Source organism: Eleginops maclovinus, chromosome 11 (genome assembly GCF_036324505.1).
Source record: "Eleginops maclovinus isolate JMC-PN-2008 ecotype Puerto Natales chromosome 11, JC_Emac_rtc_rv5, whole genome shotgun sequence".
NCBI lineage: Eukaryota > Metazoa > Chordata > Actinopteri > Perciformes > Eleginopidae > Eleginops > Eleginops maclovinus.
Genome location: NC_086359.1, coordinates 14,115,633 through 14,259,811, shown reverse-complemented (window position 1 = coordinate 14,259,811; position 144,179 = coordinate 14,115,633). Strand labels below are relative to the sequence as shown.

The following is a 144,179-nucleotide window of genomic DNA, read 5'->3' as shown; positions in this document are numbered from 1 at the left end:
TCTGGAATAACTGAAGTTTCATCAACCTTTTATGGAAAGCCTGGTTTTAAGGTCAGTGGGGGAGGTTTTATATATTGGCCAATTTCTCCATAGATAAAAGAAGAACTTGCTTATTGTAGTAGTTAACATTTTGCTGTTGTTACAGAGGTAGATGCTCGTTCATCTTGAATTATGGGCATGGACCGATTCCGCCTTTCATTAAGATGGATGACAGAAATTTACTTTGAGAAAGTACACTGAATTACAGAAGCTAGTGGAACAGAGGAAAGGGGGCGGGACTGCTGGGGCCCATAACTTTAGTGTGATGGGCAACTGTGTTACCCTGTAAAAAGTTGATTTGTTGAAGACAGTGTGTGTGTCATTAGAGAGAATTGGCCTGAGAAATGCTAGCGGAGAGGGACTTTAAATCTACAGTAAATCTTCCTCACTGGCAGCAGCTGCCTCTGATGGAGTAAATATTAGACAGTAAATGAATCACTGCGGCAGGGGAGACTGTGTGGAGAGTCTTGTTGAATTACAGCCTGCCTCAGAGAGCCTGTGCAGCCTGGAACCTTCCAGAACAATAGCAAGCAAAGGTAAATCTCATGCAGAGGTAAACATATGACAGGACAGATAACACTAAGGGAGCAAGAGGAGGAGGTCTGGTTGGAAATGTCACTCCGGTGAAGATGATGGTTCAGCTCCCCATGCTTGGAGAAGTTCTAGAAAAGACTTTGACAGCAGAGGCCTGCCTGATGGAGGACTGCTCACTCTGCTAGAATCTGCACACATTGCAAACATAACGGATTGGCTGGTATGTGCTGTTTCCTGAAGCCTAATGGCTCAGCATAATGACTCTGATGTTAAGAAACTGCCGACCCCCGGACAAAAGCAATGAGTCAAATGTGCTGCTGCCATCCAAGGGAATTCATTACGGCTGCATATTTACATGGCACATGCTAAAGAATGCAAATGAAGGATTTGCTTAGATTCCTTCAAGCTGAGTTTGTTTGTTTGACATGATACTGTACAATCCTTGGCAATGACTTGCGTGCTGTTCTGCAAATAATCATGTCTCTTTTGCAAACTGCCACAACTTTTTATTGATTAATATGTGATCGATCAGATTCATTGTATCTGTTTGACAGTTTGCTGTGGAAACTCCTTTGAAGGGAATGCAATGCTTCTGTGCATAACAGAACATCTGAAACATGTTTTTAATTTACTTTATGTTATCATACATTTTTACTCATGGTGGTTTGCTTTTTAACACACCCTAGATAATTTATAGGATGGTCACATTTCTTTTTTGCCGGGTGCGCTGGGTGCTCCAGGCTAATATTATTAATTTCCACATACCCCCCATATTGGAACGATACAAAGCCAGTTGAAAATGGGTTCCCTTTAACTGTTTAATAGCAGCCATCGAAAATACAATCACCCCAGCCAGCAGTCAATTCACATTTGTACTCCGGGAATAATAAAAAGGAAGCCAGCAGGAGGGTGATCCAAAAGAGTATTAAGTGCTCATGAATAACTGTCTGTGCCAACGGGCAGAGATTACCAGATAATGTTTTCATGTAGCAGCAGGGAGACGCTCGCTTTTACTCAGTGCAGAGCTCTGTCTGACAAAGTGCCTCTGCTGTAGCTTGGAGGCAGATTTTAACACGGCTTTGCAGAAAAACTCTGTTTTTAGCTCTTCCGCTGACGTTAGATAAGTAGCGTTGCATCCCCTTTTTCTGTTTCTGTTAAAGAAACAAACTATGGAGAGAAGGGGAGAAAACAAGACCTTTTTCTGACAGCGGAAAACAGCCTGCAGAACAATAAAATAATAGAAATGTAAAAACACGGTGAAAAAATAATCCAAGTTTTCCAGTAGAACAAGATGTGCCATATACTGGATATGTGGATAACACAAGTTTGCTTTTTGATGCATTCAACTTACTTTTTGTTTTTTATTTGCCTTATTAGTCTGAATAGTAAAGTGAAGTAACAATTATAAAAAGCCTAAAAGAAACCAAGAAATTCAAATAAAAAATGAGAAGACAGACCACCAAAGGTGTTGCCATCAGGTGGTTTCACACACAATAGAAGCTGCTGCTCTCATGAAACCTGAATGTTTTGCAAAGGCAGTAATTTGTTCTGCGGGAAACTCTAAACATGGCAGATATAGGCAGTTACGCTGCCAGTAACAACTGTCAAATATGTCAACCAAGCAATATACATGTATGTGTGGATGTTTATTATTCACCTTATGAACCATAGGTTCACCAAAATATATTCAGGGACAATACTCACATTTCAAATGTTCAGCAATATGCTGTTAAAATTAAGTAAAGAGATTTCCATTTTAAGCCTCTTATACCATACAAAAGTAATGGAAGTAGGTTTGTATATTGGAGAAGTCCACAAGAGACTGCAGTGCATTCTCACGCCATTATAATACGCAAGAGAACTGCAGTCGGTAAAGGCCTACTGCGGGCAGTGTGCTTGAGTCCACTGGGCCCTGAAGCCCCTCCCTTGCTAATGCAACAGCCTGTCAAAATTGACAGAAAATCTTAAAATCTTCATATCAAAAACTATGTGACATTACCTACATACAGCCCCGGAAAAAAATTATGAGACCACTCATCTTTCTTAAATCTGTATCTCTACATGTATTGTAGTCTGTTGAATTCCAACACAGAGAAATGTTGTGAGTAGTTTATAAAATACAATGAAATAATAATAATTTAATTCAAAGACCAACCTATAAATAGTACAGCGGGAGAAACTGATTAGGCTGAAGTGGTCTCTTAATTTTTTTCAGAGCTGTATATGGGTATGACAACTTAACATTAACTATACCAGATGACAGCGATAATCATTACCATTCGGCTGATGTTTACCATCCTAGCCCTCACAGTCATCATCATCATCAGCAATACAATCTGTTTTCGGTCAGAAGACACCTAAGCTGTACTGTAGCTAGGCACTTTGGATGCTCAGTAATCACACTCTAAAATCTGCTTCCTCAGACTCTCCTCTGTCTCTAGGGATTAACGCTGACGGCTCAACAGGAAGTGGAGTATATAAAGCGCCGTGGTCTGGCCCCAACAGTGGCTGCAGTTACACACAGGCGCTGGGCTGTAATTAATCATCGTCTGGGTTGTACCAACTTTGTCAAATTAATGGTATGCATATTTTGTCCTCAACTTTGTTAACACCATATAGAGCTGCAGTCACACCAACCTTTAATTCCGTGACATAATCAATACATTTTAATAAGAGAGCTTGGATTTAATCATGTCGGCGGAGTCAATCTGCACAAATCATTCAACTCTGGTAAATCATGACACAGAAACTTGGGCTATCGACTAGGGGTGTTTCCATTTACAGTATTAAGGATAAATGTCACAAATTAAATATCATTGGTTACACTGACTCTCGCAGCCTCTCTACAATGTGGTCTCATTCATTTGATACACATCTAACAAAAAATACAAGTTTGATTGTGTTTCCTATTAGCAATATTGTTATTGGGAAGTAAGCTGTGCTAGCTGTCTTTCACCAACAACTTTTATTTGACTTCCGATGACAGGTCATAAACTGCTTCACCAAATGGCCAAAGTTTATAGACCATTCAGAAACACCAACACTGTACAAAATGTGTCTATGTTGCTCTGATCCTTTTGTGTTAAATAGTCAGACGCCTGTGATGTGTTTACATCGCTGGATGGTAAACATGTTGTTTGCTGAACAAGATCATTTTTGCTGCACTATAACAGGATCCTATAGGACATATTTCAAGTGAAGGAATAAAGACACACTAATCATTGTAAATCTATTACACATAAAGATGGTACTGTAGACTATGAACAACAAGAGGCTTTCTCCTGATATAATTCTGCTGAGGCTCCATGGAGGGGTCTGAAGTTGTATATGGAAATAGTCAGTTGCTGCTCTTATTTTGTGTAATGTGATTCACTTATGATTGGCTGCCCGCAGAGCTACTCAAGCGTGTGAATTATTATTTACCCTAAGGACACATTCAGGAGCTTGTCCATATTAGGAACTCCCTAAAGCTGCTTTGCTAACTGTATGAATATACTTATGCTGAATTGAAGGGTTGTTTTACTCACATAACAACACAAATGTTGTCTTGTTTGTAGTAATGCATAATGCCTATATTAAAGTAAACGATTTTGCTCTAAGCAACATAAGCAAATGTATGTCAAAAAACACCATGCGTTTGGGTCCAGTGTGGAGCTTTTATGGATATATCCTTTTTTTTTTTTTTTGAGTGACCATCCTTTTGAGTTGCAGGAAGTGGATCAGTAAGCATAATTTGGAAAATCCTATAAATCCATCATGTGACCTACGTCAGTTCCCCTGGGAATGAGGGCTCTTAAATCAAACAGAAAGAGGACTGTCCTTGTCTGAACTCATTCAACTTAATTCAAGTTAACTTAATTATCCTTGTGCAAAGGTCCCAAATTTCTGACAGACTTACTGTGTGCAGAAAATATATGTGGTGGGTGGGTGCAGCTTAAAATCCCAAAGCAGTGGAGGGATACTACTCACATAGAATCACTTAACCTTGTCTATGCAAATGTGTCGGTGTGAAGCTGTGAAAAAAAAACACCAATTATACAGTAGATCCAAACCTCATCAGCTTGAGGAAAACTCTCTAGACAAGACCAACTGAAGAATAACTTGGACATTCCTTATCACATTTTAGAAACTATCGTTAATAAGCGTTATCTTATTTCCTCAACATCAATGACTTGGCTCTTTTATCAGTAATCTGATCTTTTATCTCTAATATTTAGCTCCAAAAATACCCCAAAACGTATCTTTTATTTCCCAATGCGGCGTTCCCTACTTTCTGTGTGTTTCTGCTGATAACACCCCTGTGCTGTGTTCACCATGACTTATGATTTTAATCAGATGCACCTTCCAGCAGATGCGGCTCCGTCATTAGCATTCATTGCATTCACCTCGGTGCACTGCTGGCCGCTCTCGTTCCCACTCGCAGCGCTGTCTTCTTCACTCTAGGATATGATAAATATTGTATGTACTCCAATGACTCCCCTCTCGCTCCTTCTTTTCCCTTTTCTCTATCTCTCAATCCTGTGGTTCAATGAGAATAATGGGGCAAATTATGCAATATTAACAGAAAGAGAGAGATTTATTCCCTGCAAATGCAGTCCACTGACAAGAAAAGCCCTAATTGAGCACCAACATATCATCAAAATGTATATATTACCTTTATGCAAAATGCTGCGTATATTAACATAACTCTCTCTGTGATGAACTGCAGGGAATAAAAGTGATAAAACATCATAAAAAGGAAAACCTTCCGGTTAGTACCAGACAGATAAAATCATGTTTTTACTGCAAAACAATCTCACACATTTGAGAGAAACCCCAGGAGATCAGCTGAAGTAGCACTTAGGGAAATTAAAGAACATGTTGCTCAAAAAGCTACCATAACTCTTATGTGCAGTATTTTCATTTTTATTGGAAGAACTTATCTGGAAGAAGAATCAGGGACTATTACGGACCCCTTGATAACTCATAGTCTTGCGTTTTAATATATTGGTTTAATACTTGGCTTCAACTGAATCTGAATGTTGACTGCTTGTGTATATTGCCCCTTCAGACAAGGTCAAAGTGATGTATCAGTAATTAACTTGGCAAGAAGAATGTAACCCTAACTGATAACTCCTGTGGTCAAACCAAAAGAACCCCCCGTGTTTATAATCTGTCATCGTTCTTTATTGGAAAACACTATAAGGAAAAATGACTTATCTTCAAGACTCAGATATCTTACAGGTTCAAAAAGTTCAAAGGTTCAAAGGTTTTATTTGTCATATGCACAGCACATACAGCGTATATGTTGGCAATGAAAATAATATATCCCAGGCTCCTCCAACAACTCAACATACATGGTGCAAATCAGATAAATAAAATAGTGCAAAATAATGCAAAAATTAGACAAGAACAGAGAGCAGTATACAGTGAAATAAACATTTACGCTTACTAAAAGTTATCAAGTCCAGTTGCATTAGAATAGTTGGAAAAGCTGTAGTTGGGGGAAATGGTTGCAGCTTCATCCAACTGGGAGTCTGAGAGCTGACAACTACTCAGTGTGTGTTATGATTGACTCTTTAAAAAAAAAATCACCTGATCCAGATTGTTCCTTCGCAGCAGAAATGAAACTGTCTGAGAGAAACTGTCTGAGAGAAACTGATGTTCACCATCTGCAGGTCCCCCACAAGCAGAAGGATGAGTGTAAGTATGCTCAAGAAAGTTTCCAGTAATGTGGGAGGGTGAGGATATGACTGGAGAAAGATAATTCCTGCTTAATCACACAGTGCAGTGTTTAATCAAAGTGATGTACTCTTGTGTTGGAAGTACCTTTTTAAGAACCATGAAGAATCAGCAAAACTTTTTTCTAATTTACATCATATATTCTCTCAAAATCTGCTCACAGTGTTGGATACACACAGTGTGCATGAGCGGAATATGGGCAGACGGTAATAGCTTCTTTTTGGGGTAGGCAGGGAAGCAAGTAAACATTTGCCTATTTGTTTCACCAAAAAAGAATACAAATAAGTTGGTGGCTTTGTGTGTTCCATAAGAAACAGTTGCTGACTGTCTGTCTCTTTGACAATAGTGAATGTCATTAAATGAGTTGCCTAGCAACAGTAAAAGGACGCTGCCTGTGCTTTTGCCCACATTAGGAATACCCAACCTCTCTCACATCTATTGTTTTTCAATTCTTCAACACAGGGCTTCTTAAATAAAAAATAAAAACTAATTCCCATTATTCCTTCTCCCTCCTTCTCTATCTTGGTGTTTCTGTCTCTGTTTCCTGGCCTCCACGGTGCTTCTCTCTAAATAAACCTCATCAATCTACTGCAACAACAAAGTCTCCACAGTCTTCAGAGGGGGCCTGCATCATGCTCTGCTGCGCCTCAGACACTGCTCAGGTCAGGCCTGGAGGTGATGATTCTGACACTTCTGAGCTCAGGAAAGCGTATCTCTGACAGATGAGAGAGAGCATGTTTCAGGCCAGGAACCCTCAATTCAAGGCTATCACCTGCACAGTATAACGACTAATCTTGTGCCAGAAGATGCTGCCAAAACAAAAAACTACACAAACGACAGCACTGGAAGTATGTGTGAATGCTTAACCTATGTGTTTGTTGCCTAACAAGGGATCCCTTTTATCCAGACTTCTTAAATTCAGCGTTGTTGTTTTTTTTAAAACAAATAATACAATCCCATCTCGGCAAAGTTATTCACACTTCCGAGGTGGAAGAATTGAACAGTCATACAAAGGTACGATTTCTTGCAACATTGCTCGCTAGGCAAAGAGGTGTCTGGGTAATGTGTGTGTATTATCAATGCAAACACAGTGGATACCAACAGATGGCAAAAATAAAAGGAAGAGGAACCCAAAATACAGAGGAATTGAGTTTGTGAGTTTTAAAAGTCAAAAACTGTTGTTTGTTGGAGAAAGAACTCTCATATAATTTTTCACATCACAGTTGATGATCAAAGGCACTTTTTGCGTGGTACAGGTAAAATGTTTGACTTGCAGTATGTTTGCGGCTTTGAGTTTAGTGAGTGGTGGCTGCACAAGAAATAAACAACTTAAAATGTTCAGAAATCTGTTTAATCTGAAGGAATGTGTGATTTTATTTCATTGTTGAACTATTGTTTAGAGCTGAAACTACAGCTCGGATGCTCTGAAAACCAACAGCCAATTCTTCAAATAACAGAGAAGTAATTACTATGTGAAATTAAATAGTTTTTCTTTATTTGTTATGGTAGTGTCACAGTAAATGCCACTAATGGAAGCTGCACTTCCCACTCATTGACCGTTACTATTTGAAAATGGCCTGTAATACCCATTAACATTTATTATATGCAAGAAGGAAAGCTATATAAAGAGAGAGGGGGAGAGGCAGAGGACATAAACAAAGACTGAATAACTTTGCAGATTGGAGGCAGAATAGTTTAGCAAATGAGCTGACAATGAATGTTTCACCCGTCAACCGAATCAGGCCTACAGCCTCCGAGGGATCCTTCTGTCTCTGTGACTTTTCACAGGAAAATGCATGTTAAAAAATGTATTTATAGTAACTCATTAGAACAACACAGAATTGAAGTAAGAGGGGGCTTACAGGATTAACGTTTCTTGTATTTCGTGTCACAAACCAAAACATTTTAGAGGCATTGTGTACAATATGGAATCTGGTAAGTGACAAATGATTTTCTTTTTTGTGAGTTTATTGTGTGTTGCGATGCTGACATGTTTACTGGGAGTTTGCATCTTCACTATATTTCAAGGTTGGGCTAGTCCCAAGAACTAATGGATAAAGTCAATGTAACCTAGCAGTTCTATGATTTGGTCATGAATTTGTCGTTTCAAAATAAACGTGCGTCTTCATAGTATGTTAAGGTATAAGTACTTAAACTCATTGTGTACGGTAATGTCAAGGATTGTCAACTTTAAGTTTAGCCATCAAAACAATATGGATAAGATTATAAAATGGTAAGGGTTAAGGTTTTGTGGTTGATGGTAACTACATGAAGAATGACTATTAACTTGTGACTAGGCACTGATGGGACAAAAAACATAAACATTACCTCAAGTATTATACCAGACAAGAACAGCTGTCTCTTAACCAATCCACCTCCACTCACAACCACCCAACCACTGTGTATATTGCGCCAGTAACTCTGTGAGTCTAATAATAGCACTGCTGTGTTCAAATTGGAGTTATTTGAAAACCAAGTGCGTCACATACAGATGCAATAGGACACTTCAGTATTAGACATGTTGGAAGTGAGGACAGGGAACAAAGTGATAGATATTAGTAGAGTGTGTCCGACATGTCATGCTAAAGACCAGCCTCAGACCAATAATCAGTATTTGCTTTTTCTAACTACTTTTGATTCCAGTGTTGCTATGGAGGGGTATCAAGTGTGAAGCCAAGGTGAACAATCTTGTAATATACAGCACACTCACAAACAAACCAGAAATTGTTTCATATCCAATTCACTGAAAGGATAGCCCCTTGAGATTTAGCATCGGATTTTAAAGGGGGGGGGCTCAAATATGTTTTACAAAATAAATCATTCTGTATTTGTGAAAGACACTTGGGGAAAAAACATAACAAACTTCATCACAATGGGCAGACGAACCCCGACAAAGAGAATTAAGAGGGCAACCAGACAAAAAATGTACCTGGAAAAATGGAAAAAGAGGCTGACCCGTGGCTGCTGTATAACCAGAGTTGGGCAAGTTACTTCCAACATGTAATACAGTACATATTACTTAGCACTGTCTTTTTTAAGTAATAAGTTACATTACATTATTACTGTTTCTGAATTGTAATGCGTTACAGTACTGCGTTACTTTGAGATACTTTCACAAAAATAACCACAAAAGTGTGTCTTTAAATGCTAAAATGTAGTTTATTGCAGCTCATTAATTAAAGCTATCTATCTGGCAGTACATGCTGAAAATTTGGAAAAAAGCTAGAAATTAAACTCATGCTCCGTTTAAGTGGGCTACATTATATTTGATACCGGTAACTTTACGTCGCTGTTTGTTTTTAATAACATGTTAGTGGAGCCTCTGTACGGCCCTGTAACCTACTGTATATGAACGCGTCTATATGGCAATGTTAGCTCACCTTGTCATTGGTGTGTTAACGGGGATTCGGCTGACAAGCCGGCGATTCCACAAAGGACAGAGGCTAGATTTCTTCAACACTCCGCCACAAGTCTCTTAACTTCTCGGGGTTCAAGCTGCATAGCAGACAGAGAGAAAGTTACCTTCTGTTAGATTTGAGAAGAATGATTTGGGAACAGAGGAATGTGCGATCCACAGTTTTGCATAATCATTTGTCTGACACGAGAAAAAGGGAATTAACTGCCCATCTAATGAATGTCATCTAACCACTGCCAGTAACACATGAAGCTTTGCATGCTGTCTGCAAAGTTTTCTGTTCCACCACAGTGTACACACACACACACACACACACACAAACAGCCTAGACAGTCACATCTGTATCAGATAAGGCTCTAAGGCTGGGGCCTGGTCATAATTTTACTGCAGCAGGGAGAGCATCTTCTGAGGTTAAAATGTCTACAGCTCTGAGCGACTTCAATCTGCCCCTCTGCTGCTGGAGCACAGGAAACCTCGCCTCTGACCAATCTAATCTTCAGTGTAATCAACAGCCCGACTGCTTTCCCAGCAGCACCATCTATACCTGCCGCCTGAGCTGTTTGGCAGCAGAAAAAAGGCACAGAAGTGGTCAAAGAGGCTAGATTTTTGTCACTTAGTGGAGTTATTCTTATAAATTCAGACTGCCTGAAAGTGTAATGGATTTGTTTTGCTTGATTCCAAATGTAACTGGGGAGGAAGGCCACACACAGGTTGGTTAATGTATATTTATGTCTTTAGGAGAGGGCAATGATTCTGGTGCTGTTGGTATACAGATAGACACACGTCGTCATCATCAAAACTTTGGAAAATATTTTAATTGTTCATTGGCAGAGCAGGTGAAGTTACCTTACTAGAGCAAAGATTTATTTGCAGAAACTGGTCAAAGTGTAACAGTGTGTATTGCTTTATGTTGATAAACTTTGAAATTTAAATGGATAAGTCCCTCTCATTACAGCACTACCGACCAGGATACATGTTTATCTTTGAAAAGCAGAGAAGGTTACCAAGCTCATGGTTAATTATTTTACCTGTGGCTCTAAAGCTATATGGTGATATTCAAGGTGAGGGGAAATTGAAATTCTAATAAATAAGTTCTACATGCTGCATTATAGTGTTTTATGCACATAGATGGGTCATGCGGGGGTTATCAAGATGAGCGTAAATCACGCTGCTAGAAGACATTCAAGGTGAGGGCAGAACTGTTGTCCTCTGGGAAGAAATACGATGGAAGCTTTGTTTTTTTAAACTTGCAAAGAACCAATCTGATGCTCCAATACTCATCTGTGAACACACTCCAGACGAAACAAGCAACACCTTCATTCCCAGAAGGACTCACACACAAAATGATTGCATAAATTGATGAAAAAACTAAGAGGAAGAGACAACCCACTTTCGTTTAGGTTGTGTTTGGTGTTGTTGGGCTTGGAGCTCTTCCCTATAAGCAGAAGGCACAAGTTGAGGGAAGGGCAACAATTGTAATCTTGGAGAAGATAATCCTGCTTTTAAAAGCCAACACTGTCCCAATATACAACACACTGAGGCAGCTAAGGCTCCTCCAGGTGCTTTGGACAGGAAGTTAACAAGTAGGTAGGTTTAGTCGCACTTTGCTTTTATATGTAAATCAACTGAATGCACATTTTTATAAATCAGTTAACGTCAGTCAGGGAAAAGTGGGCAGTCAATTCTCTGATCCAGTGACTTGGAGCAAGTGGAAGAGATCCATACATTTGTATATGTGAAATATTTTAAAACAATAAATGCTGTGCGTTGGGGTCGAAGTAGACAAATTTACAATCTGGTTCTGCTAAAATTGAATCATGAACTTGAAGCTGCTTTAGTCGATGTTTGGCAGCTAAAGTGCAAAATATCGAACTGTGATATGCAGCATCAACAAATCAGTGGCTTTGACACATTTTTGGCCCACAACTAAGGTCTCCACAATACACATCCATCTGACACCGAGCAATATCAACATTATTTTAAACCATGTTTGTGTCCCCCTTAAGTCCAACATTCACTCTTCTTCTGGCTATGGTTTGGTTTCTCACCAACTCTTGATAGAAAAACTTCTGGGTCTAAAGTTGCTCAGTAAACCACTTTCTTGACCAGTTAGTTGCTCATTTCGTCTGCTCTTTGGTTCTGTAATTATATTCTTTAGCACTACGATCACTCATGCCACCGTTAATATTTGTCAAAACTTTATCAATCCTTACTATTCACATACCAATGCATGGTCGAACCCCTTTGTGTTAAGTTTGAAGCACTGGGTACAAGTGTGACTTGTCACGTTGCAGGGTCTTATCGACTTGGTTGTATGTGCTTAATGTCACGAGGTTGCCTTCCTTTGGAATTTTCTCTCTAAAAATAAATGCTATAGACTTTACGGTATATGACACTGTAGAAAGTGAATATTGTGAAGTTCAAATGATCACTCACTGCTTATATCACAAGGGAAGATGTTTATAAGAGTTACAGATCTTTTTAATTGGAATTGAGTATACGTGGGTTTTGTTTTTGTTCTAGTTTTATTTTCAGAAATTCTCTTACTATTGATTTTTTTCAAAGAAAGGGTTTTTGTTCTCCTTCTGATTTAAACTTCCAATAAAGCAGCACTCTTCTGCTCAACAAAATTTGAACTTATAAAGTTCAATGAAGCCAATGAAGCCCTTTTTTCTCCAACAATTACATGGTTTTATCTGAGCACAGGTCTGAATTGGGTTTTTTCAATATCCAAGTAACAAAAAAACAAACAAACACTACACTCGTTTCATTCTTGTGTCCATCAGAATCTGGGGATTGTACCATTTCTCTCTGCTCTCAGAGCCTCTCTGGCTCCCAGTTATCAGTCACTTATTCTGTAATCTCTCCATCCAGGAGCAGCCTTGGTCCTGCTCCATATGGCAGAGAACTGAGGTGGCATCTGGCCATTCATCACAGCACAAAACCCGGCCAGGTTACACACAGAGTGAACAAAACAACATGTTAGATGATAAACAAACACTAAGAACATTAATAAACACAAACACGCTTGTAAATATGAAACAAATTTTGACAGTTCAAACTCCTGGTATCAGTACACATCAAGTTATTGGGCACAAATACGAGCCTATACTGGACTTATTACTGTTTACTCAACAACTGCTCAATCAGTGACACACTCACCTCAAGTCCTTGGTTTGTGAGCAAAAGACCCACCATTGCTTACTGTAGTTGAATCCCCTCACAAAGCTAAAGCACACAATTAATTTGGTTTTAAAAGATACATTGAGAGAGAGAGGCAGCTGTACCCTGCGTAAGGTTAAGCAGGGACACTTCACAGTTTTTGTTAAACATGTATTTATTAGGTTAGGCTCTTACAAGTAGTTGTGTTTCAATCACTTTAGAGGGCAATATAATGAAGGCTTACCTTGACCATAACCGAAATTGCTACCTAGCCCTTACCCTGGACCTTGAACCAAACTAAAACCTGGACCTTCTCGTAAGTTTATTGATGTATATAATGACCACTTCAAATGTGTCTCTGTCACGTAGGGTGACCTCACATTATCATTAAAACATGTGCAGACACACACACTCCCTCATTACACTTCATAGAGTAAACAAAACTCCTTTGACTTTGTCAAATCTGAACTTTATTACAGCAGGTGAAAAATATGTGCTTTTTGCTACAAACATCTTGTGTAAATAAACACCTTAGGCCGAAAGACAGCCATAATACCACACCCGTTCATTTCACTTTAATTTGTGAAGCTCACAGAGAAAATGTAAGGCTCAGTGAGGATAAACACTGATGCAAATTGTAACTATTACTTTAGATTATGAACTCATTTAAGGTTTGATTTAGCACCCTTGTATGTGTAACTTAATTTGGTATAAACAGCTCTATTTCACACACACATACACATTCCCTCTCTAGACTACCCACCAGGCTCTATTGTGTAGTCAAATCCCTTCTTGTCAAGCATCAGCAACCATTGTATTTGGTTCCAAATTCCTGTGTGGAACAGTGATTAAATGAGTATTACAGCAGTGAAAGGAGAATGACCCCGGTGACAAAGACCCTGTTGGTGTATGATGATAATAAGGGATAATGGACAGTCTTTCCCATTCAGACCTCTGATGTCAGGCTTAACAGAAGCTGTAAGGGACAAAAACCGAGTTGGAAAACATAGAATCTGTTAATGCTTGTCCCTGTTCTGGATCGCAGCTAAAACAGGCAGACAGACTGACCTGAGCCAAGTCAACTCACAAAAAAATGGGGGAATAAACAAACAATACCAGCTTTATCAGCTCCACAGAGTTGCATTAAAACCAGTGAATCTGAGATTAAGATACCAACAAGCTGGGCTACAAAAACATGTTCATACCCTCACAATAAAACCTCTTTTGTTAGAGTAGATTCACCTCTACTTACTGAGCAAACAGCTCTAATTTTATATTGAGAAATGCTACCTGTAAATGATAAAAATGCATGTTTTTGAGATTTGATTTCTTGCATATTCAATGCCTTAATTTTCCATAAAAGGTTTTAGGTTTTCAACATTTATGGGCAGGTTGCAATTACAAAAGTAAGCTCTAAGTAAAACAAAATCTCACACCATCCTGCTATTAATCAATATTTCTATGATAATAACTACAACTGTGAATTGTGCACATAGAGAGGAAGTAGAAATATTTCTACAAAAGTAAGAAAAAATACCCATTGACACCCACTGTATTTTGAATGACTCCTCCAAACACATTACTTTACTTCAAAAAGGTTGATATATTCTTGTTAAGGTGACAAAAGTGCACCTCCCTATATGTTCAAACAGAACATTTAGATTTTCAGAGTAGGCACAGATCACAAGGGTTATGAATAATCGAGGGGTTTCAGCACCAAACGATACACTTCAATTAAGGTGGAAACAAGCGCTCAAATCTCAAATGTTCAGCAAAGCAGAGGATTGCATCTTTGAAAACCTAACTTCTCTGTGACTAAAGCGTCCCACTTCGCCAAATCACTCCAACCCCTGCCACAGAGTTCCATTTTGATGCCAACAATCATTTTGTTGAAACAGACATCCTATTTTCAAAAGACTGAATATCTCACTGTGAAATGAAGCTTTTCAAAAGTAGATATGCTTTTCGCTGTGATTACACTTGAATATCAAACAGTTGCAGCAGCTATCTGATTGCTGCATCCCCATCGACACGTCGCATAGGAGCTTGTTCCCCCTCTGCTTTTTACACCTTTGTACCAAAAGTAAAGGGAGAAAAAAAAAATACACACAAAATATGCCTTATTCATGAACTTGTTTTATTTATATCTCCTACACACCCTGATGTTTAATACATGGTTTCATGCAAATGAGTATCAAAGGTGAACACATAAAGCAGTATACAGAATGACACACCCGGAAATGTGATCAGACTTGAATTCAAACCTAGGAATAAGGTTTCTTCTTAACTGAAAAGGAAGGAAGAATTTGAAGTCTTAAGCATGATTTATTTCCACCAAAATGCTTTGTAGGACAAAAACGAGTTGTTTCGTCTTGGTTCAAGTTTCAATAAATAGTGCTTTGTTAAATTTAGAATCATAATCCAAACCTTGTTGTATTACTCTCCTACAATAAATTAAAGAGCCTTTCTTTCAAACTATTTCTATCTGGCTAATAGACAGAAAAAAACGTTTTTGAAAAGAAAAGCAGGTGTAACTAAGGATAAGGATTTGTTCAAGTGTAACCTTCCCTTCACTTTTCGTTGACTGCACCTAAACACATTTACACTTATCTTTCTATTTAACCCAGCAAATTATTCTCTCAATCTTTGACCTTTTTCTCATTGCTTGTTTTTCCCTGTACCAGCGTTGATTAATCGCCCACAGACGGCTGTTTACACAGTCTGATGGTTTGAACAGAAGGAAGTGTCTCTGCGGTAAATCTTAAACTCCCTATCTCAGCAGAAACAGAAAACACTCAGATAGAGAAGAGATGAGAGGTAGGAACTGCCTGGAAATCATGGAGGGGGAAAAGTGTAGTTTTACTTAGATCTAGTCTACATTTGTTTGAGCAGTTTTCTAATATTGTTATGCTGTCATTTGGTTTATTTTCGTATTTTATGGAAGAGTAAATAATTGAAAAAAACTTTTTTAAACATTAGGTGTGTTTGTTTGCTCACTTTACAAGATCATTGACAAAAACTAAACACCTCAGAATAGTAAAAAAAAAGAGCTAGAGAGAAGTAACTAAGTACATTTACTTTATTAGATTCCAAATTATAAATGAATAATAATTATAAGTAGATTTTCAATCTCGATGGTGCTTTGAATAAAAACAAGATATGTTTACAATCAAGTGTTGACCAGAGCAGTTGAGTTGTTGTTCAAGAAATCTAATACAAATGTAAATTAGTTTAAAGATTCAAGTTATTTAACCACCAACCTTAACAGTAGCTCTGTTTGTGGTTTGCTTCAGCAATGCAGTGATTATTAATGTATGATTTTGTCTATGCAGTTCCCCTTTTGTTCAATCCCAGCCCAGGCATTAATATGCTAAGTGTTGATATGTTTGTGATCTCTCATTGACTTGGCTTTGAAATCACGCAGCATGAGAAATAATAATTAATGCTTCCTGCTATTATACATTAACTGTTGCACCACAAGCTGTTTGTGCAGCTTATTAGAGGAGGATACCATCTCCTCTGAGTACTGCTTCTACAAACCTTCAAACTGAAAAACTCCTCCAAGTACCCAAAGAGAAAATCTCCTCTGCTCTTAGAATCTAGCCACATATACGATATATTTTTGCAAGATCATCAAGTTTAGAGCAAACAGTGTATTGTTTCCCTTAGATAAAAAAATCAGCTAAGTCCTTCGATCATTTCAAGATCGAGATTTTTAGTGACCAAAGCCTCACATATTATCGATATAAAAACATATAGCAAAGGAAAATCATTTTTGTTATTTTATTATGTCTTATCAAACATAAATATGTTTTTCATTTTGTTTTGTAGCCTACTGTTGAGATGACAAGCACAATAGTTTCAGATTTTGTCATTAACCAGCTTTAAATACAAGATTATATAATCAGATCTGTCCAGCAATGAAGAGGAAATATGACAATTGGCGTTGCGACCTTGGCCAAGAGAAACCTTTGCACAACATGAAAAATTATACTTCTCTGATCCCAGATCTCAAGAACCAGCAGCAACAAGGACTGTACAGCCTTTCTTAAAAATGTATTTCTCGTATGGCTAAAGGGTGGGCTAACAGCAGTACAATAAACAGAATGCAAGTAAAGAAACAAAAAGACAAGTTACTAACTCTTTATAAAATAAAATAAAACTGACAAAACTGGAAAAATCTAATCAAATTGCTACACACATGAACATACATTTTCCTCATGTTATCCTATCTGGAAGTGGCATAAGGAGAGCTTTCAGGGTTGAAGAGAAATTCTTGAACCTGATGCTTGGAGGATGAACCAATCAGCATGATCATGTTAGCACTACCTGTTCTGGGGCTAATTTAAATCCCAAATTCATTGTTAGTTATGGGAATTAAAGCCAGTTGATGAAGCGAGAGCTGTAAATGTTAAAATCAAGAGGAAAATCTTTATTTAGGTATAAAGGTGGCAGGAGCAGCAGTTTCTGGGGATCATAATGATGAAGATGCTGGCTGTTTTACACCTGTTGATTATTGACATCCAGTCAGCTGTCAGGGTGTTTTTCTGCCTCATCAGCTTTGTGGCATCTACCAAAGCCCCCGTTTAAAAGCTTGGGTCAAGCATTCCTTCAATCGACATAAAAGTAATCGATTCCACATCGGACAGCCTCGCTCATGTTGATCGGTTGGACGTACTCCCTGGCGGGCTACTGTCAGTGGCATCATTCTAGCATTGTCTTCCTGCACCGGGATTAGCAGTGGAATCACTTCCTGTTTTGGGACCTTTGTGATAGAATATGTAATATTTTGTCACAATGTTTTATTGTATAATACAAACTGTAAAATCAAGCTGTTTTATTTTATTTAGGTCAGACCAACGAATAAATGTACATCTTGACAAAACTATTCAAATGGACACATGTAGGTCAGGGATTTTTGACATGTGTCGACAACTTTCAACAAGTATGGTTTAAAGCACTGATAGTGATGTTATAGTGAAAAATATCTGTATACCTATGGAAAGAATGGAATTTTTTAAAGCTACTTCCCAGATCAGCAATCTAAAGTTTGTAGCTTTTTCCTTAAAGGACGGTGTGTTTTGTTGAATGAGATTCAGAGCAGTTGTACTTTGTTACTGGAAAAAACAAGTCCATAGAAAGTCCTTGCAGTATAATCCACTTTTACAGTGTGTCTATGTGCCCTCTATGATCTCAACATGTCAGACCAACCTTCATAACAAACGTACACAGCACAATGCTTTTACACTGCCAACCCGTATTATAGTCCTGCCCTGTCGTCTGTACAAATGACCAGTGAGATGATGAATGCTGTTGTCATTTCTCCACAGTGTTGTAGTTCTGGCAGGAGGGGAATCAATGTGAAACCCCCGGAGACTCATTCTGCTCTTTATATCCCTGCCACGGCACACACACAATGACCACAGCATGAGAATCCCAACAACACCTCATTCATCATTTAATCTTTCTGTTTGAAGATTTTGAAAGAGGCTGAGAGGCAGTGTACTTTTTTCACCTTGATGGAGGAATTATTCAGGGACATGGTGTGTCCTTCTGTTCTGTTAGTGTGAAATTATCCAGCATTGACTGTACTGTGGTTTTTAAACACCTTTTTTTTTCCCCGAACCATAACGTTTTATTTGCGTCCTGTCGATTTCCTTTCATGTAACGTTTCATTATATTTGGATCCCAAGGTTGAAATACTACTTTATACCGGTATTTGCAATAGATCTATATATGTAAATAACATTAGCTGAGAGGACCCAAAATGTTGCGTAACAATAAAATGTAGGCACAATGTTCTATAGGAACAATACAGTTGTGAAAACTGGTGCAACAAGATAAACAACAGGCTTCATAAGATATCAGTCAAACAAAAATCACAATGGTTTTCCGCCCAATAGGTGACCTGGAAATATGCCCATAAGCATGCGACCAAATGCATGATTTCTCTTTTCTTTCGTTTTTTTAGTTGTCAGTCTTTCATATCAGTAGAACATCCTGTCTTCAGTCAGCTGGAACACTTACTAGTCACTTTCATCGGCCACAGTATGCCTTATTGCAGCGGACATAAATCAACGTGATCAGGGAACACAACAGGTGATTTCTCTTTTATCTTAACATTATTATTCCACAATATGCAGTTTAGTCTAGCCTCCAGTCTACTTCAAAGACAATTCTCCTGCGATGGTGTTGTTTTAAATTTTCGCACACTATGAGCAAGGAGTGGTTTCAATTAATTGACATTCGGAGGTGTTTATTTTCGTAGTGAGAGATAGGATGCAGTCTAGTCTGTCTGTGACTGTCTCAGCAGTCATATGAGACAGGCCAACACACACACACACACACACACACACACACACACACACACACACACACACACACACACACATACACACACACACACACACAGACACACACACACACACACACAAACACAAATACTACTGGAAATGGAGCGAGTTGTGTGTCAGTTGTCAACAGCTCCAAATGGCACGAGACATGTTTGCGGTTTGCTAAAAAACATAATGTCTAATTCCCAGAAAAGCTGCTGTGTCTCATCAGTAAACTGCGCAAAGCATGCTTACAGGTTAACTAACCTAAAAGCTCTGCACTATTTCATAACGAAAAGACGAGTAAAGAAGAAGACCTAACATTGTTTAGGGAAGCTTTCTCATAGCAGGGCACTCGATTGCTGCTGGTCTTGATAACTTTAGAGTGAGAAAGCATCCTGACTTGTACATCCCATTGTTATGTTTCTTTATTAGCAGAATGAAACTAACTAGATCTGTAGAATGTTTTATCATGGGATAAAAATACAAAGGGTTTAATTATTTTATTGAGTGCCTTTGTTGTCTTTTAACTGGCCTTTAACTGTATATTGTCATTAGAGCCAATAAGCGCAGTCTTTCATGATCTATTTTTATTTGCTATTTAATTGTAAACAAACATAGAGTAAAGGATACCAAAAAGATGTTGATGATCAACATAAACAGTTTCACTTATAGCTGAGGATTTTTCAGATTTGTTTGTATTGTTTTATCTTTGGGTTATGGGCAAAAAAAAGCAATTTTAAGATCTAACCTTAGGCACTGGAAAGACGTGAGCAGCAGTTTCTGCCATATTATAGACTTATAGACAAATTGATAAATTGCAAAAGAATAAGACTATGAGTTACACTCAATGTGCTTCTAGTCAAAATGTCTCAATGTGTTCTGTGAACCTTTACTAATGTGTTTTTCAGAATGCAAAAGGCCATCTCAGCTAGCGGCCTAAATTGCTTGTTGATTACATGTCAACCTGAAATACAAAATTAGTTGAACATGGTAATGATAATACAGTTTTAGACACAATAGTGATGGCTTGTACTATCATCGAGTCACCCATGCTTAGAGTTTTGACATTTTGACATTTAGCATTAGCATATCAGAACACAGTAAACAGCGTTTTTATGATTTCTGCAGGGTAAACATCACTTTTTAATCATTTGACATATACTCAAGTGCTGTTTGGGGGACATTTTGGTTTGTTTTGGCACTTTAGAAAAGGTTCTTTACCATAGTTATAAGGAATAAATCTCTGGTTACTACACATGTCCATATACAGTATGTTTTAATGACACGGCAGGAGTTGTCCAGATAAAGGTTTGGACTAAAGAAGCAACATTGCCACCATCAGCAAAAATGTAAAGTTCTCATCAGGCAATATACGTTATATTTCACTTGCAGATTAGATATTCTTATCACAGAGCAGATAAATGACTCATTGGTTCTCTTACTGTCGAGCTTGAAGGCAAGGACATATCTCAATCTCTTTTGCTCTTCAGAGCTTAGATCCTCCAGGACACATGTCCAGGCTCCAAAAATCATCTTGAACATAATGCAGTCCTTTTATATATCCACAGTCCTTCTCCCGCTCTCAGAGCTGGTGTGACAAGTTGAGCATTATATGACATCCCATGGGGCTCAGGGAAATGGGCCACGCAGCAAAAGCAATATCATTCCAGCTATGAACGCATCTCTGATAGCTGTGGACTATCAGAGCATGCAGGATGCCAAGGGAAATGATTATGCGATCAACATTTAGAGGAAGTGTGTTTTAGCAGCATCGGTGAGGGAGACGATTAAAGTAATACAAAAACCCACAACAGGGAGTGACAAGTGAAGGAAATTAGAAAGTCGTGGGCAGGCAACACTCCCAAAGAACTTATTTAAAGATGATGATCATGTCTGGAATGATGGAAGAGAATGGGCCTTGGAGATAGAGGTAACCAATAAACCACAGAGCAGTATTAAAATAAAATAAAATATATTTAGCTTGACGGATAACATTTCTGTTACAGTATTCTCACTCAACGTCAAGTAGGCCACTTTATCACATGAGCATCATTGGTACTACAGATGTTTGCACTGTTATACGAGTTTTCTTAAAGGAAATGCATTTATTTGTATAAGAATGCCATGTAATAAAATATCATTCATATGTTGTATGTAGAGATTTAAATACAAATGAGTGGCTTGAACTTTTTATTTTGTTAAAGAAAGCTTTTTAAGACGTGATGGAGATGAAGAAAATTAAGAAAATGAGGAAGACCCTCACTGAGGGTAAGGGAAAATGTGAAAGCCGCTGAATTTACTGACAACTAGCGCTAGAACAGAAAATACCTCATCTCCTGATTGAATGCTTATACAAAGTCAAAAGGGAATATTTATATAGTCTAGTGGGGTCACTTTTATTTGTATAACCTATAATCCCCATTGCCTCAGGTAATCTGTATCAGAACTCAATTTGGATCAGCAAACAAATTACACAGCACCTTAAACAAAACTGACTGTTGGTTTCTGGGTTTTATTTCTTGCAAATAAATCAGCAGGTCCAAAATATAATGCATGGTTATTTTTTATTTATTTATTATGCTCAGTCCCACCTCCCTCCTACCAAATCAGCTCACCTGGGCTCCCAGCTGCTTCTCATCATTTCAAAGTTGCTGGGTCCTGATTGCCTGTGGCTGCAAAATTACCAGGGTTGTGGTCGAATAGTAAGTTTAGTTTAGGAAGGTTCTCAACGGAGTGAAATGACCTGGAAGTACTTAAGTGGCAGCCATGATAAGAGCTGTTTGTTCGAATTCGCTGCTTGCACAACCACTTCCGCGTTCTACTCAATACTGCTCGATTGTTTCCGGTTAAACAATAGCAACATTCTACACCTGATGGTTACAAGAGCTCCCAAAGTTAAACATCACCGGTGTTCACCGGATTTGTAGGACGACCAAAACCCCAACAAGCGAGTTGGATAAAGGTTTTGTATACGGCGTCATACATACACAACTACGAATGTAAGAAAACAACTATTGACTGACTGACTAACTAGCTAATGGTAGGTAACGCCAAATGTTAGCTTTACAAGTTCTCCAACATTAACCAACCTATCTGACGTTACGTAACGCTGTGTGCTTTATCTGGTGTTAATTATCTACAACATTATAACATATTTTCTTAACCAGCGTTTTATATCAGCCTATCGTTGGTGTTCATGCATAACAGTAATGTCATGTGCAAGATGTGTTGACTTGAGTAATATCATAGACTGTATATATTGATGGACAGAGGTTCGTCCGTTAAAAGTGAAGCAAGCGCTAGTCCAGAGCCCCCTGGTGGCTGGCTGCAGTACAATGCGTAGCTCCGTCCATTCCGATGTATTTTCAATGGGCAAGTAACCAACTTTCTATGTCACTTTTCTCACCTAAAACAAATTTTGCATCCACAACTTTTTATTCGAAAAAATAGCTTTCAAGGTGCTTCACATCACACCATTTTTCTTTTTCCCGAGAAATTATTTTCTTTAATGTTATTTTAATAAATATAAAAGGGGCGTGGTTACACTTTGATTGACAGTGCAGCCGCTTGCAACCTCCTTCAACATTTCATTTCATTCAGAGTAGCTGTAGGCTCGGCTGTAGTGGTGTTCTTTTGTCAGGCAACTCATATTTGTTTTATTTGCTGTTATTACTTAATAATAATACTAATAACTAACGTTATTAGTATTATTATTTTTTTTGTCTTTCAACGCGGACATTTCATGACTCCCGTCAATGTTCACGACAGCAGCTCGTCCATGTTTTAAATGGATTAAAGTTTAAACCATACAAACATCGATTCACTCTGTTGAGGTGGCATATTAAGACAATTTGAAAACAGCAAAATAAGCTGAGCCGGCAGACTTGTGTTCAGACTTTATAGATACAGTCAATAGTCTATATATACAGTCTATGATACAGTCTAAGTGGGTGCTAACGTCAATCTTAACTTCACCAACTAGCTATCGCTACTATGAAGGTTAGCTTCTATGCTATCTAACGTTAACGGTAATGTCAATTAAGTTATTAGCTGGTAAACTGGTGTCTACAATCAAAAAATATAAGCTGTCTGAGGTGTATTTCACAAACACAGACAAGAGGTTTGTTTTACATACGTTACACTTACCGGAGAAAATCCAAATACCCAGACCGAACTGGGCACTGTAGTTTCAGCCAGTTTAGCCCCAGAGAGTCGGACTCGGCCTGTGTGTGTGGTGGGGAACGGACGGAGAAGGGGGCGTGTTTCACTCGATAAGGGGCGTGTTTCACTCGATGAGTGGGCGGGTCTGATCGCGACCTCCTCTTCACTGCGCATGCTTCAGATTCTACTGCGCAAGCGTACTTCGAACTGGCTCCAAATTTTCAAAGATGGCGTCGCCTCGGTTGCTTCAATTCTATAGAACACAGCTGAATGGAGCCACTCTGTCCATCTATATATACAGTCTATGAGTAATATAGATATAACGCTAATGACACTTATCTGTTGTTAGCCTTGTTGAGAGCCTTATGCTACCGGACAATGAGGAAGAGTGGGACAACACACAGTTTAAGTGTAGGCAGGAAGCTGTGTAACTGTGTTCATCCCTATTCAGTGGTGCTCAGTTCAGTGGAGCATTATAGCTAAGTGTATTCCTAAAGGCTCACCAACTTTAATGTTTTGCCTGTCTCCCTGCACATTGGTCAGATCATTTGATCAAGTTAATAAGGATAAGGTGGAAACGTGTTTGGGTGGTCAGAAACATATTTACATAAGTTAACACTGCTAATCAGAGGTCGCGTTAACCGACAAATGTCCGTCATTGACAGATATTTTTTAGCTATGACGGAAAAATCTGAAGGCCGTCCGTCATTTTGACAGATTTTTACAATGATCATTACCAATAATAAACACAACAATAAAAATCACAATTGAAATACCAGAAAAGTTGTGACAGTTTTCTTACTCTGCATAAGCTTCATTGCCGACACCAACTTTCAATCTGAGCCGACGTTACGGCTGTTCTGGTGTTCAGTGGGTCGATACATTGTAGCCAGCTGCGCAAGTTCAGCTCCATCGCACTCAAAGCCATGCTCCGATTTAAAACCATTAGCGGTCTGTGCCATTAGCACAGTCTGAGATGTAGCCTATGGCTGCAGTAGTGTAGGCTATCTACCTGTTTCAGTGGGCTGTTTCCCCTTCTCAATCATCTGCAGAAAGCATGTGGGCGTAATTTTGCTATTTAAAAGAGATGCATTGAGTCGTTTGTGTCACTTCGCTGTCTCCTGTACCGCATGCAGAGGGATTTTCTCCCGATGAAGAGAGTGCTGGCAGGGTCGGGAAATCCCTCGTTCAGGGGCTCCTGTCGGCTGCTCATCACTTCGCTAGGGGAAATGTTTCCCGATTTTAGAGCGTTGGCTGAGGTGGCGCTGGTTATCCCAGTGTCTAGTGTTGCAGCTGAGCGGGGGTTCAGCCTTCAAAATAAAATAAAAACCGCCACGAGAAGTCGTCTGTCGGAGGCAAAGGCGCAGCATTTAATGTCAATCGCCTCGGCAGCAGAATCCATTGACACTTTTGATTACACGCAGGCAAGCGCACTGTTCAAATCCATGCGGCCAAGAAGGAAAGTTTGAGCTGCTTGTATTTTCACTATAATTGACTTCGTTCGGCTAAAATAGCCCATCGTTCTAAGGCACAGCCGCTATGTTTTCACAGCTGAAAAAGTTCTGATCGTCAGAAAAGAAATGCATAATAAATAATTATTATTAAAACACGCTTGTTCTGTGAATTATTTTTTTTATGACAATAAGTCAATAAAAACAATTGAGGCTATTAAATATAAGCATTATGGCTTAGGCCTAATATAACCATTTAAAAGTTAAAATACAATGACAGATAATAATGGACAATGACGGATTTTTTACGACCCTGCCCGTCAAAATGACGGACAATGAAAAAGTCTAGCGCAACCTCTGCTGCTAATATACACCTTCTTAGGCATAATAGTTATCAAAGAAGGTTATTCAAGTTTGTTTGAGTAGGGAGAGAACATAAAGCTAAGCATTCAGGAGGGTAGGCATCTTCTAGGAGCATGGTTCAGTAACAATAACTGTTCTACTCATAATAACCTACTTGCTCTTTTCCATTAAGCAGAGGTTATATTTCAAATGTTCTTCTTAGATTACGCTTCTCGATTCATCGCCAGTGGTGTTGACGCACAGCCAATGCTCCTGTGTGGCAGGCACTGTTTTTTACAAATGAATATATAATACACACAACAAGTCAATGAAATGTTAAGAGGGAACAACTGATTAACAGAACTTTACATTCAACAGTTTGCTTACATTGATGTTTGTGTACATACGATTTACAGAATGTTTAACAAAATTATCTCCCACTGGAAAAAACTAAATTCACTAAATGAAATTATAAAAACCTGGTGTTGAACCAATGCTTTACTTAACCCATGCCTTAACTAATGCCTTGTTTTGGTAGTTTGACAACAGGCATGCCACTGTAAACGTTTGGCTAATGTTTCCTGCATGGGAAAGGGGAACGCCATCAAACAATTTGTTTTGTTTAATTCTCCTAATGACTTATTCCACATGTACTCGGAGTCCTGCTATTGATTGGGTTTTAGTAACCTGGTATGCAGGCATCTGACTTTGCTTGGACAGAAACGGTGGGCAGTATATTTTTGCAGTTAACACAACCACTAATGAGGAAGCCTTTGTCAACCATCACTGCCATTTCTTCCGTGAGCAACTTGGCTAATCCAGACTGTTTGAACAGCTCTTTGTCACTCACTGACCAAGCATAAAGTGAGGAGACAAATATACACCATGTGGGGCTATGCCAATCAGGCCTTTCATGGTGCAGTGAGATTTGTAGGTGGCGTACATCTCACTTTGCAAGAGTGGTGAGGATGGTGTCTGCCACTTGAGCTCAGTGCAGTCCAAGATGACCTGGGTGTCTGGGAAATCTCTGAATTCCTCAGGGAGGTAAGCTTGAACTTCTGCAGGTGTGAGCCAGATGTCTTGAGACCCCAGTGCAGTGGCTAGAAAACTTGTCCATGTTGCAATAATGCGGCTCACTGTGGACTGGTGCATGTGGAATCGATGCGCCAGGTCCCTCTCCTTCAAACCAACCGACAGGATGACGAGGAAAAGAAAGAACTCGTCGATTGGCTAGAGCAGCTGTCTCTGGAAGGTTAAAAAAAAGGTTACTCCTGTAAGTTATAAACTAGTAAGGCTGTGCTCTTGTTTGGCTAAATGTTTTATAATGGTTATATGTACCATACCATGGGAAAAACAGTGATTTGCTGTAGTGCACTGGTGTATTTAAAGGGGGCTGAGTCCTTTAGTGTAGCCTTCTGTACATGCAATGGCATCCCACCCGTTTGTTACTACAAAGCACATTCAGACCATAACCTACCGTTGATGGACGTGCAGGTGTGGCCACTTCTTCGTTTTGCTTGGCAGCCGATTTGGCTCTTGAGACCCGAACCATTTTGTAAATGGAAAGCTCAATCCAACCCCAAAACGGTCAGTTGGTCATAGCTTGTAAATCTATTCACAAAAGACGCATACATCATGTCAGTCATTAATTAACATAGTAAATACAATCATACATGCCACGGTCACCAAACTAATGTTAGCTGTAACAACTAAGCCACTGTCTCATCTCGTATGCTACTTAACATTGAGATAAACTGATTAAGAAGCTGTGCTGCATTTTATCTGTAACGTTAGGCTACTTTTTAAACAACAATGCGTCCGCATGACACATAGGCAACAGCAGTCACGCAGTAGGCACATGAACTTTTTTAGACTTAAGATAGGATTCTTTATAATTTAACTGATGTTTACTTTGGTCAATGTCAAACAGTTAGCTGAATAGCACAACTTAGGTCTAACGTTACCTGGTATAGAATCGGATGTCCGCGCCGGAGCCAGCGAACCGCTGTAAGCCAAACTCTAGCTGGACACGTAACTCCCGTATTTCCTTTCTCAGATCCTCTACTTTGGACAGGTCTCCTGCAGCTGATGCAGACATATCAAGTGCAGACGGTTCAGGGACTGAGCAGTAGTCGTGATCTTTAGTGCCATCGGTGTGCTGTTCTTGCTCCACAGGGGGGACTGGTTCAATGGGCCGCTCTGTTCTCTGCCACACACTACGCCGTGGTATTTTCAATATCTAAGTTGTTCATGCCCCACCAGTTTTGTACATATAAAAATGCCACTGGGTGAGGGGAAGGGAGGTTCCTAGTGTTGAACTTTCCTGTCACTGTCCCAGACCATAGTCGAGGAGAACAGGGGAAGACTCTCGGTAGTCTTCCAGAGTCGAGGTTCAATAACCCACTTTGCAAAATAAGGCAGGGAGGCTAGCTTTTCTTGGGAGGCCGTGGCTTTTATTCAGGTTCTTAACTTAAAAAGTTTTATCTTAAAAAACACTTCATGGACATACTTTTTCTGCTGCTTCCTTTTTATCTTCTCCAACAAAACCAACCCACGCTCGCTCACCCCTTCCTCTACCATGCCCACCCACACATGCACACGCCAAACCCCTCTCTCTATTTTGAAGGGACAGCAATCTGACTGCATGACCCTTATAGCATAACACTACCCCCACTCTGGATGGCAATTTCACACAATTCTAATCCAGCACAGTAAATTACATGACCATTACCTAAAATGCATACTGATGAACATCCACATTTGCATTGAGTCCATTTACAAGTGGGAGATAGAAAAGGGGTACAACATTCCAGTGCAGAAATGCAGTTGCATAGCAGTCTTTGTGTGCACATATCACTGTGGAGCATAAGGAAATCCTCAACAAAAGGCAAAGCTGAGCTCTAAAATAGCAGTCAGATGGCCTTCAAAACTTAAGTTCTCCATTAAATTTACAACTTTAAATGGAAATATCAAAGACAGAAATACAACTTTAGTCCCATATAGTTATCAGCTGCTCTCACGTTTTTTTCTTTTTATGTATGAACGTATGAAACAGTAACATTTAGCTTGGACATTAGTAAACAACATAACAGTCCTTTAACTGTGGGGCTTAGTGCTTCAACCATTCACCATACCAGACAGGTGGTCCTCTGTTGTGGCCCCGGAACAGGATGGCTCCAACCATGCTGCTTTGCCACACTACCCCCACTAACCTGAATGTCCTCAGGGGCAGAAGAGTCCGGAGGAGTGGAGGGGACTGAAAGGGCAGCAGCGAAAGTGTCCACTTCTGGATCTGATGAGGTGTAGCCTGAGCCTTACTCAGCTGCAGGGTCAGTGTCAGAGAACAGTTGAGATAGACCCAGGGTAGGATCTGCAGGATCCATGTCCAAGGCAGGGGCCGACACCGCCGTAGGTGTCCATCTGCGGGCATGCTCCATAACCCAGGCATTGTCCAGTGGATCACGGCAGCGGTAGGGTTTCAGCTGATCATGGTGAACCACTTTCACTTTAGTCTTCGGGCCTTTCCGGTTGCGATACACCAAATCATCCAATTCCGTCTTTGAAATAGAGCCGCTTCCACTGGCTCCAATATCTTTTTGTAGCTGGGCTGTACGGGGAGACTGTTACCCATTGTGGTCACTGTCGCTGGCCTCCATCCATGCTCTGATGGGGCCTATGTCTGGGTCAGCCTCCTGAGCCTTCTGCAGCTCCTCTGGGCTCCAGCCACAGAACAGCCCAGTAGTGTTGTTGGTCGTAGTCCGGTAGGTTATTCCAGGATTTATATTGTCAACCCCAGCAGGTGAAGCTTCTCCTACCCCCACTGGACTCACTGATGTGGAAGCTGAGAGTCTCTCTACCCCCACTGGGCTCAGCATCACCTGGTTGATGTCAGAGTCCAACTGGCACTGCACCGCCTGATCACAAAAACTCACGGCACGTGATGGTGGCTTACTTTGTGGCTTAAAGAATGGGACCTCTTCACCAAACAGAACCATACGGTTGGTACCAAGATGTGCTTTGGATTGGACCAGGAATGGATGGCCTAGCACGGCTTCATCTGAAGCTATGTCAGCCACCAGGAAGTGTATGCTAACTTGGCGTTGGTTTATCTGGACAGGGAAGATAGCTTCACCGAGTACAGGTATGTCACCCAGACCGATACCAACAACGGACGTAACAACTGATTGCTGGAGAGGAGGCCGGAGCTCTGGGTGAATAGCTTCGTAGTGATGCAGAGCCAACACACTTTTCCGTGCACTACTGTCCAAAACAGCACAGACTTCCAGTTTGTTTATAAGCATGAGAATGCTCATTTCTAGATTCTGTGTTTTAAGGTGGAGCACAGTGGGGTCAGTAATTTCAGGAAATGCTGAAAACACTTGGGCTTTTGTTGTTTTCTTTGGTGAGGGGCAATTCCTCTTCATGTGAGCTAATCCTGAACAGTTATGACAACGAATCTCCTCCCAGTTGATGTCTTTACGGCCTTTTTGTTTTTTGGGTTAGAGAAGGTGTGTTGGGGATATGGGCTGGAGTTAGCAGGCTCAGGCTTCCATCTGGGTCCCGGGGATGTGGCTGCAGTCTCAATCGGCTCCTCCTCTGGTATTTCCCTGATGACAGCAGCACGGGGCCTCCCTTCAGTGATGTTGAGTGCCCCTGGGTGCATGCGGCTCGTGACGTACAGCGCAGCCTGCTTGGTGGTTTCATGGCGGTGTGCAATGTCATATGCTTGGGCTAGTGTCTGAGGCCGCTGCTCCAACAGTTGTTGTACCATTTCTGCATCTCCTACAGCATTAGTAAAAACTTCAACGCCTATCACGTCCCGTTCAGTGTCATTCCTGTTACTGTAGGCTACAGACATTTTTTCCATAAATGTCATCTCTCCAAACATGAAGAGCCTCACCCGTTTTGCGGACACGCTGTCTTAATTCAATAGCCACTGCTGCTGCATGCTCTGAAGAGGGGCCGTATGCGGTCTGTAGTTCCTTCAGCAGGTGGCGGTAGTCCCACTGCGAAGACCTGGGATTTCTTTAGACAATTGCCCCTGCTGCACCCACAAGGCAAAACTTCAATTGGATAGCCATAGTCTTTTCTGACCAACAATTAGCTTTAGCGCAGCTCTCAAACCTGTGCAGGAACTCTTTCCAAGGTGTTGTGCCATCATACTGGCCAGGGCGCAGTGTTGGGACTCTCAAACCTGTGCAGGAACTCTTTCCAAGGTGTTGTGCCATCATACTGGCCAGGGCGCAGTGTTGGGACTCTCAAACCTGTGCAGGAACTCTTTCCAAGGTGTTGTGCCATCATACTGGCCAGGGCGCAGTGTTGGGACTCTTTCTCTCTGTTCGCAGTCCTCCTCACCCTCTGAAGAATCCTGGCAGTGTGCACAGCGAGGCTGGCGTGCACGAGATTTTGGCCGTTCATATTTGGGGAAATAGCGCTTTAATTGCAGGGTCTGACTATGCTCTTCTTCTGGTGACAGCCTATAGCAAGCCTCTGAAGTTGGGTTACAGCAAGTGGTGTGCAGCCCTGGGCATGGGGGACATGGAGGATAAAGGACTGGCGTGCTATGTATGAATCCTCCCATATATCCAGGGGTAAAGGGGTTTGTAATAGTAGCAGTCATACACGTGTCCCGCACCCTTGACGGCGTGGCATGAGCTTGGGGCTATACACGTGGTCGCATGGGACTTGGCCTTGTATTCCACTGTCTTGAAGGCCGTAGCTGGGCCTGCTAGCCTCAGCAAAAGGGTTTGTGCTTGAAAACATTGGACTGGGCTCATTGTCACATATGAAAGGGTTATGATGTCCATACCCTTTATTTCTGTTGTTAACATTGTCCATTTTAAGTTCTACCAGTGTCTCTGTAGCAGATAGCTTGTTAGCTCGCCGCAATCCTCCGGCTTGTTAGCGTTAGTGGCCGCCCTTTAGCTTAGCTTGGAGCCGCATAAACTTGCTAATTAGCACGGCAAATCTCACGGTTTATTTACTCTGTTTATGTGCTCACCACTGCCTTTATGTTGAATATGAAGGTCCCTTCGTGGTCGCCAATGTTGAACTTTCCTGTCACTGTCCCAGACCATAGACGAGGAGAACATAACCGGAAACAGCTGGCAGTTCACTGTAACTGTCTGTATAGAGTTACAGAGTGTATTGCTTGATATATTTTTGTACGGCTGTGCGTTTACCTACACAACATTCGGCCGTTCACGGAAACAGCCGATCGTGCCGAGGAAATGCTTTTCATTAAAGTCACGGTGCTTATTAAGCAGTTTAACTCGTATACTGTAACTTGCTTTAGTGCTTTGTTTTGAACGTTCAACAACACTATATTAATCAAAAGGAGAAATATGAATGTTACCTTTTTAACTGAAATTATCAAATAAAATCCACATTTCAGTGTTTACTGAGGTGTGTGGGGTTTCTTACACGTACTTAAACATGTTTGAATTGTGATATACAAAGTGATAGGTTAAGGCACAACTAGTTTATTATAATCACATTTGTATTTCTTTTAAAATATTTTCATATAATCGTACGTATAGGGATTCATGAGGGTGTCAAGCATAAGTTTCACTTGCCTTTTTTATTTCAATTCCAACCTTTGTAATGAAAAATATGTTTCACGGTTGTCTATGTTCATAACGCATAAAACAACACCATCAGAGAGCACGGTGCAAAGTAGATGCGCTTACAGTAGTCCGCGTTATAGAAAACTGTAGCTTCCCCACAGCAGACGCACATAATAACGTCTGCTGGCGCATCATGAATACGTGAGATAGTGTAAGTGCAGTCGGATTCTCAAAACACCGCAGTCTCTTTTTCGAAATCCTTTTGAATTCTCCTATCCACTATTCCTTAACCCCGTGATGTTTCGCACAAAGGTCAAGGAATAGTAGATAAGAATAGACGATAGGAGCTGATTTTTTGCCAATTTGACCGTAGGCTACCCCAGATCCTAATCCCTGCCTGGCCTTGACTTGTGTTCTTCCTGTAGCCTTATCTGAATGGAGTTACAGAAATAATGTTGAATAAAATATAAACCAAAAAAATAACATATATTTGGCCCTTAATTATCCTAATGATCAGATTTTAGGATTGTGAAAATCTTGGTCAACGGGTGGTGTTCATCAAATTGGAACAAGTGGTTCCTGTTCCGATTGTGTGAGTGGAATCTGTATTACACTGAAAGGTATGATATTAAAGCTGTTAAGGAAAATCACTGGGAAGGTCCTGTCAGACCTGATTGTAGATACACATATTCACAGACTTCTGATATTTCTCTTAAGACAGAAATGAGATGTAACATCCCCTGTGAATTTTGGAGTTTGATCTTTAGTGTAAGAATAAAGGGTGTCAGAAAAGAGGAGGGCAGTGTTAATTGGCTCTTAGAGGTCGCACCCCTTGCAGGATCCTATCGATCAACATGCCAACTTCACTGACAAGAAGATAAGGACATGCCACTCCAACATCTCAGCTTCACTTTTTCAATCTTTGAAAAGATGCCTTGCATCCTTGATCATCCTTGATGAGTCTGTGCTGTGATGTTGCCCAACACACACATGCATACATGATACAACAGAAGTATATTCATATTTTTAATTAAAAAATAAAAATACAAATATCATTCCTTGTTTACGTAAAATGGTTTTGGGAGAATACACATAGACTGAAGCCAGAAAAATAAAAATAGCATGACAAATGTTTGTCCCTTGGTGCCATGCTGTGGGGTGAAGTCTTGGCATAAGTGGTTGAGTTGGAGATGGCTGTTAAAATAGAGATGTATAAGGATAAGAAACTTAATAAGTTAGCAAAACTTTGACCAAACTGTTAGTTTCGCAAAATAATATAGTGGTCTAAACATAACTAGAATCCATGAGTGGATTTCGATATTTTGAACAACTTCAAGTAACTAGTGTAAATGCCTATGCCAGCAGTTTGAGTGATAGTGATTCAATAGCAAGCAATCATGCCCTCACTGCAGGCTCCACAGGGGTTCATCACTCAGTGAGAAAACATTGGCTTTATATTGATTTATGTATAAAACACAAAACAGCAAGCATTGATGTTAAGTCTGGAAACTGCCTGAACACTGCCGAGGCTTTGCAGCTCAAAAAGTGGTGCATTAAAATGTCACCAGGGAGCCAAAGTGCACTGAGTACACATTGTGTTAAACCAAACCACTCTGCCACTAACGGGAGACAGCAAATAACTGTTTGCATTTAATTTAGGATCAATTTGGGTTTCGGATTTGTTAGGGATATAATATATTCTGTTTTGAAGCATTAGTCTTTATTTAAATATTTAGATATTGATTCAACACTTTCTTATATATTTTATAATGATAGAATGACTGTGGAATGTGTACTATGGATCTGACAGAATTATCACCATTAGCCAATTAAGCTTATTCTTTGGTTTCACTCCTCTGCGGAACTAATAAAGAAGTCTGATTCTGACTTAACTTAACAACCGATTTAATGATTTATTTCAGATTTATTGGACAAACTCTCTCCATCATTTCTCTTGTGTCTTCCTTCATAAAGGCAAAAGTATAAAGAAAACTAAATACAAAAATTAATGCATGATCATACATGGCCCAAAGGCTACTTTTACTTTACTTGAATTGTGTAATGGATCAGTCCATTCACAATCTTTCCACCGATTTTGGGAAAAGTTTTAAAGCATTCAGAAAATGTGGACTTTTTTTTTTAAATAACAGCATTTCTGTTCAGTAACCAGTTGCCTCTGAACTGCTGCCATGTCAATAGATCAATTCAACATAATATGATGAAAAAATGGATGGAATTAATTGTGTCGCTACACAGATACACTCACTATAATCACATCTGAGCTCTCTAGCTCATAAACCCCAATGCAGATTACACTAAATCAAGGCAGTAAATAACAGGTAGTCCAGATGCCAGCTGTAACTTTGAACTGCCACCTTCAATGGCGATTGCCAAAGGCTCAGGGCAGTGTGTATTCTAAACCAGCCATATGGAAAATATATTCCAATCTAATCAAGCACTTCTACCATGTCACCCTTTGTTCCATCAATATCTAGCAGATTATATAGGTTTAATGGACAGAAGACATGGCATGTAGTAGGCTTACAATGCTCGACCGAAGGCCAGAGGACTTATTTGCAACTGTACTCAAACAAAAAACTGTCTTTGAACAACAAGTCATAGTCTGCTATAGGATTTAAAATATGCATGTACCTCCCTAGTCGTCAATGTTTTTCATCAAAGATTAGGTTGTTGTGCAGCAGTTGTGAACAGGGTCAGTGCTGATGCATTACGGAAGTGGTTCTTTTTTGGGTAATCATCCCCATTTTCATGGGCCATTACCAACTCCCATCAATTAAAATGTATGCTAATTGTCTTTCCTGAACATTATTGCTGATTGTTGTTCTTTGTAATATTATTAAAAAGCATGTAATTGAATGTTGAATCACAGATCTGATTTAAACTGGACAGCTTGAATATCATTATCATTAGTATACTTGGAGAAAAAAAAACATGGGGATGGATTTTTTCTGATATGACTCTGCCTAAACAGTTATTCTCACTGGACCTTGCTTGTTTTCCATTAGATAAAACCATTTTTCCAGCTATTGAACCTGACATGCAACAAATTAACTAAGGGATACCATCTCCAGAACAACACAAGTGGAACTTGTTCTGCTCCAAAACAGATAATTAATCATTAAAAGAAACAAACACAACCACAACCTAAATCGTTTGGGGCCTTTAGGCATGGCAGCACTGAGTTGAGCATGAGGTCAACTAAATCAATGTTATCTGAGGAAAATGGTGGGTGCATTTTTGTATGAGTAGCTCACTGCTCACATAGAACGTGTTGGTCCTGGTATTTCCAGTTCCAAAGATGTTGGAGGTTTATTTTTTGGTTTACAAAATCATGTTATTTAACTAACCCTGATCCCCAACCCTGCCAAAGTATCTCCAAGCAATATATTTCTCTGCCTGCCCAAATAACAGAAATCCTCCAGGGTTTTGTTGAATTCATAATTTCACCATAGTCTCATGGACGTCCTCCCATATCATGTAATAATAAACAAGCCAGTTGTAAATCTTTGCTGACATTTATACTTCCATTTGACATGCAGACATTGGGTCAATGAGGTCAAAGATTTGCCACATTACCAGAGACGGTTTGAACTTGAGATGAGTTGGAATTGCTCTGAGTTCTAATCCTACTCTCTCTATTCCTGCTGAGGACTCACAAAGAAAAAGGACAGCACATTCCTCTCATTCCTCCCCGTCTGTACCAGCCTGAGTTGTGACAATTCAATCTGTTCGCCGTCTCCTCATGAATTACGGATGAACCCTGCAACCTTTGAATGTGGTGGGGATTATGATCAAGCATCTTTTTCGCATTATAAGTCTTCTTGCTCGTGTCACAGGCTCAGTGTGGATTTGAAAGAGGTCGGGAAATAAATCGAGGTAATTTGCAGAGAATCAAAGAGAAGCATCCTGTTAGCATGCACTTATTCCCCTGTTGGCAGACAAATGATTGACTGTTGTGTGCTGAAACCCATTAGCTGTGTTCATTCCGGCATTAAGTCCCTTCTGATAACAATTAGTAGGCTCCAGTCCACTCGAGCAACCAATGCTCTGACAATGCAGCCTGTGTCAGGCAAATAAAAGCCATTGATTTGCTGAAAGATGTTTTCATGTATAATATAGTCGAGTGCAATTACAACACATTTCATTAACAGAGACCGGTTTTGATGCCCCCAAATGATTTGAAAAAAATGTAAGGTATCACTGTTTTAAATCCTTAAGTTGTCTTGAGCAATGATTTAGGTCGTCTTACTTTGGCTCTTGGGACAGGAATGTCAATGTATGTAGTTGTTTTTGTCCAAGACTCTGATCCTGATTAAGATCTCAACAACTTTTGGATGGATTAAGACAAAATTGGGTCAAAGAAATAAAGAAATTTGTGTGCAAAGGATGAAGTATTTTCATGTTAACGTCAGGTCAAAAAGTTCAGAAATGTTGTCAAACAAGCTCAACTACTGGATGGATTGGCACACAATATGGTACAGAAATAATGGTTTCAAGCAGCAAAGTGCAGTGTAATGTATGGTATAATATACATGTCTTACATATACAGTATGAACAGTATTCATGGGTATAAACACTATAAACACTATTATAGAAATGTTATACACTAAAGAGCTGGTATAATAAATTGACACTGTTGACACTTTGTCGAGGCTGCCATGTAGCAACACACAGTAGCCTAGTACCCACCAATAAGTGTGCAAGCGCACAGATACACAGAAGACTAGCTGAAAACACCGATAAACAGGCTTACCGGACACAATTATGATCTGGCACAGCCACCAAATAACACAGAATTGACTGAAAACCCGAAACAGCAGCCTAAAATGTGTGCCCATGTGTCTAATGAACTATAATAGGCTACACCACAGGGGTAAAGATTGTAATAGCTCACTTGGGATGATTGCACACGAGCACTGAAATTATTTTACAATCGTCGAATGATTTCCGTTAGTCCTATTTCAAAGAAACTATAAGTGTCATAACTGATGGTCTGCCGCAGGTTTTATCCGATCGACATTTTAGAAGAATTATATCACTGAGCGGTTTGTCATGAGGGATGACCCAGGTCTCTAAGACACCATTTATCTCGGAGATGTGTCACTGGAGCTTAACTTTATGTTCAGCACTCCAAGTGATGAAAAGTCACTGATGGTGAAAAGTGGAAGCTGACAGGTTGTTTAAAGGATATATTCACATTCTACCATTAGTTTATCACATGCCCACAAAGTATAGTTTTTGTTGCTGTAATTGTTCCTCCTGTAATGGCTTTGTATCCCTTTCTCATGCACTTCCAGAGTAGGAGATGGAGGGTAAAATGTACAGTACAGTTAAAGTTCATTATATTTTCCAGCTGAAGCTTTAATAAGGCCTCCGCAGTATTATGTCTTAAATAAGTCAAGGTACCTTCCAAATTGAGAATCTATTTTCTTGTACAACATTGTCTTGTGTATTTGTTGTGTGGAGAGGAGCAGGTTTGGGAATAAAGGCTGAAATTGAACTTCTTTTCTCGGAGTGTATTTATTCAGTTATAATCCTGCAGGTTTCTAGCCCTGTGATTGGCCATCAAACAATCTGTGGACATGCTTGTTACCAACTGGTTCCAAATTGAACCCAAAGTGATTAATTGACATTTACTTTTCCTTTGAACTGGGGAAAGTGTCCAGTTCATGCTATTCTCACGTAATCCAGATAATTATAATCTCCAAGTAAATCATCTATTATGTCCACATTATGCATGTGTGTCTCAGATGTTGTGCTCAGCTTTCTTTGTTAGCGTGGTCCCTAGCTGCGTCATTTTCTAAAATTGCTCTCAAAGCAGGTTTTTATATTTCTGCTCATGCATTTGATGCCTCTTCTTTTATCAGACATACTACTATGTCTGGCATTGATTTTTGGCAAGCACTTTTTATATCCATAACTCCGTAGGTTGCGTGCAGAGACATACAAGTAGCTGTGGTGAGGTGCTGGCTGGCAGCAGGCATAATACTGACGCAACAAACACTTTAGAAAAGAAAGTCACCGGGCATAGACCAGGGTATCAGAATAAAAGGATGAAAATACATTTCCCCCTCTTCTCATTCTTCACTGTATTTTTCCTCAGTGTCAACATAATATCAAAGTTAAAGTATCGATGTTTTGAAGTGTGCTAGAAAGTTATTCTGTAATGGGTTAGTTCTGAATCACAAAAAGTCACACAATAACACATACAGTATATAAATCTGCTTTTTCAGTGTATTTACAGACCACAAGTTGTAAGCAATAGGCAGTACTGTGAGTGTAGCGGAATACAAATATACACTCACCAAACAATTTTGTTTTTGACAGTATTACTTTGTTAATTATGCACACTTTCCGATTGGAAAATAGTTTAAATTGTGTTTTAAAAAAAAAAAAAAAAAAACATCAACTACTCTGTATTTCTGCATGGACAATAAATACTGTATGTATAGAAGTGCATTAACATCATTTAAAAGCCACTTCCTGACCGACATACTGTAGCCTTGATCTGAGCTTTAAAAAGTTCCGTTATACACAATTAAGCTTGAAGTGTCAGCAGGAGAAATCTGATGCAACAGATGGTTGCTGTTTTGGATATTATGGATGCAGTAAACATCTTCTTCTTTTATTTTGATGACATTTCCAACACATCTTAATAACAGTGAGGTATTATTGTGGATGAGTGAAATATTGCAGTATTGCTCTGTCACTACAAAATTGTAACTCGTAACTGAATTGTCATGCGTGTTAAAACATATTCACCTAGTATTTTAAGGTCTAGGTTTATTTGCGATAACAATCAGGTGTTTCATAGTGGTCTATCAGCAGCATATTTTGCATTGCATTAATAAAAACATGTTTTTAAGTGCTTCACAAATCAGCCAGGTGTGGTTACAAATAGTATACAACATTGCAACAATCTTGCTGCATGTTTATCAGTTTTTGTATGGTCCAGCTGTACAGTATGGAGAGTTTTCAAGTGATACCACTGATTCAGAAGTCCCCACGGTTAATTCCTGCCGAGTGGCAAAGAAAACCCTGGGGCGGCAGTGGCTCAGTCAGTAGGGACTTGGTCTTGGGACCGAAGGGACCGCTTGGCGCCGGGTACCTGGCTGCCTCTCTGCTCTCCACCTCTCCTCTGCATGTGGTTGTGTGTGCATGTATATCCTCTGTGTGTTTAATGTGTGTCAACACAACAGAGTAGAGAAAGCAATTTCCCTGTAAGGGATTAATAAAGTATGTCTTCTTCTTCTTCTTCTTTGTGAATTCACAAACAATGCTGAAAAGTTAAAGAGCCGTTGTGCAATCAACTGCACAAACACATTCATTAAGTATTCAGGCCCAATATTTTAAAGACAGCCGAATGTTAAACAGGAAAGATTCAACTTGAAGTTTGTTTTTCAAGCAGGATTCTTACCGTAACTGATAAAGAACATGCTTTTCTGTACATTAAACATACAGTATGTTCAAAGGGTACTTAATGCATGGAAATCCCTACAAATTCAAATGGGAAGAGGAAACTTCAGTAATCAGTAGTGTACAGATGGGGGACAAATTAAATAAAACTATTGTAAAGTATCTTAGTAAGGTGCCGTTCTACCATGAACCTCTAGAACAAATTTGACCCATGTGACCCATGACACACACATAGCCTATTCCCCCTGTATTTCTTTTTTCTTTATTTTGTTTTTCTCAACAAATACCTTCATTTAGAGATACCAACTGTTGGGTAGTCTGGCCACTCAATGTCGGTGAAGGGGGTTGTTTAACATGAGAAAGTGACATTAATGTGTGCCTTTTATATTGTCATTAAAGACAGTGACCTAAAATGATTGCAGAACATGATATCTGCCCCATCTAGGCTACTCTAAATGGAAATTAAGATAGGCCAATTACCGAGCAGATTTGTTGACAGTCCATCCAACAGGATTTCAGAAAAACAGTTGCTTGTATGCTTCTGTGAATATGATAGGCATCTGACATAATTCCCAATGCATATCCATAAAACAATGTCTTAGTTTAAAACAATTCACATCAAGTCATTTCCATATGCTTGAGTGCATGACTTTGAAGGGCAGATTCAACCGACTTAATCAAAGGGCTTATGTCCTCGTAATGCCACTAGAAAACTACTTTAATCCTATTTCCGAGGTGCATTGAATGCAGCACCACTGGTCAGCTGGTCATAGAACTTTTTTTATGATGGTAGTTTCACTCTGCTCAAGCTATTAAACTTTACATTGCAATCTAATAACTACTGGAAAAACTATAAATTTTTTTGAGAATTAACAATACTTTAATAACATGAATCTTGTTTAGGCTGAATTCCCACCTGGGGGGCCATGCTGGGCCAGTGATTCTATGAGAGGGGCACATCATGCTGGACAAAAGAGACAAAGACAGTGTTTCACATTTTTAGTTTTATAAAGTCATTCATCACACAAAATACATTGGTTTTTTAGCAACAAAATGTTGTATTTCATGCTTTCCAGTACTCGTTAAGTTATATTGAGCAAAATATTCCAGTTTGGCTTGTGCTAATATAAAATGTGGCCTTCAAAAAAATAACTCCCATGCTTCCCCCCCTCTACTGGCTGAATTGCCGAGCTTTGCCCCCCCTAGCGGCGGAGCTCGCAGCCGTGCGTGGAGCGTCACAGCGCCGGTGTCCGTCCCCCAGTCAGAGTGAAAGTTGTCTCCGCTTGGAAAAGCTGGGGGTTCGGGGCTTGCTAGTTTCCACCGCCGCTGCTTCACAAGCTTTCTCCCGGAGTAATGAGGCGGAAGGAGAAGAGGCTGCTGCAGTTCGCTGGACTGCTCATAGCGGCTCTTCTTTTCCTCCCAAACGTCGGGCTGTGGTCTTTGTACAGGGACCGAGTGTTCGACAACTCGCCTGACACAGTGGAAGGTCCGGGCGGCATCCCCCAGATACAGGTAGGAGCTCGGCCGTGGGTGGCTCGGTGCATCGGGGAGGTCTTAATCCGCAATATGTCGGCTGTCTCGCCGTGTAACAACTCCTACATAAATCCTACCATGCTACAATGTTTGTTCGCTGCAGTGGTAGCAGAGAACCGCTGCGTACTTCCCCCTGCCTCAACAGTTCACCCCCCAATACCATCAACATTTACATTCCCCTACTGTGAGTGTGTGTTGGTGTGTGACGTGGTTCACAAAATGGACCTTCTTGTAGCACTGTGCAAGCATGGCAGGTCATTAGTTACAGAGGCCAGGATGAATTGAAAGGGGGCCACGTAGCTAAGCCACCGAAGCAGGGCGTCACAGTAAAGTTTCAATAACAACACGTCCAGGAAGTTGTCAAAACATGTGAAGCAGGCGGTGGGTTCTGCGTTCACAGGTTGACATGCGTCAGCACATAGTTAAGGGGGCATCAAAGAGGGGGGGGACTTGGTTATATTCTTGTGGCCATTGGGTCATTGCTTCTTTGTAACTCTTTTGTAGATCCAAACTAACTGCATATATGTGCATACATAACAGAAGATTGGGCATAATTGCATTTAAGGGTGAACTAATGATTGTTTCCATTGTCAATGAATGTGTTTGTTGCCTTTTTTTTATTTATTTTTTTAGCATTTTTATAAAATGTTAGCCAAGAGTAACTTTTCACCCCTGAGCTAGACGTTTTCAATTAAGAATCCAAAATCCTAAAATACTCAGATTTTGACGATGTAAAACATAAAACTGCAGCAAATACTCTCAATGGAATTTAACAACGTTTGGCATTTTCTTTGGTTGATTACTAAAACCATTAGTTGATATTTCATATTTATTTGATTTGATTTTGCTTCATATTTTTCCTTGTGACATAAACACAAGGGATATAGGCCTTTCTTTGGTGGAATTGATTAAGTTGCATTTTGTAAAAGAGATTTCCAATCTTTTTGTCCAAACAGTGTGGAACATATTTTTATGCAAACAGGTATCCAAAAATCCATTCAGACTTCTCTATCCTTCACGGTCAGGGTATTTAAGGTTAGACTTCAATTCATTTTTTGTTGAGGAAAACGGGAGGTGCTGTGGCAGGAATTAAATCATTATGGTATCAGTATGGTCCCTCCAAACCAGACCCGTATTTGGCAGACAATAGCAGCTCCTCTTTTTAAATGAGGCAAATCTGGTGAATGGAGGCTTTCACTGATGGCATTTGTGTGAGTGTGCATGTGTGAGTTTTGGATGGCGAGTAGTTGTCCAAATCCAGCAACATTTCCTGACTGAAAAGATAGGAGTATTTAAGTGAGAAGGACCGTTTAGCTTTATCTAGAGCTCTTCTTTAAAATGCCTGGTAAACATTTCTCTTTAGGCAGCATATCACTCAAACAATGTCAAAATCAAAAAGCTGTGCAAACAATTATATTCATTATTAATTCCACATTTAGTCTGTAAATGTTACCAAATCCCCAGCAAAAGCCAAGTGGTGTTTTCCATGTCATCAGCAGTGAAAGTTCATTTACAGGCCATATTGTGAGAATGATAAAGCCAGCTTATTTGGCACGGAGGATTACTTTTCTTAGCTCAAGTCTGGATTTATATCTTGACAAGAGATGTTATGAATGGTATTAAAGGACAAACACAAGGCCAGAAAAAGCTTGTTACATATTAAACTTTGATAACAGCTGTCAACCTTGAAAACAGTTTGATAATAAACCAACAGGTGGATTTGAAAATTGAGGGCAACTTTTTATTGTTGGTGTGCACCCAAAAACAGGGAACAAACATTTGATAAGAGGTTATTTTTATTCATTCATTTCCAAGCTTTTAAGAGGATAAACCTTTATCAAGATGTGTTCTCACCTATCTGAGGGTTATCATTATTTCAGTTTACTCATTGGTCAAACTCTGAAATGCCTGTTGCTGTGAAAAGAGCTTCTGCACCTTTCCCCTAAAGACTATTCTGAATGTGTTTATCTCAGGAAAGGAGGATTAATGGAAACACTGCACAGTGTATTAACAGCATATGCACCTGCTTTCTAGAGTTGTAAATCACACATTTCCTCACAATACAATATTAAAACTATTCCTTGTAGATCCAGATTCTTCCTTGATACAATTTCAATGTTATTTTGAATCACATGCCTGCATTCAATATCACATACTGATAACTTTTGTCTGCTACTCGTGTCTTGTCAATAAGGCCTTAGTTTTACACACACATTCAGGTATGTTCCTGACCTTTAGTTTTCACAATTTGCTGGTTGAACAAAAGGCCAGCTTCAGATCAGGAATGTACCTTCATATCTACATCTAAATATTTCTCTGAGCATTTGATCCTGCGTACTATGCTAACACAACTGTGTCTAATAGAGCCATGTCTTAGTGGATGCAATCATGTGCCCATGCATAGGGTCCCTGAATGAGTATATCATACTACTCTAGCAAACATGAGCTGCCTCAAACCTTCCCTACTGTGAGAGAATTTGCACATTTTCCATCTCTTACTAAGGACGCCTGTTGAAGCAGAGGTGAATCAGCTTATCTGGTTAAGTTGAGGTTAGAGAAGATGAGAGCAGTGGGTAGAATTAAAAAGAGACCTCTTTAGTCTGACCTGCTGCCCAGCTAACTGTCTGAGTGATTGGACACAGTGTTTGCTGCATGTCATGACAGTAGCCCAGCAGACTTGTGCAAATGCATTAACACAAACTTCTGTTTCCTCATTCAGTCTTAGTTAATCATGCGGGCTAAGCATCACCAGACTTGTAAGACCAGTTGATCCTCCCTCTTAAATGTATGCTTTAGTCACCAGGTGATGATGTTGTTCACATTTGCAGATACATATTGCACCTTAACTTAAAGTAAGGACGGTATTATGGTAAACACAAGTCTTCCGTTTTTGAAAAGTGCTTATTTAATAGTATGTCTACATTTGACTTCTTCTGGTCGTCTTACACTGCCTCACAGAGATGTATCAGCATTTCTTTGAGCTGCTTTTAGTGTGACTTTGTACGCTAACTTTGGGAACCACTATGCTTCACCAAACAAGGAAGAATTTAATGAACCCCGGACTCAATTAAAATGGAACATTTTTACGTGGGGGACTGCACTATGACTATGTTAGTGGAGAGTTGAGCATATTTGTTCTCCTTTTTCAATGTAATTGTGCTTTTCGAACCAATATGGGGGGAAAATGTTGTGCAATATCAAGCAAGGGTAAATAAACACGTCAAGTAACAACTTTTTGGCTGCTTGAAACAAATTAATTCAGTATCAATACAAATCTGCAAGAGAAGGCTGTCTGATAAAACATCATTTACTCCAATCTAGGATTTTTGGACGTTACGCAGACTTTGTTGCTAGTGAGTGACGTGGAGACTTAATTCACGGCAAAACCATAATCATCATCATAATGACTCTAGATGAATTTATCAAATAATCAAATAATCAAAGAAGGCAACGCTTAATCTTAAAATGTGAGCAAGCCCGGAAGAAAACATCAAAAAGAAAAACATTTGAATGCAAAAAGGAACACTACACGGATGTATAGAAATATTTGCGCTATAGCAAGAATGAATCAGGTTCCACTTTTGGGGCACATGCCGCTGTTGTTTTTTTGTTTTTTTTTGGCTAGATGGATGTAATCCACTCTGATAAAAGTCCAGAAGACAAAGTGTGCTCTAGAAGGAAAGTTGGCGGAGATTCACGTCCCTGTCACAGAGAAATGAGAATCACACAGGCTTCCCTGCACTGGAGGCTACATTTATGAGCCACACACTGCAGGCTGGATTCATCACGGCTGGACCTAGTGCGTTTCATTCTGACACATGTACAGTAGATTCTGAGTCAGACACACTGATTTTAAAGCCAGAGGAAGGCTGTTCAGCGACAATGTGCTCTTATAACTGAACAGAGCTCAGAGTAAACAGATATGTAGAACATCTGAGGACAAGGTGAAATCTAACTGAAAAATATGGTAGAACGTATTTTAATTTCTCATTTCTGCCTCAGAAGTCACCGCTTGTTTAGCTGCCGCTTCCCAGTGAGTGTATTAGTCTAGAACAAACTGGTTTTCTGAATAAATACCCCTAGCGCTTCAGTCTGATTTTGAATTCCCAGGCTGTCTGCTTGTGATGTATTCCTACACAATGCAAATCAGATATTTGTTTGACCCCTTTTGTCCTCCAGGGCTCCCACAGGCCTCAGTAAAACATTGAAAGTCTGACATTTGTCCCTTTTTTGAGGGAAAATAAACAAACCCTTGATGCTTTATTCATTTACTTTTATATATTCAAATGATTTTGAAGAACACATGTTGGCTTTAATAAAGTTGCAAGTATGTGTGCTGAGACATGATGGGACCCGATTAAATCAATGAATGAAAATATTTGCTTTGTAGCCTACAAGAGCGAATATCTTTCAAAAAGAAGACACTTGACAAGTAATGTAGGGTAAATCAGTGGTTTGATGGAAACTTTGACAGTTTACTCTGTGGTTACATTTTTGGAAGATTGAGTTTAAAAATGAAATCCCAGGAAACTGTCCAAACTATACATTACATGTCATTTAAATGTCCCAGATTTCGATGTTTTTCCTCGATGTTGATCCGTACGCGTAGAACCGTTTTGACTTGCAGCCGCCTGTCTGTTTCCCCTCTGTTGCTATTCTGATAAACATTAAAGTTGAATTTAAGTTTGGCCCGTGGTTCTGTGAAAAACATCTCCTTTCTGCTCTGTTGACATCATGTGGGAGAGACGGAATGATGTTTCATGCCAATAGCAGGCAGTGATTTGAGATCGCTCGAGGCGGCACCTAAAGGATGCGCGAGTCAAAAGTGCACAGAAACAAAATTGAAATTGAGTGGATTTAGGCTGCCCTTGCAAAATCGCTCTTGCGGATTGCATCACACATGCATAAGAAGGATTTGAAGAAAAAACAAGCCTCCTCAAGGCACATTTTGGAATTGGGAATAATTTAAGACTGCAGTGAATATTCTTATATGTCTGCACACAAGTGAGGGAAGTGGGGGCTCTCTGCGATTAAGAATACACATCAACTGTGAATCCTGGGAGGTTAAGAGCAATTAGAGGGGCAGTGAGGGTAGGATTAAGACAATTTAATATGGTTTACGATAACAGTTGTGAGAGTTCATTAGCGTTTATTATGTTGAAAAATAGTTTGAGGGGATGACATCATTTGTCTGTCAGAGAGTTAAATATTATAGAGAAAATGGGAGTCTTGTCAGTTCTGACTGGGCATGGTAAAGCTTGTCTTGAACCTGTAAAAGTAATTCATGACTTTGAAACTTTACATTTAGTCTCTTGAGGCCCCCAACTTTTTTGATCGTCATACTTGAACACTTATTATGTGAACATGTCACAACACCAATATTATTTGCACGTAATCCAGAAAAAAAACATTCCCTTTACAGGATAACTAGGGATGTCTTACAACTTCTATATTGTTCTTCTTGGTCTAGCCATAGGTTATTTTGGAACGAAAAAAGAATGCTAGTTATTTGTAAGACAACTAAAGGTAGATCATTACCATTCAAACTGCATTTGAATCATTCATCCCTCTTTGTTATTTGACCATTTTAACTATGAAGATACCCACCAATCACAATGCACATCAGGTATACAACAGTCGGGCAAAAATGAACCTGCTAGACCAGGAAGTGAGATTTTATCTTTTACTCTTTAAGCCTCTGGAAAGGAGGGAGACTGAAAGATGAAAGTCATTTGCAAAGACGAGTAGAGTTACTCGCTGCAGACTTAAGTCGTTGCACTTTATCACTCAGAGCTGAGAGAGAAAGGGAGGAGGGGAGGGGAAGAAAACACCTCGGGAGAAAAAAGGCAGAGTGAGCGGGTAAAAGAGGTGTTTGTTCACAGGCTGACTTTGTTGGAGAGCGTTTCCTCCCCAGGTTCCTCACACAAGGCAGACGTTGACTCGCTGCTGGCTGCAGCACAGGCTGATCATGCTCAGAAGAGCTGCTCTGTATGCCTGTCAGGGATCGGCTGCCCCAGATCAGTGCACGGAGCCAAATGAGGGACAGGTGCAGCAGACAGCCTGTGGATACGGAGTGAGGAGTCAGGCTTTTAATTACAGCCACGTTGGTTACGGAGCTGCTTTTTTAATGCTCAAATGATCAAACTAATCCCAGGACACCAATTTATGGCCAGCTCTACTCGGAGAATAAGATCCTTCAGCAGGGTTGTATTCAGCATATATCGGCTTCACACTCATACTAGCCATGGGTCAGATTACGAACATTTCTGTGCTCTAGAACAAATATGTGCATGCTCAAAATCTGATTCATGCAGTGTTGGTTCTAGTTTTATAAATCCCTGAATATGTGTTGTTCAGCACTGTATACCATGCAGCAGTAGAGACTTAATAGACTTGTGAGGTCAACAATTTAACCAGCTGTGAATTCCATTCCATTCATTTGATTTGTTTTCTAAAACAAGTGGTATTACTCCACAACAAAACACAGGAATCTCCAAGGTTAAATTGCATTATTAAGATACCTGTACCATTCAGGGTTGTTGGAGCTTGACACAATGTGGGACTGGAAGTCAGAATATCCCAGCCAGGAGTATAAATTAGTAACATTTCAAATAACTAAACAACTCCTTTAGTTGTTGAGATGAACACTGACTGTAGTGGCCATTTTAATAATGTCCAAAGTTCCTAGGCCACTTAGTCTGCAATGTATCTTGGTTCTGACTCGTGTTCCAAATAATTCCAAACCTTTTTTGAAGACCCAAAGAGTCACGGGAGGCAGGTAAAACTTGAACAAGGGTTTATTCAAAATAAAGTGCAACCTCACCGCAGGTGATTTTCATCCACAAACACATCTCGTCTGGTCCAATATCGACTTGAAGTTTTGATATAACACTTAAACACGTAACAGTAAACACATAACAGTGAACACGTAACATAAAACGTATTGCGATCCAATCTTGCAGACTTCCAGCATCTAACTAGCCTAGCTCCTAAAACTCCAACTTGAAAGCTGCGTTTAAGGCCCAATTCCATGTTGGAAATAGGAACACCTAGCATTTTATATCAAAAAGTAGTAAACAGAAACATAACCTTAGCATAATCCACCTGTATCACTATATACAAAACTATACAAAAATGATAGTATAAATGAAATAATATTTACCACCATGTAATATGTCAAGCCAACATAAACATTTTCCCCAAATATGACGGTATGCTTAATTGGCTCTTACACTGACTCTGACCCTTGTACTCCTTATTATCACCTACTGGTAATCTTGATTACCTTTTGAACCAAAGGCCACTACTCATACTGCTGCTGCTGCTGCTGCTCTACTGAACTGTAAAATTCTCCTGTTAAAGACTTCCATTGAGAATGTTTTATTTACTGTCGTCTAAAAAATAGACCTGGACTTTTCTTCACCTTAACCTGTTGTGTTCAGTTGTATTGTTTTTGGCTGGGAGAACGTCTTTAGTTTTTCCTTCCTGAAAAACTCGGTACTTGACCAGAGTACCTGACCCAAGATAGATGTATCTTTCTGAGGGGAAACCCACAAGTGTAGTTTTTATAGAGAGATTATTCTGTTTTTCTTCTTCCAGCAGTATGCTTTGATGTGTTTGTTTTCCAGCTCGTACTCCGTGGTATTTAGGCACTTTGCTGTGTGCTTTGTGCATTTGAGCTAAAAGCTCTGTCTATGTATGTGTGCAACGACAAAGTGGAATATTTTTCACATTGCCTGCCTGGCTGCATGGCAGTAAAGATCTTGGGATAAGGCAGTCATGGCACAGTCATGATAGTAAAGACAGCAAAGCATCATGGGAAAGGAGAAACAGTTTGAGTGTCCATAGCAGATGGACCTTTTAACCTAAGGCAGTTTTTGTCACTCTATGGTCTTCTCCCTTAGATGTGTTGCCTAAAAAATATTGGGAACACTGTGGTGTGTTGACATGCTCTTCTGTAAACTGGTAATTCTCTTATTTGGGCAGTGACCTTAATCAGTTTCCTTTTTAAAGGTTCAAGTATAAGGGGAATACAAAGCCAATTCTACTATGCTGATAATGACAAAACAAATGACAATATTCAAAACGTTTTGTTCGCACTGTGTGTTGGACAGCATAAGCTAGTTGAAGATGCCAATTGGGAATCTTGTAACGCCTGATTGGTATTAGGTATCAGCAGCTTAAAAAAGTAAACAGAGCTCCAGCAAAAATGTTTCTTATTGATTTACACATACAAAGTCAAGGTGCAGAATCTCACACACTGTGAATTGAACCTAAAAAAAACATGCTGACCCCTGCTCAACACTACGCAAAGACTCAAAGGTCACCCATTGGCACATAGAAACTTCATATAAATGTCCTCATGTTTATTATATGACAACCTGGTGGCAACTATTGCCCCTTTTCCACCAAACCTGATCCGGTTCAAGATCCGATCTTGTGTTTCAGGATGAATTGACGCTGTTTGGCATCACAACGCTGTTATGAAAGTTTCTCTGGTGTTAGAAAGCTGATGTTAGCATAGCAAGCGAGGCTACTCTGACTCTGACCTTTACTACTTTGCTATCCTATTGTGGAGCAAGCCGTTTTCTACCGGCATATTTTACCGGCATAGTTTTCTTTATGATTTTACTCCTGATGGCAGGCAGTGTAGCCCATGTATTGATTCCATCTGATAGCTGTAATGATACAAAACAACAGGAACGCGTATGCCTGCTCTTCCCAATGATCAATAACAGAGAATGGATGGGGATTAAAGTAAAAATAAACAGCATCAAACTGAGCCTGGTTAGTGTTGCCCGACTTTATAAAGTGTGTGTTTTATAAGTGTGTGGTTGCGTTCTAGTCACTTTGCTCAGCGCTACTGCTTGTTACAACTTGTACTCACTGTACTCGCCATGAACTGTTATGCTCAGGTTAATCTCCCCCCTCCGAAGTAAGCGTGACGTATTGGTTTGTATTGGATCTTGCCGGGCAGCCAAGTGGGGCCAGTAAGATCCGTTTTTTTTCGGCGCTTAAAGCCGGCGCCGATGCGGTGGAAACACGAAAAACCAGATCTTTATCGGCTCCAGCTCCTGCTCCTGCTCCAGCTCCGGCTCCGGCTCCTGCTCCGGCTCCAGCTCCTGCTCCGGCTCCAGCTCCAGCTCCGGGTTGGTGGAAAAGCGTGGAAAAGTGTTACTGTTGTGAAATGGGAGCCCTTTTATTCTACACAATAATTCAGCTGCCTAAAAGTACATTTTGGAAAAGTTGAGCATTGAGGGCAGCAGCTAGATACATCACTGCAATATAACATTTAACATTTAATGGGAAAAGAAGAATGGGATCAAATAGTGCAGGAGAAAAAAAATGGAAAAAAGACAGGAACAAACTACACTAAAGCTGGACGCAGAAGCAGAAGTTGTGCTGCAAATGCTTTTAGTATTGTCTGATTTCCTGCCATAGCCTGATTACCCAGAACAATCTGTTTTTCTTCTTTGTGTAAGTGTATGATTGTGAGCGAGGAGATGGAGGGTTTAACCTCTTTCTCTCAGCAGCACTGCAGCAGCTGTTCCTGGAGTAGGTTTTAGTTCAACTTTCCTCGCCCACATTCCCTCATTTCTGGTTTGAACTCCCAAGTTTCCAGAATGAAACCTTTTTTCTCTCACCATTAGGCTTCAGCGGATGCATCTCTGTGAAGTGTGACAACTTTGTTTCATTTTGACAGATCGTGGTGCAATAGATGTTTCCTACAGTTCAGAGAGCTTCAGAGTAAGGTTTTGAACTGAAGCAGTCAGTCTCATTTTGTAGTCTTACGGCACTTTTCAGCAATCAGTCTGCACCTACAGCAGCACTTCTGAACAGCTGTTTGAAGATTGACGTGCTGTCTCCGGGAAAAATTGCTGCATTTTTTGCTCTGCTAGACCGTGACTTTCCTTACCGAGCTACTCGCAGGAACAGCAGGTGATGTCACTGTTAGCATTTATAAGGCTTTGATCATTTCATACACATATTCACACCTCTCCACCCCCAACCCTGGTACAATATTTTCATTGGCATTGATTAGGGAAGTAAAACGATGCTTGAAAAGACAAGCTGTATGGGTGAAGAGAAGGGAAATGAAACGAGCTATTAAGGCTGTTATTTTCAACTCATTGAATGGCCTAGGTGGTAGCTGAAGCGAGTCTAGTTTAATGACATCACTGCTGTCACTCAACAATAACCTGTGTCCCTAAGTGCTGTAAGACTCTACCTCAGATTCTTCCTAGACTATTCCTAGAGTTGTGTACTAGCATTCGTTCAGATTTCTATTATCGTCAACAGAAGACTGGATTTTAATGGAGTGAGAGGAGCCTATTCATATCGAGTCATTTTCTTTTAGGATATGGGTCAAAAAGGGTCTTCAAGTGTTTTCAGACCTTTGCTCTGCATGTGGGTGTGCTGAACATTTGAGAAGATGAAGAAGTGCCCTTGAGTTTTGCACACAACGTTAGGGTTTCTGTTAAACTGCTGTATCTCACTATCTCACATGCTGTTTCCTTTGTCCGAACAACTGTGTCATGGTATTCTTGGAAAAATGTAATATTTTGGAGTTGGTCGCATTTTCTTCAATGCTCTGGTTTACAAAAGACTGGTCTGGAGATGTGATAGTGTTACTGATTGCAGTAATGTCCATGTTTCTGAAAGCGTCTGTTTTCCCAGATATAAAACATGTTTTTCAAAATGTACCCCAAAGAGAGTAAGGGCTTTTTAGAGTTTTATATTTATGTGCCCCAGCCTTGATGTAATGGCCTCTAAAACGTCTGTGTCGCACCAATATAATGAAGGTCAATGAGATTTCATTTGTGCTGCTCAAATCATAAAAAATAAATTGCACTAAAACAACTTCAGACAAGGTGAAGGCTTTCAATGACCAATTTTGTCTTTATTTCTGTAAAAGAAAGCCAAAGAAAACGTCATAACTAGTAGTGAGTTATTTTTAAAAGTATTTTTTCAATAACAAAAGCCCAGAAAATGCACCCACGCCATTACATTTGCAGACCCGGGATAATGACCAACTAATGAGTAATTTCTGCTTTTATTGTTAGCCGTCCTTGTTTTTCAGGTGAACTAGTGCTTGTCATTACTCTCAGTACCCGGCATTGATGTGAGGCAGCCAGCTCAAACAAGTTGGTAGATGTACAGGATGTTATTTCATTACAAACCAGACACTGAATAGGGGTCTTTCTGACAGTTCTTAAAGCGTCGCCTCTGCTCAATTTGTCATCATGCTCTTGTATTCGATGTTGTCAGTTGAACCCCAAGCTTTCATCCCATGGCCTGACGGTCCGCTTACTGACAAGAGTTGATAATTGCCTTCCAGTGGTGCTGTAAAAGCCCTCCCAACTGAGCTCCTTGATTCACTCTTTGTAACCAGTGGTGGGAACGAGCAGCGGCCCTCTGGCTCAGCACAGCACAGTAAGTCTTGGCACGGCAGGATGAGGCAGCCGTAGGGAGATTTATGAAGGGATGCTAGTAGGATTAGGGCCACTGAGATAACTGATTTGCTGATCATTATGTAAGTCACATCTGTCCTCTGTCCCCATGATGGCACCCTGCCTCCCACGCTGAATGCAGCCAAAGCCAGCAGCAACATGATGAGACAAGGCTGAGTTCTCCTTATGGAGAGGATGCCAGGGGAAAGGGTGAGGTGTGGTTGACATACTCATGGCTGCATTATGAAGAACAATTAACAGATGATGGGGGTGACCAGAATTCCAAGAAAATCCCTCCTTATAAGGGTAGTGATGTCCAGCGGCATTCCCAGAATCATTACTCACCCGGCTCAAGGATGCTTCAACAACTCAGTTTCTATAACTAAACTTTTACCCTACAAAGGAGAATCATGCTGTGTTCTGCATTAGACCCAAGGACCATGAGACAGGAGATAACTTGCAATAAAGTTGGCAGCATCTCAACTCAGCACTAAATGGCCCCCTCACAGTATTTCCCTGAAGACATGATAATAAGGAGTGTATTTGAACAGCACTTTGCTCAGATGGGTCTGGATAGGAGCCAGTGGAAGCTGTGATCATGGCAGTGGTTCCATAGCTGTAAATTAACACTGAAGGCACTTACACATCCGTCACACTGTCTCCTGTTAAAGTTCAATTATAACTTAGAGTGCATGGTTTCAAATACCTTGTATTAGGTTGACTAAGATGGTTGACCAATTTCCAAATGCTTTCCTAATGTATTCTTATTGCATCGCATAAACAATGTAGAGGATTATTGTTTCTCCTTTAGATAGATACATGCTTGAGAAAGTATGTCTGTGGTCAAGAGTTAATGTTTTGCTGCTAATCGAAGTGTAAAGTAAATCTTGGGAAGCATTTTAAAAAAGAGCACTGACTTATTTTTTGTGCAAAAAACTGTGGTGGTTATGGCAAGTGCTTCTTATTTGCGTTGATGGCACTGGAGATAAACACTGACTCACTGTTTTCCTGCTGAATAAACATCCTGCGAGGGGTGAAACTGTTCACACAACATGAAAGCCTCAACATTGCCAGTATTTTTGCGTCTGTGTCATGCATCCAAGAAATACGCACAGAGAAGCAGCCATCTGTCATGGCCTGTGTCCAGTCCTCTGCCTGGTATCTCTGCTCGCAGCAGAGCTGTGGATAATGACTCCTGTTGGGAGCTGGGCTCCTCTTCCAGGGAGGTCTCTCTGCCTCAAACTCCTCCTGGAGATCTGCAACTTTAACAGTAAAGACCAGTGGAGCAGGAGGCCAGGGGGGCAGTCAACATTTCCAATTGGCTTTTTTTTATAACTCAATATTTCTCTTAGGGCTAAGAAAACACCAAACTACAGAATGGGTTCAGCAATGCTGTTGTTGCCACTGGCTGTTTTTCTTAATGTTGTCGAAAGGTATTCTTTAAAAGATTTGTTTCCCCTTTTTGTGTATATTTTTATGCTTTATGCTTATTTAGTTTTTTCTGTTGTTTCCCTTATTCTCATCCATTTAAATTATCACACCGTGAGGATGGTTTTAAAATCAACACAAATGATTTCCTTTGCCTGTTTTCAGTTGGATCTCTTTGAGTTAGGGACAGTATCCGTATGCATGTCTACACTTTGAGTAATGATGCATTTTAGATGGTGTGAACTGGTGCTGGGTACCATGGTACAATGTACTATTTTTATAGAAAGAGTGGCTGCTTATGCTCTTGTGTGATCACTCAGGACAACCAGGTCAAATTGACTTGTCTTCGAAGTGTTTGAGAAGAAAAAGAGGAGGAGCAGCAGAAGGTGAGTTGGAGTAGGACAGACAGGTAATTGTGTCTCTCAGGGTCGAGGTATATCTGAAGAGCAAAGAACAGAAAAGCTTCCCCTTCTCACTTCAAACTTATGTCGACCCTTAGGAGGAGAGGAAACAGAAAAGGGAAGTATTGACCCAAGGTGGTCTGATTTGTCCTCCTCAGAGAATGAATGGGGATCTTTGTTCTTATCAGACACATGGCACTGTTGCCTAGACCAGCTCTTCCAATAAACCACTACATTCTTGCAGAAACAATAAACACAAGTTTAACTTCATTTTGTTTTCCATGTGTAAAATTGTAGTGCCTCACGGAATTCAAGCAGCTACAGTTAAATTGACTTTGACCACAACATCCTTTTTCAAATTAAAACCCAACATCCTTAATAGACTTATTTTTGCCTTCTGCCTGCATGAGTTCCGGTTTAGTTTCCTAAGATAGTGTTGGCCCATAGCACTCTTCCTGAGGAAGTACATCCCAATTTAGCACTAGGGCTATACTGAACATCGTCAACATAGGACTGGATCATCACGTTTATAACCTAAAATCTAATTAAATACAGATTGTATGCAGCCTTACAGTATCGTCTGTGTGCGATAAGCCCACATTAAGAGCATTATGCATGTATAACAAGCAGGCATCCACAAAAGACTGATAAGACCTTTTAGTAAATGTATTATGTACGGTACTATGTTTTAGATATCAGCTCATAACAGCCTTTTGACAAAGTTTAGAAGCTACATAAGGAAAACCAAAGCTACCACCTGTGTGAAGGAGTTGTCCACTTCACACCTCAGGGTTTCATTTAAGCCTAAATGCTGAAGGTGTCAGGCAAAAGGCCAGAAAATAAATGTGTAAGTGAAAGCAAAGAGGGAAAAAAAACCCAAAAACTTGTACTACTGCAGAGATCTTATTTTTCTCCATCCTTTCACCAGCAACTTTTGATTGCTGTCACCCATAAGGGAGTGATCCCTTATAGGTGACAGCGATATTACCTGGGCAATGTTCCTCTGAAAATGAAAAACCACTTTGACAACATCCTGGCAGCCAGCTAGTATTTGAACATGAATTTTGCCTAAGGTGGTATTGTGACCATTGAACAGACCATAGTGTAATGTGCCTGAATGCAACTAAAGGAAAATCAAGCACAGCATTTTGTTCATCGTTTAGGCAAAGACATCAATAATAAGGGTTATTGAAAACCCATCTTAATTTGAATAACTACTCTTCAATAAATAAATATGTCATTATAGCCTTGACAACTGGAGGCAGGCCATGCATCTGAAGATGGATAATGATAGCAAAGAAAGAATAACAACAGAATGAATATGAATTATAAAGTAGACTAGACAGTCTATCTCAGAATAAAAGAAAGAAATCAACTTGGAAAAAAATATAATTCCTTGCCTTGGCATGTAGGCACTGTATTTCTGTGTAATGTCCTAGAACAGCTGCTGAGATCTTAAACCCACAGCAGCAGCACCAATCCCAGCCTATCTGACCAAACAGCAAACATAATCTGCTGTTGGGCAGATTAACAGAAGACCACAGCAGCATTGAAATGAGGTTAGGCAGCCAGCGGTTCAGAGAGGCTCTTTATAATCTGAAAAGCCCTCCATCGAGGTCACCGGGGGAAAAAGCAATGGACCAATGACTGACTGCAATTTCAGTGCCCCCCTCCGTAATGTCCTCGTTTAGGTCTTGTCTATATTTTAGTACTTTAATATGTAATAACGACTCAGCAATGCATTATGCTTCACTATTCCATCCTCCACAGAGTTTCTGCGATGATCTTGTGACTGAATTTAGAAGTAGACTAAATCAGCATATGCTTTCTGGCCTTGACTATACCATAATATCCTTGTGCTCGGGTCAGTTGCATTTTGTGCATTCAAACTCATTACCTTTTATATTCAAGGAAGTTGTTGGCATTTAGATCACAGTGTTTTCCCATACAAAGTCTTATCTGGGCAGCCACCAAAGTATTTTTGGCTACCCTCGAACTTTTTATTTTATTTTTATCCATTCAGATGAATCAATTCATGATCAATTAACTAGAGATGAGATGACTCTCTGCTCATTCGTCCAAGCCTTCATCATGGCCATGGAAAATTCCTGTTTATGATTCACCATTAGATAATAGAACACCATTATTTGTCACACAGGTATAGCATTTAATTCAGCCTCTCTTCTTTATTGGCTAATAACATAAATAAGACTTCACTTATCAATGGCAACAATTCTTGATACATTTGTGTCCGACTATTTCTGTAACTTTCAAAACAACAACCTTTCACACCCGCTTCATGCAGTCATTGGTCGGTCAAGACAATTAGTGTCTTCCATGAAGGACTGTATAGACTAGCAGAGAATTCTAGACGTTTTGTTAAACATGTTTTGTCATTGCACGGGGTATAACCACATAAAATAGCAGTCCTAACATACACAGCTGTTAAATAATGATAATAATATTAACCACACAAATTATAAATAAAACAAAACAATACATATTGTAACCCATTAATACAGTACATTGGTTGAAATTAGCACTTTTGGATATTCCATAGTCTTAAAAAGTATTATTTATATATCATATTTAAACAATGTCACTCTAACGGCCGGCTTTTCACCCCGCCTTCAAGTGTGGCTGATTGGAACAACGATTAACAGATTGCATTTCTGAACAGGAGGTTCCAGAAACTACAGTATATAAGATTAAAACTTTGATGAAGCGTTAGTCTGATTGGGAGATAAGCATGTGTCCTTTGAAGAAAACAGATCTTAATATTAGACAAAACCTATTTTAGTAAGATTAGTCAACTTGCATGCGTCTGTCTCCATGTCTTATGCAAACACACCCACACGTTTGTTAACTGACTCTCAGTCTGTCTATTGTGAATCTGTGTGCAAACACTGACTGACACATGGCCTTTTGTCATCAGTTAAACAGACCACTAAAAGGCTATATTAAATTTAATGAAGCTTCAAACTGCCAGGTTACAAGATTTACATCCCTGTCCATTCAGTTCTCCCCCATGCTTACTTTCAGCTTAAAATAATTGTTATGCTTTAAAATAGTTTTCTGTTTCCTGTGTCATTTATAAGACGTCTTGGGGCCTGTTGGTTAATGAGAGTGTGCTGGATGGGAAAGGCACAGCCTGTGTGTTTGGTGGTGTTGTTTCTCCAATGTCCTATCAGTGTGTTTGTGCTGTCTCAAATATTAATAGAGCGGAAAAGTGCCCAGAGTGAAATGAGTTTGTGGCTGCATGGAGCCTTGGCTTTCTGATGATGGTGATTAGCAGACTAGAGGAAGGCAATATTCTGCTGTGCAGTACAGCAGGGAAACGGATGGCTGTCGTTGGTACTGCCTTATTTTGAGCTCCGTTTCAATGCCTCATCGGGGCGGGCGTGTGTGACTTGGATATGAATGTGCATTCTCATGAGCTGGTTGAGATGGAACTAGGTTCACACTGTAAATAATTCCTTGTATCACAAATATCACACTGCACTGTGGTATTCCATTTGAAGTTCTGCATAGTATTAACAATTTCTTTACATTCAACACCTTTTTTGTTATCCCCAAATAAGAACAGTAATTGTATCCTAAGTACGGCTGTTACGTATTTTTGAGTTTGTGTATCATTCATTTATACAGTGAATTATAACATAAATTATATCAAAAATTAATTGGAAACTTTTCAAGTCTCTTAACCTTTGCACATTGCATCCGAATGCTCAGTATAATGCGAACACTGAGCTTTTGTGGGTTGAATATAAAAAGGTTCATGCAGGGACATTGTGTTTTTACTAATAAGGAACTTGATGCAATATATTTGCTATCTTTACATTTAATGACACATTTTAGGATTAAGCAGTGTTAGGTCCCTGAGAATCATGAAGCTTCTTCTGGTATGCTTTGTACAGATACAAAATAAGTATGTTTTTGTGCTCACGAGAAAATTAAAATGTTCATTTAATGCAGCCTCACAGATCTAATAGCAGGACTGTTTACTCTAAGTCCTGTTCAGAAACAAATATGATCCTTGGGTATATGTTATTCTGTTGGGTTAGGTCAACTACTTTTAAAATGTATTCAATAATTAAATGGATTGCTCATTGTCACATATCCAATTTGGGATATTTGTAATAACTCTGGTGATCCCCTGGCATCTTATCTAGTGCTATAGAAGGCATCACTTCAAGTTGTGTACTTATTAAGTCATTTGAAAATACTTTCAAAACTAATAACATTCCCAACTGTGTCATCTAAATGAATAAACAAGCAGTCACACTTGCCGGTTAGTTGAGTTTTTAATGAGCATTTAGGACAGTCTCTCAGAGTACATCAACATTTTTTGAAAAGTCAAGTGGCCATTAGAGGAGACTGTGTTGTGAATTTAAATCTTTCTATTGTAGACTCCTTTTACTTGTCTTACCGCACTAGCTTAACACATGAAACGATCTCATCCCCCATCTGTTCATGCAGATTATTCTGTCTTTTTCATTCTCATCCTCTTCGACTGTCAGTCTCAATTACCATTGTTAAGTTCAGTTCCCGCCCCCGTTCTGCTTCCACAAAACTAAACATGTGCACACATTAGCAGAAAAGTTTTCCTCTCTCCTTGTCTTGTTTTTCAAGGTCTTGTTGAGAACGAAGAAAAAGCCCCAGAGGAATATCATGGCGACGTGTGCTGAAATTTTAATCAGGAGGAAATGGGGCGGCACAATCTTGCTTCTTTTTAGTGTACATTTGCACAGATGGACTCTTGCTGCTTGTCAGGTCCTTGTATGACACACTGAGGGCATCTGCCTGTGACAGAAAGAGGAGAATAGAAGTGGTGAAGGGAGGGGGTGGAGTGAGGTGAGGAGAAGAGGGGAAAGAGGAGAGAGAGCTGAATAATTGTTTCTCCTATACAGCATCTATGTGACAGCGGCAAGGAAATGGAATAATATGTCAATACAATACAGGTGGAAACAGGTATCCACACTTCTCCCTGTATCAGGATGCAGCTGGCCAGTTATATATACTAAGGAAGAGTGACGTCAGTCTGTGTGGATTTGAAGTGTTAACATTTAAATTGAGTGTAAAATATTCATGCCAATGTATTCTGATTATGCACACTCCCATATGAACATGGGACAAGAGTCCCCACAATTTTAAAGTTTGAAAAGAAATGTCTCAAACAGCACGTTGCCTATTACTGCAACCCGTTACCTAAACTTAACCCAACATGATCTCTTGATCAGTTGTGAGATTTGTCTAAGGGTTTTTACAGGGTGTACATCGTACGACACCCTCTGCCCTTGCAGCCGAGACCCTCGTAGCGTGCAAGCAAACATTCCCAAAGAGAACCATCATCTAAAAGGAAATCTTTGGGGAGAGCAACAGTGGAGGGGTCTCTGTCCCAGGACAGGCAGACGTGCAAAAGATGACAGCGTATAGATTTAAAAAAGATAATGCATCTAGATCACAGTCAATCCAAATGATAAAAATGTGAACGTATATTCAAAAAAAAAGGATGGATGTCAACAATCAGCAATCTAAAACTTGGTCGTCTGAAATATTGAAGTACAACACCATATCACACATATACTAAAAGTCCTCAACCTAATGTGTGTGTATATATGGAATTTTCTTTATTTGGTGTCATATTCTGCTTATTCAGCAGTCTAATAATTCACTGTATTTCACGCAGTCAGTGGTGCCATTTGTATTTAAAGTGTTTCGCTAATTTCCTCCTCCCAGCAAGCTCATTATTGCTCCATTGTGCTGTGATCCTGTAACTGACAATGCAGAGTCACTAAAAGTCACTCGGTGTGTCGAATGACTAAGTGGAACAAGAAGCATCCTCTGTCTTTGTATGCGGAGCTGCAGCGTCTCTGTCTGTATGTGTGTGGTTGTGTGTATATAAGGCCTCCGCGGGGTTCTGCGTCATCACATTGATATTCTCCTTGCAGGATAGTCAAGCATGAAATAGAAGTGCACATTTTCAGTGGATAAACTCTCAGCACAACGCTGTTGGATGTGAGAGTTTGATGCTCAGGAGAAATCTCTTTGCTGACACTGATTCTGACAGGGGACCAGGAAGAAACCTTATTGTGTGTGCTGCACTGTTATATAACTGTGCAAGTGTTCCTACAGATGCACACTAGTGAATGAAATTTGAGCTCATCAACCACAAATGGTGTATATTTTACAGTACATCGCTGCTGTGAATTTCTCAGTGTGTTCTACAAGTCGAAGGTTTATTGACAGTGGCCAAATTGTGCAAGTTTGGAGGCCTTAAGCTGGTGGAGAAATCAAACACATCTGGCACTTCCCTTGTTGATTTAGCATTACTAAGCTTATTTTGTAGCTGTCCGGTTTTGTAGCTATAAGTACCCAAATACATCTTGGTAATGGAAAACTTAACGTGAAACAGAAACTTGGAAGCTTGCTCGATGAAATTTGTCAAGCACATTTTATGAGTTAGTGGAACCGTTTCAAAAACCCTCCCGTCTGGTGCATTTATAGACACTTTGACATTTGAGAGTTTTGAGATATGGCCAAAGTTAGATGGACCTTTTCATGTCATCTTATTGTTTTGCCTGGGGTTTGACTAACTCATAAAACCGTTCAAGTTTTTTTATTCAGTTGACTTTCAAATATCAAATGCCCAAGGGTCCTTAAAAGCACTAGCTTTTTTAAATTGATCCATTACAACCACAATGGTCATCATAAACTTGGGGAAGTGATTGACTGTCTGATGGATTTCCGAAAAGTACGGTATATCTGTGTGTATGACAGCTTTAATGAAAGCCTTTCCACTTGCTTGTGTGTATCCACAGGCAGTTAATCGGGCGGGGAAGGATGCTCAGGTGGGACCCGGTGGCGTGCGGAGGATAGACTGGCATAACTATGAAGCAATCGATAGAGATTTATCTCGATCTGGTAAGTCCCAGACCTCCTCCTAGTCACTCCCCAAAGATGATCCGTCATAGATAGGAGAGAAATGCATGACACTGTAAGGAAAAAATCCCATATTTTGATGAAAGATTCACACATTTATACACTTATATCTAGATTAACTGTTCCTCTCAAACACATCATGCAATTCCTTTTCTGAGTCTTATTGGTCTCCAACTCAGCAGCAGCGGTGTAAATCTGCCTTGAATGCAGTTCTGCTGTCATAAATATAGTTTATATCTGGTACAATCATCACCAACTCAGTTTTATATGCTGTTCAGGGAAATCAACCTCTACACAAACAGTGTAAATTAGTTGGAATGGGTTCCTTCCTTCCTGAAATGAGCCAAAAGTTATTTTCCACATTTGTTTTAGGCGACAAGAGGATGTTTTTTGCTTAATAAAACATCTAGAGCTCTGGAAAAAAATCAAGAGACCACTCCAGCTCAATGTCTACATGTATGGCAGCCATTCAAGTGTCTGTTGAATTCCAGCTCAGAGAAATGTTGTCAGTAGTTTATAGAATACAATAAAAATATAAATAAAATGTCATTTAACTCAAAGACATACCTATAGTAAAACCAGAGAAACTGATAAAGCTGCAGTGGTCTCTTCATTTTTTCCAGAGCTTTATCTAATAATGATAACGGTGTTTTTTGTTTCTACTCGATATTCACTGGTCCCTGATTCTATTTTGAATAAGAAATGTGTTTCATCTGTGTAAGAATAGGCCTGAGAATATATATATTTTTTATTCTGATCTCTATTGACTCTAAAGATCAGGGTTTTTGTTTGATAAAACTCCCAACCTTGAGATGCAATTCTTTTAACACCAGCAAACTTTTGCTTTGATGTTTGAATACTGCATTATCTTATCCAAACGAAAGTAGGTTAGTTTTTAACCTTTTTGCCTATAACTGCACCTTAAGGTTGATAACATTGTGAAAGGTATGTAGACTTCTGATAGCTGCTGTATCATATGTCCACACTGCAGTGTGGTGTTTTTAAAAAACTGAGGTGTTCTGTAATCTGTTTGATGCAGGTAACGGTGAACAGGGGAAAGCGTTCCCTTTGACGGACGCTGACAGGGTCGACCAGGCCTACAGGGAGAATGGCTTCAACATTTATGTCAGCGACCGGATCTCCCTCAATCGCTCCGTCCCTGACATCCGCAATCCAAAGTGAGTCCTGTATGAGTGTGTCGGTGTGTGTTTGTCTAGGGAGGAATATAGTTGAGAAATAGCCAGAGACAAGTTGCTAAAATAAACACTTAGGCGGTGCCTGTTTGATTATCAAGAACCAAAGTAAAGAGCTTTGACACTTCAAAAATGTTCATAGTTTTTATTTTCAGCTTTTCAGCAAAATTATTACTAGACTGGTCTGATTTATAAAATATGAAGTCTAAATATAAAGTTATTTCAGAAATGAAGGAACTTCAAAGGTTTTGGTGAAATGTATTATGTATTTGACTTAGTCATTATGTATTCTTTATAAAGAAAATGTAAGTGTATTACAGCTGGCAGTATCAATCAAATGCCACAATGCAACGACAGGGATTGATGATATTAAAATATTAATAGAATGAGTTTTTTGAACTAGGACTAAAGGGGATTTTTTTAACAATTCTTTACTCAATAAATAACAAAAAAAGGGCAGTTTCATATGAGCCATGTTGGTGTTGTGATGTCATTTCAATCTGCCACATCAGTCATTTTTATAGACTGTGCAATGGTGACCAGATGAAAAGCACTTTCTTTTAGAATTTTACCGTGAAGCGCCAAGTAACCTCCGTTTTTTTTAGAAGAAATAAATCTCCTGTGTTTGTATGGGGGGGCAGGAACGGGCCACAGAGGGCTGAGCGTGTGCAGCTTTTCATTCCAGCCAACCACTGCAGCAGGTTATTTCACAGATTGGCACTCCATCAACCAGAGAGGAAAAAATGAATCACCTGGTGCAGCCTTTGGTTGGATTGAAAACCTGCTGACTCCCAGTGCTCCTTGACAGATGGTAGTTGTTCTCAAAAAATAAGGTTGACTATTGGACGAGAGGCCAGATTGAGAGCATGACTGTGATATCTGTTTTTGAGGGAAGTAGCAAGTTGGTCAGCAATTAGCTGATACAATTCTGAGTTTTCTGATGATTCAAGAGAACGCTGTTCATCTCTAAATGTGGATTGTCGGAGAGAAATGTGGATCTGACTGCTTGAGAGCAAGTGTTATTATGTGACTGTGTGACAATGCCAAATCTAAGGCAAAATGACTTGTTTTGGTTTGAGAATTGTCTTAAAGGCTTTTGACCTGTCAAATCAATGTGTAATTATTGTGTGCTTTGCAACAGATAAAGAAGAAACTATTTTTGCAACTTTAAAAACAAAATACTTTCTAATTTTTATAGTCAATACTTTATGACCTGAATGAAATCAACACACATGTGACATTAAATCCCCAAATATGACAATATGAAATAAATCATGAATGAATTTCTAAAACAGACATTTTGTGCTATCAGTAACTTCTTTCGGATTCCCCCCCCCTCTTCTTCTGGGACGGGTTGAAGGTGCCCATTTGGTCACTTCTGCCAGAACACCAAAGCCTACTTATAGCACGGTTAATTTTCCTTCTGGATCCGTCCCAACTCATTACAGGCAATAATAGGAACAATTGTCCATCCTGCCCAGTCTATTCTCAGGAGACATGTATAGCTTTACACACTGACAGGAGCTGATAACACACAACACAACACCTACTGTATGCACTTATAACCCATGTTCCTGACAGCAATTAACAGCGTCATTGATGTCCCCCCTCTGCTACAAGGTGTGAAGTACAGATAGACTTCTGCTCTGTTGCTCTTGAATAGCTTTTATTCTGACTGCAGGGGGACTGGGGTTATTTTTTGAGTGTGATTTCCTGAGGAAGAAATGGTCATCGAAATTGGAAAGGGTATTGTTTCGTTTTTGTACATATTTCTGACCTCTTTCCATTTCCATTTTAAATATAGCCAGTATGTGAGTGAAGATGTTTTTGGTGTTTCACTGACATTCCACATAACTAACAGGTTAACATATCTACTTCAGAACAATAATACAACTACACATAGAATAAACATAAAAACAGGGAAATAATATAATTAAACCCAATTTACAATATATATAGAATACAATTACATGAAATGAAACACATGCAATGTAAGATGGAAAATAAAACCCACTAAACAATAATCATTTTTATCAAAACATAACATAGAAAGAAATAACATACATTGGCAAAATAACATTGACATGGTACCATGCTAAATTTCAGCATATCAACACCTAAGAGGCCTAACATGCTAAATAACACTAAGCAGTCACAACTGTATTTTATTTGTAGACTTGGGGCATGGATGAGGCATTCATTAAGCTCAACATTTGCCAGAATAAAGTCTGTTAAATAACAGTTTTTAGAGACATGATGAGACATACACATACAGACGGCTGGGTTTCTCTCATCTCTTCTCTGACTTATTAAAGAAACAAATACTGGAAATAAATAGCAACACTATACATATAAACTGCTAAACAGATTCAGACCTGCTGACCTGATGCGTCACAAGAATCAAGAGGCTTCTTTTGACCCTGCAGTCACTTTCATGTGAAAACAGGTTTAAATATTTCTCTTTCTGAAGATCTCTCTAGGACAACACTTCATGTTCTCTCACATTATGTATTATTTATATTTGTCATGTATCCAGTAACCTCATGAAGCATTTTCCATCCAAAAGTCATGTTAAAACCCTTTATCAGCACTGCGTCTAATTCTTTCAAGTTATTTTATGTTCAAAGCTGTAAAGGGAGCATGCGCCTTTTGTGAGGTGCAAGGTGGAGCAGCAATGCAGCTGTGGAGCCAGTGTGGCATAAAATGTGAGACTTTATGTTTTGCAAGCCTTCTGGACGGCAGCGTTATTTGTACATGTATCATCCCCTTCCTCTTAGCAAACAAAGCACTAATGTTAACAAAGAATCCCTGAGAGCATAGGCGGGAGAGATATCAAGTCATAAAGCTTGAAATTGCCCTAGGCTGTTTATGATGGGGTCATATTACAGTTTGAGCTTTACAGTGGGTATATATAGTACTTTTTAGGAAATATAGATGAATTCAGGCCTGATTCTGATTACTAACACTGTTATTTGGTGGGTTATGTTTAGGGTTGCAAAAACAAAGCAGTTTGAATGTGCATAAATGAAACACAACATTGCCGAAACCAATTATTAATGACTTGAAACTATCCATATTTGAATCCTTTAAAAGGATCAGCTGTCATTGCAACACTTTTAAGCATTCAATAGACACAATAATCTGTGCTTTGTGATTTTATTGTTGTGTAACTCTGTTGAAAGTTATGCAACCATTGTTATCGTCCGTAATGATAGGGCTTAATAAGCAGACTCGTAGGTTTATGAGATCATTTGCGGCTTATTTTATTAGCGAAGACTTTAATTAAAAGCAAGCTCTTGGCTCAATCATGTACAGACTGATGAAATGGGCTCAATGTCTGACCTGACAGGCGGAGGGCTGTTGTGTCGAAGGCTGGAATCCTCTAAACAAAACCTCATATATTACACTATTACTGTAATATATTACTGAACCTCAAAGGTCATTCACGCTTTACTCAGGACATACATAGGCATTGGGCACAGCAACGGGTGGTGGGGGGGATCAGGTGTGTCTCTTTGTTTGGTCGAGGTGACAGCAGAGTGACGTCTGTCTGACAACACGGTGCCACATCAGTGCTCAGTAGGCAAGAACCTCCCAGCAGCATTCATTCATTCATTTCACTCTCACGCACCGTCTGAAGGATGTGATAGAGAGACAGACAGAGTGATAAAGAGGAAGAAAGAGAGAGGTGGAGTCTGAGGCAGCCAGACAGGCCTGAGAGACTCGGAGATAATTACTGTCTCTACAGATTCTTCCTCAACTACTCAGACAGAGAAAGACAACAGAATGGGAGGGAAGGTCACGCCAGCAGGTGGAATGCTTCATTGCGTCTTATTAAAGGAGTGACACATTGATCAGGTTGGGCTGAGAGCACTGAAGAAAAGGCCAGTGTCCCTGGTTCCAAAAGATTTCTCTCAATTAGCATTTGAACATCTTAATAAAACACACATGAATCTACATAGCCAAAAAACATTTGAAACTTACTTGCATTAAGTTGAACTATAAGCAGCTTTTTTACATTAGCTCTCAATTTATTTACTTCTTCTAATATCACATTAGTCAATATTCACCCAAATCTGTGTGTATAACCACGGTTGTGTGCACTGCTGAACTGAAATATCATGAATGGAGTTGATGTTAACAATTTCCTTAATCATAACATTTTAAGATGATTTAAGATACTTTGATAAGATATTTTGCAAATATAATAGAAAATAAGGTTATCCGTGTCTGAAGCCTGTACCATTTCTAAACCTGAGGACTTACTTATCATTGTATGTTAGCATCATAGCTAAGGCTTGATGATAATCAGAAATACAGTGCAGCAAAAGTTAAATAGTTTTCACATAACTATATAAAGTTAATGTCTCATGTGAAAACTGTCCTGACATTAATAATTAAGTATAAATTGTGAGTTGTTGGTGGCTTAAGATGAAATTGCATCATTACATTATGTGGGAGTGTGGCAAAGTGTTCAAAGTGTTATGGGAACAAATGCATTAGGTTTTAATATTTCACTGTTGACCAAAATGCTGGACCCACTATTCAACAAGCCCCTCCCCGGAGGATCCCCAATTGCATGCCTAAAGATAAAGTTATTATTTAAATAGGAATGACACACTCTGGTCTATCTACGTCCCTCATTTCTTTCTCTGGTTTTGTGTGTTTGTGTAGCTGTATAAAGAAGCTGTATGCAGAGAAGCTGCCCAACACCAGCATCATCATCCCATTCCATAATGAGGGCTGGTCGTCGCTGCTGAGGACAGTTCACAGCGTGCTTAACCGCTCTCCTCCACAGCTCATCGCAGAGATCATCCTGGTCGACGACTTCAGCGACAAAGGTACGGCGACTCCAAACACACATTCACACACAGAAATGAGCAGAGCTGCATTCAGCCTAGGCAAGCTAGAAATAACTCTTCGTCTGTGTCTCCTCTTTATTCGTGCCCACACACAGATACCCAGACACACACACACACACACACACACACACCCAAACCACTGAGACATTAGTGTGTAAGTGTTGGTAACTGTTGCACAAGTAATGAGCTGTTTCAAAACAAAAGCATTAGCTGGCTTCTGCAGAGGCCCATATGTGATCTAAAGACTCTCCTGCTTTTGTAGGTCTTTCTTAAGCACACACACACACACACACACACACACACACACACACACACACACACACACACACACAGTGGTGAGTCAGTGTTTCAGGAATGTAGCTTACCAGCCCAGCTGGACATTTATTAACAAAACCTTTGTGTGTGTGCGTGCGTGCATGTCTGGGTATCTGTGTGTGTGTGTGTGTGTGTGTGTGTGTGTGTGTGTGTCTGTGTGTGTGTGTGTGTGTGTGTGTGTGTGTGTGTGCGTGCGTGCGTGCGTGTCTGGGTATCTGTGTGTGTGTGTGTGTGTGTGTGTGTGTGTGTGTGTGTGTGTGTGTGTGTGTGTGTGTGTGTGTGTGTGTGTGTGTGTGTGTGTGTGTGTGTGTGTGTGTGTGTGTGTGTGTGTGTGTGTGTTTGCGTGCGTGCGTGCGTGTGTGTGTGTGTGTAAGACTGATCTTTAATTATTTCTGTGTATGACCACAATCTGCAGTTTTTACTAATTGGTGAGTCACTGCTACTAACTTCCTGTTTTTATGGAAGCGTTATAAAAAATATTATATTTGTATGAGTCATTTCTTCTTGTTAATCTTTTTTAATTTGATAACCAGCTTCCTCACTGCTGCATTAGGGAGTGTGTTTGGAGTTAAAGACCACAGTGACCTCCGAACAGATGGTGATGATGAGGGCATTATGTAACCCTGCCAGTGTTAGCGAGGTTAGCCAGAGGAAAAAACAAAGAAATCCACTTGCTGATGTGGATTGGTGCTCTCACACAGGCGGTTGAATCAGTTTAAACTCTGGAGTAATGTACAGCTTTGAACCCTTGAATAATAAATTGTGCAATATTATCTCCCGGGTCTGAGTGTATGAGGGGACGAGATATTCATCATTATGCCTGGTCCAAAGCCCCAGTTTGACGCATCCTTTCCTGCTCACTTTTCCATTTCCTTAAATAATAAATATTGCACTTAAGATACATAGTTGAGTTAGAGGAAAGAATATGAGGCATATTTTAATTTGACATTCAGACCTGTATATAATGCGTATTTTTGTGTGTTGTATTGTTTTTTATGTGCTGCATAGATGGGAATGGGCTTTGTGATTTGGAATAAAGATCAAAGTGTAAGGCAGGCATTAATTTAAAAAAGCTCTCAGCCAATCACGTCACTGGTCTCATGCTCTGACACAGACGAGAGATGAATAATCAGGAAGCATATCAGCACATCTGCACAATAAATCTTCAACAAAAGGCAGACTTTTAACAATGAATCAGTATAATAATGGTTATCAAATAGTACAAAATATGGTGGTGAAGCAGTTTTTATGATTGTATCAATCTCACAATTTCAGTCATTATTCAACTTTATTTTATTTGGCAAATGGTAACAATACATTTCAAAATGTGACAGGGTAGCATTCAAATCTTAATGTTTTATGAAAAGAATCAAATGTGAGTCGCTTAATTTTTTAAGAACTTGCACATGACTGTGTAACATGGTAATCTCCCTGTTCTCTGTCACAAACAGGAAGGATACTTTATTATTTATACGGAACGTATAGAGAAGTTATAGTTATTTTGTAGCAGCCTGGGGTCATTTGCATCATGGGATTTAATCAAGGACACTGCAGCCTGTACTCTGGCATACCCCTGTAATGGGAGGCTACAGATTTATCAATATATCTGTGCTGCTGCTTCACATGCCTGCAGGGGTCTAATGAAGTGAAGGGCAAGCTTGCATTCAGTGTAAAGCAGCTGTGGACAGCATATTAATGTATTCATGAATGCAGACTTATTTACTAATCAATTGTTATTTGTAAAGAATTAAACATATCTTTTCCCAGAAATCATTAAAGATTATTCCTGTATTTGTGTATAATTGCTCCAAGTATTAAGTCTTCTAAATACCAAACCAACCAACCAACCAAAGTTGTGTGCAGTTTAAAGTTACATGGTTTAAAGTTCTAGGTGCAAAGATGCATAAACACTTTCCAGCAAGGCTACAATAACTTACTATTTCGCTGCCTGCTTTGATTGACCCTCCATGAGAATTAGCTCATGTTTCACAAACACTCTGCGGCAGCATGCTAGACCGCAGTAATACGGATGCCCTGTTGCACATGAATTGATGCTGTTTTTGTTTTGGTACCTCGCAGCCAACACGAAGACGATAAACAATTGATGAGATGCTTTGAGTGTGGTTATATTTTTCTGAGGTGCTAATTAGTACCCAGATTGTATTTGGTGTAATTATAGCCCCGCTGCACAGACGCTTTGCAGGAACAGCCTCTTCTTCCATTCCTTTCTAAAACCATAATTAATACAACTATGTTTATATGACTCCAAGGATACCTGATGATTTAAATATGCCTGTATGTTTGCTTTTCATAGCAACTTTTAATCAACGGGAACACTTTCTTCTTTAGCACTGTTGTTTTATTTTCATTTCAAACTGTGTTTCCCTTCTCATGGTATCAAGAGTGCTCAAAGTGTGAACCCATGCTGAAGCTGGGGTGTGTTTTTAAGTAAACAGTATGTCTAAGAAACACAACAAGTAGGAAAGCAGTGTGAGCGGTGAGAACTTTGATCGGGCTCTGAGTTTGGGAGTGTTGGGCATCCAGGATCATCAGATTCAAAGCAGGGGTCAGATGGCTTTCACTCGGAGTCTCTATATTTGTTTACTCCCCGCTGCGCCCTGCTTCTCTAAAGCTTTTCATTCTGCAGACAGCAGTACTTGCTGTTTTCAAAAGCTCTGTTTCTGACAGCTTCTGCTCCTGTTGCTGCTTGTTCCATCCATAAAAGGAAAAGGTCTATAAAGTTCTGCAGAAATAGTTTGAAATTTAAAAAAAGGAATTTGTAAATAGGATTTTGTTTTCTGTGGAGCAATATAAATGTTTTTCTTCTGCCTGATGCTTTACCCATTTAAATTAAGTTATATTAATAATAAAATAGATAGATAAATGTCTGAGTACTAGTCGGAGACCTTCATTCAAGCAGAAACACTGACTCACAGAAAACATGCAGACACTGAAACTGCTGTTTTCATCTCCTCTTTTTCCCTCATCTTCCTCCATGTCTAATGTTTGTTCCTGCTGTCCTTCTCTTCTTTCTCTTCATCTCTCTTCTTCTCTAGCAGTTGTCTACACTATTTCATCCCTTGTGCCTCTGTTTTATTCCTATTTACCCCATTTTAAAGGTATATATTTGTGTCAATTGTTTATCATTCCTTATATGTTACTTTCTGTGTCAAATATTTTTCCTTTCTCCTTGTTTTATCTTTGATCTACTCTGTTTCCCAATAACACCTGAAATCTCTCAAATGCAACATTCTCTGGTCCCATATTCAAAGATCTGAATACAAAAGTCAAAACAAATACTTATAACCCCTAAAAAGCTAGTTTTTAATGCATGACATTAAAATAATGAACGTGTTATTTTCTTTAATGAGCAAACTACTGTATGAAATAGAGACTTGGCATAAATCAATTCACATGTTTATCCTCTAAATATCTTAACTGTACATTTAAACACGTTCTTTTGTTTCCTCAAAAACCCAAACCAACCTGTTAAAAGTGCATAACTTGTATGTAGATGCTATAGATTTGCCAGTTATAACATCAAGTTGTCAGGAATTCAGCAGCTCACAGCAAAGTGATTTGAAGATCAAGTTTAACAAAGCTAAATCTGATCTGGTAGACCCATCAGCTTGAGTGCTAATCTCTGCCGCTATTGACTTATAAAACTTACAGTGTGTAAGATTGTTGACAACAGGAAATGTCAGGTTTCTGTGTCAGTCCCTCAATCAAAAAGCAAATGTTAGTTCCTTTTGTTTCTATTTCCACTGACATTCAACAATCATAAAGACCCAAATCCATCATAGAAATGGCAGAGGGACGAATCTTTCCTCCCACAGAAGGAAATAGAAAAATTGTAGAATGCAGCCACAGGACCTGCTGGGTTTTGTGCAGTGATTTGAAAATAGAAAATAAATTCCCTGCCATCATTATGACTTTTATTGATAAGATACGTTCTTCTGAACCCTCTCAGAAATCTCACTATGATGATAACTCACCATTTCGCTGGTAAACCATTGTATTCTAAATGCAAATCATTACTAGGTTTTCTGTGATTGGTCTTTTGTTTAAGATTTTTGGAAAGGAATATTTGATGCCTTACAATATATATTTAAATGTTGGCTCGGAGAGTTGGATCTTTTTTTTGAACTCATACTTCAAGAAAAGATAAACCAATTAGAATATATTGACTTTATTGATCACAACCTTTATTGATATTGACATTGTTTGGTCACAGCAGCATAAACAAGACATTGTACATGAATCAAAAATAGAAAATGTAAATAAACAGTTAATATATAGATATCAAAAGTAGAAATTCACCATGAAAATTATTTATATACTGTAAATAAAATCACTTTACTTTGTTTACTTCTCCCTGCATGCATGCTCAATTTTGTAAAGCCACAATAATCTCTGGTTTGGCACCTTTTATATTTTTAATAATGATGTGAGGATGATGTCACTGCATTAACATTAGAATCCTGCTTGGACTGATTGTTCAACCTGCTGTGTCAGCTCAAAGAGTTATCACTTATAACACTCATTGTCCTTCTACACATCCAGGGCCAAATATGTCTAGATAAGAATCCAATTAAATGCTTTTACTGTTTTACCTTACATTAATGTATTACCCCAAAAAACACTTTGTCAGCCTGAAGGACAGCTTCACATTTTCCTTTCTTATCTCATCTCTCTGGCATGTAATGGGGTTTAGACGTCTTCATCGCAGAGTTTCATTAAACCAGGGACAGTGCAACTCAGGTGTATCCATCACGGTTAACTTTGGTCTGTGACAGAGACCATACCATCCCTCTCTGCAGGACCACCATGCCACACAGCAGGACCACCTCCTCTGATGGAAATCTTTTACAGCCTTGAGATTGATTGTCCAATTATTCGGTCACTGACCAGTGCCTGATGGGATCAATTAGACAGCTCAAAAAAACCCCAATTAAAACATTTCATTTGGGAACAATGAATGTTAATGACACTCAAAATATAGGTAAACGTATCAAACAAGATACTTATTTTGTTCACAATCATGTGTTATATACTTGGTTGTCAATTTGTAGCTATCAATTCGAGAGGATATGACATGTTTTTAATGGCATTCATGTGTTGGCAGGACAAAAATGAGCCCGTTGAGGCAGGTGATGAATGGACATGAGAAATAAATGTCATACTGTGAGAAATGGAGCAATCAAGATGCATGAAACGACTTTCAGAGAGGGGAGGAGGGGGAGAAGTATGTTACAGTAAGGTGAGGTGGATTGTTAAAAGTGGAATTTAGTAGTTTATAACTTTTATAAACCAGTGTAAGTGAATAAGTTCACAACGATAAATCAGGCTGGATCAATCCCATGTTTTGGTAAGTACTACCAATAGTGTCATGTGCTGATAAAATCCCATTAATTAAAAGAAAGGCAACAGCGTTGGTGAGGTGAGTGGCTGATGCTTTGCTGTTTGCTGTTGTAACTCGGCTGTTGCTATTTAATGTAACCCAAAAAACAAACGGAACATATTTTATTGTGTTTCACATTATTGTAACTTGATTTTAAATAAAGCTATTCCGTATGTGATATTGTAGTATTTATCATCCTACTCAAGATATAAAATGCAGTTTTAAAAGCAGACTTGACAGGTTGCAGGGCTCAGTGAAAAGTGAGAGATGAAGGTGAAAGCTGAGATGGATAATGACAAGAGTAAGACAGAGAGACAGATACCCTGCGGAGAGAGGCGCCACATGTCTCAATCAAACCAGTCTTACCAGCCCAGCTACAATTCATTATGAGCTTCAGCTGCATGAGAGGAGGGATGGGGGGAGGAGGCAGAGTGGTTATGGTGAGGGGAGGTCAGCTCACTCTTCATTAGGCTGTAATTGAATTTCCGCAGCCCGTGCAGGAAGGATGTTCGGCCCTCGCTTTCCCTCCAGGGGACTGTTGGCTCACTCCGGCTTCCCAACCTCCCTGATACGTTCAAGGTTAGCTCAGCTAATGGGCCGCTTTCTCCATGGATGTCTTCGTTCGCCATCTGTCATCTACATGTCTGACTATGTGTGCACAAATTTACTGTACATGAATCACCATGTCATGATGCTGAAAGGAGTTGAACAAAATACTAAAGGCACTTTTTGCAGTAGAGACAAGTTTATTGGTAGTCCTCTTCAGAATGTGTGACAGCAGCACACATCTATTTTTTTTTTTCTTTCATTTATCTGCCCTAATTAATGCATTGCTATTTTCCATATTACACTGTTTTACATCCATATTATGCATTAATACATTTGTATGACACCCATATAACTCTGTTATTGCGCCCTTAGTATGCCCATTTTACACCCAAGTTGCATGTTACACTGTTATTATACCCATATTTACACATTAATTACACTACAATATCATACCCATGCTACACTGTGATTAAACCTATATTACACCCATGTAGCATCTATATTACACCCATATTACACTATTATTACACCCATTTTACACAAGGACGCCTGTGAAATTACTGTTACCACCAGAATAAAGAAACCATTTATGGGTTACTGTACGTCATAAAACCTTAAATCTTCCTCGGGGGAGTTATCCCAACCCAATTATTACCAAGGATGATTGACGTAAGATGTGTGCTACTCTGTTCATTGGAATACATATATTTTTGGGTTTCACACTCTTTCCTTGCAAGTTTTTTTTTTCAGATGAAATTGAGTTACTTATAGTATACATGCAATATATACTATAAAGGGTGGTTTCACTTATTCTGCAGGGTCATTGTTTCCCCTTTTCTTTGTATTAAGTATGTTTAAAGCAGCAGAAAGACAAATATCAAAACAGTTATACTGCATTTATAACACATTTGCCCTCACCCTACTCTACCTCGCTCTCCAGGCATGTTCAGGCAAAAATGTTGTGTCTCTTTTTTAATAAAGCTGTGTGTTCAGGGCCATGTGGTAAAAGGCAGGGTTTTCACACGAGAGGCGGCACGAAGCAGCAGAGCATGTTATCGTGTTTTAGCAAGTGTTTGTTTTTTTCTTTCTCTTTTAATTCAAGTGTACTTTGGAGATGAGAGCTGTTCTCTGGGGAGGCTGAGTTCATTAGCACCTGTAAGTGTCCGGGCATGTTAGCAGAATGTGAGAGATTGAGAGAGAAAGGCATATTGGGAGTGTTACCTTTATTAAATGCTTGTCAGAAGATATTGAGATATAATATTTCAAACTGAGTGCAAAGATATCTAAAAGTCCAACTCCTCTTCAAAATGGGATTGTGCGACTCTATTATTGAAGTACTTTTAACTCCGTGTGTCCCATGTAGTAGGAACATTACAACATAAAACCTGCTTGTCATTTTTTGTGTTTTTCCCATAATTTTAAAAAAATATTATTGTCATTATTTTTTCCGTTTAATTGACATTTAATTTGAGTAGCAGTGCATATCTTTTAAGGCGCTCCATTAGCATCTGCATTATTTGAACTGGCATCCTGCCAGCTTAATGGCAGCAATCTTGGTACAAAACAATCACAAACTCAAGTAAGCCATTAGCACATGGTGAAAGAGAAGGGAGGGAAATGGAATGAGCGATGATAAGAGAAATGGCCAATAAGGGAGGTGTCTGAGATAAAGACGTGTTATTATGTTCTAATAGTCTTCCTTGGAGAGCAGAGGTGCCATTTTTGGCTGTTCAGCAAGTTGCAAAAAGCAGCTCTGAAGGATGGATGAATAGTGGCTCAGCAAACACTTATTTTAAGTAGATGAAGACTTTGAAGTTGTTCTTATTTATCAGGCTGCATTATGCTTGGTAAATACTGGTCCTGAAAAGGAACTTTAACGCACACCAATCCTATTCATCCTTCCTCTCTGTGATCCGTTCCTTCCTTTTCTTCTCTCCTGTTTTTATTATTCTCCTTTCCTTTTACCAGCATTGTTCATTACTACCCTTTTCTCCTCCTGCGTGTTGTTTTATATATATATATATATATATATTTTATTTATTTTGACCTCTTTTATAATAACATTCAAAAGATGCATTTCATAAGTAATTGGTTTATGCGAGTGGGTGTTGTGTGAATACTTCTTAAGAACTCTCAAATAAGCTTTATTACTGTATAATATGGTTTCTCTGATAAAGAATATCTTTAATTTTACAGCCATGGTCATTTTAAAACAAGTGTGCTTTAACGGAAGAGTGCCTTAACTCACTAACTCAAAGAACAATACCTAAGCACTTCCAAAACACTCAAAAACCTTAAAGTTTGAATTATTTACAAGAAGTGTAGGTGTTTAAAATGAAATAATAATAACTCAAGGGAGACTTATGATTACAAAACACCCTTGACCAAACCTATTAGTGTGGCTAGTTACAGTTTTTACTGTTTTTTTTCTGGAACAAACAGAAGAAAAATAATAGATTTAGACCAAGTGACATAGATATAGAATTGGGGTCAAAATATTTTTTTGTAAGAAAGAAATATTTACAATACCAACATTGCTTGTTTCATGTTAAAGCCTGGAAATACGTTTTTACAGTTCAACTTGACAGCTATTCTTTTTATGGGTTCACTCGGACTTTTAAAACTAAAACTTGGACCATGGGCCAGAGAAGAAGTTTTTTTTTCCCCTTTCATAACAGAAGCTAGATGACAGCATGTGTGCGAAAAAACTTGAATTTGCAGATCTGGGCTGGCAGGCTGCTCTTCTGACTCTGACAATGACTCTCTCAAGGACTAACAATCCCCACAGGGATATTTTTGCAGCAGTCGACAGCAGCAGTACGAGAGCCGCTCGACAGGATGAGGTTTGGAGATTTAGAGTGAATATAACATCAGTGCTGCCGTGTTAACAATGAATAACACTGACTCTTTCCCTGTTTCTGTTACTGTTATGTCTTTATGTAGTCCGTTTTGTCTCTACTTTCCTTTCTCATAACTTTGCTTCATTTTATTCTTTATTTGCAAGGTTATCCTGTTCTTAGCAGTTTGGACCCAGCATTTGACTGGAGTTTAGGAAAGCAGGAAATGGCTGAACAACACTGAACATCTTTGAGGGCCTTGATCATCTTTTAGACATTAGCCTATTTGCAACAAACAACATCAGTAAAGTGTTTCAGTCCTCTATCTCATTATGTTGTTTGTGTCTAGCCAGGCAAAATATGTCTACCACTCCAAATCAGCAGTCATTACAGTTAGTCAGAATCACACCGAAAAAAGCTAATACTCCTGATCCAAAATACTGTTGACCCAAAAAGAGAAAGTAAAATTGCCTTTGTGATTTGTATAAGTCTCACTCTCATTTGTCAATCATCATCAACACTTGTTTCTCTTGTGTGGTTAACAGACAGACCTGAAAGCAGCGGCTGTACAATAGGACTTTACCCAACTGGTTAGATATGATTAGGATCAGGAAATTTTGGGTCTCAATTACCTGAAACCAAATGGAAGGACCTTGTTCGAAAACAAACAAGACTAAGGAGTAAGGAGCCATTGGTTTAGAAATGCTGCTATTGCTCAACAAGGACCTTGTGTGTTGTGTAAATGTCTAATGAAAAGTATGGGATAGATTTGGCTTTCCCACTGCCTATACAATATGTGGGATGAAAATGGGCCTTTGTCCATCAAGTTGCAACTGCCTTCAGAAAAGTACTCCCATGTGTGTGTATTCAGTTATTATTCATCTATCAAGTTTTGTTTATAATCATTCACGTTTTTCAAAGCTGATACACCATCAAATTAAAATCCACATATGCAGCTTATATAAAGTAGAGACTCTGATAGAGATGTCATTGCTGTGGTGATACTGTGAAGCAGTATAATGTGTGCCTGTGCTGTAAATGTGTGACAGTGCTTCTAGGCAGAGACGTGAAATTGTCCGTCCCCTTCTCTTGCTTATCAAAAAACTGCTTTCATCATTTTATGGTTCTGACGGCAAAGTGCACATCTGTAATACATCTCTTATCATTGCCTCAGTAGTGATTTAAGCTATGTGTACCCCCCCAGGCTGGCTTATATCATCATATACCCCTCAGCATCTTTTTCGCTTTTTTTTAATGACGGTTGCAAAAAAGCAGCTTCAAATATTCCCAGCCTGGCACTCGGTTAAAAGGAGAATGTGTGATGGAGTTCACAGGAGCAGCAGAATAATTTGGAGGAATAAATTAGCATTAGCTTGGGTCTTTGGTGCTGTGCCAACATTACTGGGAAGTAATCCAGCACGTTGGAAAGATGAAATTGGGATGCCATATTGGATCTACTGTAATTTGAGGTTAATTGAATTGAAAATCCCCTTTGCCTCACTCAAAGGAATGTCGGTAGGGATTAAAGAATTGTATGGAAATGTATTGAATCTTATATGCACCTGGTTCTGAACCAAAAACTGACAATGTTGAATAATAAATAAATTATCTTTGTTAAACTTTTGTTGAGGACAGTTTGCCACAATGTGATGCGTCCTCTTTGCTTAGTTTTGATGTATGTGACTGAATTCAAATCAATGGCCTGGGGGAAGATGCAATGCATTCCTAAAGCAAGAAAAAAGATAGAGGGCAGCGGATGTTGGGCTGTTTGGTAAATGGGGTCCATGTTGCTGACCGCGTCATCAATGGTGCCTGAGCCCTCATCATGTCCGGGACATTCTAATAATGAATAATATGTTTGCAGATGTCAGCCTGCACTCATTAGGCTGATTGATAGCACTGCCAATTTATAGGAAACTAGCAGAGCCATATACCAATTTATTCAGGTCAAATTAACCGTTCATAATTAGACACGGTAACCTTTCCCGCTTCCTTCTTCTTCGCTGATGGTGATGTACATGCAAAGCAAATGGTCATTGTTTAATCTCATTGCCTGTCATTAGGCGGGTTATGGAAGAATCATCCCATGCAGGGCAAAAGTGAAGCCGGAATCAATCTCTTAGTGGTTAATAGCTACTGGGCTGATTAATGGTCGTATCATGCAGGTGAAAGCTCACCCTTTCCTCTAAAGGTGGCACCGACCCTATGGAGCCCCTCAGCTTCGGTTTCTGTGCCAAAACCCTGCTGCACGTATTAATTATGTGGTGAGTTTAGTACGTTATTAGTTATACAGGAGAATGAATGTATTTTACTTTACCTACTTACAATAAAATTTTAAAAAAAAACATTTAAAAGGACAAAAGATTACACAAAAACAGGGGGCAGATAAAACCAACACATACTGTATAACACAACACTTTAAAATACACAGGGCAGACAGAGAATATAAAGAATGGATAATCACTTTTCTATAACGCTTTTGTTCCCTAGTACACTAGTTTTTAAATGACTCACGGGATCATCCATCCATTTTCTGACACTTATCACGATTTCGGTTGTTGTGGCAGTAGTCCAAGCACGTTAGTCCACGCGTCTCTACCTTGCAACTTTTTCCAGTTGCTCCTAGGGGATCCTGAGGCATTCCCAAGACAGATATGATATATCATCCGTACAGTTTGTTCTGGGTCTACCCCGCGGCCTCCTGACAGTCGGATGTGCCAAAAGAAAATAAAGGTGCCCAGAACATTTCTATTAGCATATAATCAAGTTGTATTGTCCTGTAAGCAAATGCTTATAGTATAATCATATAATATAACAAAACATTCAACTACACATTACATTTCCTGCCCACTCGTTACTCGGTACTTTAAGTGGGCACAGTTACTTCAATGTCCATCTTCTATATATATTCAAATATAAGCTGAAGGTCAACACTCACGATTTCTAATTCACTTTTGTAATTGATCTATTAAACAATATTTTTGCAGTTGCTTTAAAACATGCAACAGTTTTCTTTGAGCAAACCCATTTCAGTCAGACAGCATCCAAAGTAAAGCCTTCAGTATGGACCATCAGAGGCTTGTGTGACAGTTATACGGACATCCCTCCACTCTCTTTTCTTGATTACTGCCCTTTACTCATTTGGTTTGCTCTATTTTAATTATTTCTAGTCAGATCTGGTCTTGAACAAACACTCTAGTTTGGTCTCTCTTGTACTCAGTAGTGAAAATGGGTTTTGATGTTGTTTGACTTGAGAAGACGGGCTGTCATTTACTCGGGCTCATTAAAGAATAAATGACAGGAAAGACAGGATATAAGGATGAAGGGAGAGAGTGGGAGAGACAGATGTTAGGACCTGCTGGCTTTAGGTTTGTTAGTTTTGGCTGGTCCTGCTGTCTTCAGTGTCTCGGCTGTCCGTTAGAATCAGGAGCGTCTCCCCGAGAGAGAGCTGCTGCCAAACAGCATCAAAACAGAAGGACGAGATGAGTGACAGAGGGAAGATGAAGAGAAGGAACAAAGGGTGGACGAAAGGAGAGCAGGAATAAAGCGGGAAGGAAACAACAGAGTGCAGAGATAAAGACATTCTGCCTGTCATTTTAACAGCGGTAGTTTATCCTGTGAAGGTGTTAAAGGACTGCTGCCTTTCCTCCATCCTTTCTGATATTCTGAATCCAATTAGTGGCTGTGTTAGAGGGGGGTTCCTAAGTGACACAGGACAATTTGTAAGACCTGCTATCTTAAAGTTACACGAGCAGGTAACATTTTATTAATGTCTGCCTATATTATGAAAATAATGACCCTTTTTGTCCAGCCTTATACAGTACAGTCTGGATGCTCACTGCAAAGCCAACTTCAATTCATGTTGTTGAAGATTAGAGCCTGATGCCAAAAAAGTCAAATATAAATCAGTTTGTATCATAATACAGTTACATGGTGATAGCCTCTATTGCATGTGTGGCTGGTATCTAACTTGTCGATCAAGAAAAACAATTTACCTGCATTTGGTAGTTGGACAGAGTATCGCAAAGGTTTGGAAAATGAAGTGTAATAATGAAGTTGTTAACCGCATTGAGAAAAATAATGAGTATGGCGGGGTTTATATATTCAGTTAACAGTAGAAGCTACACTGCATTTATCCTGCTTATTGGCTTTAGGGCTGAGCATCTACATTTTGACACTGCTACCAAAACTTTAAAACAATTTTGATACCCTTCTTTGCGTGATATAAACACATTTCTAAGAACTGATCTTATATCCTGCTGATTTTGTGCAGTTTTCACCAGAATCGAACCCCACTGCAATAATTACAAGCATTAACAATAACTACAGAAATAGCCAGTATCGTCGCTGATGGTGTCATTTACTTATGTAGGTCATATAAATCAGTATTACATTGCGGCTGTTTCATTACCAGTTAAAAGTTTGTTGTCGTAACAGTAATTGGTGAGGTAATGATGTAGAAAATGGATATCATAAAAACAAATATCTGTGCACTGAAAGTGACAAATGATCAAATGTTTGTGAGGCAGTGTGTATGTGTGATGGAGTGTGAGTCTCCACGGTAGATAAGAGATTTATTAAAACATTAAAACTGTTGGTGCTGCAGGAGACAGGCCAGTTAGAAACACAATGGAGTCTCTGGTGGAGACAAGCTAAGCATAACATTATGGTCTGTCGGGTCACTGCTTAGGTTGGACAACATGATATCTGGAACCATCCCTGGCCAGTTGGTTAGCACCATATAGTATTTTATCAGACTTCCTGCAATAAAGATTGAATCAAATGCGTATTAAGTGTTGAAGACTAAAATTGAGACTGAAAACCATAGACACGATGGATGCCTATTGTACAGATGCCTTTACACATATTTGACACGAGTCGAGAGAGATACAGAATAGAATTAGATTTTTAATCATCAATATCACAGAGATATTTTACTACCCATAAACTTTCATTCTTAAACATCTTTAGTATTAAATGCTTCTAAAAAAAGCTGGGCCAGGGTTCAGGATCACTATCCCAGGATTTCTCTTTGATGGTTGACCGAGTCTTCGCTTTGGAAACACAGTGACAGAAGACAGACAGCGAATGAAACATGGTCTTGAGTCTTGCTCCAATTTTTTTTATTGACCTGTCAAAACTGACTTGACGTTTGAGGAGAAAGATTTACAAGCTCCATTTAGGGCAGGATTGATTTCTGTCCAAAGCAGCTTTGAGGAAAGATTGGCGAAAAACGTGTATGTATAGCCCTCCCTTTGATTGATCAATGCTCTATATTTTTCAACCTTCCAGTGTATTAGCAGAAGACACTGTACATTTTACAAACTTGTTGCTTTCAGTTGAGATGTATTGTATTGCTGCAGCTTGAAAAATACTTGAAATTGTTTTGATCTGAGTTGGCTCTCATGTGTTGCACAAACAAAGACTTTTTGTGCATGAGATTTTAAAATAAACAATTTTAAACCTTAGTTTGGCAATGTTTTCCTCTGTCAATGAATTGAACATTTTACTCAGAGACACTTTTTTTAATCTTTCTTTAGGCATTGCATAGTTTGTATAGTGAAATGTTCATGAGCACTGCAATTTATGATGAGAAACAGCAATTTCTGCCAATAGGTAACTGCCAAGTGTAAGGGGGCAGTTTCATTTAATTCCTCACAGTTTGATACTTTTCTTTGGTGTAACATTGGTTCAAATGATTCAAGTCAAGTATATTACAATAAGTCTGTAAAGCAAGGGTGAGAATGTTATGTAGGCCTAAAGGGAAACAGTCGGGAGCATGTGGCATAGACAGATGTTTTGTTTGATAACGACTGCTCATGCTTTAGTTTTCTTTTGACCTATTTTGTAAGATGTTATGGAGATGTTTTACAATTTGTAGACATCTTGCTGAAGCTCTTTTTGCTACTACGGCCCAATTTAGCTGATGTGTATACAAATACACAACATATGGGGCTCTTTTGGAGAAATCAATACCAATATGCTAATGCAATAACCATTCTTAATATTGCTTTCACTGTTTTGATCTCTGTAGAGCACCTCAAGGAAGCACTAGAAAAGTACATGGTGCGGTTGCCAAAGGTTCGCATCCTGAGGACCAAGAAGAGGGAGGGGCTGATCAGGACTCGCCTGCTGGGAGCTGGTGCTGCTAAAGGAGAAGTCATCACCTTCCTGGACTCTCACTGTGAGGCCAACGTCAACTGGCTCCCTCCATTACTGGGTGAGGAACCGTAAGACACACAACGTATCGGCATTACATGTCAAAGTACCCACTTACCTGAATCCCCAACCCTATAGTCAAGTCATAACACGGATACTTTTCTCAATTTTTTCTATTCCTTTCTTTGGAAAATGTTCCCTCTTGAGGACTGTCAAGACTATACAATGAAAGAGTCTAAGAAGGGAACATCGCTCTTTGGTCGAGCTCTTCACAGCTCCAAGACATTTGCAATCTGTCAACACAAGTCACAAGTAGACTTTTCTTGGCCATAGGCATTTAAAGCCATGGAAGCACTTCTTAAACCATTTCTTGTCATTAAAAGTCTTCAAACCCATATTCCTTCCTCTGTGTCCCTCAGATCGAATCGCAGAGAACAGGAAGACCATCGTATGTCCGATGATCGATGTGATCGACCACGACAACTTTGGCTATGAGACGCAGGCAGGGGATGCCATGCGAGGGGCGTTTGACTGGGAAATGTACTATAAACGGATACCCATCCCGAATGAGCTGCAGAAAGATGACCCCAGTGAACCGTTTGAGTGAGTGCAGTTATTTTTGATACATTTGACAGCAGCAACACCAAGAAAAAACTGATCTATGCAAATACAAAATCTCTGTGACGTGTGTAGTCATCAGCAAAGGAAGGAATTCCTTGGTTCTCTTCACTTTTAGTTTGTTTTCCTCTTTCTTTGTCTTGCATGTGCAATAACTCTTTGTCCAGGTAGCAGTACTCAAGTTCAAACAAAGCCAATAGCCTAGGATTGCTTTCCTATCCTTCCTTGACAGGCAGCATTTCATGGCATGTAACTCTAAAGTAATGGAAACAAAATAAATAAATAAATAAACCCAGGGACACATTCTGCTATTTGTAAGGCCAAATAACTCTGCATGTGATGGCAGGCACATAAATGGGTGAGCTTTGGGGGATTATCTAGAAAGCATATTTCTATGACTGCATGCCAAAGACTATTCGGGTGTCCTGGGAAATACAGTAGGTATCATCAGGAAGGGCGGTGGTGGTGCAGGAAGATAAGAGACTAAAGAAGAAGAAATGCGCTGCGGAACAATCAGAATCAATCCTCATTTTGTGAATTAGTCTGCTCTTCTTGCCCAATGAAATGACCTTCATCAGTGCAAATCCAATTTGAGTCGCAAAGATTTCCATTTTCATTCTGATTGACATTGCTGCAGCGGAGAATGAGGCACGGTGGGCTGGCAAAATCCATCGTGTGTGTGTGTGTGTGTGTGTGTGTGTGTGTGTGTGTGTGTGTGTGTGTGTGTGTGTGTGTGTGTGTGTGTGTGTGTGTGTGTGTGTGTGTGTGTGTGTGTGTGTGTGTGTGTGTGTGTGTGTGTGTGTGTGTGTGTGTGTGTGTGTGTGTGTGTGTGTGTGTGTGTGTGTGTGTGTGTGTGTGTGTGTGTGTGTGTGTGTGTGTGTGTGTGTTGGAGTATGATTGTATCCCTGTTCTCATACTGCTGTCACTGTCTCTTTTATCAGTGCCATCACCTCTCCCTCCGTCTTTCTTTTTGCTTCTAGCTTCTATGTTTCATTTATAAGCTTAGGCCTTGACACCATATGTCTCATCAAGGTCAATGGACTGAAATGGAGAATATGAACTTGAGCATTTCAAATTAAATTCAGTAGACTAACACTGGCAAAAGAAAAGAGACTAGGGAAGATGGAAGATGTTTGCCAGCTGAAGAAAGAAATATGGTTTCCCATTGGCCAGTTTTGGCAAATCACAAGCAGACCAACAACAACTCAAAACAAATAGTATAAAAATGGCAACATCAATAAGTGATAACTCTAACAATGTTTCTGTCTCTGGAAAGAATCTGACAAAGCACACATTATACTTGACTTACAAATAATTTTGCAGTTCTGTGCAATCAGATTTGCTGCTGTGTTTCCAAAGTGACTTCCTTCTTAAAAAACAAACATGACAACAGACTAAGAGACGGTAATTGCCTTGAAATTCAGAACTGCACTGCTCTTTTTCTTCACTTGTCTTTGAAAAAATTGGCTTGCTTAGAACCCGGGTGAAGAGGAAGCCAGATTTAACTGTTGTGATGTATAAAATGCATTTTTCTTGTATAAAAATAGATATATTAAATGTATTTTTAAATGAACAATGATTGTTGTTCTTGTACAAAAACATTACATCAATTGTAGCAATATTAAAAACTTGAAATCGATGTATTTTTTAATAATACTGTTAGCAATGGCAGCTAAGTTTGCACACTTCACAGAGCTGTAATTCATTGTTAAAGCCCCCCTGCTGATTACCAAAAATAACCAATTATTTTTTATTTTATGACATTTCTCTTTTTGCTCAGCTCTTTCTCTTTCCTTTATTTGAAAGCCACTGTCAGCTCCTGGAGTAACAATGATTAATGTTCATTCAGTTGTCTGCCTTGCTAAAGCTCAGCAGACTATAAAACCCTTATGGCAGAAAATAAATTATTCAAATTTTCCTCAAATAATTGTGTTAGAGGTCAGATCTAATAATTGATGACAAACAGTGGTTTGAGAGTTAATGCTAAAAGTAAACAGTGTTTATTGGCAAACAAGGTACGTGAACGTGCCTCTAGCTATTATCCCGGTAAATTAAACTGGAACCTGTTGTGTTTAAATTATCCTCATCTTAACGAGCTTCATCCGAGCTGTAAGATATTAGTGTTGTCTGTCCTGAAGCCAGTGTGTGAAGTGTTTTCGCCCTCCATCAAACAAAGCAAAAAATCTCTACCCCAAAAATCAGTGCCAACACAGTGCTGTGCCTTCCATGCTGAGCTCACACGCTCCTGTGACCTCACAACAGCTTGTAATCACTAAACTTAATGCCGCAAACACACCATCGTCACTGTTGGTTATCCTTTGTCTCCTGGTGGAAGTCTGCCCACTGAATTCCCTCCAGCAGTACTCCAGGGAGAAAAACTGTGTGTCCGCTTTGTGTTTTCTTTATCGAGCACACTTGTTACACGTCTTAGGCAATTAACTGCTCGGCCTTACTGTTACCCCGTCAGGCCGGTCATGTGAAAAACACAAGAGCAATGATTGTGCGTCCAGTGTCTCCACTCCACACTGCAGGTTCTAATCATTTCAAATCACCTTTTTGTGAAAGATAGGAAAATAAAGTGCATTCCTCAAGTACTACAGCAGTTCGGCAATTTGTTTTTTCTCTGCAGAGTTTGTTACACCAGTCAGAATAGTCAAGAGTACTTTGGGAGGGTTCATTGTTTTTCACTGTGCAGATTGTCACTCTGTTACTAAACAAATGCTGGTGCATACAGCAGGCAAATACACAATTATGGGAAGGATATAATTTACTGAAACTTATCTCTCACAGCCTGTAAACAGTTGTGAAATATTAAACAGATTTCATGTAACTTGAGTTTTTCACTGTTGTCACAAATGGGTTCTTTAAAAAAAAAATGTTTTATTAATTAGATTATACAGCATGAGATCAAATGACCAAACCTTGCTTTATATATTTAAGGAAAAGACGTTGAGTGAAAGCAGAGCTATGAAGCATAATCGTTTTAGCATGTACAGTATTACCAGGACTCAGACGTTTCCATAGTGAAGAAATGGGTTTAACAACATTATTAGATCCACTGTATTAACTTTCCGATTAAAGAAACAGAAATGTGGTTATGGTGGTATAATAAGATACTTCAAATAAAAATGTAAAAAAATTGACATTTTATTAAAAAAAGGCATTTCTCTTTTTTTACACTTGAATAAATAAGTGTTTTTGGTCTGTTCATATCTTATGTATGACATCAGAGTATAGAGTTTGGAAAAAGATGGATGTAGAAAAGTGTGAAAGGTGAAAAACACTGCTAAAGTCATGTTTTAGATGCCTTCTTTTTCGCGTATTGTGCCTGAATGTGTTTCTTCTGTGTCTTGCAGGTCACCAGTGATGGCAGGTGGGCTGTTTGCTGTTGACAGGAAGTGGTTCTGGGAGCTCGGAGGGTACGACACGGGTCTGGAAATCTGGGGAGGAGAACAGTACGAGATCTCCTTCAAGGTAGAAATTAAAACACATCGCCATCGCGCACAGAACTACAGTGTAGTGTCAGAGTTTAGTGTTGGAAATACTGTAATGGATAGTGTCATTGGAATCTTTGTTTCCATTTTTTAATTCTGAGTTTTAACTTAAATCCATGTTTTGTGTTTGACATCAGTCCGTGTGTGACTATGAGTTAGTTTAATTTCAATACACAAACATTCTTAGCTAGTTCAGTTGCTGATTTTTCTTTATTGAAAGTAACATTGTATATTAATATTTCTTGTGCTGAAGAACATACCAGGAGTTAGACATTTGTTATTCATTGATTGACATTCACATTGTTCACATGCTTATTATGGATCCTTATATACATTTAATATGCTGCATTAGATATCATTCTTCATGTACAACAATGATGATTAAATCAAATCTGAAATATGTTTTAGTATTGTATTCATAATTGTTATTTAAAATCCCCCCAAAAATTCCATCTTAACACATAACTAACTCAAAAGACTATGAAATTGTTATTCAAGCTCTGCCTTTACCTTTCTGCTTATTTACCGATAATCACTGAATGGGAACAGCAACATGGCAGTGATTGGATGTTAGTCCCAGTTTCTTTCAGAGATCTTTTGGAAGAAATCCAGAACAGGCAATTATTTATTTCAAATACTTATTTTGAGCTTCTTTTTTTTTTGTACATTCAATTGCATTTAAAGTAGGAAAGAGTGTGTAAGTTCTATATGCTTCTCCTAATGTTTTATTAGCTTACCCAAAGCTATTTAACTGAAAATCTTAAGCCCTTGAGACATTTCCCATTATGGTTTCAACCCTTGTTTTAGTAATTTAAAGGTCTCCTATTATGCTATATTGGAACAATATATTGTAGGGCAATATCTATACAATGCATACATTTGTGAAGTGTTTTGCTCAAAATAGCAAACAGGTCACCCATTGTAGCATGCCTCAAACCCCTCTATGTCAGCCCTGTTCCTGAAGTGCTGATTCTTTGACTGTCGCTTAAAATTTGAGCAGACCTGAAGCTGGCCACGCCCCTTTAGAGCGTCATGCATGTTCTCTCTCTGAAGAGAGACGTTTCTAACAGAGATACTGAGCTAAATGCTGCCGTGATTAAACGCCATATGATGTTCAAACCACATCAAACATTATTTCTGAAACACTTATCAGTGTTTACCACTAGAACCGTGACATTATGTGTATTATGTATACAGCAACTCTAAGTCCCTCCTGCAGACATCCTGCTGAATACACAGACAGAGCTGCGCGAGGGGATTCAGCTCGCGACTTTATATTGCACACGATAGATTGGGACTTATTTGGACCCCGTTTGTACCCCCGTTTTTAGAGATGTGGGTATGGAGGAAAAGAGAGGGTTGTACTTCTGACACTTTGTGAGTCTCCTTACACACCCGGGACACATATTTATGTATAAAAGACAACAAAAAGTGCATTTTGTATAATAGGGGACCTTTAAGATAAACCTGCTCTGTTGCATGGAAGACTCTCTACATTAATCATACTCAAAAAACCATATTAGATTATGCTTTTCTCTGGTGCTTCAGCATGAATTATAATATTGCGGGACCACAATTGCCTGGGACTTGGCCAGCATGTCGAACTCGTCTCCCTCTCCTCTGCTGAATCCGTCAGCGAGCTCTGGACGGATAAAAAGACTGTCATAATAATGAAATTACTGCTCTAAAGAGGAATGCCTTTTGACGTCTTACTCAATTAAGCACAAAGGCCTCCGCTAGGTATTTGTATTTGATCGGACATATATGTTTCAACTACTGCTGCTTCTTCATATTAAGGTTTAATCTTTTTGTTACTTACTTTTGCTTATTGATACTAAAATGATAGGGATGCAAAATATATGACATTCATGGAAGCTTTAACATTTGAGGTTTTAAGCAGATTAAACTGAAGGTACGTTAAAAAGGAACTTCTGAGCAGAGAATTGTATTCAAGGCAAGAAAGACAAAGTTCTGAACCTTTAATTTAAATGGAATAAAAATCTGAATGTTTTTGTTTTTTTACTAACTGTACAATCGTTCAGTAGATATTCTAAAATATATTTTGCAAAACTGTAATGGTAAATCTAACATTTGTTACATTTTTGGTCAAAGTTCAGTGAATCTTAAAATGCAAAGGAGCAATATGTGCATCACTAAGGCCCAACGAAAATAATTAGCAAATCCTTTTATGGAATAAGTGAAAACCTGCTTGCAGTCTGCTCCTTGCCTGCCTTTTGTGTGGAGCCGCTATGTTTCTTAATGTTGTACAGCCACACAGTTTTAACCAACCAGGAAACCATCTGCAGAAATGTTTGTTGCGTTTCCTGCGTGGACACAGACATAGATAAATATATATCTGTATGTACACAAGATACAAACATAACCAGTGCCCACTCGTGATAACATTTCTCCAGAGTTATGCTGGTGGATTCAAACCTCCTCAGGGTATCGTTTGATTATGAGTGGAAAAAGAAATCTGGTTTCTCCATCTGCACCGTAGAATACTGGCTGGCACCAGTTTTGTAGCATTTTCTGACTCCTTTTTGAAAAGCTCAATATACTGCAGATGAAGTTATAACTCAAGAGAGGGCTCAGTCTATGGGGCTGTGTTTGAAGTCTTCATAGTTTGAGGTAAGCAGATTGTGGAGTTTGTGTGTTTAAAGTGAGTGATGAGACTTTCAATTTAATCTGACCGGCACAAAACTCAAGCTCCAGATCCTTCCTGCCTCGATGCGCCCTGTTTTTTAGCTCGGGTTTTTCAGTTTGGGATGAAGACGATGGGAAGGATTGGCACTGCAGGTCAGACCTTCCCCACAGCAGATGCAGAGAGGGTGTATTTAATCTGCTATTTCCCCCGATTCTGTTTGTCAAACCTGGAGTGGTGCAACAAACTCGACAAGGAGTAATTGAACTGAAATAGCAGCCAGCTGATGTCCACTCTGGAGAATCAGGAAGGGGAGTGATGCAGAATAACAAAAACGGAATGGAAATGATAGAATCCAAAAGAAGAGTCGAACAGTCAGGGGAAGAGGAACATTTTCCTCATTATGGACTCACTGAGTTTCTGTGTCCAGTCTACATCCCTAGTCAGACATGTGTCCTCGAGAAAAATGCCAAACTTCAACACGTGTATACATTGGAAATCATTATGAATAAAAGCACAGTATGGAGAAAAAAAACACAGAACTATCACAACGGATATGGAGTTGAAGCTTGTGGCAAGATCTGTTTAAGGAAAGAAGGATACACAAGATTCTAATTGTGTGGTTGTGATTGTAGAGTCACACAAACCTTTTGCAAAACGGTTTAAGAAGTTTGACATTTATGTATTGAATTGATAGTGGGAGAACACCCTCTCCACACGATTTGAAAAGTGGGTGAAATTGATCATTTCAATCTATCTTTGAAATATCAATTAGCTACTGTTGATTAATGAGATCGATGACCACACTTTTGATTGAAGCAATTAATCCTTTGTTGTGCTTTATCAAGCTATTCAGTAAACCATGCTTAACGGACAGTTATAAATCACATCAATAAATTATACACACAATCAGTCTTTGAAATTACCTTATAGCCTGTGGCGTTGAAAAGTTGCTCTGCTCTCCAAACGTACCCTCACAAATCCATTATCAGTCTTTGTCATTAACCAGCGAATGATTGACTTATTCTCGTTGACGTCATTTACTCTCTTTGGTCTGTATACAATCTTAAAAAGTACACTTTGGGGTGACTTTCGTAAGTTGTCTTCATTTAGTTCCCACTCCTGCACTCTCCATACATAGTGTTAATACCTGAGGTTATTTAAGCTTGTATCGAATCTGAAAAATGATTAGTCTAATTTTATCCTCTCCTATGATGCAAGACCCATAGCCTACAATTATTTACTCAAATGACATTGCTTGATGTTTTTCTGTCATCCTCCCACATCTTTCCTTTTGTTTATATCCTAACCTTCTTTTCACCTCCTTGGCTTTGTTTTCATCATGTCTTCCCACGTGTTGACATTTTTACACTTATATTTCATCCTTCTTATTTATTGACCAGAACAGCTCATCTGATATGTACACTGTTCAGTTAGCGCTGAAGCTTTGAACTAACCATGAACTGATATGGTCTTTATCACTGCTAAATATCTCTCTCTCTGTGTCTGTAGGTGTGGATGTGTGGTGGAAGGATGGAGGACATTCCTTGCTCGAGGGTAGGACACATCTACAGGAAGTACGTCCCCTACAAAGTTCCCGGTGGGGTCAGCCTTGCCAGGGTGAGTCTCTGCAGATGGTTTTACAACATGTTGATGTGGACACAAGGACACACAAGGATGTCTACATTGTTGCCTTTGTTTCTGTGCAAACATCTCGTGGGCATTTATATTGTATGTATGGAGGGAAATTGAATGCTAATCTGATTTTCTTCCCTTAGGTAAAAATAGTTCCTAATCTTTACTGATAACAGTGAGCGGAGTGGATCACTCTGAGGGAAAAGTTTTTTTTTTCAGTCTAATAAATGCATGTTTTGGCTACTTAGAAGCATCACTAATTCCTCTCACCTTTAATGTACAAGGGCAGTTGCAAAATCCTCAGCATCAGATATCAACAACGACTTTGAATCAAACATTTCCGTTTTTTCGGTACAGACTTTACTGTTTTGATAACACATTATTTCAAAAGCCATACATCCTGCAAAGCTAAAGCATGTTGGATTATTTTAAAACTACAACTTCCTTAGCTGTACTCTGCAAATTTGGTTTACAGGGTGCACAACTGCATATGTAAATTGAAATGAATTGCTTTAGTTGATGTCACTTTACGGTTGGGGTTAGGATGGTGTTGAAGACTGCTAGTAGCTCAAGGTTACATTCCTAGCATATCACATCCAAATCCACGACCCAACTGTCTTGAGTTGCGTTATGGGTACGAATCAATCTTATGATCCTCAATATACAATTTACAGTTTTCCAATATTGAGCTTCTACAACTGGACACAGTGTGAGACTTTTTTAATAAATAATCATCTAGCCTGTAGCTGAATCGTATTCATTATGCATGACTCAGCCTCAGTCTGACACCTGGCTCTGTTTGGCTTGGCTGAATGTGTAATTAAACCTCTTGGCTTCCATCTTTGCTTCGTCGGTCTGACCATTGGCCCTTCACTGAGGCTGTAGTGAATGCTGATATCAGACAGGTAGCAAGTTTATTATTACAGAAATACTTACTGTACCTGAGGCTGGGCTGAATGCTGTTATTTCTCCTGATTCCTCTGCGTCGTACTTTCTATGTTAATTGATTTTCTTTAGCTGACTGTTGCGTTCGTTGGTACTTATCAGGAATGGATAAGACTGTAAATTGGATAATTATACCTTAACAAAACATTCTTAATTACACACTCCGTCACTGATACCATAGATGTAGCTGATTTCGGGGAATCTCGCAGGACCCACTTGTTGCATTGACTTTTGCAAGAGACATAGAAAAAAAGTTTTCAGTCTTGGGCTAAAATTAGTGTGTGTGTGTGTGTGTGTGTGTGTGTGTGTGTGTGTGTGTGTGTGTGTGTGTGTGTGTGTGTGTGTGTGTGTGTGTGTGTGTGTGTGTGTGTGTGTGTGTGTGTGTGTGTGTGTGTGTGTGTGTGTGTGTGTGTGTGTGTGTGTGAGTTTATTGTTGTACTTCTGAAGGCTACATGATTTGTATTTATACTTTCCTGGAAAGCTGGTTGAAACTGTACTTCATTCTTGCACAATCCACACTTCAAAGGCTTCAGATTAATGGATTTCCAATTGCTTGGTTGTAAATCCTTAATATATGCTATTGTCTAAGCTTAAATAGGCTGTTGAAGAATCTGTCTGCCCTGCAGTCATCATTGCTTACGATTCTGTTCACCTTCTCATCTTAACAGTTTCCCTTTCATTCTAAATTTACAGGATTCCATGTTAGTTGAAGGAACCAATGGACCAATTGCACATTATTCCACGCAGTTTTCGTTGTAGTCTAGTGAAAACACAATACATCCGCATTCATAAAAAGAGTACTCTCCATTTGCTAGTGTATGTATTTAGAACATACTAGTAGGAAGAGTATACATTATAAAGAAGGCAGGTTTATAGATATTTACAACTGATACAAATGCTCTTTCTTTTACTCGCATGGTTTGCCAAGTTCACAGAGTTCCCTGGCATATTGTTTGGTCCAGGAAGTAGACTTGACAAAGCCTTTACACATCATCTGAAGGTGACCCAGTGTTATTAAATGGAGCGAAACTAAGGCACAACCTGCTTTACACTCTTTCCTGTGTGGTTTAGGTGTCATGCTCCAGGCGTATAATATAAATGTTACCTTCAGTACTACTGCAACATGCTACTGCTATTAAATCAAAACTAGATGTTGTTGACGTTATGTTGTTTCACATACATATCATGTATTTTGGCTCTATAGAATGCGAAACAAGTCATGTGGTTTTAATTAAGTTCAAAATTAAGCTTCCTTTTTCTAGTGAGTGTTTCAGGTAAAAGGCTGGACCTGCCATGATTAACATGCAACGTGAAAAAAAAAAAAAACAGCTGGAAAGATGTTGTCTATTATGTGTCCACCCTGTCCTGTAAATTAGCACATCATTGGGCTATGTATTGTCAATGTTTCCATGACTCATGACAAGTTGCTTCTACTATTTTCATCTCTCGCCTTCTGAGACATGATGACAGTTACTGAAAGATGACTGGCCGCCTTTTTCCTTAGCGGCTTTTTCATTTCGTCATGTCGGATGAATGAAAAAAATCAGTGGTGGCAGGATATAAAGATGATGTCTCACTCTGTTTTTCAATAAAGTCCAGAAACACAAAAATCTGCTAACAAGCCGCATGATTTCAATACTGTATGTACAGACCATTAACAGAGAATAATAACTTTTCCACATTGCTGGAAGCTGTTTTCCTACAAGATAATGTGCAATGGGAATCACTTGACTCTTATGACCTTAATCAATGGTGGGTTAAGGAGTGGATTAGATATATTGAAGTAGCTCCGAGCTCCAAATTGTCACCTCTTAAGCCCCAATCCTTGTCAACAACAACTTAAAGCCGCACTCGTCAATATCAAAGGTAGCCAATGGATGTAATGACTCTGTAAAGTGAGTGGACTTTTCTCATAATGACCAACCCTCTGTGAATGATCTCCTAACTCTGCAACTCCCCACAAAACAGAGCATCTTTGAGGTTATTATTTTTGCTTTTGCTGCTGAAAACGGTTTACTCTTTTTCATCAGCATAGTTTTCTGCATTAAACTCTGGAAAAAAAAACCTCCAATGATTCCACTGTAAACTCTCTTCCCAACCAGCAACAAGGCAGTTAGACAGGCACATTTAGTGAATAGCTGGGGCAGCTTCACCCACATGAATAGGTAGAGACCAAAAAACATCTAAGGTATACTGTAGTAGAGTTTTAATAGAGGGAGGAATCGCTACATTGGTCATTCATTGTATATACCATAACATCCCCATTGACAGTCTACAAAATGTGGTTGTATAATCAGGAGCAGGAAGTGTTTGGGTTGATGGTTAATCATAGGGTAAACTACAATCATCTACAGAATAAGCCTTATGATACAAACATGTTTTGGATTACATTCATTGCTTATTGATCAAGTTCATACATTTGGAATATGTAGCTTTAACAAAATGGTTATACGCTGGTTTCAGAATCTGAAGCGTGTGGCAGAGGTGTGGATGGACGAGTACGCCGAATACATCTACCAGCGTCGGCCTGAGTACCGTCACCTGTCGGCAGGAGACATGACGGCTCAGAAGGAGCTGAGGAACCGCCTCAACTGCATGAACTTCAAGTGGTTCATGAACAAGGTGGCCTGGGATCTGCCCAAACACTACCCACCAGTGGAGCCACCTGCTGGAGCGTGGGGAGAGGTACAGTCAGCTCCCATACCTTAAACACAAAAAGGAAAGGTAGTGAGAGGAATTTGTCTCAACGATAGGTTTCCCAAATTTAAAACCATGACGAATCCAGACTAAGATGATGAAACATCGGAGCATCTGAAGTGTGTTAGTAGTTTAACAGAAATGTTATCCAGGGTTGCTTTCTCTCAACTTTCTTTAAAGTCATTTTTTTTCAAGACAATGTTTGGCTGTCAAAATCTTTCTCTAGTTATTAAGTAGGCCATATCTTACCTTAAAATCAGCATTTTTTAGTGAAAGCTCAGTTTACAGTACTCCTGAATAGAATGAAAATGATTCAACCACATTTTTGATATTTTGTGTTTGTGTTTTTGTTTTGTCACCTGTAAAGACAAAAAAACAATTTGCCACAAATCAAGTGAAGAACTGAAATATCAAATCCTGAACAACTTGGTTTTGATATTTCAATACAACCATTGGTATCATTAGTAATGGCTTCTTCTAAAATAACTCAAGAGGCTGTCGAGAAAATTGTGGCCATTTGGCTGTAATAATCTGTCAGTCGCAGCAGGCTGCTGCCTGGAAATCTGCTCTGACAGCACTCCGAGAGGAAAGCACTCTGAGATATACCAAACTAAGGGTCTAATTCTAAAAACTTGAATCTGCCTCAACAATTAAGTGCATTATGTCCTGTGTGACCTTTTTATAGTAAAATAGGTGTGTGTGTGTGTGTGTGTGTGTGTGTGTGTGTGTGTGTGTGTGTGTGTGTGTGTGTGTGTGTGTGTGTGTGTGTGTGTGTGTGTGTGTGTGTGTGTGTGTGTGTGTGTGTGTGTGTGTGTGTGTGTGTGTGTGTGTGTGTGTGTGTGTGTGTGTGTGTGTGTGTGTGTGTGTGTGTGTGTGTGTGTGTGTGTGTGTGTGTGTGTGTGTGTAGGTGCGTAACGTGGGCAGCAGCATGTGTCTAGAGAGTAAACACTTCGTATCCGGGAGTCCCATCCGCCTGGAGAACTGCGTGAAGGGGCGGGGCGACGTCAGCTGGAGCCATGGACAGGTGAGCACAAAGAACAACATATATAAGTTAATCTAAAAAATACCCTTCTTTTAAGTCTTTAGGCTTGATTTTAAGTTCTAGAGAAGACGTATCTTTGTTGATAGATTGTCTCCTTAGTAAATGCATCTCTTTTGCGTAACACTCTACGTGTCATAGATTTACACGGATAAATAAACCACACACTACTTTGCACTGCTTCATTATCTTTGCATTATTCCAAAGGAGTCTGTTCGCTCTCACACGTCACACCAAAGATGTTTAAACAAAGATCCTAATACAAAATGAATGGATTGAATCTCTACTTTTGTTTCCCCAGCTGAAATACTGTGCCTCTGACACTTTAATTGCTCTAATCTGAAGATGCACTGTAGTCTCATCATCTCATCGTTGAAATCGGTATTCAGCATCAATGAGAAATTGATTCCCTGCTTTTCACAGGAAGCGCTACGACAGCTGTGCTTGTCAGGGATTTTTTTTATTTTCTATGAGGAGACGAGGGACTCGTACAGGAAGTCTTAGTGATGTCCAAGTGGCCAACGCTGCTCCAGTTGACAGGCTGCAGAGATTCTTATTTAGTTTGTGATCAAGTGATCAATTGCAATAATATTAGAGCTTTATTTTTCATCAAAACAATTGTTATTTTGCAGCTATGTTTAAAGTCGATTTCATGTTATACTATCTTTTTCAGTCAACATGCAAGGCTGTTTTAGAGGCTATTTATTTCACTAAAATCTCAACATAAGGTTCACTTGTGAGCTTTTAACCATATCAAAAAGTCTGTAAGTTTTAAGTTATTCATGTCATTTCATGCATTTGAACACTTGTCTGCACAGTTGTAACTTTTAGTATTGATCAGTTTGTCTTTGATTAGACTCTTTATCATATGCAATGAATGCAATGTATATGCAATATTCAACTGTCAAAGTGGATCCTTAACCATGTTGTATCTAAATACAGTCACACTTACAACCTACACAACTCACAATGAACAACTTTAGTCATTAAGTCTGATACATTAGTTGAGTTATTATCCAAAGAGGCTACACAGCCTTGTGATCCTCAGACGAAGTGTAAGAGAGCGACACATTGATCTTACGTTTCAGTGGACAATCAATCAAACCATTCTGACTAACAGTAACCAGAGAAAAACGATGAGTGTAAAGGCCACATTAACATTAAGAATAGTTTTCTAAGTCAGATAACTGAACATTTCTTCAAAATAAAGCAAAGTATAGAGCTTCAACTATGTCGCACATGTAAGACTAAGTGTAAGAGTGAAAACCAGAGCCCTTATAAGAGATACAATCCTTGAAGGTTCACTCAGAATGTCCAAGGCACAAATTGTATTTTCCTATGATGTATATGATAATGGGCCCTAATGGCGGCTGAGCACTTTCACCTGGAACACAGCTGCTTTGTGGTTTTACTAATACAAAACAAAACTACATATTTAAAGAGCATTGCTTCTGCCTCTCCAACTGGATTGTATCAAAGAGGCTTCCGTGGTTAATGCATCTTGTCTTTTATCAGCCATCCCAATATAATTTCCCCTTTTGCTTTAGTATTTGAATATTTTGACATGGAATTATGTGGCCTTTCAACTGGGATTTGTTCCCTGCAGGTGTTCACATTCGGATGGAGAGAGGACATCCGGGTGGGCGACCCCATGCACACTAAGAAAGTCTGTTTCGATGCCGTCTCCCACAACAGCCCCGTCACCCTGTATGACTGTCATGGCATGAAGGGCAACCAGCTGTGGCGCTACAGAAAGGTACGGCAGCGGTGAACACAGAAACTGTAACCACATAATGTCTATATATCAGCCGCTCTGCTCTTTTGTTCATTTAGAAACATTGAAGTCTTTGTGTCTGCTCATAAGTACATTTTAGTGTGTTTAAGTTGAATAAATACTGCTTACATCGTGCTAAATTGATTTTTTTAAAAGGCTACGGTGTCATCACTATCTAAAATGCTTGGGAAAATGGTTCTTAATAAGTTGAAAGCTGAAGAAAATTGGCTAAAACTTCAAGGTGAACATTTTACAATGAAATAAATCCTAATTTTGTTATTTAGACAATGTTCTGTGTTTCTCCATCCTTCTTCCAGGATAAGAGTCTGTATCACTCCGTCAGTAACAGCTGTATCGACTGCAGCCCCAACGAGCGCCGTATCTTCATGAACACGTGCGACTCCTCCTCCGCCACACAGCAGTGGCTGTTTGAGAAAACCAACTCCACCGTTCTCGAACAATTCAACCGGGGGGCCAACTGAAGCCCTGCAGCATCCACGAAAAAACTCCTGACGCACACAGACATGGATCGGCTGCTGCTGTGAAATGGGTTTTATTTGGTTCCCCAATTAACCTGAAGGTGGCAGCTGTTTCTCTTAGGGTCGCTCAGACTGAGGCATGATGGGATACCGTGGGGGAAGTTGTTTAAAAACATCAGTCAGAGGAAACACTGAGTTGAGCTTTGATAGATGGGTTTGTGTTTAAAAGTGATTTTGTATGAGATGTATTTGCTCTGTCACGGCATTGCTGTGGCGGTGGGTCTGACTCACTTACTGATTTGGCTGCTGATTGCTTATCTCACATACTTCTTCTCCCTTTTCTCATTCCATTTGTTTTAAATTGTGCTCTGCCTTTAACCATTGCCTTTCTGTTCCCTTGCGCAGTTTTATATTCTCAATTTTCTCTGTCTATCCACCTTTATCCGCTGACTCCATCTCTTTCCCCTTCTGTCTCTGCCGGTCCGCCTCCGCCTGCACGTCCATCTCTATCTGCCTGAATGACTGCACCTTTTCCATTCTTCCTCTCAAATCCCCTTATGTCTCTCCAGCTCTGACAACCTCCCTGGGGGGGGGGGGGGTGGCTCCTGCTGAGCCAAAGTCATCCTGACACCTGGGTGAAGCCAGGCAGAACCACTCTGAAAATCACCTGGTGAATTGATTCTCTTTTACAACCCTCATCCACCTTCTGTTCCCTCCTTCATCCTCCCCTCGTGTCCCCTGCTCCCCCCCACTTCTCTGTGGCCACTGTGGGGCCGAGCTGCCCTGAATGTAGCAGGTGGAGATTGAAAAAGAAAGTGGAACAGCGACCTCTTTAATGCCCCTCATGCCTTTTTTCCTCTGTTCTGAACTTTGCTGGCTGTATTTATTGATGACTCGTCCGCGGGTTTGTCACCGTGCCACATTCATCTTTTCTTCCTCGGAAGCGAGCGCTATCCAATGCCGGGCTTTGTGCAGGCCAACTCTTGCTGGCTAAGGGTTTGTTTGTTGTGAGGGTGGTGTTGGTGGCTGCTGTCACACCTCTTAGAGTCTTCCCCTGCTTCCTGTTCGACCTTTGCTGCTCCCCGTACGACTCCGCTGATCAGTCGCCGGAACGACCCCGTCACATTCTGCCGAGCGCAGGGTCGCATCACGGCGCAAAGCAGCGGGTGGGACTGCAAATGGACGCCTGCCTGGCCGGATGACTGGCTCTGAGACTGTCAGGCCAGCTGATTCACAGCAGGGCCGCGCGTTTGGCTGGCTGCCGAGCTGACACATCACTTTAGCGTTCAGTGCGAGCAGGAGGAGACGAATAGGAGAATCACTCTTGGTAGGCTCGCTGAGGCAGCTCTGGGATTGAGACGAATGGGGGTTTAAAATGCATAAAGCACTTGTGTAATGATAAACTTGAATGAAATCTTCGTGCCTTGTTGGAAGAGGACTAGATTGGCGTGTGTATTTTCTGAAAATGTGTGTCTGTGTATGTGTGTGTGTGTGGGCCAAAGATGTCTACATCAGCATAGGAAACAATGCAATCTATTCAGGATGTGACTTTTCTTGAAAACGAAAGAATGGTTACATCAGAAAACTATTCCTGAATCTCAATCAAATTAAAGATGAGTTGGGCTCGACTCTGGTGCTGTTCATTGAGGGTGCCACTGGCTTTGTGAGTCTTGTATGGCTCTCTGAATGAACACACATGTAACTGCTGGTTGTGAATAGAGCTAATGAGACTTTTTTCCCCACCACATTTTCCTCCTGCCTTGAAACTATTAGCCCTAAGAAGAGGCGTTCAATCACTACACGATGCTGTTTTCCCACCTGTTCAATCCAAAGTACTTTTATGGGAAAGGGAATTGTTGTTTACTTCATTGTGTTTGCCCTATTGGTTTTTCTATCCATTTGAATTACATGTTATGTTATCATTTGTTTTAAACCTGTGATTAAGCTGGTTAGGGTCCTGCTCAACGTGATTTTCTGGCATTTCCTTGTCTGTCGGCTGCACCCATTCTCTAATCTGGTTTTGTGATAAAGAACAATGTATAGTATGTGTCATTATCGGGTGTGCTTGGTTACACGTCAACACTTCAAAAACATGTCCTATACTCAACATACCTTAGAAAAGGTACCTTTAAGTCACAAATTATGCCAACTTGGACATATTCGTTTGCTAAAATGACACTGATTCAGGTTAGAACACTTTTAAGATGACATAAGGAGAATAGTTACTATAGACACGTATAACACTTTGCAGCCCATGCATCAGTTGTGATTTGTCCAACAATTGAGAGTACTTTATAACGCTATTTTTTGTTGCAAATCCATCGCTAATCGTTGTATTCAATATGGCCAACTGTCTCTCTCTGAAAAAAAATCCTGCCTTTGCACACCTGATAGAAGACCATGGCGATTTAAATTTAGTTCAGGATTCCTGTGTCCTTTTTCCCCTGACCTTTTCGCTACATGCCTGAACAACTTGTACATTGTCAGATTGTTAAGAGGGGAGTGGGAATTGCTGCTGCAGACCACTGATTCTCAGATGTAGCCAGGATTTCACTACAGGACCAAACAGGACAGAAGTGAAAACCCATCAGACCTTTTACAGCCTGATTCATTTTATGTTTCCTACTGTTTCTCTTTGTTTGTTCCTTTTAAATCAATGTTATCTGGGTGATTTGTCAAAGTCCTGTTCGGATCAGTAATGCAATCAGGGTTGTCCAATCATGTGACTTTATTGTGAAGGACTGTTTGATTCAAACACTGTACTTGAGCACACACTTGTGTTGAAGGCTGAGTACACATAGCAACATTTTGGGCTGTAATGATAAACTGTAGTATTTTTGTTGTACTCCTATAGTACCTTCTATCTTAGAAGGTCTCTCCTTGGTTTTACAAAATAACTTGATTCATGTCAGTTAAACCTTAGATAAAATGTGTTTAAACATACCATACAAAGAAGATGATGATGTTTTAAGAAATGTCAGTAAAACACGTCACTTTAAATCCCTGCTGATACAATATGCAGTTCTTCAGTACTTTTTCCTGAAATAGGAAACATTGCCAACGATATTGAAAGCAACTGAACTGAGCATGTATGCCTCATTTTAGCTGGGGGTGTTGGTGCTCTGTCCCAATTAGTGTGAGCATTAATTTGAGCTTTAAAAAAGAAAAAAGTAATTCAAATTGAACAATTGAAAGTATTGCCCAAAGTGTTGCTAACTGTATCCCTTGAAGTAAAGTGTTTATTGTGTGTTGTTTTTTCTTTTGGACATTAGAGTGCATCGTACCTTTCCATTGCACATGTAAAGTATGCTTTTAGTACATCAATAAAAACAATAGGTTGAGTCTTAATGACCCATTACATTTACTTTTTTTTAAAGCTTTCATTCACTGTGGTAAAGTATTAAACCTTTTTATCACTGTGTACGAGCTATTCCTCTCTAAAACCATTTTACAACTCAAAAGTCCAGTTCAAGTTGTCAAACACATTTCCAGTTTATGGAGTAAGGAGAGTGTAAATGTGCTGCCACTTTTTGTTGTAATATCAAAATACTTTTTTATTTAAGTGGTGAATTTTAAGACGAGAATTCATGTTGTTTTAAAAGGGCATTGGTTTTTAACGTCAGTGGCCAGTCGGTCATTCACACCATGTGTGTGGGTTTTCATGTGTAGGAAAGTGTACATTTTGTATCTCATAAAAAATATCCAATATTTTTTTCTACTGACATTGCAACTGTAAAAGTGTATTTAGATATTTAACAAACTTTAAAATTAAACTGGAATTGTATGATATTTTTGCTGAAATTGTAAAATAAAAGGTTTCTATATTTGGATGAAAATGTGTCTCTGGTGATTAATTAAATACAAACTTGATCAATACATACCTGAAGAGTCAGAACTAACAGAACTATTTACATCCAAACAAGTTTGTGCTCATTCCCTGCTTTGTGTTGCTTTCCAAACATTATCCAAAACACAATCAAACATTAACTTTAACTACTGGAAGTCAACAAGAACATGTTGACTCACTTATTTCTGCATTGATATACAGTTGTACTGAATGGCTGCAATTGCAAAGTCAAAAGATGTGTCCAATGTCTTTCCTAACCACTGTTCCTTAGCTTTTCTGGAAAATGTCTTGAGGTCAAGGAATATTATGTATAACACAGAAAACAGTGAAGAACTCAGCACTTCATAATTAAACTAAAGATCTGCACGCAAAAAAAGAATCGTACCTCTAGAAGGATGTTTTCTGTTTATCCACAGTGCACAATTAAACAGTGGCAGTAGATGTTATTACTGTCTGTGTGTCACTTTGGGATGTTGCTGCTGCAAGGATTTGTTGGCATTATAGTACATAATTGCTTTGGTAAAGGATTGTCCAATGTACCCTATAATAAAGGGAATAAGAAGGAAAGATAACAGATAAGAAACCCAGATCATGGCTGTGACTTTGGGGAAACTGTACTTACTTGGGAAACTTCCTATGCAAAAACCAGGATCCTTTGATCCATTGATCACTACTGGTGCAAAAGAGCACACTACAACAATCAGTGTAGTGTAAATCTGGGCTCTATGGTTGGGATGTTTCTCCACCACAAAAGCATAGTACAAGTCCAAGAAGTCCAACATTGAATCTTTCAAAGCAGCTGTTTGGAACAGCTTTAGAACAAATGTATTTAGACAACACTTTAAGCCATTGTTTGATTCAGAAATACCTTAGATTCAAGGTAAACAGTCGTTGAACCCAGTGTTGAAGTCAATGTAGTGTAAAAAGAAACAATCTTAATGCAATTCTATTTTGTGTACTAATGTGGCTTTAGTAATGTTTGTGATGAGCGACCCATCAACAGCAGAGATGACAGAGCATCAGGTGGACAGAGGCAGCTTATTCAGCAGCATTTGTCTTTTCTAAATACATTTGGAGTGGATGTCTGCTGCCGAGAGCTTTTCTAATTTTCTCCCCTTGTCACTTCTTGTTGTAGCTTTTATGTTACTTTAATCGCTTATGTAAGGGATGGTGCAAAGACACACTTTCCCCAAACGTTAATCCCATATTCATTTGCCGGTGCAACACGATAACTCCAGTAGCTTTTAGGTTTCAATTATCTATTTTGAGGCTGATGTGATACTGCTTTGGCCAGTTATTCCACTCCGGGGATTTTACATAATGCTCAACTTGTCATAGCAGGTCTCAAAGAAGAAAACCCCTTTTTGGTTGTCCACTTTGCAAGAAAACCTTACAGCCTAGATGTTATTTGAGCTTTCACATAATTACAATCACAGTGAGAACAGTTTAGCAGTAAAATGCTAATTAAACTGTATTTTTTACAGCTTTCTTATTTATTGTATTATTATTATTCAAACCCTGGTTTTACATTTCTCAGTAAGTGTTCACTAAAGTGATGTTATCAGCAGATTATTTTTCTGCTTAATGGTTTTCCAATTCATATTTATTTCCAGTTAATTAGCAAATAATCAGCATTCCCACAGACTCATGAGCTGTTACTGGGATACGGATCAGGCTATTACATTAGCACCGTGTTCCACTGAAGATATCCATTAAGTTTCTTTATTGGGCTCAGCACTATTATAAAAAGGGAAAGGCAATCCAATTGTCTCCCGTAATTCACTAATACCTTCTCCCTCCCTCCCTCCCTCTCTCGCTGCCCACAGCACCCTGCAATTACGCGGCAAAATGGAAAGATGTTTCAACGACAGCATGTCACATTTTTAGAGGGCAGGGCGTGTTTGACAGATTTAACTCCGGAGCTGTGTGGGGAAACGTACTTTTCCAAGACTATTCTTAGCTTTTCTGCCATCATGATGGACTAAATGGAGGGACCTAATGTTGAAGGTGGTGAAGTGGAAGGAGTGCAGAGTTTATCATTCCCATCTCAATGGATTTTAAGCAACAATCTATGTAGAATATGAAATCCCCAATACCAATTCCAGCTGCATATTTTAGACAGCTCTGTTGATTAACATATGTTCCTTACTGTGTAAACAAGACATTAAGTGAAAATTATGACCTGAAAATTTGGTCTCAGCTGTTGGCCTGCTCTTTGTTCAGTCCTGGTTTGCAATTTGCTAAGAACGTAACCTTGTAGTTTTTAAACAAAACATTGATTTGCCTTGTAGCTCCCTTCCTTCTTACTTGTAGTATTTTTTTTTCAAATTCACTTTCAAGTCATAATTCCCTGAGTTGATTGGAGGTTATTCAGATCGCCTGTTGTCTCATAATTAGGAATTGAGAGCAGCTTGGTGCGCTTCACCTCTTGGCCAATCATATCACTCTGATCCTTTCTCCAATCAATGCACAGCATTTCCACTCAGTTACCTGTTTTAGGTTTTGTTTTGTTTTTTGTGTGTTTGGAAACTGGCTCTCAGGTTTCACCCTGAGCAGCTGAAATCTGTGGATTCAGTTCTTTCACAGTATCTCGAACACAGATTGATGGCAAACGAAAACTAATCAGAATCAGACGGTTTATCATGTGTGGAGCAGCACTAAGGATTTGTTTGAATTATGTAATTTATTGCCATGTGAGCGAAGTTGCTCATGAACATAAGCCCTCACTTTGGGAGAAATTACTTTCTGCAAAAACGACCCTACAACAACCTTATTTAATAGCTTTTTTTTAAACACTAGAAAGAAGGCCACATAAAGGCCTTCGGGACATCAAGCGAGGAAGTGATGTTGTGTCCTTTGTGGCGTTGACGAAGTTATGTTGATTGGAATAAAAAAAAAATGGTTTCCTAGCCAAGGTCTACAGTTTGACAGACAACACTACACCAGAGGAAACCTTTGTTCATGACCAACTATCAACATATCAGCTATTTGTAATCAATACAGCAACACACCAGCAATAAAAAGGCAAACAGCCTCTGTGTGAGATGGAATAATGTAAGAGATCAGGGAACAACACAGTTAATAAGCAGACAGAAAAGTATGGATTGAATTATATTCTGTTTGTTTTTCATGGCTTCTCCCTTTCTCTTCTGCTGTCTCAGTATCTGCTCTCTGCTCCACAGCCTTGTTATCTTGGTCTTAGGTCAGTGAAGGAGAATACAACCCCAGTCTTAGAGATTATACGTGAACAACCAAACCTCTCTTCAAAACAAACTAACAAGCTCCACAGACAGACAGACAGACAGACAGACAGAGAGACAGACAGACAGGTCCATGAAATTCAAAACGACAACAAGCTCAAGCCGGGTTATCCCTTTCCTCATCGATTCAAAATTAGGGAGAGCGGCCACAGAGATAAAACAGATGCACAACATCGGTGGTCTGGAGAAAGGAGAAGCTTTGATATTGTTTTATCTTCAGCCAGTAATGGTGTTCTTGCCTGTGTTTTTACTTCTCTTCGGCTCATACGAACCAGAAACAAGTGGAGAATGATGATGCTGAATATGAATGCTAGTCGACAAAGCAGTTTGCCTTTGTCTTGCTTTATTGTGATATGCTTTCCTCAAAACTGCTTACATGTTTCTGCACCCCCATGTGTTTTGATGACATTTCATGAGGTTTTTGCAACACATGCTCGCACCAATGCAGAAATAAATATGTTATTTTTTCATATGCAGAGGGTTTTTAATAGCCTCATACTTTCTCTGAGTGCTCATGAGGCCTTTGGTTAAAGCTGAACTAATCATTGTTTTCATTAACAATGTGGTAAATGACCGTGTTAGGTGATAAGTGTTGATCCTAGGGATGAACCCACGAGGAAAATTATTAATGCACTGTATTTTTTTTTTCTTATTTTATATGCATAGTGTTGGTTTTACTGTGCACAGCTTTAGTGTTTTGGTTATCTCTCTTTTCTCTCATCAACCCCCGTTTCCATGGCAGCACACAGCAGTTTTCAGTGAACCCTGTGATAAATCGACTTTATGCAAGCTACCAGGCACTACACATCAGACAGACAAACTTAGCAATTAGCTTGTGAATGTGGCGGAGCATTAAGCAGCTATAGAGCCACATAATTCCCTCAGGAGTTTGCGGAGAGCAACAGAGAGCTAGAACGAGGGTTAATATTGGGCTTACATTTGCAAGGTAGCAAGAAACAGGACTCCAAATGAATGCTAATTTTGCTCTGTGTCTGCTTGTGGTGTAAACTGTTCACTAAAACGTTATGAAGGTCATAATGTGCCTGTGTCTCCAAATGAACAAGGAAAAAAGAAGAGGAAAAGAAACACATCTGGAATTAAAAAAACAGATACTCCACAGTTTTGGTCTTCGAAACATCAACATCAATGTTTCCTGTAATTGAAAGTCTAACTTTGCTGCAATTAGTTTTTGCTTCTCATTTTCATCTTCAATGTAATGGCTTTTAGGAAGGGTAGAAAATATTCCGAAAAAAATTCCACAACACTTTCTAAAAATAACAGTCGAAAACTAGTTTGGAATTTGCAGAATCATGCTTCATTGGTATTTTGAAAGCTGGCAGGTCACATTATCATCCAAACTCTTGCTGATTGGTCCAACAATGATGTCTTCAAGCAGAATCAATACGTTTTCCCAAGTTCAACCTTTGTACCAAAAGCTTAACTCGAGACACATAGTCTGGATTTACAGTGCTTTGACAACAGTTTCTAAAAGGTCACACCAAAATACCAAAGCAATACAACTATGCAAACAATATAAGCTGAATTAAAGAAAGATTTTGACACCCTTTTAAAAGACAACACTGGGGTTAGATGTTACAGCAGAACCCGCATCTGAAAACATTTTGAAAATCCAGGTGGGATTTTAGTTGCCCAGGCCTTGTATGCCAGCAGCAGTTTTGAAATGTTTATTCTCAACATCTACAAAACAAGATTAGGTTTTCATAAGTATTTTGAACAAGTCTACTCATCATAGACAAAAGGCCTTGAAAAAGACGTATCCTTTGGAAAGGACCTTTAAACTAAAAACCGACTAAAAGAAACAGAAATACACTTTAAGGTTTTCTCATTTGGTGCAAGCTGAATTTGAATGATATCTTTCTATTCTGCCCTATTAAACCATCACAGTAAAAAACAGATACATCTACATTCTTCATGAAAACAGTTATGTCTGCGTGTCTGAAGTTTCTTTAAACAATATCTGTTTCGAAAAAGTGTTCTTAATCTCTTTGAATTGATAACATAAAGGTAAGAAATTGTTTTTTTAGAATCATTACATACTCTGATATACTGCAGAGGATTTCAGTGTTTGAAAGAGAGGAGTCGAGGTAAAGTTCTAGTTTCCAATGCCAGAACACTATTTTATCAAAGTCTGGATGTAAATACTGAGCAGAATCTGATGAAATATTGTTGAACTGTCCTGACGTCTTCAAATGCTAATGACTTGAGAAGTGAGTAATCCTTTTCCCCGGGCATGAAAGGATTACGAGGAGACACGACTATAGAAACAGGAGGTAGTTTGACATTTAAGTAGTGCCTGGAAAGTAAGAGGGTGCAGATTTACTCTCAGAGCAGCTTCAACCCCAAAAGCGTGGGTTCAGTCGCCTTTTCACTGAGCTTTTATACAGTGAGTTTAACTAAATCCTCGGAAAACTAAAATGTAACCTTCACTAAGACTATTATTTTATCTCAAAATGTTCTCAAAATATAATGTGCTAAATTATATTTCATATATCAACATGCAAGCACCCCCCCAAAAAAAATCATCATAAGTAAAAAGCTGTCTTGAAAGACTGTTATCATGTCTGTGGACTTCATGAGATTCCCTTTCAAATTTTGCAAGTAAAAATAATCTTATGGATTTATGGGGAAAAAAAAGAGTCAGATAGAAGCTATCAAAGCGAGAATAAATTGGACAATAGATAACAGATTGAAGTGGCATGGGATGAGCAGATGGGCAGATCACTAAGCAGAAGTGATGAGAAGATAGATAATAATGGACAGCAGTGAAAATTTAATTTGGGCAGAGGAAGAGAGGGGGATGAAAAGGTGCTGTGATAGTCTATGATAATCCTCACAATCATCCATCCTTCTGTCCAGGTTTTGGCAAGGCTTTACACGTAATTCAAGTTCAGAAGTCTTTGAGGCACGATGTGTGGCAAATAAATTATGAATCAATCATTAGACGGATATATGCAATCCTCCTTACTTACGAAAAGCTTATGGATGGAATTGATTAATCACAATTTGCCTATTCATGGTTTTATTTATTTACTTAATTCAGTTTATAATTTTTTAACACCAACTACATTTGTGAATAACAACTTTTAGGAAGACACCATGCTGTGTTCGCTAATTGGATTAACAGACAAAGCCCATCTTTAGCTTACTACACTAGCATAAAAGTAAAAGAACATGAAAAACCTGCAAGCTTCATAAGGTTTCTATGTAACATTGTAACCATTCATCTTTCTTCTTTGTGTCTATTTGTTTGATGCTTGTTTTGTTTGGCTGTTAGTCAGTTTTAAAGGAAAATAACCACTACTAATGAAGGATGGCCAGTGAATTAGTCACAAAGTAGGGAAAGGAATAAGGATGAATTCAATACAAAATGTAGATGATAGTGCTCTTATTGAAAAGGACAAAGAACCAGACAAAGACCGGGTGAGATTAAAGATGCAGCAAGAATATAAAAAGAAGAGGAAGCAGATGAGATATGAAAGGAAAGGGCCTGATAAAAGGAGAAAGAGACAAGTCGACAGACCAAAAGAGAGAAAGCATGACAGAGAAGTATGTGGCCACAGGTGGAGATCAGACAGAGAGATATAGACACTAGAGAATTTCATGTGGATAAAGCATGAAATAGATACAGGCAACCAGACAGTACAAATGTTCCAAGAGCAAAGAGACATACAGCTTCATTCCCACTGCAGACCTCCGTACCAAATTCAGAGTCACCACTCATATCTAATTTATGTGGATGACTTTTCACATCTACATCGTGACGCAGCCTGTTTCCAGCCCCGATGTAAACTGACAGCAACACGTGTGGGCATAGCAACAATAACAGACAAGTCACATTCGCTTTTGTACCTCTGCGTTCCCCAACTTGTGCTCAAATGCATTACAGTTGTGGTATCTTCCTCTAGATTGTGACTTGATCGTGGGCGTCACCTCAACTACACATCAGTCAGCTCCCTGCTTCTTTCCAGTGTCGCCTTTCACGTTAGTGCTGGCTCAGCTAAAATGCTACATTTAATGGGCTTCGCTAACAGGTAAGTGATATAAGGTTTGGACATATCTAAGCTTAAAAAAATGTCTTTAGGCAGTTAAAGTTGTATGAAAATTGTGTGGACTGGAAATGAACACCATAAATAGGTAAATGTTAGATGTCTTAATTAGCTCAAGCCATCTGACATTGACTCTGAACACTGCCATGTGCTTGACTTTTGTGGTGTTAAGTCAAATGTGTCAACATTTGTATAATTTGATTTCTGACCAAGTAGCTGCCAAAGACATGTTCACCAGCCTCAGATGCGCTTGATGCTAATAAGCTAGCTTACCTTAGAAGGTTATTCTTGGATAAAATCTACCAGCTCACGGCTAGCCTGCTCACATTAGTATTTAGATAAATACTGCTTTAGGATGGCTCAAGAGTTCAAGTCTTAGTTATGGAATCTCAAAGGTCACTGGTTACTAATCTACTCTTGCAAAACCCTACTGGTCAGCATTATTAGATGCCAGTAGCACTCACAGAGAAAGAGTGGCTGAGGTACGGAAGCCAGTGTGGATCAAGACGGTAAGGAAATGTTAACAGTGAATACATGTTGTCAATTTTCATCTGTTTGTGATTCTTGAGTCCAAATGGCTCGATACTACAACTCATTTCCAAGGTGAAAAAACGCATCTAAATATACAGATTTTTTTTTTATTTGACAATTTTCCTCACTCATTTCAATTGACTCAGGTTGTCTTGTAGCCGCCCTCTATTGGTCATAGTAGATACAGCAGCTGCAGACACTTTTGTAGTGACTTCACCGTGTAGTTTTTCTCCATTCTCTACTTATCAGCGATGGACACGAAGAGATGTGGGGACTCTGAGGGGAACAAGGACTGAGATGTCTCCGTTTCTGATTGCCTCTGTGGAGGTTCCTGTCAGATGATTACAGGCGCAGTGTGGGGCCGCTCCCCCTCAGATGGGAGTGATGAACAAACTGTCAGATGGCTGTCAGCCCCATAACCCTTAGTTTATAGGACAGGCTGAAAGCTCTCCTAGATGGATGTTTATGTACAAATACTCACGTCTTATCCTCCTAAATCACAATCTCGGGGGGGGGGTGCACTGAAGTGCTTCGTCCCATCCCCACTAATTGGGACACAGGGCAACATAGGTTATTGTGCTGGCTGGGCACTGCCAGAATATTTTTTTGCCAAGAGTAATCCTACCAGATCAAGATTGAGAAGAACATAAGGACTAGCTAACAGCAAATAGAAGCTTCTGTATTTGCAGATTTGATTTTACCTTTGGTAAGTCGTGCAATTGTCAAAACGTACATTTTAGTAAGAAAATGTAATTAACATTAACTTTGGATTTATTTGACGATCAACCAATTGTTCAGTCTGTAAATTTACAAAAGAAAAACATTCAAAATAATTGAAAAATCCTCCCATTTCCTCAGAGACTGAGGTAATGTGTGAGGTGTTAGTTGTTTGTTCATGCCAAATCAAAGATATTCAATTAATGATGAACAAATAATAATAATTCTCACATTTTAGAACCTAAAATCAGATTATGTTAAATCAATGACTTTCATGAAAAATTGATTATCAAAACTGTTGTCATTTTAGCACCAAAATAATGTCTCCATTGAGTAAGGGGTGTCAGAAAACACACTTATGTGTTATGCAAAGGTTTATTTTTAGTCCTGCAGTTGTTTGTGTTGTCTGTAGCTTCAGCTTTACTTGTTGTTGCTATGGCCACAGTGCGCCTTTATGATCAGCAGCCTAATCATTTCATCAAGTAATGTGGAAGACTCAACTCCCCTGCAGGGACCTGTTTACCTTTTATTGTTATGGCATTGTCATGGTAAGCAGCAATGAAACTGGTTTAATTAATTTCAGATTTTATGAAACAAAATCTCTAACTATATCATTATTGTCCTAAAAAATTGTGACAGATGTTTCTGGTTCTGAAAATGTTATAGCTGATTATTTCAAACTAGATCTTGATGTACAGTAAGGGATTTTAGTTCACATACTGCAGTGATGAGGCAGCAGATATCTAATGTGACGTGTGTGGTGGGAAATAAAATCAGTGTCACCAGTTCAGGTGATGGCTTTGGACACATGGAGGGCATGATGTCTGGTTAAAAAGGATGTTTGTCCAGATGTATGTGATTCTACGTTTAACTTAAAAGCGCTGGTATGATGTAAGTTAGAAAATGTCTTGGAGCCGGGATGTTGACAACTCTTTTGTATTCTATATGCAGTTGCGTAATGTTTCATGTCCTCTATCAGCACTGTTTTCTTAAAATTGAGCAGATCACAATCGGCCTTCCTTCCATTTATTTGCTTATTTCCCTCCCCGCTGCTGCCTTAATACCCTCATTAGCTTCTAAACCAAATAGCAGCATCAATGGGTTCAGTAGCTGCTGTGAGGGTGCAAAACTGAATTTCAAGGGAATTGCTGATTTCTGACCTGTTGTTTCGGAGCTGATGGAAAGCAGCAGTGTCTCATCAGATGTTAGTGGAAGTGTTTTTTAGGACAATGGCTGGTGCATTAGTAACTCCGATGAATCAATTATCATGACCTGTCTCTTATGTCAAAGCCCGTCAAATAGTGTTTCTTTTCTGTTCAAATTATGTTTCAGTAACCCTGTGTGGTTCGAGTTAGGGCTTATTATGTTCAGGTGTATTAGAGATAATTGGTTTGGGTCAGGTTAAGCATCTCAGAGAATGAATGGATAGGTTAGGAAACCAAAGTTTGGTTAAAATTTAGGTAAGATAAACTCTTTCCTGTGTGAACTTCAGGATATTAGCCTTTGCAGACCATTTACAGGAACAAACAACTACATAACACACTACGTGAGATAAGGGAAAAAATAAAAGAGATGCTTTACGGTATGAAATGACATCATTGTCTTGAGATAAATCCTTAAAATATAACTTCTCAAAGCAGCATTGGTAATCAGATTAAGAGAAGAGTTCTGATGAAAAAAAATGTTTACCTCTATTGAACCTGACTGTTTTCAGTTTGCTTTTAACACTATTCTGAACTACAAATGTCAGGGATATGATGAAATATGAGATATGATGAAACATGAAAGAAGCATTTGTGACGACATAAATGTTTTGAAACATTACTCTATAATTAATCAAATGAGTTGTAATTTAACATAAAGTCTGTGTGATTTGTTTTGAAAGTTATACTTTGCATGAATAAGTCTGAATATGTTCTGAATCATGGAGAGAGAGAGAGAGAGAGAGAGAGAGAGAGAGAGAGAGAGAGAGAGAGGGAGTGACAAAGGAGAAAAATAGCAGAGTGGTGGAGGATAGAACTGCTGTGTGAAGTCAAGAAGAGGGAGGTGGTAAGAAGGAGGTAAGGTATAAAATAGGGATCGCCTCAAGTTATATTGATTGAATTGAGATATATATTTTTAAAGCTAAACAAAGACAGTCATGTGCTGTGGGAGGACCGGGGCGATGAAGTGTTGAAGTGCAAACAGAAAGTGTTTTAAGATGAGCTGCTATCTATTATTCATCTAAGTCAAGTGATGCAGGCCCACATCTGACACCTCACAATGTGCGCGTGACCTTGTGAGTCAGAACGAGTGTGGAAGAGTTTTGGTGTTTTGCCACTTTCTGTGCAAACAGCTCAAAGCCATGTCTTTGTCTCTCACTGGGAAAACCAAGCCTCAGTCGGGACGCTCACTTCATGAAAACATATTAAGCTGCGATATGAATGATCACACAGAAGGAAATGTGAATACAATTATTTCATGAATATCAATTACTTCATGCGTATTCCTTTTTTTTCTCCTCTGTTTTCCCTGATGTTTTAAGCATGAAAGATGAGGAAAGTGAGCATTACTCCAGCCAGAGAAAAAAGTCTGGGAATGATAATCAGATAGCTGCCGCCACGACTGTCTGATTGGTTTGATATTCAGCTTTAATCACAGAGAATGCCAAATTCATTATTTATACATTTCATTCTTTCCTTTGTAGTTATGGCCTCAGAAATATTGAACTTTGGGAGCTGTGTAATTAACGGATTGCCGTGCTGTGCTCTGGATTCTCATGCGGGAGTGAGTGGGAGCGAGTGAAAGAGAGAAAATCAAAGACGAATACCAACAGATGTCTCGAAATGATATCCTGATGGATTTCGCCTCCAAATGTCAATGCCACATAAACAGAGAGAAGACAACTGAGATAAAAAAAAATGAAGTGTCGACATCTGTTTAAAAAAATCACATCATCACTGTCAGCCCCTTTTTAGAAAATATATGAAATTTGGTTGTGTGCTATTCAAGAAAGAGATTCAATTTAAGATAAAATAAGTTCGTTTAAAGTTTCTGTCAAAATAAAAGGCGGGTGACATTTTACTCCTGTGCCCAGGGACAGACTAAGGATACGTTTCCCTGCAGACTCACTATATATGAATGTAGGAGTCACTATGCACCACATTGGTCTACAAAATGATGTTGCCAATATATGTAAATGTCCATTACAGTATGTAATGTTAGTCTCTTCCAACCGTGACCTTTGTCATTCCCTGACCTATGGCCCTACTGGCAAACAACTACATTCCAAGAACTCTTCCATAAAAAATGCAGTCAGTTTTAATATTAAAAACAAGTTTAGGAGTTGGGAAATATTGTAATGTACTTAATAAAATAGTATGGAATACCAGGACTAGTTACAGAGGGTTAGGGTTAGGGATAATCCTAATCCTAATAAAATTGTTTGGGATGAATGGCCAAAGATCCCTTCTAAAATTTGGCATTTGTATTTGTTGGTTAAGGAATACAATAAACAGAAAAGTAAACAGGCTCTTTGCTTTTCAACTTCTAAATTGTGTTCTTAAATATTATATTATACACTACAACTATGAATTGCAAAACACACTTTAAAGGAAGCATGATTTGTTTGCCTATATTATGTTGCAATACTTTTTATGTGCAAGGGTTACTTGCACAGCATCTAAGTTGTGTGGTTGTTTACAAGGAGCAGGACTTTGACGCCAGAGCTTACGGTTTTTAACCTATGTGCTAAACATATTTAATTTAAGGCCACAAAAGCCCTTAAGTTTAATTAACTGAAAGATATGTTTTGTTCATTGACAAATAAGATAAGATAAGATAAGATTGAATTTGTTCATCCCTATCGGGAAATTCAGGCGTTTATAGCAGCAAATAAACAGCAAATACAATGAAAACATCATTATTTAGAACAAGCATTTCATACTACCCTTGAACGCATTGAAAGTGCTGGGGTTTTTTGCAGCCTCAGACAGTCAGAGAAGCCTCTGAAATGTAGCTTGCTTGGCCTCAGAGGTGATGAAAAAAGCTAATCCTGGCAGCTGCGATGTCACCCTCATTTAAGCTTCACACAGTCAAAGCTATTTGTGTGGCTCGGGTTAGTCTGCCAGCCGCTTCCCAAATCGATGCATAAGCTGCTGTCCAGCACAGGGACAGCCATCATGGCAATTTAGGATTCTGTGTTTTTCATTGTGTTTCTTTGGTCTTTTGTCACTCACAGCTGCTGGTCAGGCCTGAACACAGAAGATGGGATGACCCAGACTGTCCATTATCCTCCATTCAAGTCCTGTGATTACACAACAACTGTCATTATTGTCCCTGATGTCCCTGCATTTCCTTTCACTTACATTATTATAAAGAGCTTAACACAATAACTTTTGCACAACAAATGGCTTAATGGAGGATGAAATCAAAATGAAATATCCTATAAAAGAGGTTGACAATATATTAAAGCCTAAAGTATACATGTAATACAAATTAAGACTACTGATAATATAATACATCACCTATTCTGCAAATTCCACTTTTTCATGTTTTTTTATATATAAATATGTGTCCCCTGAGATTTGGAAAGTTTCAGGAAAAAAGATTCTCTCTCTTTTGCTCCTGATCCATCTATTTAAAATCCTGTCCTGAAAATGAGCTGTTGTGACATCACAACTGTTTTTTGGATTGTGCAACCATTAGCCACTAACCAATCAAGGTAATGCCCGCCATCTTATCACCTGAATCTCCTCCGAGTGCACCATTGTGTTTTTTTAAAACCAAACATCTTACTGAGGGGAGTGGGGCGCGGCAGTTTGTTTGCATGTAAAGCTACAGTCACAGAATAAGCACTTTTGTAACAGGGCTAAAATGGAGGGGCAATAGTCCATAAATATAATACGTTAAAGGGAAATCTTGGTCCTGTATTTTTATAACACTCTTGCTTTGAACTTAAATCATTACCACTGCAACTGTAAGGGTTACTAATGTGAAACAAAAAATACTGTCATAAGAACGTTACTGAATTGGTATGCTACGGAAAAGGTGAGAATGTTAAAGATATAAAAACATATTTTACATATATTAACAAGAAAGCTCATCACTTTTTTCCCCGACAGATCACATGTTAACAACCGTCCCATCACTAGGGATTTTACCATTATATTGTGCAATATACAGAAATGCTCTTCAGTTGCCCTGCACCGTCAACCATCTGTTATAGGTGCTTGTCTGTAATTAAATGAAAACACACCTGTGATCCGAAAACAACTTGGCATAAGATGCTCCAAACTACCTTTACCAGAAAGCAGGGTTTATTGTTATTTCTAAAGGGGGGAAGGTGCATATGAAGACAAATGACACTTCAGCAGATCCCTACAGAATGTATAAAAATGTGGCCTAAAAGGACATTGATTGAATACAGTGCTGCCTGTATGCAGAAAACACCTTATCTTCACTGCACATGTAATTTATCTGCACATCCAATTCTGTTCTTTTTATGAGAACCTATATTATTTTCTTTTTATTTATTTTCATGCATTTCCCAGAGGGGGAATAATGAAAGGCACCTTCAAATCAGATTTGTAATAAAGGACATGTGAGGAAAAGATCTCAAGAATATGTTACTTTAAAAAATACTTTTCTGAAAAAGTCCCTCGATAAAAGAAAATTCTGATCATTTAAACTAAACTCAGAGTAAAACTTACCTTTCAAACAATATGTTCATGTTCTAATCTGTATATCAGATAGATAGATAGATAGATAGATAGAGATAGATAGATAGATAGATAGATAGATAGATAGATAGATAGATAGATAGATAGATAGATAGATAGATAGATAGATAGATAGATAGATAGATAGATAGATAGATAGGTAGGTAGGTAGGTAGGTAGGTAGGTAGGTAGGTAGGTAGGTAGGTAGGTAGGTAGGTAGGTAGACGGACGGACGGACGGACGGACGGACGGGTGGGTGGGTGGATGGATGGATGGATGGATGGATGGATGGATGGATGGATGGATGGATGGATGGACGGACGGACAGACAGACAGACAGACAGACACACAATGTTGTTGCGGTCCTACTCAACTGTCTGAACAATATTTTGTGATCCTTGAGCACAGCAAGCTACATCACGATCTGTTTGAGGTACAACTACTCTGCTTGTTTATCTCAATGTAACTGGCCTACTTGTTACTGCGCTCCTCAAAGATTTAAACATCAAGCTTAAAAAGTTATAGCAAAATGCACCTTCATAGTATGTTGAAAGCTCAAACAAGAGATACTTTTTTTTTTTTTAAACTTAAATTAACAATCAGTAAATGACATTTATATTCCATTGACTCGTTGGAATCATGTTTGCTGACATAATGTACTCTTTACTCTCTCAAAGCCACATACCAGAGAAGTCATTCCCAAAGTTGTGATGTCCTCAATATCTGGAGCTGCTTCATAGACAATGAATTTGAGGTTTGATTTTGTGGACTTGCTAAGATTATTTTTCTTTGTATGCCTTGATGAGCTGTACTTTTCTCAGTTCAGAAAAAATAAATCGCTGTCCGTGGTGCTGATTTTCACATTGCCAATGGTACTCAACCTCACCTTAGACCCCTTCTTAATGAATCAAATATGAAAAACTGTTCTTACCAACAAAACAACTTTTCTGCAGATGAAATTGCAGTTGTATGTCCACATGAAAGGCTACTGTAAAAAGATTTTTTGAAATTAGTAATATAGTGTTTTTTAGATGAAAATGTCAACCTTCACAGCTGTGTATGTGTGACCCTGGTGATGCCAGGTGAGATTTTTAGGTTTGTGGTTTTTTTCAGTTCAATCCTCAGTTGATGATCAAACTGCTCGTTAAGAGCTTTTTGGTAGACAGTGCCGTCCTATTTTCAAATCAAAGCTACAGACTTTCGGAGCTACAAAAGAAAAAGGAAAAAAATGTTTGAATAACAAAAACCACCAGTCTCTGAATCAATAATGGAAAATGAGATTGAAAGCAGAACAGATCCCAACAATGTGCAAGGCCTCTTTAATGAGCCGATGAGATTTGTGGGTCTGACCGTTCTAATCCCTTTCACTGGAGATTGAAGGTGCTTTCACACCTGCGGTGTCTGGAGCTTTTCAATGAAAAATCTGAAACCATCTGGACTGATCTGGAGGAATTGTGGTTCAATGTGCAGTCATACAGACGTTTTAGTGCATCCATTGTCAGACTTAACATGCTTTCTCAATATTATGATAATGGCAGATAACACACATTTGAGAGACACAAATATCAGATCCTTAGTAAAATAGTCAGGCACTGTCAGTTTAGAATTGACATGTATGCTATCCAAAATGATCTGTGCATTCTCAATGACTGTAACCTATTTTACTTAGCAGCCAGTGACCTCTGCTGATTTATTCATAAAGGATTACATCTACATTATTTTGAGTGATGATTTAAATATAAACAATGTTTGACACATTTCACAATAACATAATAATGTTAAAATCTGAATTTGAATTTGATTTACACAGCTGCTAACTTTGCTGGAGCTAGTAAAACAAAACAAATGTCAGATAAGGAAAGACAAATGAGGTAAATGTCTGAACCCAGGCATACAACACTGTGGCACATTTCAAATCCAGCACCACAGCAGAAGAAAAGCTGCATGCTGTGCAGAACAACATAGGCATGTCACAGTTGGATCTTATTTAGAAGTACAGACTAGATGGAACAGCTTCTTCCCCTTTCTATAAAGGATAAAAATAACAAAAAGAGAACCACTGGTTGCAAATATGGCCTCTCAAAGAACATATAGGGCTTTTTGTGTTGGAGAGTAAACGGTACTTCACCAGAGTCTTACAGCAATAAGCCATTTCTCCAAACCATTGTGTGCTGTCTGAGGCATAATCCACAAATGAAAATACTTGTTGTTGGATCCCAGATTTAATGAAGTTGGGTTTTGTAACCCATGATATGCTCAAGATGCAGTATATAGTTTTACAAGACAGGGTGTCCTTATTAAGTGTGAACTACCGGCAAACTTACTTAAAGGTCCAGAGGTAGTGTGTTGTACATGTACTGAGATAAAAAAAAGCTTTCTATATTCCTTATAAAGAATAACCTGTCTGGGAAAAAAGTGTTTCACATGCCCTTTCACTTTGCCTCTGTGCACAGATAAGGAAAATGCATGTGTCTATACGCTACCACTTAAAGCTAGAGTCCTCTAGAGCAGTCTTGTTGTATTGATTCATGCTGCTACAGCAATCACAGCCTGAAACACTATAAAATAGAGTTCTTTAATGGGATTAATGATGAAAGGTATGTGTATGTCACAGACATAATGGAGTGTACATGTACCTACTGTTGATCAGCAGATCAGAGGATGTGGTAGAAGCAGTTCTCTTCCTGGTGGTCACATAAAAGCAAAGTGCGACTGACCTTCAGTTGCCTAACAGCAACAACTCATTGCTGTTTATTTCCTGTCCATCACTCCCTGGGGAGCTGTAGCCGCCTCGCTGTGCTGTGGTGTTTCATTCTGAGTGTGTGTTGCTGCATCAACCAGACAGTGCTGGCTTTTAAAATCATCTTCTCCCAGATTACATTTGTTGCTCTGCGTTCATTTTGTTGAGGTTTCTTGCCTGTGACGCCAGAGGCACAGCTTCACCAATATCAAACACAACTACTCCAAAAGAGTTTCTGTCTCTTCCCCTTTGTTCTTTCATCCATTTATTCAGTCACTTTGTGTTGGAGTCTCAGAGGCAGTGAAGGTGTGAGCCGCTGCCTGTGTTGCGTGTTTCACCAGGAGTGTGTTCGCAACTTAGTGTTGGTGCATCAGCTCAGATGGTGTGAGGTTGTTAAAAGCAAAGTTTCAGTCTTACTTCTTCCCTCACCTGCCCTCACCTCGAATGGCTTTGTGTCTGTGTGATTTATTCTCAACCTGATAAAACTATGTCCGAGCGCTAAACAAGATGGTGCTGCATGTTATACCATGCATTCATTAAAGTTGCAGTGGTCCCTTACCTTGATAGCCTCTGAGGGTTGGACTGAATGCTCAAACTGTCTGCAATTTGTTTCTCAGTAAAATGACCGGGTCACAGCAGCTAGTTTTTTTTTTTTTTTTGATGCAGGGTAAATACAGGTTTAAAAGATATGGTCCCATTCCATCAATTGTGTTATATCCAATCCGGTAATCCATCATGCACAATACCCTTAAAGGAACAGGGCCATAATGTTATTAATTACACTTGTGTTTACCTTAAAATGTCATTTCAAAAATAGCTACTATGAAAGGGCCAAGACCCTTTCACTGCAGCCTCACCGGTGAAACAAACCTCATTAATTCAAACTCATATTGACTAGGTTTACTGGCTTTTCTAGCATACATAATACAAAGTCCCTGGCAAAAGCCCAATCAGATGTTTTGAATATCATAAAATACATATTTTTACTACAATGCAACATGATAAAAATGTCCTGGGGGCAGGGAAGAGAGGAAAATAAAACACAGCAAGAGAAAAACTGTGCCCTTTGACTGAAAATGTGAAGAAAACTATGGGAATAACATGCTACTGTACGGCAGCCACTCACTGTCACTGTCCAATGTTTAGAATAAATAAGAAATGTAATGTATAGGAAATATACAAGAACGGTTTTAAATATATTCTAAATGTGATCAAAAACTAAATTAGGTCAAATTAGAATGCCACATTCCAATGAAATGTGCCTTCATTTGGTGTTGAGATTGTAATGCTATAGTCTTCAGATTCATCAGTTCAATCGCTCCTGTTGATCATCTTTGGGAGACGTGGATTGCCCTACCTCACTGAGTCCTTGATTACCCTATTGCTGTGTGTTTTTGCTCTAAACCCTCAGTGGTCTTAACATTGCATGTTAACACTTCCTCCATTCATTTATAATTCATTTCACAGTCAAACTCATTATTTATTCAACAACTAAAGTCTCCAGAGCATTGAGCTGCATCACACCCTCGACAACTGCAAACAGAGAAAGACTGTTTAGAGTGAATATAATGTGATGTGTGTGCCTCACTACAATATGTGTGTGTGTGTGTGTGTATAAATAAAGTGTTTACCTCTCAAGACTCCCACCTCCTCTACCTGGGAGTGATTTAGGCTACATGCGACTTCTTACTAGGACTTTTTTTTATTCAGCCAAAAAATACAAGGTTTGAAAAGAATAATTTAAACAGAGAGAGTACTTTTGCGAGGGTGGGTTGAACATTTAACTTGACTGTCAGAAATGTCTGCTGGCACTGTTTACTCCTGTCTTGTCTCTCACTCCACCACCCTGTGTGAAGATGGCACGATAACATATTGTGAGTGGGCGTGAGTGGGCAGCACTGTTGCTATTAGCGGCATTCACAGTGGCGAGGCAACACTGAATGGAAAAACCTTTGTAATTGAAACTGATTGGCTCTCAATTAGATTTGGGATTTGGACTGTCCTCTGGTGATTTTGGCAATATCATGTGGGCAGCAGCATATCCTCTGAAGCTCCAGAATTTGTTTTTTACTGTAGCTCTAATGGGGCAGAAACAATAGCCATAAAAATCAATAAAGAGCTCATGCTGTGGACGCTGAGAAGTTATTTCTCTGTTTAATTTAGTGAAAAGTCTGGCTGCTCTGATCGGCACTTTCAAACATTAACAAAAACAGTCACCTTTTCGTGGGATGCACACTGTTGGGGTATGGTGAATTACAGGTGATGTTTTGTAACATGTGCAATGGCATGTAGATGCTCTCTCAGTTTAAAGGTCACCTATTATACTCTTTTTTAACAATATATTTGAGTTCTAAGATATATACAAAACATGTACAAAGTCTCTGAAGTGTTTGGTTTGAAATACCAAACAAATTGTGCATTGTAGCATTCCATATACCCACTACCCGTTCCCCTCTGTGAGATGCTTCATTAAAAAAACACAATGGTGCACTAGGAGGAGATTCAGGTGATAAGTTGGACAAGTGTTACTTTGGTTGGTGATAGGTCAATGATTGCCCAACCTAAAAAAACACTTGTGACATCACAAAGTTAACACACTGATGATAACATACATGAAAAAGGGGATTTTGCCTAATAGGAGACCTTTAAGTGTAATTAAAACTGAATTGTTCTTGCATTAATGACATTGTGGGGACACAGTCACATTATTCCCCCAAAATGGGATCCAAAAATCCAGTCTGGGTAAGAGTATGGGTTGGATGTACATCGAGGTTGTAGAAAATAATCACTGCAGTGTAATCCTACATTGCATTTCTTGTTAGCACTGTAGAAATACTGTAACATACTGAAACGTCAGGACTTCACTTGCATGGATTTAATATGCTATCTCCAATTAACTGTAGAATTCTAAACATATTTTGGAAAAGTATTAACCATGGTACAAATCCATTAAATAAACTATCTTCTATGAAGCATTTCTAATTAGCCTCTGTGGCAACCAGTCATTTGTTTTTGTTGCCCATGAGGAACACAACTTTGTCCTTGTCCCAAGTTGATGTATTAAAGAAATTTGAATGGAGACAATTCATTGGAAAATTTCATATTAAAGGTTCTTCAATTCATTTTCAGTTTCTTTAACACAGAAAACATGTTGCTTTAGAAAATGTCAACCCTTGGGTGGATTGTCAGGTCTTTGTAGGGTTAAATGATAATCACAGCTGTTTAAACAGGATATAATATGCTATGAACAGCTTGATAATTCATGCAGGTTTTTCTTGCTAATTGCTTGAAACACCCTGAAGTTCATTTCAGGCAAGTGTGTTTCTCCTGCATCCTGCTGATCCTCTCAGCTGCCAGTTTTTAATTTCAAATTTTAAATTTAAATATGGCGAGGAGCTCTCCATTCATGTTAAGAACCTGAGATTGAGAAATGTGTGTGAGCTGTTTTAACTCAGGGACTCTTCACCACACTCTTACGTTTTCACATGAACACTACTTGAGCCAATGCTTTGTTAGAAATTCTAAACCTACATAGCATTTCTTTTAAGCACTGTAGAAATACTGTACCATACAGAAGCGTCAGGACTTCACTTGCATGAATGTTTTATGCTATCTGGAGAAAATGTATTAGAAAATTCCATATTAAAGGTTCTTCCATTCATTTTCATTTTCTGTAACACAGAAAACAAGTTGCTTTAGAACATGTCAACACTTGGGTCTATGGGTGGATTGTCAGGTCCCTGTGGAGTGCATGTTTAACGGACAGAGTGCATTCCCTGAAGGAATTCTGGCATTCTTAAGCTCGGTGACCTAGTTGCATAAAGCACCAGGAGGATAAATGCTCCCTATCCACATCCAAACCTGTCTCAGTCTGCTTGTTGAGTTCTGGAGGCTTGTAGTGCCAGAAGGAAAGACAGGTTGGCCGGGACCCTCTGCTTCCTCTGACTCAGGAATCAGCATTTAGTCTTAAAGCCAACATGAAGGACTCGACTAATAAAAGAATAAAAGACAAGCAGACAAAGTGGATCAGTGTGTGAAAGATCAGTGGATTGATTCAGCTAGTATAAGTGATTTAATGGGTTGCCAGATCTCATTTCGCCATTTTGAAATGTGGCAAATTTCAACAAAATGCTGACGCAAAACCATATTCTGAAGAGGCTTGGTTTAGAGACGGCTATTTTACTAGGTCAGGGGCCTTTAAAGGGTAGAAGAGATTGCTAGAACAGTGTTCTTTTCTCTCCTATTAAATCATCATCCAATAAAAGGATGGACAAGGAGAAAGGGAAGAGGGAGATGCTTGCAATAAGAGATACAATTAGAAGCAAAGCACAATGTAGCACATGATGTGTGTTGCATTCAAGAGAGAAGGGATCTGCTTTTGTCCGAATGGCCATTGGTGCAATGACTCGAACAGTGTGAATGTTAATGAAAGACGTGTATTTGCTATTGGAGAAATCAGATTAAGAGCATGAAGACAAAGTGTAGAAAAGAAGGGAACTCAGCACATATGATAAACAAGAGAGAAATCAAAATTGAATCCGATTTAAAATTGCAGCAGCTTTCTACTTCTCTTTGGAACAACATATTGAGAAAAGTCCTTTTTACCACTTAAAAGAAAATGGGCTACAGACACCTTGAAGTCTGAGAGTAATGTGAGTTATGTCACAGAGAATGCTTTCTGCCGAATAATAAGAGCAGAAAAGTACGTAAAAGAGATCTGGGCACAACTTTAAGGTGAAACACAACCTTAGGCTTTCATCTTTAGTAAGACACTTCTTGTTGTACTTAACATCAAAGCTACAAAGTGAAATGATCTTTCTATCTGCTCTACATTTCTGAAAAATAGTGTTACTCAAACCAATTTCAAATTGGAAAATGGGAAATCCTTTGTAGTTTATTTTGTGAAACAAGACGCTTGAACTGTAGAGGTGAAACATTCATTAGTTTAGCTGAAGGGCTCTCAATTCTACTTTTAACAAGTGAAAGGTTGTGGTCGATTTCTTTAAGTGCTTCGTTGAAATGAGGGCATTTCCAATTATCTTTCAGGTATAATAAGTTGTTGTAGCAATGTTTGGGTTGATACTTGAACTTCTGTATTTGTTACACATATTTGGTGTTCATTTGAACATTTTTGCCACTGAATAATTGATACAAAATAGTCAGTAATCTCTCCAGAATACCAAATGAAGACCCCAACAGCACCAGGAACACCATAGAGAATGCATTCTGTCATATGTTATAAAACTATTTTTAGATTTCTGCAAGCATTGCATTTATTGGTCGAATCCCCTTATTTTCAAAATACCTAAGAAAGCATACCAATACTGAGTCTCTTGTTTGTGGTTGTACGTTCATAATTCTGTAAAGAGGTTTAAGCATCTCTACTTATACAGTAAGGTCAACTTTCAAACTCCTCTCACTCCATTTAAACCGCTACTAAGGAGTCTAGCATCATCATCATCATCATCATCATCATCATCATCCTCATCATCATCGTCATACATGAATACAATTGGGCTCAATGGATCTACAAGGGACTTTGCTTTGCCAAAATACCCAATATCTTCAGTCCCAAGACTGTTCAGGTACCCTAGTTTGCATAGATATTCAAATACAACTTCTACAATAGGCTTTATTAGCCCATTGTTGCTGAATGCAGTATATGGATGCCAAACTGCATAGGAATAGCAAATAGTAGGCATGTATGTAAAGGGGAGACTCATAGTCAACCAAAGAGCTGATTTTCATTGTTGAAGTGAGAGGTGAAAGGATACTCGTAAATATGCATTCCAATGTTTCCCTTGTCAAATATGTGTTAGCTATGGAGGGTGGTTAAATCTCCTTCCTGACAAGCTAGCCTTGAGGAAGAGGTAGAACACTGGCTGCTGCCCAGGGAGACTATTATCGACACTTACCTGGTGAAGAATGATGGCAAATTAACGGATTTCCTAAGTTTCTTTCTTCTTCTGACGTCTAAGTTGAGCCTGCTGCCAAGATTCAAGATTTAAAGAGGTTATGTTTGCTTTCTCAGTGTTTCTCCCAATAGAAAATGATAAACAACATGTGAGAGAATCATTTCAAATGAGCACTGCATTTGTGTTGAAGCTGTATTTGTCTATGATTGTTTTACAAATACCTATACTACAATTTGAATGTTAGAAAGGGGGTGAAAAACAATCCTATAGGGGCTGAAGGCTGAACTATTGCACAAGTTATATTTGTTTTTATCTTTTAATTAACAAACCACTAACTAGACAATAGTGTGAGGGAAAAAAAGGAAGAAAAAGGACATTTGATAGTCTAAAAATAAAAGAGGAAATATATCATGATATCTGGGAGTAAAATAGTAAGGAACAGCATTTGTAATAAACGTAATGATTTGGGGCTGAACTATTCATTGCATTAATAATGTTCAAAAACATTCTTCTGCAAGGCCGTTCTTCTCTAATAAAACAACTGAGGTAACTTTTGAGTACTCAAATCCTTCTTCAAATTAGATCCCTGGGACCTCATGGAGCTCCCGAGAGTCAGGCTCCTGCAGAGATGCTAATTGGACCTCGTCTGTCTCTCTCTGTCTTCCAGCCATGCATCTTGTTGTGTGGGATGATCAAGGTCTCAATTACAGCAGATTTATGGCATGTGAGAGCAGCTTGTATTTACGGGAGACCGACAGAGTTCAAACAGAGAAAGAAGATATGAAACTAAAGTGCACAGTAGCAAAAGGACAATTAAGATGCAGCAAAGGCAGAGCTAGCTATACGACATCGATGGAGCTTTTACAACATTGTTCAGTAACAATTAGGACAATTTGTGAAGAGATTATCCAAGTTTCCTGTCATAATGTCATACTTTCTTGCGTTTTTATCATCGTTTAAAGAACCTTGTTAGCTTTGAACGTCTACATGTTCCTGAAGCCGATGGTGTCCATCTAAATATTGTTAAATGTCAAAAGGAAGTGTTTCTTTCGTCTCTTAACTCTCATACTAATTGAAGGAGACAAAAAGTGTGAAATAATTAATAGATGTGATTGTCAAAAGAATTACTGATCCGGCTACCATCTTGCAAAAGCATTGTATGTCAGTGCTTTTGAAAAATCTATTCAAGCCCCTTATTTTCTAATACTAACTCTTCCCATGTGTGGCTGGCCTTATGTTCTTTTTATTCAGTTATATCAGTCTCAAAACAACAGTTTTAGCCACAGCCTCACAAACAGTCTAACTGAAAGAAGCTCATTTCACTTTATATTTCTGGGAATATTAGCAGCCATATGGGGAATCCGATTGTGGAACTCTTCAAACTGTATGAAAGGTGACCAAATTGTTTTGGAAATGCAAGAAATCCTCCAAAAAAGTGACCCTCCAAAAAGCAAATTGTTGATCTTTTAGGCAATTAATCAGTTTGCTGACATGCAGTGGTCATATAGGATATATGTTTTTATGAGTCTCAAAGGCTGTTACTTAAATCCAGACGCTTTCCATCAACCCACTCAGAACACCACCCGTCAAAACATATCTGCCAGGCCCTGAACTTGCTTCCACTCCTCTCTGAAGAGATCCGTTTCCTCAAAGCTGCCTGGTGGAGGAGGAGGCGCAGAGCCTGTCTTGAGGGTCAGAAGCATTGCTGGTGTGAGGATGAGAGGTGATTCCGGGTCCGATGACACTGGGATGAGCGGCCTGGCATTCATGATTGCAGCTACCTCGGCCATGAGTGTAGTCAGAACCTCATGTGTTAAACGAGACCTCTTCTGGTCCAGCAACATGCACTCCAAAATACGGCGGGCGATGCCAATCATACGTTACCACGCTCCACCCATGTGAGATGCGTGGGGCGGGTTAAACACCCAGGTGCAGCTCTGTGTACTTAGGTACTTCTCCATGCTGTTGAAGCCTGGATTCGTCTTGTCCATCTCCAGCTCACGGGAGGCGCCAACGAAATTGGTCTTTGCTTTCCCAAAGACGAAGCCAACCTCTGTCTCTTCCTGTTGGCTTGTCACCTTGATGTACGCTACGGCTGCGATTGCGTTAACTGATGCGTCAGCAAAGACACAGAGTTCTCTTCTTAGTGCCCCTGCAGTGGAGAAGGACGTATAAGGGCGTGGTATTTGGAGCCCCTCTAGGTCTTGTGACTCTTTCCATCTGGTCCACTCAATCTCCATGTCTTTGGGTAGAGGCGAGTCCCAATCTTCTGCTTGTGTGGTGAGTTCTCTGAGTATCAGTCTTCCGTGAACCGTGATGGGTGCGAGGAACCCTAAAGGGTCATAGAGGCTATTCACTGTCGAGAGTACCCCTCTGCGGGTGAACGGCTTCTTGTCATCTTCAATCTGAAACGTGAAGGTGTCGTTGCGCATGTTCCAGAACAATCCAAGGCTACGTTGGATAGGCAAGTTATCGACGAAGAGATCTAGGCTGTTGACATCGTTGGAACGATCTTTGGATGGGAATGCTTCGATGACGGCAAGCCGATTTGACGCAATTTTGTGCAGTCTGAGGTTAGAAGCTGCAAGCATCTTCTGTGCTTGCCCAAGGACACTGATGGCTTCTTCCTCGGTGCTAAAGGACTTTAAAGCATCGTCAACATAGAACTCACGGTCGATGAATCTTTTTGCGTCGCTGCCATAGTCGGCCTCTGCTTCCTTAGCTGCCCGTTGCAAACCGTACGCGGCAACGGCAGGTGAAGGGCTGTTCCCAAATAGGTGGACTCGCATCCTGTAGTCCACAATATAAGGCCCCGTGCCCACGACAACGGTAACGACAGATAAACGTAGAACATTTCGACAGATGTGCCTATCGTGCACACGGCGACGGCGTTTTTAGGAGTTGAAAACGGAGAAAACGCAAACGCCCCTCAAAGTGGAGATCTTGAAAACGTTCCAGTCTCTCGTCGCCGTAGGAACAGTTCAAAACGCAGAAGTGCGTTTTTTGCACAGGTTTTTTTTTTGCACAGGCATCTGGAAGTGACGTTCTAGCGCCAAATTTGAGCCTGCCCTTTGATAAACATGGATGAACGTGTAGCAGTAGCCGCGTTGAATGGTATGCATGCAGGCCAACAAATGGCGAGACTCTTTACCGAGAGTCATTTAGACCATAGGAGACGATACCAACGGATATTGGACATTATTGACGCACCGGAGGAGGAGACACGACGAAGTGAGAGACGAGTGTGGACGAGGCCAGGGAGAAGCTCCGAGTGGTGGGAGAACTTCGTTAATGATGTGGTGGACGAGCAAGCGTGGTACGAAAATTTCCGCATGACCAAAGACTCCCTTTATGCCCTGACTGACCTACTTCGTCCTCACATCGAGGGTCAATCGACTAATATGCGACAGCCAGTGCTGCCTCTGAAGAAGGTGGCATGTACACTGTACTATCTTAGCGATGAGGGGCGCCTCCGCAAAACAGCAAATTCATTTGGTCTGGGGAGATCTACGGTGTCGAGGATCGTACGAGACACGTGCCGTGCAATTACGGTTCATCTCGGACCCAAATATATAAAGCTGCCATTCACTGTCCCGGATACTGAGGAGCTAGTGGCTGGGTTCCTAGAAGACCATGGGATGCCCCAGTGTCTAGGAGCAGTAGACGGGACACACATCGATATCAAACAGCCGCCTGTGAACGCCACTGACTACATAAACAGGAAGAGAAGATACTCGCTGAACGTCCAAGCTGTATGTGACCATAAGTACAGGTAAGGCTACAGGCAGTTTATCACTCCAAAGACATCAGCTATACACCACCATCACTCAATTGGGCACAGAGCAGTCTGTCCCATCCAATAGCCTTGTAACAAAAAAAATTAACAGAATGTAGCCAATATAGCCCAATATACATGTAGTCTATATTAATAAGCCTACAGTACCATATTGACACAACATTTAGCTATATTTACACACCCATTCATTAATCTATTTTTGTTAGAAATGTACATGTTGTGGGGGTTTTCTCTTTTAAAAAAACCTTAAAGTCATGATGCTTCATTTGTGTTGCAGATTCATGGATGTGGTGGTGAAATGGCCAGGTAGTGTGCATGATGCCCGGATGTTCGCCAACTCGAAAGTCAACAGTTTTTTGAAGACTGGGAAGATTCCCTCACTGGAGAAGCAGATAGTGGAGGATGAGGAAGCCATCCCCATCTTCCTGTTGGGAGACCCGGCCTATCCCCTCCTGCCATACCTGATGAAGGAATATGCAAATGGAGGCGCAACCCCTTCTGAGCAGTACTTTGGCCTCTCCCTATGCAAGGCTCGTATGGTCATAGAGTGTGCATTCGGTCGCCTCAAGGCCAGGTTCGCCTGCCTGAAGCGACAAATGGACATAAATCTCAGTGACCTGCCTACTGTGATTTATGCCTGTTTTGTCCTCAACAACTACTGTGAGGCTTGCCACGAGACCGTGAATCACCATGCACAAGAGGAAGCCGTGCAAATGGATCGGGACCAGCAACCTCCCACACAGAGGAACAATTATACCACAGACTGCAACGAGGCAGGTGGAAAGCGGGTGAGGAGAGTCCTCACCAAGTATCTGGACCCATAATATGTTCTTTTAAAATCAGCTTGTTTGCCAGTAAAACAGTTACTGGTGACACCTGTGTTTATGTTTATGCACATTATTTTTTTGGTGTTGATATTGTTTTGTGATCAGTCTACCAGAACTTGTGATGTGTTGTGTTCATGACTTTATGTACTCGTTCTCAGTAATTACAACAGGTAATGAATAAAACCCTTTTTTGTCAAAATAACCTGCATTAATTTACTAAGATTATGATTACTATGTTTAGTGGTTCTGCAATATGACAACTGTTTAAACGTCATATCTCCTATGATTTCAGTTGTAACACTTTCTGTGTAACTACATAGAATTAGCAGACATGATGACAAATGAGGACAACAAGGGGGAGCATTCTGTTGGTAACTGATTGTCCAGTAGATGTTCGTGACCTGTCAAAATGAGGTGTGTAAGACTTTTCTCAATAACACATGCAAATCAGGGGGGAAATCAAGTATTTTATCTTGTTGAAACATAAATACAGAAAACATAAATCCCCCAAAAAATGTATATAGTGCAAATGACAGTTTTACTAAGGTGCAACGCAACATAAAAAACCCTTTTATGTCAAATATTCAGGACAAAGTGCATGTGAACATCATGCAAAGACAGCCATAAACCAAATATACAGTAACACTGTACAAAAATAGAAATATAAAGTACACTCGAAAATCGGCCTGCATAGCCACATGAGGTAGCATCAACGGCAACAACGTTGAACAAGTCATTTGACAGTATGTAAGCACGGCTAGGCTACTTACAATGAAAGAAGATCAACCTGGTCTTCTTCATCAGTGCTTTCTGAAAGCAGCTGGTCTGTGTAGGAGGCGGCCCTGGGTGGTTGTGGTAAGTATTGGTGAGAGGAGGGCATGGGTGATTCTGGTGTCATGAATGGGTGGGAGGGGGGCACATATGTGCTTAAGGAGGCCATGGGTGAGGTGTGCGAGTGAGGTGAGGTGTGCGAGTGAGGTGAGGTGTGCGAGTGAGGTGAGGTGTGCGAGTGAGGTGAGGTGTGCGAGTGAGGTGAGGTGTGCGAGGTGGCCATGTATCGTGTCTGTGTACATGGTGCTGGTGGTGCCGTGTCTGACTGGCATGAGGCTCTAGCTGGTTCTGGTGGTGGCATGTATGGGTTATAGGAGGGCATGTGTGGTTCTTGTGGTATGTATTGGTGGGAGGAGGGCATGGCAGGTGGTAAGTAGCTTGAGGAGGCCATGGGCTGTAGGTATGTGGGCGCGTTGTGTGAGAAAGCCATGTTTGGTCTGTATGAGGGTGAGGTGAAATGTCTCACAAGAGTTTCAAAAGACTGGCTCATCCTGGTTTGGGCAGTCACTAATGCATCCATTCTGGAACTGTGTTCCCTTTCCGAATTCTCCATGATGTCGGCAATCCTCTTTTTAATTTGGAGGGCTTCATGGTGTTCATCGCTCCGCACTTTCTTCTGAAGCCTGCTTGTCTTGTAGCTGTTGAGTTTGGCCTACAAAATAACAGACCAAAGCAAACATTAGTGGACTTATAATAGTGCATCTGTCCTTGTCCTGTACAACATGCATGCACAATCCACCTTCGTGACAATATTACAGGTCTTGTATAGGTCTTGTATGCAGGTCTTGTTGTAGGTCTTGTATGCAATTTCGGTTGTGTGCAAAAGATTGTCTTTAGGCCCACTGCAGCAATGCTGTAGGCGTTTGCGCGCTCTCTCTCTGTGTGTGTGTGTGTGTGTGTGTGTGTGTGTGTGTGTGTGTGTGTGTGTGTGTGTGTGTGTGTGTGTGTGTGTGTGTGTGTGTGTGTGTGTGGGCTATGTGTGTGTGTGTGTGTGTGTGTGTGTGTGTGTGTGTGTTAACGCGATTTCAAATATTGTGCCATTGTCAGTTACAGACCAATAGGGATACCAACTTCAGTGGGCTACACTTCACTTGAATTGTGTCAAAACGGTAGGACTGGAACATTGTGACATCCAAACCATTTCAACATCCAAACAATAACGAGTGTAATTGTGCATCTGGCAAGCACAACTGTCCTTTGTAATTCGTGTAAACAATATTTTTTACTCACTGTCATTATAAAAAAAAAACACACACACACACACCCGGAACAGGACAGGTGCCCCTTACATTGCCATGATGTTTGGGGCTAACACTAGCGTCAAACACATAGTTTTACCTGAAGTAAGTGTCTCCTCCTCGAAAGAGTTTCTCCGCCCGGCTCCGAAGATGAGCTGTCCTCCTGCACCGATTCTTCTGCTTCTGCTAGTTCTACACCGCCCAGCTCTGCTGCCCCATCATTTACGTCTGCCGTTTCGAGGCCATGCTCTACTGTTGTGGAGGCAGGGGTGGTACCCCAAATTTCATCACATAGCTCGAAAAACAAAGACACCACCCTCCCGTGCCCACTACGGCTCTGGGTGTCCACAGCATGCCTATATTTTATGCGCACGGCTTTAATTTTGGTTGCAACATGACCTTTGCTAACCTGGTCCTTAGCATGAGGGTACTTTGGGTCGTTTAGTGGGTAGTTCTCCATGAACGACTCCCATATTTCAGTATATTTGTTTTGGACACTCTCCCAATCAACATTATCCACTGCCTTCCTGGCTTTGTAGTTTAAAGTTGTGTTTAGCAGCAACTGGACCTCCTCATCTGTCCAAACAAAGTTTGAACTAGGCGTACTGTTATTGCCGCCGCGCTTCGCCATTTTCTTCTAACTGACGCGGAGGAAGTAGCCACAAAACAGGCATTTGGTATTGTTGCTACTGCCACCTACGTCCGGGGCGTGCTTACTTCATCGGCAAACTGCGAGTATTATGAGTTTTATACGTTTTCCCTGTTCCCATGGATAGACAGATATCCACCCCCAAAACGCTCGTGAGAACGCAGATAAACGCAGATAAATTGTGGAGGGGAAAAACGGACATCTGCGTTTTTGCTTCAGAGCGTTGTCGTGGGCACGTAGCCTAAGAGTTGAGGTCGTTGTTCCTATACCACAGGAAGCGGAGAAAGTCCCGGTGGTCCTCCTGTACGACAAAGCAGTGGAACATGTGCTCGATGTCAGCAGTGATCGCTACTTGTTCCTTCCTGAACCTCATGAGAATGCCTAGTAGGCTATTATTAAGGTGGGGGCCAGTGAGCAAAACATCGCTGAGCGATACTCCTCCACACGATGCGCTGCTGTCGAAGATCTTATCTGGCTTCCTGGGATGATACACGCCGAACAGGGGCAGGTACCAGCTCTCCTGTTCAGGTTTTGTAGGCAGGGCAACCTCTGCATGCGCTCTCTTAAGCATCTTCTCCATAAACTCTGGGAAGTGGGCTTTCATCTGCGGCCGTTTTTCCAGTGAGCGGTGGAGTGATACAATACGGTCGAGAGCCTGTTTCCTGTTGTTGGGCAGCCGCTGCCTTGGCGATCGAAAAGGTAAAGGTGCAACCCAACTTTTGGAGCTGTCCTGGTGGCACTCAGCGTCCATTATCTGAAGAAACTTCAAATCTTCTATGGATGGAGCAAGTCTGTGGTCGTCAGGAGTACGTGCAAAGATGGTTTGTCCCAGGCTGCCTCGAATGAATGTCGCTGAGCCATACGTGGGGTTTAATGCCAGATGTTTAGGTGCTTGACTGAACGTCTCTTTGACCGTGATCTTGTTGTTGCATGGTTGGAGATGGCTTGTGCGACCGTTCTCTAAGATGGCTGTTTTGTAGCTTCTCGCCTCCAGTGGTCTGTGAGCGCCTCCAAGGCAAACTTCACCGATGACGACCCATCCTAGGTCAAGCCTTTGAGCGAACGGTGCATTTCCTGGGCCGCTTATCTGCTCTCGAACCTTGTGAACCTGCAAGATGTCCCTGCCCAATAGGAGGAGTATCTTGGCATCTGGATCAGGAGATGGTATTTTGCCAGCTATACGTTTCAGGTGAGCATGGTGGTATGCTGCATCCGGGGTAGGGATCTCAGCACGGACGTTAGGGATTTGGTTGCACTCGAGGAGTGTGGGCAGAGGAATGCTCAGTTGCTTGTCCACTGGCTCGATAGTGTAACCACTGGCTCTCCTCCCTGCTATCTCAGTACATCCCGCACAAGTCTTGAGTGTGTATGAGTAGGAGCATCCGGAGATCTCAAAGACATCGAAGAACTCAGACCGAGCGAGGGACCGATTACTCTGTTCGTCCAGCATGGCATACATCCGCTTGGAGGCCTCTCTGCATCCATTTGGAAAAACACTAACAAGGCAGATCTTGGCACATGCTCTGGCGCTTAGACCTTCCCCGCATACTTGTGTGCATGTCGACTTGACCTCCTGGTCATCCGCTTTGTCCTCCTCCCCGCTGTCCTTTGAAGTGGGAGGGAACGACTTAGATCTCCAGGTAGGTTGGTTGGGGTGTAGTGCAGTCACATGAGCAGTGCTCTCACACTGTGTACATTTTATCTCAGCAGTGCAGTTCCTTGCGAGATGTTCTGCCGAAGAGCAACAGCGAAAGCAGATGTAGTGTTCTTTCAACAGCTGCTTGCGATCCTCTATGCTCTTTTCACGAAAGCCTCTGCATTTTCTTAGAGGGTGAGGCTTTTGGTGTAGGGGGCAATGTTCTTTTGGGTCAATTCGTTCCCTAGCTCCTTTAGGCTCATACTTGGTTGTTCCTGAGACCTGTGTCTTATGAATATATACAGATGTCTTTGTGGGCCTCTCCCATTTGCTCTTTTTCTCTGTTGGAGCTTGCATGAAGAGGTTAAAGCCTGGGTCTGCATGAGCCTTTGCCTCTGTGTAGATGAAGTCTACCAGTACAAAGAAAGGTGGGAAGCTGACAGAATGTTCACGTTTGTATCTTGTTCCAAAGTATAGCCACTTCTCTTGTAAGTTGTATGGGAGTTTCTCAATAATGGGCTTAATTCCTCTAGAAGTGTCCAAATATGCCAAGCCTGTGAGGAAGCCATCTTCCTTGGTGGCCTGTAGTTCTGACAACAGGTCAGCTAGATCCCGGAGACTCAGTGGATCTTTTGTTGTGACCTTTGGAAAGTTTTCCAGTTTGTTGAACAGAGCCTGTTCGACGACCTCTGGTGAGCCAAATAGTTCCTCGAGACGCTGGAGTGGAGTGCGGAGACTGCTTGAAGCTTTGTTGTACTGGTGCCCCGCTTGTCTGGGGAGCCTGAGGAGAGTGGTGAGGTGTGATGGCAGAGGAAGCAGCAGCTTGAGTTTGGCTTTCTTTGAGTGTGTGGAGTGTTGGAGGAGCGTTGTTACCTTCTATTGGGCCTGATGGCCTAATGTTGTATAGGCTGTCTTGCTCTGACACGTAGGTGGCTGTGCGCTGGTGATTGATAAACTGGGGGTCCCTGTCACTACCCTCACTGCGTACTTCAAAGCCCATGTCTAATAAACCAGCCATGAGAGTATTCGCCTCTGCTATGGCGGCTCACACAAACTCAGCACTGCTCGATAGGTTAGTGTAAACATATACTCACAGACGTTGCTTTAGCGAAGAGGGAGAAAGAATAGCTGTGTAACGGAAGAACTGAAGACGGCACGGCTCACACAACCGTAGCTAATCACTGCATTGAGAAATCTCCCAGCATGCACTACGTCTGAGTTGCTATGGTAACCAAAGTAAACAAATGACTGAACAGAGTTTCTAACAAAAAACGACAAGGTCATAACACCACCTCTTTTTTTGAGAAGAGTAATTGCAGAATGTGAACTACCCATCACTCCTTTAAGGCTTTTTGTCAAAGATTGTTTGTATCCATTTAACTTTGTGTTGCCTTTTCTTTTGGTAGAGGTAGATAAAAGCCAGTTTGAGAAAATAAAGACGGGGAGCGGCACACAGCGAGCAGGCCAGTAGCTCCAGGCAAAACTCAACAGAACAGCAAAGAACTACTGTAGCTGATTGAACCTGTGACCCAGAATACTCCCTTTAGCTGCATGAGAGCGTAAAGATGGATTCTTTGTTCCCCTTTTCTTCCAAACACAAATCTCATATCAGTTTGCATATCAGAAGCCTGCGTTATCATAAAGTACAGCTTTTCTTCAGGGCCTGGGACACTGAGCAACACTTTTTTCATGGACTTTAAAGCCAGAGTAGCGTGAAACAGATGCTTTCCAAGTGTCTTCTGAGGTTTTGTGTGATTAAAAGAGCTTTAGCGTGTGCTGAGTGATCATAGAAGTAGCCTTTTGACTGGAAAGTAGCTACGTTTAAATCTGAGGGCTAAAGGATTTTTGGAAATTCATTACAAAAAATGTGATCTTTGTTTCTTTGTATTTGCATGCACCATATACCAAAGCAAGTTCCTCGTATGTTTAAACCCACTTTGTAATGAAACCCATTCTGATTCTGATTCCGAAAGACATAAATGAATAATAAATTGCTCTATTAATGAAATGATGGGTGTTAAACTAGCAATCAAATATGCCAAATTTGTCCTGGGTGCTTTTGGTCAAAAATATTATTCCTCTTGTTCTGGTCCTTACACAACTAGTTTCTTTAACAAAGTAGGGCTGGAAATTAAATACTTTACTCACATGTTAGCACTACAACAAGACTGTGTTTTGCAGAAAGAGAATAGGAGAATGTAGTTTCTTAAAGAGCGTTATGATCAATTAAGATCCAAATGCAGTGTTGTGATGCAGGTCCAATGTGGATTCAGTATTATTAGTTTTAAGAATTAAAAAAACAACAGCTGTTTTTGCGGATCATATATCTACAGCCAGATGCTTCGGAGCAGAGGAGGTGGAGGCTCACAGTGTTTGCTCACCAGTTGTATTCCCCAGACTGAAGCCCTTTCCAGATGGCATTATTCATAGGAGAGGGATCGGTAATTTGATTTCACGTTATGCACAATCAGTCATTTCAGTCAGTCATCAAAGAAGGTTTAATAATTAAATAAAGCAAAGGAGTTCAATTAGGGAGCTAATTTCTCATGAGTTTTCCCTCTTTGTATTTATCCATTGTGAGTTTATGCCATCTTCTTTCCACTCTCCCCAATGTAATATCCTGCTCTTTTCTCAACTCTAATCTCCATTGCTGTCAATCCCCAAAACCTCTTTGACAAATTCCCTACTCTGAAAAAATGAATTGTGTTTTAATGGAATAGGGTTGGTAGTCATTTTGAAAAAGCAGATAGGAAGTTTATAAAAAGCCGCCTTGATGCACCACAAAGTGGCACAAAGAAATTAATCTGTATAAGCAACATGTTGTATTCTACAATGTCAGTGAGCTGAAATGATGAATAACTTTACAGATTTGAATCATACTGCACATAGAATAAAGCTCAGCAGCCACTGTTTTGTTACATCACGATGATCTCCATGACTTTCACAGCCTTTTAATACACTTTGAATAAGGAAGTAATGCACAGTGGATCAATGGGACATTCAGTAATGGAAACTCCACTGCTAAAAGCTACTGATTCATTCAGTGATAACGTTGATTCAGTCGTCAATTTGGGCTTCCAGATTCAATGTTAAGGTTTTTCTTGTATTTATACTGGAAGCCATCGATTCATTCTCCTAAATATCTGCATATCACCATTCCTCTTTTGTGGATTTTCTAATAAAACCTGATCATGATAAAGCACTAATCAGATGTAATCATCATCAGTAAAAAAAAAAAAAAGCTGTTTTTTAGTATTAATGCAATTTGGTGCATTCTGGCCCTCATTTTTATCCCGGGTGAATGTGCCACATTATCTATGAAAAGTGATTACTTTGGCGCACCTTTAAGTAAATACGACTGGATATTGAAGAAATGTTAATAATACATGAACACATCCAGCTCATAACAACTATAATTTATATTGGCACCACATAAATACAGCATTATTTTCCATCAATGGCACTTCTTTCTCTTCACCAGCATCACAGTGCCTGCCCTCAAAGACAGACACTGTTCCAAATGTATGTCTCTCAACTTGATCTCTGGTAATCCAGGAAGAATGAAAAGAGCAAAGGAAAAACACTGAATGTACTATACACTATCATACACAAGCCATATAAACACTGGTATCGCATGTCACAAGTTGTGTTGTGATAAAGATGCCAGGTGTGCATTTCTGTAATTGCCGTAAACACCATATGTTGTTCCGTGAAGGATCAAAATACACAAGGAGATCAGAGCTAGCATGGAGCTGTAGGTGATCGCAGCTACAGAGAAACACTGACATATTTACTCTGGACTTGATAGAAAAAGTGGTGTCCTCAGGAAATCAAGTCACATCAGCAGACCCCCACAGGTGGTTGAAGCAAGTCATCAATTAGTGCATGTTATTCTTATTAGCTGCTTTCATGCTGTCCATCAGTTAAGCACCTGTTTGCTGAGGGAGATATAAGTATGAGCTTTATAATCATAATATAGACAGACAAAACAGATGTATATGTCAGATAGTGGCATCAGTTAAGAAAATGCTTAAATGTGTCTTTCTGGAGGGCAGTCACAAATAACATATGGGTTCATTAAATATATGTTTTTTTAGAGTGATGAGAATGGAGCATCATATGGTTTAATGGGAGAGGAGCATACAAGACTTTTGCTTTCTACGTTCAGAGGTTCTAAGAGGCAACATATTACGCTACCCCTTCTGTACAAAACCTAGTGATTAAGGAAAATAATTATGTGCAATTCAACAGCTGTCAGCCCAATGATTTAACTTCCTTTCAATATGGGAAATTAGACAGACTATTCATGGAAGTATAGAACATAATTTGCAGCCTGATTGGCACAGCTGAATACAGGGTATTTAGTGACATAACGTAAATGCCACCTGTGTGCCAGGACCAGTTTTTTTGGTGAAATAGCTCCTAAGACCTATGAGTACTGACAAGAGCTTATGTCAGGGTACAGCACAGAGAGGAACCACAGGCTGCATATATTTGTCAGGTATCGCCATGTACTGAACTAACCCAGATACACCGTTTGTAATGACAAGATTTCCGATTGTCTTTTGAGAACAACTGTTGTTTGCTTCACATTTTCCGGCTTGCGCTATCATGGCCCTGACCAATGAAAACAAAGATGTTGTCGATTACACACAGATGGATCCAAATACCTTCTGTGCCCACACAATTATGCCAATTCAATCACACCACCATTCATCACAATTGTACAGCTGAGCTAGCCAAGATGCTTAAAATCAAGCAACAAAGGAAACCATGAAAATATGAATGAGTTGTATCAAAAACTTTAAAAAGGACCCAGCACAAGCACTGTGATTGGTTCAGTTTAAAATCAGGGAGATTGGTTTAACAAAAGCCCTTCAGATTTAAATTGAACACATTGTGAAAGTAAAGATATTCCCTTAGAAGAAAAACACCAGGACAATAAATGATGTCCCTCGACTGACAAAAGCTTTTGGGAATGGTGCTTGAGTATTAGAAGCTGAGGGAAAGCAGCATGAAATTGATGCAATTGGCAGTCTATATATCACAATTGTTATAATTGTATTTATATTTCACCACCCCATAAGTATAAGTGTCACCCTCTGGTACAAACACAGTAATTTTGTGTCATCTTCATGGTTGAGTGCTGTTTGACATTAACTGTGGTTTGACTGTCTGTGCAGTATGAGCCTGTCTCAGCAATTTTGAGAGATATCAAAAGTCAGTTCAGACAAGGGCTGTAACATAGGTACCTACTTTGTCTTTCACTCTTTTTTGAGGGCTCATGCTATAAATCTGCAGGGTGATGTAGAATAGCTACACTTTGACTGTAAACTTTTGTGATGGCTGATGAAAGGCATGACACAACCTTGAGTTGATGTAAAAAATAATAAATATTTGCGGAAGGAAATACACCCATCTTGGTTCAGGAGCCTTTTGAACAGAATTAAAGACATACAAATACCAAAATAAAAAAGTGTGATTGGCAACTGTGTTTGTTATATCAAATGAAAAGGCACAAATGTGCACTGAATGTGTTGATGAATGTGAAAATAAAAAGGTGTGGCCTTCAATGTCAACCAATATCAGCAAAACTGACACATATGACATATGAGGCAGCATTCTACATGAGAAAATGTTTTTGAAAGAAATAAAGTGTTCAACATACCTGGAAATCTATGCTGAGGAGTATCAATGCTGTTTCAGAGGTTCATGGGGGAAATGTTGCTTTAGAACAGATTTGACCCAGTTCTATATCTGTTATACAATTGCCCACATCTCAGGTGTTTCATTGACTTAAATAGGTATTGGTGTGCTGCTGGTTTATGTCGGTGATGGTGTTTTTTTGTTGAAGAAACATTCAACCATTAACAGTTCAATAAATCAAATCAAGAATATAATTTAAAATTAAATATAATTTCAACGAAGAAAGGAAGCTAGATTGTGATAAATTTATAAATATAAAAGCAGAACCTTAAAGGTCCCCTATTATGCAAAATGCACTTTTCGATGCCTTGTATTCATAAATATGTGTCCCCGGTGTTAGGGGACTCACATAGTGTCAAAATACAACCCTCTCTCTTTTCCTCCTTACCCACATCTCTAAACACAGGGGTACAAACGAGCTGATCCAGATTTGCTTCAGTTATAATGTCATATCGGAAATGTGGGCTGGCTTTACATTAAACTCCTGGCAACATCCCGCACACGTGACACATCCCAATCCCTACAGTCGTCCGCTATATACAGTCCCAAGCTGAATCCCCTCGTGCAGCTCTGTGTCTGTGTATTCAGCAGGATGTCTGCAGGAGGGACTTAGAGTAAACACTGAGAAATGTTTCAGAAATAATGCTTGATGTGGTTTGGAACATAATATGGGATTTAATCAGGGCAGCATTTGGTTAAGTAACTCCATTAGAAACTTCTCTGTTTTCAGACAGAGAGATCACGCAGGCCAGCTTCAGGTCCGCTCAAATCTAAAGCGACAGTCACAGAATCAGCACCTCAGGAACAGGGCTGAAATAGAGGGGTATGAGGAAAGCTACAATGGGTTATCTGTTTGGTATTTTGACCAAAACAGTCCACAGACATGTTTTGTATAGATATTGCCCTGCAACATATTGTTGAAATATAGACTAATAGGAGACCTTTAAGGAAACCACTTGGACAGATGTGTCATTTCCCGCGGATGATTACAAAATAAAAATGTTACCACATTTAAAATCCTGGTAGGGATTCAGTCATACTTATTTGGCAGAGTCATTTCACAATCATTTGAAAACTCTTGACAGAGCACTCTTCGGTTAGAGGTTGTTTTCCAGGGATTTGTTGTCCTCGGGTAGCTAGTAAACTACAAAGCAACAGGCAAGCCAGACGAAGCAGGTAATAATTTGATCAGCTCTGGGTTGCTGTTCTACATGATGGCTTTCCCCAGAGGAAAAAAACTGTAGAGGAGGATTAGAAAGAGCACATCAAACACACCAGCTGAGTGATGTGTGAAGTCAGAGAGAAACCTGAGTGCTACTTATTTGACCTTCTGTGTGTATGTGCTGTTCTCTGTATCCGTTTGTTGAAATTTTAATAGAGACTGAATGTATCCTCTCAGCTCTGGTTGTATATTTTACCATGTTGATTTTAAAAGCAGTGAATTATCACTATGTTTAGTAAGGACCATGGCTGACATGAAGCTCTCGTGTTTGTTTGATCGATTTCATTTCAGTTTGATCTTGGAGATATCAGATGCGTAGGCACTTTAACATAATATTATACATAAAGCCACACAATATTATTCTCACTTTTTCTGTCATCAATTAGACATGTCATAAGCATAATTTTATTAAAATGCAGGACAGCAATGTTACTTGCTGCGCTAGTATACTTTAGATACAATGGGGAGAGATATCATTGAGATACAAATAAATAATTTACAGCAGTTATGTGTCTGTATGTATTAAGACTTTACAGGTTTTTCATAAGGATTTGTAGAACTCTTTATGAAGTGGCGTTAACAACAACAATAAAACCTGAAGAGCTGAAAGAGGTATTTATTGCCTTGTTAAAAACAAACAAAAACAAGCAAGAAAAACTTCTGTCAGATTATCACAATTTTTCCAGCCCTGCTCTGTTTATTATATCCCTGATCATGAGTGGGCATGCACTGAGGCAACATGTCTATTTGGGAACACAGAGCACTCAGAGGAACAGAATTGAATTGGAGCAGGTGAATTACAAGAGAAGGCTCTTCAAGCACAGGCAAGCCTTTTGAAGATTCCCTTTGCAGTTTGCTCTCATCAGTGGGAATGCATTCACAGTTTCCAGGCATGAATCAATACTCATACACAGGCTATGCTAGAATTTTAGTCTGGAGTGTCTGCTGTGCATCTTATGTACAGTCAAATGGAATCAGAAGCTGCAATTGCATGGGCTAGGTTTGATTTTACATTTCAAAATATCTATTTTTTTCCTTAGTGGGGTGACTAAAATTACATTTTAACTTGTACACTCAAATTGTCACGTATTTGTGACGGTCCCTGTCAGTGTTGATGAGAGGTCAGTCCTTTTCTCACCAACTAATAATGTACAAAAAACACTGCCACTTCCATCTTCAGATAAACTAATGCACTATAGGAGGATACTCATTGAGACACATTAGCAACAAAGTTTAGGTATGCTAATTATGCTAACTTTAGCCTCTGTGGTTGGCATCAAAGACTAGGATTGTGATTGAGTAGTGTCAACAAATCGATTTTGATAAGGGATCAAATATGATGCTGCTGCTAGAAAGTACACTGCGCTCAATAAATATAATTTGGATGACTTTCTAATTTGTTCCATAATATTTGTTTTCTCAAGGAAAGCTAAAACCTCACAAGGTCTGCCTGCACCATCTGCCTTATTCAAGGATCTACCATGACAGAACATGGAAACAAATGTAAGCCACTTGGTTGGAGGCTTTTATCCAAAGCGCCTTACAGCACCATCAGTGTACCCATTTTTAGCTTTAGTGGTCACAGTGAAAACCCCTCTGGCAGTCTGAATAGTCATGAGATCCAGGCCATGTCTGAGGATGTAATTTTCTGGTTCCTTTAGTGTCGAGGATTTGTCTGTAATAGGAATTTGATGTTTCCTCATGATTCTTTCCACATTGCGTATTGAAAGAGCTTGCTGTACACTCATTTTAACTGTAGATAATGTGTCAGACATGAATAACTTTAAATAGTTCCTCTTTGTATGTAATGCACCGGGATAATTGGCTTTTTTATAAGAGAATTTCATATTCAGTAAGCTAGCTTGCTTCACTACATCGGTTTGCCTTTCTTCCTTCCCCTTCACCTTCATTTAATTTCTGTGTTCCTCAATGACATCCAGAGGAAAGCAAGTAAAGCTCTTTGAGGAACCCAACATTTTCCCATTCATTGTGAGACAATCCATGGGGTTAATAAGCGTCACAAGGTGCTGCAGGGGGAAAGAGGTGAATCAATAACTCGATACTAGGTGTTGAAGACAAAACAAGGGGTCCTGCGGCTGTGGTGCAGCTGAGGTGATTGAATCTGACGTGTTTTATTACAAGTCCTGGCATGGTGCTATCAGCCGCAGGGCCTTTCACCCCAACCCCTGCCAGACAAATGCTATCTATCCGTGTGCACTGATAAGATGATCTAACCGGTACCTTAAATCAGCCAGTCTTCCCAGCAGTCAGGTAGGAGTCAAAATTACTCTCATACTATTCACTCCATGTCTAATTCTAATTAATTCAAAGTTCTCCATTGTATTACATGTTGGGTTATTTTCACATGTAATTATATGTATATTCTTTCAGCACTGTGTCACTAAAGGGTTCACATTTCCCCTTGAATGTCTGGTCTTGTTGATTTCCATGTTTAGCCTAGAGTGATGGAGCAATTATGTATGGGTTTCTCTATTGGTTGAAGAAAAAAGCCATTCATTTTTTAGGACCCTTGGGTAAACATGGTGATGGAAAATTGCTGCTCAACTAAGAATGTGTTTGGAAACTATATCTTTGAAATGTTTACTCTTACCAGAAAATCATGCCATACCTTTTCCTGCTTTTTAGAAAGAGAAAAGAAAAAAAAATACACCTTATATGAAATCAACATGATTATCACATCAGACTGCCCGATAAACCCTTTCTATCACATCAATGTGGGTGAAAACGGCTAAAGCAACAATGATATCAACAGGTCTGCATTGCAAAAATCAATGATGACAACTGAGCACTGATTTCAAACAAGAGTTAGCCCAAAAGTATTGTAAAAAGGTACAGAAGTGTTGATTTTATTCTTCAGTAAGGCTGTGTTTATGCGAAAATATATAAATATAAGTGCTCATAAATAATTTCAAGTTTGTTTTAAGATGTAGATATTGAAAAGAGAAGACTTTTATTTTCAGCACTAAAACTTTTACTGCAAGACATTGTGAGGCAAAAGATTTCAGCTGCAGGAAGCCTATCTTCCTTTGAATTAATCTGGCAGTAATACAATGGCAATACATCGAAAAAAATCAAAGACAGGAAACTATTATGGCCAATTTTAGGAACACTGATTTTTCTGCTTTTGTAGAACTTGGCAGCTCTAACAGGAACACTCAAGTCCTTTGGCAATAAATCAATCGATGCAGCACTGTTTTTTAATAAGCCTGGACTTTATGAATCACACCATCAGTTATATTTATCAAATGCCAAGTGTATTCACACAGAAGGATGAATAGGTTTAATTTCAGGCCTGGACAGTGAAGTGTTTTTTTGGAAACTGTAGCTTCAGGGTAATAACTCAGTCTGGGAGCTGACAAGCACGGACAGATCCTTTTGATTTCACCCTGTTTCATTTCCCCTTCTTCACTTTCCAATTAAACAGTCCCAACAGTTCACCTGCGCTATTGGATTTAGACTTAAGCAATTCCAGGTTTTCTCCTGTACATCACAGCGTAGAAACACTGAGCAAAGAGATGGATAATTCACCTTAACAACAATTTAAGAAATACAACTGACCTCTTACCCTATCTCATTTCTAATTCCGACACAAACATGCTTCAGGAAATAATTTAAGAACCATTGAATAGAAATTAGGATTAGGTGTCAAACGAAGATCAGATTAGGCACTTATTTATCACTAAGACCAGCAAAGACAGTTTTGTCAAAGATGAATCTAGCTATTGTTAATGCTAAAAATCTGCATTTGAAAAAAAAACAGCTAGTTAGTGATACAACATTGAGTTTTAGTGTGTTTGGACCCAAAGTACGCTACACACTACATACAGGGACATATCCCACTTGTATGACTTATGTGCATATTATGTAGCAGTCCCTTATTCTTTGGGAATTGTTGACATTTTCCTTTTCCCATTTCATT

General features: G+C 39.6%; 3 protein-coding genes across 3 annotated transcripts; 2 read left to right on the top strand and 1 right to left on the bottom strand.

Annotated features, from left to right (window-relative positions):
• The first annotated feature begins 40,393 nt into the window (after positions 1 to 40,393).
• On the top strand, positions 40,394 to 101,394 carry LOC134872101 (polypeptide N-acetylgalactosaminyltransferase 10-like). The gene is made up of 12 exons (XM_063895243.1): positions 40,394 to 40,675; positions 60,797 to 60,899; positions 61,957 to 62,095; positions 66,785 to 66,951; positions 82,109 to 82,294; positions 82,653 to 82,836; positions 86,208 to 86,325; positions 90,502 to 90,609; positions 94,033 to 94,254; positions 95,174 to 95,290; positions 96,912 to 97,061; positions 97,397 to 101,394. Exons 1-12 carry the CDS (start codon positions 40,517 to 40,519, stop codon positions 97,559 to 97,561), a joined length of 1,818 nt encoding a protein of 605 aa, XP_063751313.1. The 5' UTR covers positions 40,394 to 40,516; the 3' UTR covers positions 97,562 to 101,394.
• Positions 101,395 to 127,148: 25,754 nt separating this feature from the next.
• On the top strand, positions 127,149 to 129,150 carry LOC134871625 (putative nuclease HARBI1). Its single transcript, XM_063894413.1, has 2 exons — positions 127,149 to 128,106; positions 128,408 to 129,150. Exons 1-2 carry the CDS (start codon positions 127,415 to 127,417, stop codon positions 128,952 to 128,954), a joined length of 1,239 nt encoding a protein of 412 aa, XP_063750483.1. The 5' UTR covers positions 127,149 to 127,414; the 3' UTR covers positions 128,955 to 129,150.
• LOC134871624 (uncharacterized) lies at positions 127,150 to 131,912 on the bottom strand. Its single transcript, XM_063894412.1, has 2 exons — positions 131,127 to 131,912; positions 127,150 to 130,440 (listed from the first exon to the last, which is right to left on the bottom strand). The coding sequence occupies exons 1-2, from the start codon at positions 131,655 to 131,657 to the stop codon at positions 129,724 to 129,726; spliced, it is 1,248 nt and encodes a 415-aa protein (XP_063750482.1). The 5' UTR covers positions 131,658 to 131,912; the 3' UTR covers positions 127,150 to 129,723.
• Between the last annotated feature and the right edge of the window lie 12,267 nt (positions 131,913 to 144,179).

Coding starts and splice junctions, on each gene's coding strand:
- LOC134872101 (XM_063895243.1), top strand. CDS start 40,517: ATGAGGCGGAAGGAGAAGAGGCTGCTGCAGTTCGCTGGACTGCTCATA. Junction 82,837..86,207: donor GACCCCAGTGAACCGTTTGA/GTGAGTGCAGTT, acceptor TGTGTCTTGCAG/GTCACCAGTGATGGCAGGTG. Junction 94,255..95,173: donor CTGCTGGAGCGTGGGGAGAG/GTACAGTCAGCT, acceptor GTGTGTGTGTAG/GTGCGTAACGTGGGCAGCAG.
- LOC134871625 (XM_063894413.1), top strand. CDS start 127,415: ATGGATGAACGTGTAGCAGTAGCCGCGTTGAATGGTATGCATGCAGGC. Junction 128,107..128,407: donor GTATGTGACCATAAGTACAG/GTAAGGCTACAG, acceptor TTTGTGTTGCAG/ATTCATGGATGTGGTGGTGA.
- LOC134871624 (XM_063894412.1), bottom strand. CDS start 131,657: ATGGCGAAGCGCGGCGGCAATAACAGTACGCCTAGTTCAAACTTTGTT. Junction 130,441..131,126: donor GGAGGAGACACTTACTTCAG/GTAAAACTATGT, acceptor GTTATTTTGTAG/GCCAAACTCAACAGCTACAA.